Genomic DNA, 144179 nt, shown 5'->3' on the forward strand with positions numbered 1-144179 from the left:
ACATGCCTGTTATGTTTTGATGATGACAATTAATGTAGACAGAGATTTTTTTCTTTTTAAGTCAATGAGTGCCGAGTTAACAAGTTAAGATAGACACAATTTGTGATAACATTATTAGTTAACCGAATGCCTATGTTCAGAACTATTGTAAATTAGGACATTATCTGAAATTAATGAGATTAACCCTATAAAGAATAACCCAACAGAGCTAGCTACGAATTTTGCTTCAATAATTTTTCCCAATGTAAAGAGTTTAGCGATCAGGCTCAACGAAGAGCAAGAGAACAGACAATATGTCAATATGCATAACTCAAACAATTTAACTTCAGATATATGGTCCGAAATGACCAACAGGCATATGAAAGAATTTATGTCTCTATCTTCAGAAGAGAATTGAGGGAAGTGCTATTAAACCGTTGAGCGAATCCTCGAATCACAAGAACAATGACATCTCGAAGGTGTCGGGAGTGCACCATCAAGTTCGCTTCATTCTCACTATCCACGACAATCCTAAGTCGGTGTTGATCATTCCTAAAGAGCTCCACCTGTTACATATTTGCGCGAACCAGTAAGCAAGACTACACTTTTGATACAGCCAAGCAGTGCAAAGAGCCCCAAAAGGGGGGGAAAAAAAGTATCAAAGTGAATCTATCAGTGTAAATTTCAATGCTTATCTCGATAAATTTGTGCTCTGTTAGCTTAATTTACCACCGACTGATAAATAATCCATCGTTGACATTTCTTGCTATAATCTGGCAATAAAACAAGGGATGTGGCTAGATGGAGTAAATATCAGGTTACATTTGTTAGGTTAAGAAATTGTTAGAAGCATTAGAAGTGTTAAAATTGTAAATGGTGTAATTTAGAAATTTCTAATTTCAGTAGATTTAATCCCATCATTCAGGAGTTTGGGATGACTTGCAACACTGTGGATCACTCTCTTTTATCATCACCCATCATCCGATCATTGCATTTATTTGGTTGTTTGTGGACGACATAGTCATTACGACAATAATCAGGACAATATCTCTGAACCTGAACACAAATTAGTAACTTCTTTTTGAACAGGATTTGGACAAGCTCAAGTACTTCTTAGGTATTAAGGTAGCTCAATCATCCAACTGGATTCTGGTGTTGCTGTCATAGCAAAAGTATGCTCTTGATATTTTAAAAGAAAAATGAATGTTAGATTGTAGACCGGTTGATACTCCTATAGATGCAAATGCCAAACTTCTACCAAGAAAGGGAGGAACCACTTGCAAACTCGGGGATACCACACTCTCACTCATCCTGATACCTCATTTCTTGTAAGCATATAAGTCAATTCTTGGAATCTCCATATGACAGTCATTGGGAAGTTGCAGTTTGCATTCTTAGATACATCAAGGGATCTCCAGGTCAAGGACTGTTATATAGTGATAATGGAAACTCTCAAATAATTGGCTATGGTTATGGTGATAAGGATGATGCTCAGGACAATAACCAAACTGTTGGGCCTATGCGGATTGGGTTGGATGTCCAATTGATTGACACTACCTTAGGATATTGTGTTTATTGGTAGAAACTTGATTTCCTGAAAAAGAAAGAAGCAAAAGGTAGTTGCAAGTATAGTGCTGATGCAGAATATCTTGCCATGGTTTTCGTAAACATGTGAGGTTATCTAGTTAAAGCAGCTTCTTCAAGAATTGAAGTGCGAGAAAGTTACTAGAATGGATTTAATCTATGACAATGGGAAGACCAAACACAATGAAACAAATTATGATTTTGTGCCAGAGAAGATTCAATCTGGTTGTCTTGCTACCAAATATATCAACTCAAATGATCAAACTAGTAGACATACTCACCAAGGCTCTCTGAGGTCCTCAAATAAAGTACATTTGTAACAAGCTTAGTACATACAATCTATATGCTCTAGCTTGAGGGGGAGTGTTGAGAATCAAAAGAAATATTATATTTATTGTATATGATTGGGGAGGAAATTGTAATTATCACACATTATTTTTAATTATTGCATATACATTATAAATAAGACGGACTATAGATCAGTACTATGCTGACTACTTTTCCCAAATCTCTAATATTTTTCCACTACGGACAGAGATTGTGAAGAGAGGACATCTACCTATGACTCATGTTCTGATTTGACAGAAAAATTCAGGTCCAGATAATGCTACATGGGAGGACCTTCCTTGGATCAAGCAACAATTCTCTACTTTTTCTAATCTTAATTTGTGTGTTTTTAGTTAGTTACAGGCTTACAGCATAGGGAAGGGTATATACTCCCATCAATTTTTGTATTTCCTTTTTTGGCAAACCAATACTACTTCTCTTTACGTTTTCCGCACAACACTCATTCTATAGCTACCTGCTAGAGAAATTTCCAATGTAGATAATAGAGAAACAGATTTCTGAGCCACCCAAACTTACATGAAAAGGAGGAGCATAACTCCCACGAATTTCTGTGGTAGGAAAAGAAGTCTTGGAGGCTGGCTTTACTACCTTGACCCTTTTCCTGTTAATCTCTAAGATTCGCCTCTCAAGACTTCCCACAGTAGGAATCTGTAGGAATAGCAACACCACAATTAGGATTTCCAGCTTCTCAATCATTTCAAAGTAAATATAGTCTTAATTGTGAAGGCAAGTGACAGAGAGACAATATCTAGACCTTTTTTGGAGTTCGGTCTTTGTCACACAATACCTGTCAAGAAAAGCTAACAGGTCATAAAGAAAGAAATGCATGAAATCAAGCAAACCAAGGACAATAAAGCTATCAAGTTTCAAAGTTCAAATCTTTTAGTTAGATTATAAGTTGAAACTAGACTTCACACCTGAGAATTCATGGAAAATCTGCTCAATATTAAAAAAAAAAAAAAACTACAAAACTTCAGCCAAGTTTAGATTCATGGCTCATACTTGCGTTACTCATCCATCCCCCACTTGTTTAAGTGTTTGAAGTTTGTGCCATTTATATACTACCATAAATAAACATATATTGACTAGTAAAATCTGCTTTCACAATTTAGAAATATATTATGACTTCAACATTAGGTTCTCTAATAATAACATGACAATATAACTGTTATACTTGCACCACTTACTCATTATCTTCTTTAACTGTTTAAGGTTTGTATTCTTTAACTGTTCAAGGTTTGTACCAGTTATGTATTTCCCATAATCAAGCACATACCATCAAATCCGGTTAGCTATCCTATCTGTGCTTGTATGAGATCAAGTGATCCAGTTTAGGCTATTAGGTAAATAAAAAGCAGGTCAGTTTTCAAGCGCAGAGATAGCAGGGTCAAAAGGCTCAAGGAGAGAACTGCTAGTGTCTATTGGATCTCTTAAATATGGTAGACAAGAATAATCACAACACGTTTTCATGTGGAGAAAATTTAGATACGATTTTGATTTCTTATTATGTAATGAAAACTTGATGAATTCCACCCGGCTCTGCACCACATGATTGAGTCTTTCAAAAGGATTTCATGTAGCCATTCTTTTATCAGAGATCCTGGTAGCAAAAATCTAAGAAATTTTACCTGATCTAATCTTTCCAAAATACAGTAACAATATCAAAACCAAAATGGAGATATATCTCACCTCAAACTTCACTGATCCGAGGTCAAGCTTCTGCTTTACTTCTCTAAGAATATCAGGCTCTGCAAAGGAAATTCATGTACTGCATGAAAACTCCCTCAGAATTCAAAGCAAGTGATTGCCTCCGCAAACCCAAAGCAGATAGAATGATGAGAAGAAAAGCATGTGAATAAAAGAACAACATTGCTCCATTATAAATTTTGACTACAACTGTAAAAGGATTATCACACAAGAGACTTGCATTTACTTGATCATACATTTTGAATGTAAAGATCTTTTTTCTTTGTTTCTTCTTTCTTTTCTTTTCTTTTTGGCAGGGGACTGGTTATCTGGTACTGCCATATAGATTGACAAACTTGCAAATAACATTTAAAACCATCATAGTGATTACATGCAGGAAATAAATGTGTTATGCTCATGTCGCCTTTATTAAACTGTCCTATATCCAAAATGGATTTTCAACTTACCAACTGTAATTGATTCTGTTGATGCAGAAATTGGCTGCCCCTCTACTCCATCTTCTCTTAGAGGAGTATAGATGGCCACCAACCTATAGCCAACATCATCAACATTTGCTTCATACATTCTTCCAGTTTCTCCTGGAATATAAAAATTTGGGAGAAAAAGTTGTTGGACTACAGAAGATATACCGAACAAGTGACACAAGCAAAAGGGCAAGAAATGGATTTACAGAGTAGCAGAAAAACAAAGAACAAGTTACGCAACTAGTGGGATTTATTTCTGTTGTAAAAGAGACTATTTCAATCAAGTATTGACTTCCTACTTTCAAAAAGAAAAAATGGCCTTTGCCAATCATCTTCTGGGCCCTTCTTGTTTCAACATAAATATAGCATCATACATGAAAATAAAAAAGGAAATAAGTTTTGTTACCCATCAGTATTTTCTGTAACAACTGAATGTCATGACAATAGGATATATCAACCTTGTTTAGTCAAAAGTAGGATATATCTATATAATAAAGATAGCACGTTGCAAGGAAATAAGAAAGGAAACAAATAAGTTGATTATTATGGGAGCTCACAATGAGCCTATAATCGTGGGATGCCAAGTTGAGTATAGCTTGGAGATAACATTGTCAATTTTCTTCCTGTTAGCATATATGGCCTTTTGTCATCTTCGCTTCACTAAGTTGCAAGGGTCTTGATTTTGGGCATCCACTCCTTGGCCTTTTTTGCAGGTAGAGATCTTGGCTTTGCTTCTTCCTTCACTTGCAGCCAGAGTTTTAATTTTGGACACACTTTAACTTGCTGTGGGAGGCACCGGTAAAAAAAATGAAATGGATAATCTTAAACTTTGTAAATAAGCGCAAAGAAAGATCAAAGAGAACGCTCAAGAAAGTTGCTGAATGAGACCTCATAGTTAACAATATTCCAAAAAGCTTGGTTAATGAGGGAGTACAATGACATCATGCAATACATGTAGCCGAACCCACCCACTAAGATAAGGTGGTGGTTGTTTTTGTATTGTCCCTAATGTGTAGCTTTTATTAGTATTTATTATACTTTATTAGTAATTATTCCCCTCTTGTACATATAATCAATATGTACCCTAGCATTATTATCAACAACAACAATAACAAGCTTTTATCCCACTAGGTGAGGTCGGCTACATAGATTGTAAGATGTCATTGTGCTTTATCATTTACTAAACTTTTAGGAATATTATTAATTAAGAGATCGCGTTCAACAACTTCCAAGAATGTTCTCTTAAGCCTTCCTCTACCCCTCTTAACAGGGCTCAAAGTTGTATGTTCTACTCTTTTGACTGGTGCCTCCTGCAGTCTTTTTTTGTACATGCTCAAACCATCTCAAACGATTTTCTACCATTTTTTTCTCAATAGGTGCTACCCTCACTTTTTTATGTATGTGCTCATTTTGAATTTTATCTTTACATAAATGTCCGCACATCTATCGTAACATTTTCATCTCTGCTACTCCAACTTTATACTCTTGCTATCCCGTTAGAGCCCAACATTCACTACTATATAACATAGTTAGTCTGATAGCAATACGATAAAACTTTCCTTTAAGTTTATCAGGCATCTTATGGTCGCAAATAACTCCTTTTGCTTTTCTCTAATTAAACCACCCAGTTTAAATCCTGTGTGAAATATCCCCACTAATTTCACCATCATTTTAAATAATGGCTCCCAAATATCTAAACTTTTTAACTTAAGGTATAATTTGATCTCCCAAATTCACTTCCAAATTACTGTTGACTAATCTCTTACCAAATTTACAATATAAATATTCCGTCTTACTCCTACTCAGACGAAAACCTTTCGACTCCCATGTCCTCCTCCATAACTCAAGTTTACAATTAATCTCCTCTTGTCTCTGCTATAAGAACTATATCATCCGCGAAGACATTCATTTGAGGATTTTCCCTTGAATATGTTCCGTCAAAACATTTAGGATCAAATTAAACAGATAAGGATTTAAAGATAATCCCTGATATAGTCCAACCTTTATAGGAAAGCTCTTTGTTTGACCACTAGAAATTCTTATGCTAGTTTTTATCTTCTCATACATATCTTGCATAACTTTAATATAAGCAACCTGTACTTCTTTCTTTTCCAAGGCTTTCCAAAGCACTTTTATTAGTATACAATCATAAACTTTTTCTAAATCAAGAAAAACCATGTGTAAATCTTTATCTTCACAACGATACTTTTCTATTAATCCCTTAAGTAGATAAATCGCCTTTGTAATCGATTTACCTGGCATAAAACCAAACTGATTCTCAAAAATATGTCTCCAATCTCAACCTATGCTCAATTACTTTCTCCCATAATTTCATTGTGTGGCTCATGAGTTTAATCTCTCTATAGTTAGTACAATTCTGAATATTCCCTTTATTTTTATAAATAGGAATTAATGTACTTCTCCAGTCGTCAGGCATTTTCTTGGACTGTAAAATTACATTAAATAACTTAATTAACCATCTCAGCTATTCTTCACCTAAATATTTTTACACTTCAATAGATATGCAATTAGGTCCGTTAGCCCTACCATTTGCCATTTTCTTAAGAGCTTCCTCTACCTCCTTGTCACGTATTATTTGATAGAATGACAAATTTTGTTCTCCTTCATGAGTTACTAAATCCTCCAAGTTACTAGACAAACCCTCTCCATCATTGAAAAGTTTGGAAAAGCAAGTCTTCCATCTGTTTTTAATTTCATCATCTGTAACTAAAATTCTTTCCTCATCATCCTTTATACACCTTACCTGTTCTAAATCTCGTGATTTTCTTTCCTTACTCTTAGCAATCTTATAAATGTTTCATTCTCCTTCCTTTGTCTCAAGGCTCTTATAAAATTTTTCAAAAACTTTAGAACGAGCTTCACTCACAGCTCTCTTAGTTTCCTTCTTAGCCATATGATACCTTTCCCAATTTTTCTCATTATTACACAAATGTATGGCTTTAAAACAATTCTTCTTATGTTTGATTTTGTCTTGTACACTATTATTCTACCACCAAGACTTTTTATCTCTTGGACCAAAACCTTTTGATTCTCCCAAAACTACTTTTGCAACCTCCCTTATCTTTTTAGCTATATCCTCCCACAAGATGTTAGCACTTCTTTGAGATTCTCAAATTCCTTTATCCAAAAGATTCCACTTGAAAATATCTTGTTTCTCACCTTTTAATTACCACCACCTAATCCTTGGTGTTACTACTTGTCGACGTTTTTGAGTTTTTGAGTTTCACTTATCGCTGTATTCAAGCCATGCAGCATGTTATTTGCAGACAACGACCTAGCATTAGCATTATAACGTCTATTGTCCATGTTCATGATATATTTAACAAAGTTTTATGTTGGCTGTTGATGGCCTAACACAACCCTCCTCCTTTGCCTGGGCTTGGGACTGGCTATAAACATGGGCGGAGTTCCTAGCATTATTATTAATGAAAAATATTCTTCTCTCAAATTCCACATCTTTTTGATAACCACTATCCATCCCACCCCTTAGGAGTTTGTTTTTTTCCCTTATTTTATGTTAACCACCAATACATGTTTTTTTGTTACATTTCCCCCTTCTTTTAAACATTGAACCATAAACATGTTCTTCATTTTTTCAAACTTCATCTATGGTCTTCTATTTAACAAATAGACACTATAGATCATTAAAGGTAGCTAAATCAACTAGTTATGGGCAAGCAACAATGGAGGATGGCATGTCATGTGCTTTCATGCCTTGGCAAGTGACATGATGCAAAGAACAATAAAGGACATCAGCAAGTGCAATGGTGAATGATGGTTGGACTTCATGATGTGGTTGACTAGGAACTTCTAAACACAGTGAAGGGGTCACGTAACTCACTTCATATTGTCCATGGAAGTAAAATACAAAGTCTTACTTTTGAGTGTTCGAGAAGATATTGTTTTTGTTGGTATGTTCAACAACTTCATGAGAGTTATTCCTTCTCAATGTAGACCGTCATAACTTGGCCAAGTTAGGCTGAACAAAGAAGACAAGCTATAAAGGAAATAGTTGAGTTTAGAAATCAGTCAAACAATCTGATAGAGCCCCCTGTCATTTTACTAAGAAATATCAAAGGAAGTCAAAGGGGAAGAATGACTCTAGTAGAAAGATGTTGACTGGTCTAGAGGCTTATCCTTCGGTCTCTAGCCGTAAGGAACCATAACTTGTGATCTTTTGCAATGATTAAGATCTTTTGGGGAGTATGGGCCATGGGGAAAGCCATGCTGTGTTGTATTAAGGGGAATATGTCTTTTGTGAGAGAATTGTGAGGAAAGACTGGCCTCTCGAATGCCAGAAAGAGTGCACCCTCTTTGTGAGGTTTGAACTTGTAATGTTGTTACTTTTGTGATCATTCAAGGGAGATAGGGTTTTGGCCAAAATCAAAGGAAGTCTTATAACTCTGATTTGGTTTCTCTCATTTTATTAATATCAAAAACCTCAGCAATTTCTCCTCATTTATTGTTATTACTGTCTTTTGTTGCTGTTTCGGTGGTGACACTGGTTTGGGTCTTATTAATTGGTACCAGAGCAGTACGAATTCTGAGTAGTTAAAGAGAAGTTATGGTGGAGGAAGTGCAGTATTCTGAGCGAGAAGTACAAAAGTTGAAGGAGACAATTGAGGGATTGAATAGGGATGTAAGTGACATTAAGGGAACCTTGAAGACTATTAGTGAAACTCTGGCACAACTAGAAACGAAGGTGGTAGGGCCACGTGAGGAAGAACAGGAAGGCACTCATTATGCAGAAACTTTTGAGAATAATATAGGGGTGAGACAGAAGGAGGCAAGTTTCAAAAATTGGAACTACCTGTATTCTTAGGCGAGGATCCTCTCGGGTGGCTTTTCAAAGTAGAATGGTATTTTCATGTTAACTCCATAGCTGAACATGAGAAGCTCAAAGCAACAGTAGTATGTCTGGAGGGTAAAGCAGTGAACTAGTACCAATGGCTTGATACACAAGTACCATTGAGTCACTGGTCAGAATTTAAAAGGGAGTTGCTGTGGCAGTTCCACTCTTCACAACCCGATGGTGAGTATGAATGATTATTTATAGCCAAGCAAGAGAAGTCTATGCTAGAATTTGTACAGGAATTCAAACTATTGTTGGCGCCATTAAAGGAAGCTTCCGAGGAGTGCTTGATCAGTGCATTCAGAATTAAGCTAGGGGAGCAGCCATCAAATATTAGGCCTTACCGATACCCTCATTTGCACAAGAATGAAATAGAAAACTTGGTGAAAGATATGTTGAAGTGAGGAATTATTCAACCAAGTACTAGTCCTTACTCAAGCCCAGTATTGTTAGTTAAGAAGAAAGACGGAAGCTGGAGGTTCTGTGTTGATTTTAGAGCCTTAAATAAAATTACTGTTCCAGATAAGTTTCCAATTCCAACCATTGATGAGTTGTTAGATGAATTGAAGGGAGCTACAATTTTTTCCAAGCTGGATTTGAAGTCTGGATACCACCAAATTCGAATCAAGACTAGGAATGAGCATAAAACAGCATTCCGAACACACAAGGGGCACTGTGAATTTAAGGTGATGCCTTTCGGATTAACTAATGCTCCTTCCACTTTTTAGTCATTGATGAATGAGGTATTTAGAGAATACTTACGCAAGTTCATGCTGGTGTTTTTTGATGACATTCTCATATATAGCAATGGCCTAACATCACATTTGAAGTATTTGCAGATTGTATTTTCTATTTTGGAAGAAAACCAGCTTGTTATTAATTTAAAGAAATGCAGTTTTGTGCAACCAAAGATTGAATATTTAGGTCATCTAATATCAAATGAAGGGGTGCAAGCCAATCCAAGTAAGATAGAAAGCATGGTGAAGTGGCCTAAGCCTAAGAAGGTAAAATCCTTAAGGGGATTCCTAGGGCTGACTGGATACTATTGTCAATTTGTCAAGAATTATAGGAAGATTGCTAGTCCTCTCATTGATTTACTCAAGAAGGATTCTTTTAAGTGGTCCCTAAAAGTAGAAAAAGCTTTTGATCAACTCAAAACAACCATGATTGGATACTATTGTTTTTGTTGGTATGTTCAACAACTTCATGAGAGTTATTCTTTCTCAATGTAGACGGTCATAACTTGGCCAACTTAGGCTGAACAAAGAAGACAAGCTATAAAGGAAATAGTTGAGTTTAGAAATCAGTCAAACAATCTGATAGAGCCCCCTGTTATTTTACTTAGACATATCAAAGGAAGTCAAAGGGGAAGAATGACTCTAATAGAAACATGTTGACTGGTCCAGAGGCTTATCCTTCGGTCTCTAGCCGTAAGGAACAGTAACCTATGATCTTTTGCCATGATTAAGATCTTTTGGAAAGTATGGGCTATAGGGAAAGCCATGTTGTGTGTTATATTAATCTTTTTGCTTGTATTGAGGGGATATGTCTTTTGTGAGAGCATTGTGAGGAGAGACTGGCCTCTCGAATGCTAGAAGGAGTGAACCCTCTTTGTGAGGTTTGAACTTGTAATGTTGTTACTTTTGTGATCATTCAGGGGAGATAGGGTTTTAGCTAGAATCAGAGGAAGTCTTGTAACTCTGATTCAGTTTCTCATTTTATTAATATCAAAAAGCTCAGCAATTTCCCCTCATTTATTGTTATTACTATCTTTTGTTGCTGTTTCTGTGGTGATACTGGTTTGGGTCCTATTACAATCTTATAAATCAAGGAGGAAAACAAGGGGCAAAAAAATAAAATAAAATAAAATAAAAAGATATACCCAGGTGATAAACAAGGGACAATCACAAAACGAATAACCATAATTTAAAAAAAAAAAAAGAATGAGCTCATAATCAAAAGATTCCAGTAGTCCTTATCATTCTGTATCTTAAACTGAATTACAATACTTTTTAATAACTCAATCAAAAGATTCCAGTAGTCCTTATCATTCTGTATCTTAAACTGAATTACAATACTTTTTAATAACTCAACAATAAATACATAAGAGATTTTAGGATCAGCTTACCTGGTATAGAGATCAGGTCAGGACTTCCAACCATTGATCTAAGCCACTGGATCCTACTTTTGCCTTCCTTACCTCCACTATAAATGCCACGGACAGCATATAAATTGGTATGAAATCCCCTCCCCTCAATCTCCAGCTTGTCAATTTTAGGAATGCCTAAGCATTAAAAATAGCACTCATATAAAAGCAGAAAATAAAACAGATAGCAGGACAAAGACAAGTGAGGCAGAACCAACATAAATAGCTTTGCTTTGGTACCTTTGTGTTTTTCATTACAGAGCAACACAACTACCAATAAGTAAAAAGCAAATGACGGGGGTATTTGTTTAAAACATTGATTGTGGTTGATCAGGAACATCAATCATGATATTATTTGGACATGAGGATTGTTATTTCCCTGTTCCTGGGATTCAGCTCTCTGATTGTAATCCAAAACAACATAACATTGATCCTCCTTGAAACCACTTCTTTCTCATTATAGCCATCTCATGCTGAAGCAAGAAGACCTAACCTAACCAACTTAAACATTTTTACTTGAGAACACAAAATTGGCTACAATTACAAAGGGAGAATACTTATGAAATAAAAAACAATTACCTGGCAATACAGGTGATGTCTCTACGTACACTGCCTCAGTTGATCTTCCAAACACATCAGTCACAATGCATTCACATTTCAATCGACAACCAATGTCCTCTAGACGCACCTTGTAGGAGCAAGAACACTGTGCGGGTAATGGGTCATATGACAATCTGTCTCCCATTTCTGATGAAAGAAACCTACAAAAAAATATTCATTGATACATGGGAGATGAACAACTTTGATTTGGATCTCAGGATCTTCTCCAAGGGAAAAAAGCAGCAAGTATGAAAATATATTTACCCAGTGGAAAGTTTTACAAGTAATACAACAAGAAGCCTTATTCCATTAGATGGAGATGACTATATGGAGTGCACAATGCCATTATATTTTATCATAATAATGATGAAGAAAATTTACCCACAAGATGAGAATTGTATGAAAAATCAAAACTATTAGTCCAATATATAAGTTTACAACAACAACAACAACAACAACAACAACAACAAGAAGAAGCCTTGTCTCACTAGGTGGGGTTGGCTACATGAATTCCAATATACAAGTTTACTAAACTACTTAAATTAAAATAAACTTCCTAGTGTGGTCTCTTGACTGTTGAGAGAATTGCCGAAATACATGGAAACTGGGATGTTACTAAGATTAAAAGCATGCAGAATAAATGCAATACATAACACTATACCATTGATAGTTTATGTCTTTTATGTACTTGCTCCAAACTTGTTGCTGGACTTCCCCTTTTGGAATCACTTCAACAGCTGTTAGTATATCACCTTCAACTGCTTTTCCAGTAAGAGCAAGAACCTCTACAGTTGGAAGCTCTATATGACAATGCAAAATCCACATTTAAAACTCATTTTCAAGGTTCATCAACTGAATTGACATATAATTGTTCCAAGAAAAACAAATCTTATTTCAAATATGGATGCAACTCAAGAAAAGTACAGCCACCCACAAACATTGTTACCTGGGAGAATAATATCAGTAGGATCAGACAATCGAAGTTCTCCCACAACAGAATCTGATCGAACTGGCATGTATCTGGGGGGGAAAAAAAGACATCTTAAGCTGACATGGTTTGAAAGATAAAATACTTTATCTGGTGGTTATTGAAGCTTAATCCCAAGAGTTACTTGTTTTTAAATTGTATTTTCCATTATTTTTATTTGATTCTAGCCAATGTGTAGTCAACAATAGATTTTATCGTTAAGTATTTTGTCATGTATTGTAGAATATGTTCGTTTTTGGTCCTGCATTAAGGCCAAGGATCTCGTTCCTTTCCATGAGATCCCTTTTTGCTGCAGATATATCCTCTGCCTTGTACAATTCAAATTATAGGAGAATGAAATTACCAGTTGCTCACACTAATTTGCCGTGTTTTAAGCTGCATACTATATTTTATAAGGTTAAAAGTTATTCATATTTTTAAGGGAAATTGGGGTTGATGTGTGATAACCTAGGGTTCTTCTGTAAAAGAGCTGCGTGACTAAGCTCTGATAATTTCAGCACCCTTCAAGTCTACTCCATCTCCATCTTCTATTTCTTCATCACCACAAGTCACATCATATATGTAGGGCAGATAAATTATTTGGTAACACTTATGGTAAGTGTGTAAGAGAAAACTTAGCTCTAATACCAACTGTTGGATTGAGCACTTATCATTAGGCAAAAAATCTATAATTTGTCTATTACGGTGCAACTCTTTCTACTTAACTGCAATGAGTCCAAGAGGCACATATTGATGATGGATTGGCCTCACGCCTGAGGCACTACCATGGGACAATCACCATTATACCCTAAACAACTGTAGGTTGATCTCTTTGAAATGGCTTTCCTGCACAAGTACATAAACAACCTAGCTTGTCCAAATATTTGACATATCTCATTCATCTTAAAAAGCTAGCAATTTCTTTCCCCTTTTAATAACCAATTTTAAAAAATACAAAGTTTCAAGCCATAGAGACATCCAAAGAAAGTTTAACAAACTCTTGAGCTTATTATATATTGTAGAGAATATGAGAATTCAACGTAAATGTTTTTTTTTTTGGGTACCTTAGAGTGGTTGGGGGGATTTGTCATTATTTTAGATAATTATTGTTGATTATTGTTGCTGATTCCTCGCTTGGGTCTCACAGTATGAAGCTGACCCTTTGTATCTGGATTATTGAAAATCAAGAATTCCCACATGGTTTTAGAGGCATGTGAAGAACAAACCTAAAAAGAAAATCAGATTTGTGGCTTCGATACCATATGGAATTGAGAGAGATTTGAAAAGTAGAAAGTGAATATACTAAGCTATAGTCTGTCTCGCTTATAATCATATATACAAGACAAAGGAATAATGAGTAATAATTACAAAAGAAACATATTGATCAGCCTAATCATAACCTAGTCAGCTCTAATATCATACAATAAATACAATATCTATTTTGATTCTCAACAAACATGAACGGAAGAAACATGTGGAGGTGGATAGATATTTTATTAGAGAAAAAGTGGAGGAAGGAATCATATATTGAACATATATTTCTATAAAACCCCAAGCTGCAAATGTGTTGACCAAGGGATTACATGGACTTGCATTTGAGGATTATATACAAAGTTGGACATAATTAGCATCTATAATCCAACTTGAGGAAGAGTATGGATGACCGATTTACATATAATGTAAATAGGAAAGTTTTTATTTCATATTATTTCTTAATATAGGAGAGAATATCATGTAGCCATGTAGTTGACTTTACTCAGTGGGATAAGGCTTGTTGTTGTCGTTGTACAGGAGAGAATATCATGGGCAAATTGATTGGGTATCAAAGCTTATTATTTTTTCCTGATTCTTTTCCTATTTTTGAGGGATTAATCTCCTCGTGCTGCTGTACCATTCATTGTGAATAAGATGCTTGCAACGGCTTCAGTTCTACACTGTTTGATCAGGAAGGTGAGTTCAAGTCCACTTGATGCCCAAATAGTGGTGGGTTTGAAATTGGATGGCACTATTTTCCAACTTACTGATAAAAAAATTCATTGAAAGAATCCCTGAGGATACCAGGTCACAAATAAGAGCACCAAGACTACTACCAGGGGTGATGATTGATTGGGTCAGGTTTTAGAAATGCTCTTTGCACAGTAATCTTCTGGTTAGTCACAGAAAAACACTTCTACTTCTTTGACTAAAAGAGGTAATTGATGGAGAGCACAATTTTACAACGGTGAATTAGGGTATATCTAGCATTTAATGATTTCTATTTAATGAGCCTTGTATTGGCCATATCAGAATAAAATCAACAGTTATTATTGTTCATTTATCTCCATGAATTTAGGAAGATTCTAGGGAGTAGCAGACTTGTGGCTAAACCTAGCTTCTACCTATATGCACCCTAGAAATAAACAAGTAATGTCAACTGTCTCTACCTCCAAAATCTTCAGTAACTTATCACATTCTCTTAAAGACTAACTGTACCAAAACCTCTCAGATCATTAGGCCTCCGACCATATGATTGGCTTGTATCATTTGTTTACATACCCTTTGTTCTAAAGCTACTCCCTCTGTCACAAATTATAAGACAATTTAAGACAAGATTATGCATACCAATAAAGCTCAATAACAATATTTTACAAACTTACTTTTTCACAACAAAACTATAAATTTTAAAAAATGCCCCTACACACTTAATCATTACACTACAATATTATTTCAATTCTCTCTCCACTTGAAGAGTAACATTGGAAAAGCATCATTAATGAGATCTTTTTTTTTTTAAATTGTCTTATATTTTGAGACAACAAAATAACTCTAAAGTTTTCTCATAATTTGGGATGGAGGTAGTATCATTTTAAAATATCTTCTTCATGTTCCTAAATTTACCTACAACCTTATTTCAATGAGTCAATTGACTAAAGATTTTAATTGCTTTGCTAAATTTCATCCTTCATACTGCACTTTCAATGAGCCTTGTATTGCTTTGCTAAAGATTTTAATTGTTTTATGCCAGGTAGATCAACAACAGAGGCGATTTATCTACTAAGGGGATTAATGGAAAAATATCGTTGTAAAGATAAAGATCTACACATGGTTTTCATTGATTTGAAAAAAGCTTATGACCGTATACCAAGAGAAGTGCTTTGGAAAGCGTTAGAAAAAAAGGGAGTACAGATTGCTTATATTAAAGCCATACAAGATATGTATGAGGGGGTAAAAACTAGTATAAGAACGCCTAGTGGTCAAACAAAGGATTTTCCTATAAAGATTGGACTACATCAGGGATCATCTCTGAGTCCTTATCTATTCAATTTGATCTTAAATGTTTTGACGGAACATATTCAAGGGGAAATTCCGAAATATATGCTCTTCGCGGATGATATAGTTCTTATAGCAGATACAAGAGAAGAGGTTAATTGCAAACTTGAGTTATGGAGGAGCACATTAGAGTCGAAAGGTTTTCGTCTGAGTAGAAGTAAGACGGAATATTTATATTGTAAATTTGGTAAAGGACTATTCGACAATAATTTGGAAGTGAAATTGGGAGATCAAATTATACCTCAAGTGGAAAAGTTTAGATATTTGGGAGCCATTATTCAAAATGATGACGAAATCAGTGGAGATATTTCACATAGAATTCAAGCTGGGTGGTTTAATTGGATAAAAGCTAAAGGAGTTATTTGCGATCGTAAGGTGCCTAATAAACTTAAAAGAAAGTTTTATCGCACTGCTATCAGATCGGCAATGTTATATAGTAGTGAATGCTGGGCTCTAACGGGACAACAAGAGCATAAAGTTGGAGTAGCAGAGATGAGAATGTTATAATGGATGTGCGGACATACACGTAAAGATAAAATTCGAAATGAGCACGTACGCGAAAAAGTGAGGGTGGCACCTATTGAGGAAAAAATGGTAGAAAATCGGTTGAGATGGTTTGGGCATGTACAAAGAAGACCAAGAGAGGCACCAGTGAGAAGAGTGGAACATATAACTTTGAGTCCGATTAAGAGAGGTAGAGGAAGGCCTAAGAGAACACTTTTGGAAGTTATTGAACGCGATCTGTTAATTAATAATATTCCTAAAAGCTTGATAAATGATAGAGCACAATGGCGTCTTGCAATCCATGTAGCCGACCCCACCTAGTGGGATAAAGGCTTGTTGTTGTTGTTGTTTATACTGCACTTTCTAGGACTTTTCATTGAAATGAGAATTCTCAATTTTAAAAAGGTCCTTATTACTTTGAGGATGCTAAAATAAGCAGTCCACATTTTAGTATCCCTTGTCACTTGCAATTCTAACTTTCCATGAATGATAACCTAATGTTATGACACTTACGATTAAGTCATGAAGAAATCGGCTGAGCAATTGAATTCTTAGCTTCAATTTTTATTCATAGTATATGTTGATGTATGTAGTAAGAGAATTAGGGCTTGTAGCAACCCAATCAAAGCAAATAACACCAAATTAAAACTAATTAAATCTAAGATCTGATATGATCAATGCACATGTGGGGACTAAAATGAAACTAAAGAGCTAACTAAAATAGCTTTATCATTCTTGATGAAGCTAGACAAATGAACAACTCGTGTAGGAAAATTAACAATTGATGTGTGGAAAATGAACAAATGACATAAATGGAATTTAGAACTCTCGTTAACAACATAACACCACTATAAATATAAACAAGTGAAGTTAGGTGCATGAACAACTCGTATAGAGAAAATAAACAACTGATGTATGGGAAATAAACAACTAATATAGGTGGAATGAGAGTTGCAAATTCATAATGATGTTATGTAGCTTCATGGATCACAAGCGTATATGTTATTTCAATAATAATATGATTATATACAGGTTACAAGGTCAGCTAAATACCGGAAAAATAAAAAATGAATCAGGTCCCCTTATTTTCTCCCATAATCTTGCCTTACTATTCCTATAAATCAGGAGCAAGATAATTCTGAAATAAGTCCTAATTAATTCTATTTCACACTCCCCCTCAAGTTAGATTATATATACTAATCATGTCTAACTTGCTCATACAATTTTCAAAGGCGGGCTTATGTAATCCTTTGGTTAACACATCTGCGGCTTGAAGATTTGTTGGTAAGAAGGTTAAACAAATTATCCCATCTTCCACCTTCTCCTTGATAAAGTGCCTGTCAATTTCTACATGTTTTGATATCTCATGTTGTACTGGATTCAAGGCCATACTTATAGCAGCTTTATCATCACAGTACAATCTTAAAGGTAGATCTAATTTGACATGAAGCTCTTCTAGTACCCGTTTTAGTCATATTTCTTCCATTATGCCTTGAGCCAGTGCCCTTAACTCAGATTCAGAACTACTCTTGGAGACAACTCTTTGCTTTTGACTTTTCCAAGTAACTAGATTTCCCCACACAAATGAGCAGTATCCAGAAGTAGATCTTCTATCTGGATGGTGTCCACCCCAATCTGCATCAGTGTATACTTCTATAGTTCTTTGATCACGTTTTTTAAACAACAAGCCCTTACCAGGGGTACCTTTTAGGTACCTTAGAATCCTGTATGCTGCTTCCATGTGTTTTTCCTTTGATTCACACATATATTGACTGGCTACACTTACTGTGAAAGCTACATCAGGTAGTGTATGAGAGAGGTAGATAAGTTTCCCTACAAGTCTCTAATATCTCTCTTTATCTGCTGGGTTCTCTTTCTCCTCATCTCCTTTAGCTAGTTCAATTTCTTCATTGGAATCTTCTTCCGTCGTCTTGGTCTTCTGTCTCTTCTTTGGAACAACGATAAGTGTCTCAATAGGTTTACACCCCAACATACCTATCTCCTTTAAGAGATCAAGTATGTATTTTCTTTGAGATACATAAATGCCTTCCTTTGATCTTGCAACTTCCATTCCTAAGAAGTACTTTAGCTTCCCAAGATCCTTGACTTTAAACTCTTGACTCAAAATCGATTTTATCCTCATTATTTCCGCACTATGATCACCAGAAATGATTATATCATCAACATACACAATGAGAATATTCGCAATGGAAGATTAGGTTCGAGGTGATTAAGGGAGTGAGTTTCACGAAGACGATTCAGTAGGGTGACATAAGATAACATTTTGCTTGGCATGCAGTTTATAAGATAAGCTGCAATAAGGATAGCATCTCCCCAAAAAAATTTTGGCATGTGAGTTGTGAACACAGGGGCATGAGCAACTTCCAGTAAGTGTTTGTTTTTATGCTCAGTTATGCCATTTTGTTGAGGGCTATTTAGACAGGTGGTTTTATGAACTATGCCTTTCATTTTCAAGAAATCACTCATAGCCCGGTTTAGGTATTTAGTGCCATTATTAGTTTGGAGAATTTGTATTTAAGTATAGAATTGGTTAAGAATCATGGTACAGAATTCAAATATTTGGGTTACATGAGATTTCTCTTTTATCAAGTATACCCAACATACACGAGTATGATTGTCCATGAAGGTAACAAACCATTTGGCTAGAGTATGGTTCGGCACATGCAAGGGACCCTACACATCATTATGAATAATAGAAAATGGTTTGGAAGGTTTGTATTCAGAGCGCGGAAAAGAAGAATGATGGTGTTTAGCCAATTCATGTGTCAAAATGAACACTAGAAATTTTATTTGATGAGAAATGAGGAAACAAACGACTCAAATATTGGACACTAGGGTAACCCATTCTTCTATGCTATAACAAAAAATCATTATTTTTAGAGGTCGACACGAGATTACACTGAATACGAGACCAAAGATTGCTCACGGTTGATTCATCAAGATAGTAAAGCCCATCACACTCCTCAGCACTGCCAATCACCTTCCCCGATGAGAGATCCTGAAAAATATAGCGAGTAGAGAAGAAATGAGCACTACAGTGAACTTACTTGGTCAACTTACTTATAGTCAAAAGATTACAAGCTACATATGGTACATGAAGTATAGAATCCAAGTGTAAGAAGTCAGAAATAGTAATGCTTCCTTTTCCAGCAATAGAAGAAGATGCGCCATTCGCAGTATCAATTTTTCCGTGCCCACTACATGGAGAATATGATGTGAACAAAGTGGAGTCCGCAGTCATGTGATCAGAGGCTTCGGAATCAACAATCCACTGAAATTTAAGAAAGGAAGTATTCAAGGCACAATGGTTACCTTGCTTGGCAACAAAAGCACTATGTGTCATTTGAGGTGATAACTCATATCGTTGTAGTGTATGCAGCATCTCCAGGAGCTTTGCTAACTGGTCTTTATCAATTGTGGGCATAGATCGAGACTTGTCTGGAGCATTTTCAGGAGCAGCTTGGTATCCACGTGCCTTCCCTTTGCATGGTTTCCAGTCAAGTGGCTTCCTATGAAGATCCCAACACTTATCTTTGGTGTGACCAGTCTTTTTACAATGATCACAAGAAACCTTCCCTTTTGTCTCCTTTGATCCTTGATCAAGGTTCCTGCTTACCAGAGCCAAAGGTTCAGATGAAAGAGGAACTGAAACAGAGTCAATAAGCATCACCTTTCGACACACGAGTTGAAGGTAGTAGAGAGCGAGCTAAGATTCTGCTATGAACATCATCTAAAGATTGATGAAGACCAGCCAAGAATTGAAACACCCATTCATCCTCAATCCATTTTTTGTACCTTACAGCATCTCGAGCACATGACCACTCTTCTTCAGTGTCAAGGTCGATCTCCGGCCATATTGCAACTAGCTCTAACCAGAACTCTGTAAGGTCACGATCACCTTGCTTCACTTGCTTGCTTTTTGTTTTTAAATTGTATATACGAGCACAGTCATCACCATAAGAATATGGTTTGCGAACTGCATCCCAGATATCCTTCACTGTCAGCAAGAACATGAATGATCGTCGTACTTATGGAGCCATAGCCGTGATCAGCCATGAAGAAACCATCGAGTTCTCGGTCTCCCACTTCATTGCAGCCTTTGTGTCGGATCCATCTGGAGCTTTGGAATCACTAGTGATAAAGCCCAATTTGCCACGACCTCTAATGGCAACCTTTATAGCTTGAGCCCATTCTCGGTAGTTGCGTCCGTTGACTCTATCAGACACGATAAGGAAAAATGACCATTTGGTAGAACTCAACCCGTGGGGAGTTCCACCATAGGTGTTAAGCTGGGAAGTCTCGATGCCCGAACTCATGGGACAAGTTCTTGGACTACTCGATAATGACTCCCCTCTTCGTCAATTGTCGACTTCAGCATTCTCAAGGTCAGAATCAACCAACTTTGATACCATGTAGCTTCGTGGATCAGAAGCGTATATGTTACTTCAATAACAATATGATTATATGATTAGATACAGGTTACAAGGTCAGCTAAATATGGAAAAAATAAAAAATGAATCAAGACCCCTTATTTTCTCCCATAATCTCGCCTTATTATCCCTATAAATCAGGAGCAAGATAATTCTAAAATAATTCCTAATTAATTCTATTTCACATGTTATACTGTTAATGAGAGTTGCACATTCCGTCTATATTAGTTGTTCATATTCCGCACATCAATTGTTAATTTCCTCATATGAGTTATTTGTGTACCTAATTTTACTAAGGATGCTAATGTCATCTTAGATAGCTTTTTAATTTCATTTTAGTTTTCAATGTGTACAATGAAATTTCAGAATTTTAGGGGCTTTGACTGAAATTAAATTGGGTCAAGGGGTCCTCATTGAAATTTTCCCTTATTGCCATCTACCTTATGTAGAGCATGCCTAGTTGAGTACTCTCTTTTATCACAGTTCTTCAAAACACTTTATGAAACCTCTCCCACTACTTGACTTGAAGCTGGTTTACCTCTTAAAGTATTCAAGTGAATTGTGTCTGTTCATAATATTCATGTCATCAAGTGTGTATTTCTGGGATATTCTCTAAGCCAAAAGAGATATTGATGAAACCATAGAAACTTGTTAGGCCTTTAGCGCTCTCCCTCCTAGCATACTTTTGGCTCCATTTCCTACCAAGGTATGCATGTTGAGAAAACCATTATATGGCCTCAAGTAGTTTCCAAGAGAGTGGTTTGGACGTTTTGCAAAATTACTAAAGAACTAAGGGGAAAACCATAGTCACATAAACCACACATTCTTCCCAAATCATAAAGTGGGAAGAATTATAGGCATTGCATATGTGGATGGCACAATTCTTATAGGCAATGATATGTGATGATGTGACATGAATGGAAAGATTCGAATAAGCACTTCCACAAAATTTTAAAGTAAAAGATTAGCGGAAATATACATTAAACCTTTTGGAAGAAATTGGAATGTTAGGGTGCAAACCAAGTGACACTCTCACAAAGACTGAAAAACAATTTGATGATGTAGCTTAACTAATTGATTGAGAAATATATCAAAATCTAGTTAGTAGTTAATATGCTTGACCCAAAAAAGGGTTGACATTGCTTTTGCATGAGTGTTGTCAGTCAACAAATGCACTAGTCTAAAGTGGCAAAACTTGAAGCTCTTACAAAATCCCATGTTTTTAAAAAGGGATCACTAGGCAAAAGCCTACCATTCAAAAAGAGAGAACAAGCCAATGTTGAGGTGTTTACTAATTTTGGTTGACTAGGATGCTTGAAAAATGTGCAGGAAACCTAGTTACATAGAGAACCAAGAAATTAAATGTGGTAACAAGAGGTAGTGCAGAACCAAAATTCAGATCTTAGCTTAAGGAATTTGTGAAGTTTTGTGGCTTCAAAAGTTGTTAGAAGAACTAACTGTCAATATAAAGCTTCCAATCAAGGTTTATTAAGAAAACCAAGCTGCCATTAACATTTTACTCAATCTTCTACATGATAGGACCAAGCATGTTGAAGTTATTAGCCACTTTATCAAATAGAATGAAGAAGAAGGGGTCATCTGTATGAGATCCTACAAAGGAACAAATTGCAAGTGTTTTCATCAAGGGACCACTACATACATTTGAAGAACTCGTTGGTAAATTGGACACGATCAACATCTGTGATTTGATAAAGGGAAGTGTAGAATTTAATTGTAAACATTTGTTGTACTGTTTCAGTGACTAAGGGGATTAATAATTATTGTATTGTTGCCGACTTCTTGGTTGGATCTCATAGTATATGGTTGACACTTTGTATCAGTTTTGGACTATGGGAATAAAGAAAGAAATTCTCAGATATATCATGCACTTTTTATTACACAAAACATTAAAGTAAGAGAGTAAAGTTAAAATAATTACCCAAATAACAAGCGGCAATTGTAATCAGAATCAGAAACTTTATAAGTTTTAGAAACTGCTGCACCAATCAGTTCAATGGTTCCCTCTTTATTTTCTCTGTACCAGCTAAAGAGGCTCTCTCCTTCATGTCCGCCAAAATATTCACCTTCTCCAGAATAAATTCCATGCGAAAACTTCTTCACACGGACATTAGAAACTATTGGAGGAGCTGAAAATTTCACCTTAGAGTAAGATAACAATACATATACTTACATAAACATGCTCAGACATCAAATGTCAAGAAGGAAATTGGAGGTGGGAAATATGCTACAAAAATTAAAAACCGGTCAAGCTTATCAACTGCTGGAGTCATAACCATCCAACATAATAAGAATTATCAAAAAGGGCTAAACTCATATATAGTTTATTATATCCTTAATATTAAGCTCCTCAATCAAAGCATAAGTGAAGAGTTTGACAGCTTTATTTTTTATTTTTTCCCAGCCAAAAGCTGTAGGATTTGCGGTATAAAATTTTCAGCAGAAAATGATACGCCTCTAACAACATTTTTAAAGAACCATTGACTTGGTGTTTTGATTGGAGAACCTAATAACAAGGATACAAGTAACTACATAAATTTATTCCCCACAAAAAGAAAAAGGTCTACATAATAAATATATTAGAAATGAACTTTGAGAAAGAACTGCAGAGATTTATACCAGGGGAAACTGGGGAACTCGAAATTGAAGTCAATGGCTCCCCCTGTTTTCCATCAGCACGAATAGGCACCCAACATAATGCTAAATAAGCTCCAACATCTTCAAGTGAAGGTTTATATGTTCTGACAAAATAAAGAAAATAATCACAAAAAGTTTAAACTTAAGAAGTTATCTTTTTCAAAATCACAGCACAAGGTTTAACTCACGGCTCTGTCCCACACATGACTACATCTTCAGAAGAGTGAGATATATTTAGCAGCACAGAACCTTCAAGCTTATTCTTTGTCCGATACCAAATATATTCTCCAATTCCTTCCTCTCCACCAAAATATGTTTTATGTGGAGCAATCTCTCTGTCCTCACAGCAGTCAGGAATCCAAAGGTCCTTTCCCTTGGGATCGGCTGTGCATAGAACACAAACAAAAAAATACATTGGGACATGTATATTTGTATCAATGTTAAAATTAAAACAATATCTCACAATTTAACCATGATAAAAAGAAAAAAGTTCATTAACCCCAAAATAGGCAGAAACATAAATCTGTTTGGAAAATTTTCAAACTGCCATGGCCTAGGGGCAGTAACAGACACTTCCCTAACGTATGTGTGGAAAATCTGGATTTATCACATCAGATATAGGAAAATCAGGGCTTGATTGCATCAGTTTCTATTTGTATTTATTACATTTATTTTACTGCATTTATTGTACAAATCACCCTCTTTGTATAAATCTCCCCCCAATCTGTACGAATGAATTAGATGAATGAGAAATACAATTCTTTCTCAAACTTTTCAACGGTATGCCATTGTAAAGTTTATATAATGAATACGATAACATAGGTAATCGTTATAAGAAGCCTGTTTCAAGACCGTTTTGACATTCCATAGCAAAACTGTCTTGACAAGTACGTTGATGAAAGTACACAGCAATCTCTACTCGAATATACTTAGGATTAAGACAGATACTCATGTTCTATCTTGAAAGGGAATTATACATGAATTAGGGAATCAGATCATTAATTAGAATAAAAGTCAATTCCATGACTCAGTCTTGATCGTTCATGTGAAAGTAAACAGTAAGTCCAAAGTCCAACTATTTGATAATTAATTTAGTCCCAAGTTAGCATATGCATATAATTATGAAAGAATTTGTATATAATTAGCTTGAGTAGATAACGGAGTGTTGGAATGTCTGATATTTATGATGATAGACATTTACTCCCTAGCTTGAGCAGATGGAAGATATATTAATGTAGTAGTTTTGTAGGTGGAATGGATTTTGTCTTGTAATAATCATTCGAGGATGGTAGTTGGCCTTACTGATTAAAATACCCACCATAACTAGGCTTTACAATTTAGATCAACGCATTCTGTACCTCAAATGTTGAAATTTCTTACGCAACAGAATATCTGTGAAGCTTGAAACAAGCACGTGGGATGTGTTAATAATATAAGGGACCATATGGCACCAACATAGCTAGGATATGATAACTATTTAGATATAATGGCCTTGTGCACTGCATTAGATATAGAATACAGAACAGAATCATACACCAGAATTTCCATATTGCGTGCTTTTTGAGCACATTGATCTCTGCTTCTCCAAGAAACACTTCAAGATCCATTAAAATTCTCTAATCATTTAACTTGATCTTACCAGGAGATATCACATCAGATACAATGCTCTTTATGCTCCCTTTGCTTCCATCTTTGCATATTGGAGTATAGACCAGTTCAATGCAACCACCAACATCCGCAAGAGTCAAATCCAGAAATTCTGCAAATTACGACATTCAAATATTTAAATTTACAATAATGAGTAGATAAGAAAACCATTATCTAGTAACTATAAAAAGCTCACCAAGATTGCTGATCTTCTCTTTTACACCAATGTTTGTTACTCTGAACCACTCGTACATGCAATCTCCTTGCTCACTAAAAAAAAATCCCACGAGGGTAAACAACGAAAGGGATAAAATAAGTCATGATATTACTTATTTAACATATAAAGATGAATGGCATAAGTCTGACCCTCCACTATAAACAGCATTAAAGCTCAAACGTTGCCCCTCTATCATCAATCCAAGAAATTCCAGAGAATGACACATCGGGGGACCTAAATTGCAACGTCATTTCAAAAAACAAGTGTTGAATCACAAGAAAATATTACAAAGATCATAACTGATGATAAACAGAACATGTAAACCAAATAAAAACTAGAATAACTTATTACCAGGTAATATTGGTCCCACTTGTTCAGAAAGGACTATAGGACCACGAGCCCAATCACTACGGATAGGTTCACATGAAACAGAAATGAAGAAGCCAATGTCATCAAATGAGAGCATATATGATGCAGTGGTGGCATCCCTAATTTCACTTTGTGTGCCATCTGAGCTGGTCTGCACAATTAATATGTCAGCCAATTAAATTATTCACTTCCCAGTAATCTTTGTTAACAAAAATGTAAACAATGCCAATTTTCCTGTTAACAGTTTAGTTAAATGTGGATAAAAGAGGTTTTATTTCCTCTGTTTCTCTCTTATTCAATCATCATTAAAGTGAATACATTTATTAGCTTACTTCAGCTGAGAGGATCTACTGTATTCTGAATGGGATATCTCAAATATGATAAAATAAAATGAAATTTACAACAAGCTTTATCTCACTTGGTGAGGTTGATTATATGAATTATACAATGTCATTATACTTTATTAACAACCAAATCTTTAAATAAATGTTAACCAAAAGGTCTTGTTCAATAACTGATAAAATCTAATTTGACAAAATCTGATCCTAAACTAAATATAATATGAAATAATAGGAAATATAGCAGAAAAATAGTAAAAAACTTAAACAGAAAAATATAATTAAAAAATAGGTTCATATTTGAGATCTCCAATAACTAGCGGGAATTTTACTGGGTCCATAGTTTGTGAGAATAAGAGAGATTTGGGAAAAGTAGTCAATAAATATACTGAGTTACCATCTGCCTTATTTATAATCATATATACAAGAGAAAGAAATAAAAAGTAATAAGGACAAAAGATATATACTGATATGCCAAATAAGAATCTAGTTAGCCCTAATATCATACAATAAATACAATATATATTTTGATTCTCAACACTCCCCCTCAAGCCAGCGTGCATAGGTCATACACACCAAGCTTGTCACAAATATACTTAACTCGAGAACCTCAGAGAGCTTTAGTTAATTTGTTTGCTAATTGATCATTGGAGCTAACATATTTCATAGAGAGACAACCTGATTGAATCTTCTCTCACACACAAAATGACAACCTATTTTAATATGTTTGGTCCTCTCATAAAACACCAGATTTTAAGCTATATGCATGGTAGCCTGATTGTCACAAATCAAATCCATTTTAGTGACATTCCCATATTTCAATTCTTGAAGAAGCTTCATTAACCAGATAAGTTCACGTGTCAATAAAGCCATGGCATGATATTCTGCTTTAGCACTAGATCTTGCAACAACATTTTGTTTCTTGCTCTTCTAGGGAATTAAGTTTCCACCAATAAACACACAATTTCCTGAAGTAGAGTGTTGATCAATTAGGCATCCAACCTAATCTAATACCATAAGAATAAGAGAGAGATTTAGGAAAGATATTCAGTCAAAATACTGAGCAACAGTTTGTCTTATTTATAATCGTGTATACAAGACAAAGAAATAAAGAGTAATAATGACAAAAGATATATATTGATATGCCTAATAAGAATGTAGTTAGCCCTAATATCATACATTAAATACAATATATATTCTGATTCTCAACAATTTGGTAGTTTTTTTAGTCTGAGGTTTGGAGAGGGAACGAAATCAAATTCCATGGATTTGAAGTTACTTGAGTATTAAATGTATGTAGCAGAAGTTTTCCTTATTTGTGGTAGATTTTTTAACACTCTATATCTAATGATTAAGAGTTACTGGTTGAACCAGAGAAAACTTTGGATCGTAGATAAGTGGTTGAAAATGGTCCCTATACCCTTTAACTTTTACAAAAGTGCAAACATCGTCCAAACTAGTTGGGAAAACTATGACTTGGTTTCTGTAGAAACAATGGTAAAGTGACCTCTGTAGCTCTAATTCCATAATCATAATAGGACACATTAGGGCTTAATATAAGCAATCACATAACCCTAACCCTAGGATCCTAAAATATCTTTTCCTAAATCCTAATTTCTTAGACTTGATGATATCCTTATTGAAATGTGGAAATGTTTGGGCAAAGAAGGATTGTGGTGGTTAATTAAGTTATTTAATGAGATCTTACAATCCAAAAGAATACCTGACGATTGGAGGAACACCTTAGTTCCTGTTTACAAAAATAAAGGAGATATTCAAAATTATGCTAACTACAATGGAATTAAACTTATGAGTTATACTATGAAATTATGGGAAAGAGTGATTAAGCATAGGTTGAGATTGAAAACTGGTGTTTATAAGAATCGGTTTAGCTTCATGCTAGGTAGAGCAACTATAGAAGCGATTTATCTGTTAAGGGGATTAATGAAAAAGTATTGATGCAAAGGCAAAGACTTACATATGATTTTCATTGATTTAGAAAAAGCTTATGATTGTGTATCGAAAGAAATCCTTTGGAGGGTATTGGAAAAGAAGGATGTATGGGTTTCCTATATTCGAACTATACAAGATATGTATGAGAGGGCAACAACTAGTATAAAAACATATTGCGGCAAAATAAAAGGCTTTTCTATAAAGATTGAACTGCATCTGGGATCACCTTTGAGCCCTTATTTGTTTGATCTAGTCTTACATGTTTTGATTTAGCATAATCAAGAAGAAATCCCTAAATGCATGTTTTTCGAGAATGATATAGCTCTTATTGTGGAGACAAGAAAAGAGATTAATTATAAACTTGAGTTATGAAAGAGGACATTGGAGTTAAGGAGTAAAAAGGAATATCTACACTGTAATTTTGATAAAAAGTCAGTGAGTAGTAATTTGAAAGTGAAATTGGGTGATTAGATCATATCTCAAGTGGAAAAGTTTAGATATTTGAGAGCAATTATTCAACATAATGGGGAAATTGATGGGGATATTGCACATAGGATACAAGTTGAGTGGTTTAATTGGAGAAAGGCTAAAGGTGTTATCTGCGATTGTAAGGTACCTAATAAACTTAAAGAGAAGTTTTATTGAACTACTATAAGACCAACAATATTATACGATAGTGAATGTTAGGCCTTAACAAGACAACAAGAGCATAAAATTAGAGTAACAGATATGAGAATGTTGAGATGAATATGCATATGTACACGTAAAGACAAAATCCAAAATGAGTGCATACGGGAAAATGTGAGCCTCACACCTATTGAAGAAAAAATGATAGAAAATTGTTTGAGACGGTTTGGATATGTACAAAAAAGATTACAGGAAGCACTTGTGAGGAGAGCGGAACAAATGACTTTGAGCCCTGTTAAGAAGGGTGAAGGAAGCCAAAAAGAACACTTTTGGAAGTTGTTGAGCAAAACCTTTTAATTAACAATATTTCTAAAAATTTAATAAGGCTTCTTCGTGTTGTTGTATGGTGCTTTCAGGAATGAAAATTAGTTAAATATTTTGATCTGTTGCTAGTCTTATAGATGATCTTAGTTCAAGTAGCAGTAGTTTAGGAGTTAATTATGTAGAGATATTGTAACTGTTGTAAATATATTCTACTCATTAGGCTTTATCAATCATTTGTAGTACTTAATAGTTATTATTTTTTTTGCACTGCCTTGATGTATAAATACCTAGTTGCATTACAATATTGAGATTAAGTAAGAATATATATATATATATATATATATGTTTTCTCTCAAATTATCCACATGGTATCAAAGCCAGGTTGATAAAAAAAGGAGCGCGCGTGAAAAATTTGCCTAGGGTTTAAAGAGTAAGGGTCAGATCTGCTTTTCCTTTTTTATTGATGTAGTTGGATGTCACCACCTAGGAAGGGTTAACACACTTTGATTTGCCAAACCCATGAAGACATGATGTGTATGTGCTCCGAGCACCTCGTTCACATTTGGCTCCAATAGCGCTCTATCTGAGCGTGGGGTCACATGAAAGGTGTTTTATGACAACTATCAACTTCTCCGGCATCAAATCCACATGGTGAAGAATCTGTGTATCTATTAGTTCAGAGATGATTTGTATTTAACTTAAACTATATAGGTGTGCATGTATGACACATAATGAAGAATTATCTTTATTTATGTAATGACCCTAAATTTTAAATTAAATAAAAACTTTTTCTCTCAATTGATATTTTATTCAAATTAGTTTTATAACAAGCAGAGAAATAATTTAGTAGAACTTGAGCTAGTAACTTTCTTGAAGGTTTAGAGTTTGAATTTTACTAAGTAAAAATTTAACTTTATTATGTTTTAAATTATAGAAAAAATTTGCGCTCTTTCTTGTAATTTTACTTGGGCCTTTTCTTGTAATTGTTCCTATGCCCATTTTGTAACTTTTCCAATTAAGCTTTATAGTCAAATTTATACTTTTTCTTTTGGCCAAAAATCCACGCACTAAAGGAGGAAAAAAATTTCTGGATTCTTCTTTCTCATTCTGGTTCACCGACTCTCTCTCTCTCTCTCTCTTTCCACATTCCTCTTCGATTTTTCTGGCAAGCCCCCCGCTACTATGCCTTCGGTGACCATCTTCTTATCACTCTTCCCCCTCTTGCCAGTTTCCTCTTCATCATCACTGGTTCTGTAATTTTCACTAGTCTAGAGTGCGTGGCTTTCATCTTCTGTTCCTTCTCCGTCGTCTTCTTCTATTGTGACTGACACCTGTGACTGTGAAAATGCTAGAGCCTTCCTCCTCTAACAGTGCTGCTGTTGACTTGCATCAAATTTCCACTCCCCTGTTCCGTAAGCACTTTCTTCTTCCTTCCCTCCTCTGCCATTGTTGATAATTAAGGTAAGAAGCTGTAAACTCTTCTTCTTAATGACCATATGTGTGAGGGTGTGATTTAAATGTAATTTTTATTCTTTGTTTTTTTTTTTTTTTTGGTTTTGGGTGCTGTTGCTGCCAGTGGACTTGTAGGGAGGAAAAGATGAATTAAGCTCAAAAAACTTTCTACTAAAAGCATGATGATGATAGCGTGGACTTGAATATTGTTATTGAGTTTAATTAATTTTTTATGGCAAATTTGGTTGTAAAAAGTATTATGCATTAATACTGTAGAATAGTTGGAAAAGTTTTGATATGGGATTTGAAGGAAGAACTTATAGTGTTAAAATTTAAAAAAAAATGTGCGTATAAGGTGTTCAATAAAATATCACCAATTGTTGGAGAAAATTATTTAACAAGTGAAAGTAAAAATTGTTGGCAGAACTTATTGGAAAAAGAGAATTTATTAGCTGAGAGAGATTAGGATGCTAAATATTTGTTGGGAAAGAATAAATAAGTGATTTTAGAATTGTGATTTATTTGTTAGGAAATTAATGGCGCCATTGGAATTAAAATAAGAAGTTAAAGCGAACGAGCTCTAGAATTCTTGAAAAACTTTCAGGTGAGTAGATAGTGTCCCAAGTAATTTCTTGCAAAATGTTTATAAAATTTTTTTATTTAAATTTTTATATTATTCCTTTATAAATTGTGTAAATGAACTGGTTAATCCTATTTTTATTATATACACTATTTTTCTTGCTTACCTCACTTTTATATTAATTGGTTTATTGCAGAATTTGTTTTATTTTCATCAAGAATTATGCTATTGTTAAAGAATATTTGAATCCAATACATTATTGACCGATTATTTATTCTAAACATTTTTGTTGTTTAGATTTTATAATTTATATGACAGTTGTTAATACGGTGATTCGTGCATGGAGAATAATGAAAAAAAATTTGATAGTTGAATATTATATTTTGAAAGGAATAGTTTTCAATAAATGTTTCAACCCCATGCACGCTTAATTTAATTAAAGGGACTGAGTTCAGAACTCTGAATGCTAACGGCAGTTCCGTTAGCCCTTGGTGCGCCATGGTACACCTAGCTAGTAGGGTGCATTAGAGGTGCTAGTCCCGTGTGCCGACTAACACATGCGGAAGGAAAGATGTAGTTTCGTTGATATAATCCACGCCTATTATTCATGAGCTTTATGCTTGCGCTTGTTTTCGTGACTTCTTGCCACGCCGAATATGTTACTTACCCTCGTGGACTGTGTGTCCATGCCTGTTAGTCGTTCTGATTAAGTCCTGCTAAAGAAGAGATTTTCAAACTATTTTCTTTAAATGTGATCTCAGGAAGCAAACTGCTGTTTTTTACTATATGTGGATTTTATATTGAGTAGTGTATATATATATATATCCCGAGATGTTTAGCATGCATAGAAATTTAATAAGTTGGAATTTAAATGTTAATAATTTAATTTGTATTTATGTATTCCTGGTTTATATTATTTTCAATTGATTATTTTAGTTAATTTATAATTGGCTTATTGATTGCTTTCCATTATTTCCTTCCACTATCAAATGGGACGCTACTCACTAGAAAAATTTTCTTTGGTCTCAAATATTGAAATTGACCCAGCATCTCATACTAATCACTGAGGGACACAATTGTTTTTTTGAGCCGTGGAAGTATGTGTTAGTTACTTTTAATGTAAATATATTTTATATTATGAAATTATAACTTAGTGCTCCACATATATCATAGTTAGATCCTAGTTTTACTTTATTGGATGGATTGGCTGGTTTTGCTATTGTAGGAATTTAAGGAGATTCAAGTTACAACGGAGAGTCTGACAAAATTTTTATAAAATATTTAAGACTTTAAGAATTTTACAAATATGTATAAAAACTATATATCAATAATTTGTCTTAATTTCTAACTAATTAAGGCTTATGGAATGTGAGGTTATCTCATATTCCGTGCCGATCATATCCTCAATATCGAGGTGTGACAGATAGTATCAGAGCTTTGGTTTCTATGGTTACGTGGAGCAAGGATTCTTCTTTGAAGTCTCAATTATCATTATGAACTCGAGCATAATAATAATTGAGATTTCATTGAAGGCCTTTTAGGATGTCAAAAAAAAAAACAACAAATCATTCATTTCCTTAATTATCATGCTTCCTATATAATAACTGCATCTTGAATTAAATATTTGTTATGTTTGTTTGTATATAGCAAATGCCACTTTGACATCGTCCCTTTGGTAAAAATTCTAGTTGTAATAGAACATCTAATAGTGTTTCTACTCCGCACAATGAATTGCCCCTTAATGGTCGAGAGCAGGGTCATAAGTATAATTAGGAGATTTTATCCGAGATCGAGTCTTTAAATCTCAAATCTCTTAAGGGTGCTTCATTATTTAAGCATGGTACATGAGAGGGAACTTATAGTGAAGTTAGAGAAAAGGCAACTTTTGTGAAATTGATTGATTTTATCAAACTAAATCCTTCTACTTTCTCTAAAACTGATAAAAAAAAGATAGAAAACTCAGTAATGTTTCTTGAGGGCATTGAGAAGAGATGCCCAAATCTTATGTTTCTTGCTCTGCTAGTGCTCCAATTCTTAAACATAGTTTGGGGAATCTCAGGTCACAGTCTCAAACAACTTTGAACTAGCCAAGTTATGCTAGGACTCGATACGATGCTCAAGCTTCAAATGACATGGTTACAAGATCATTATGGTATGTTCTAAAAGTGCATATGCATTGTTTGATCTAGATTCAATACATTCCTATATTTCTATGTTTTTTTGTAAGAAATTGGGTAAAGAACCCATCAAACTTGATAATTATTTTATAATTGCTATTCCAATAGGAGAACCTCTCTTTGTTATGCAGGAATACAAATTATGTAAAGTATCTCTTGAAGGTAGAGAAACCCTAGTTGATTAGATAATATTAGATATGATTAATTTTGATGTAATTATGGGCATTGATTGGTTAGCTACTTGTCATGCCACTGTTGATTACCACTTGAAAGTGGTGAGATTTGAAATTTTTTGAGAAACTCCTTTTGTTTTGCAAATAAGTTAAATAAAAAGAATATTGGTTTAATTTCAGCCCTGATGGCTTAATGATTTTTGATGAAGGGTTGCCAAGGGTACTTAGCCTTGATAAAAGATACTAAGAAACCAGTTTTAAGTTTGAAACAAATTCTAATAGTTAGGAAATTTTTTGATGTTTTTCTAGATGAGTTGCTGGGTTACCCCTAGATAGGGAAATTGAATTTGCTATTAATGTGATTTCAAGTACTCAGTTGATGTGATTTCAGTGTTCGGCCAATTTTAGTTCTCCGTTACAGAGTGGCACCATTTGAGATGAGAGAATTGAAGAGTCAATTGCAATTGTTATTGGATAAGGGATTTATTTGCCGTAGTGTTTTCCCTTAAGGGTTGCCAGTTCCTTTTGTTAAAAAGAAATATTGGTCGTTAAGCCATTGCATTGACTATCGATAGCTTAACAAGGTAACTATAAAGAATAAATTATCGTCGCCTCACATTGATATGGATATCTTTGATTAGTTGGCAGGAGCTCTGTGTTTTTCAAAAATCGTTGTTTTTCAAAAACAACGCGATCTCTTAATTAATAATATTCTTAAAAGCTTGATAAATGATAGAACGCAATGGCGTCTTGCAATTTATGTAGCCGACCCCACCTAGTGGGATAAAGGCTTGTTGTTGTTGTTTAGGTTATCATCAATTGAAAATTAAGAAAGAAGACATTTCAAAAACAACATTTAGAACTCAATTTGGTCACTATGAGTTATTAGTAATGTCCTTCGAGTTGACAAATGCTCCACCTACATTCGTAGACCCAATGAACTAGGTACTTGGACCATTCTCAGAATCACTTTCTCTCCTTGTTTTAGTCATGTCCGACCAAAAAAAAACGCATCTCACAGTACTAGGTCTTCCTTGTTTGGGGTTTCTGAGGAGCTGCCAAGTGTTCCAATTGCTTATCGATTAACTGGAGCCAACTTTCTAGCTTGGTCTCAATATCTTCATACTTTCTAGCAAGGAGGATGATCTGGATCTCACCGCCCACAATAAGACCTCCAATAGCCTCCAATCAACCCAAACCCAGAATGCCATTGTCATTGATGGCACTTGTAACTCACACACGCCGAAGCTCTATTCGGCATCAGAGAGTGCAGGATGGTGCGTGGCAGGGCGTGAGGAGTCCACGTTGATGGTGACCCCTTCCTCCATCTATGGCATGGCATTTCCAATACGATTCCAACATTCCCCAAGCATGGGGATTCTCGTTCCAATATTTCTCTGTCACGAGCTCCTTGTTCCATTTTGCAGCTCTACGTGCACATTGTCCTGATGGGGCTGTGGTTTCTGACTTTTCTCTATTATGAGAATATTTTTATGATTATGGGAGTACTAATGTGGGTCCTCCTAACATTGTCTCCATGTGTAACCAGAACTGAAGCTCAAGTCTTAGTAGCAAAAAAGGGAAGTTTTCTTCATGCACTAAAGATATCCCGAGATTCTACTAAGTGGAATGTTGACTCAGGAGCATCTAATCATATGATTAGTTGTCATCAGTTGTTTACCACTTACATTCTGTGTGTTGGACATGTTAAAATGAAGATTGCAGATGGTTCCCTAGCACCTGTGATAAGAAAAAGGAGTATTCAAATTTCAGATCCTACAAAGTTGGAATCTGTACTTCATGTGCCTAAACTTGATTGCAATTTGCTTTCGATCAATCAATTGACCAAGCAATCGAATTGTTATGCTAAATTCCTCCCATCCCATTGTGTATGTCAGGACCTATCATCTGGAGCAACAATCGAAAGTGCTAAGGAGTACGAGGGGCTCTACTATTTCAAAGTCTCTACTTGAGTGGGTAAATCACCAATTGTTGATAACTCTGTATTTACCTCTAAAGTTAATAATTTTATGTTGTGGCATAAGAGGATGGGCCATCCTAATTTTCATTACCTTAAACAATAGTTTCCAACCCTATGTCCAAACTTGAATGTTAATAACATTCATTATTAAGTGTGTGAACTTGCCAAACACCATAGAATATCCGTTCCTAGAGCCACATACACACCACCAAACCTTTCACAACCATTCATAGTGACTTATGGGAAGCTTCTCATACTCCTAACCGCACTTAACGTGGTTTATTTCCTTCATTGATGATCATACTCGTGTTTATTGGGTCTATCTTTTAATAAACAAGTCTGAGGTTGCATCCACATTCATCAATTTCTTCAACATGATCAAAACCCCATTCAACACCACCATTCAAGTCTTAAATATCAATATCATTGAATACTTTACCAATATTTGAGTACTTTCCTCCAAACACATGGCATTGTCCATATTTGTTCTTGTGCCTATACACACTCAACAGAATGGGGTTACTAAAAGAAAAAATTGCCATATACTTAATGTTGCTAGAGCACTTATGTTTACTTGCAATGTACCTAAATTTTATTAGGGGGATGCCATTTTGACTACAACCTACCAAATCAACCGTATGCCCAGTGGAACCTTATCCTTTGAAACTCCTCTCCACAAGTTGAAAAGTATTTTCTCAACATCCCATATTAAAACTAATCTTCCACTTCGTGTGTTTGGTTACACAACCTTGCAAAATATAACCACCAAAGCACTAAACTTAAACCTTGCACTATTAAATGCATTTTCCTTGGTTATTCTACTACAAAAAAAGGATACAAATGTTTTGACCCTATCTCAAAATATACATTTGTCACTCTCGATGTCACCTTTCATGAGGATATTCTTTTTTATCCCAATCCTTCGATTCAAGGGCAAAGCATGGATAAATCTCAAACTTGGGATCAAGAACCTAATCGAGAACTAGTGCTCCTTGAACCATGATTTACACCAATTGAGCCAGTACTACCATCACCTCTTAAGTCTTTACCTTCACCTATTCTACCTGCACCACCATCTCCTGTTATGCCACCATCTAAAGAGCATAAGCGAGGAGAAGATGCAGAAAAACCACAAAAGGGAGAATTGCTTGTTTACGCTCGAAAAAAGAAATCAAAAGATAATGAGCAACTTGTACCTGAAGCACCAAGAGAGTCAAAACCAAAGGCAGCTCCTGAAGCAAATACTTATAGAGGATTAGAATTTAAGGGAACTTCTGAAACCCTAAAGATAGATGATACAGAACAAGTGAATCTACTAATCCTGACCTTCCTATTGCTTTGAGGAAGCCAGCTCACTCATGTACTTTCTATCCAATAGAAAAGTTTGTTTCATACAATGCACTTTCACCTCAATATCGGGCTTTTGTTGCTAATCTTGATAAAGAGAAGTTACCTAAGACTATACAGGAAACTCTAAGCATCCTTGAATGGCGAAGTGCTATCATGGGAGAAATAAGAGCCCTAGAAAAGAATGGGACATGGAAACTTGTTTAGCTACCTTAAGAAAAGAGAACAATGAGCTGTAAGTGGGTGTTCACCCCAAAATACAAGACTGATGGAACTCTTAACAAGCTGAAAGCATGCTTGGTTGCAAGGCCTTTGTTTATATCCACCATAACAATAAACTCGAACCTCAAGCTATCAAGTGCATCTTCCTTGGCTATTCGCCTACTCAGAAAGGATACAAATGTTTTGATCCTGTTTCTAAATGCAACCATGTAAGCTTTGATGTTACCTTCCATAAAGAAACTCTTTTCATTTCAATTCTTTCAATTCAGGGGGACAGTGAATCTCAGACTTGAGAACCAGAACCTTACACAGAATATGTACTTCTTGAGCCCTCACCAAAATCATTACCCACACCATCTTTTTCGTCAAACACCCCACCTTCAACAACCTCTTCTCTTATGCTAAAGCTTCGAAAAAACAAGAAAACAAAGGGAGATGAAGAAAGACCACAAAAGGAAGAGTTATCAATGTACACTCAGAAGAAATTAAAAGATAATGAACAACTTGTATTTGAGGCACCAAGAGAGTCAAAACCGAAGGACTGATCCATCTAGTGAGCCAAATGATTCAACACAAGGAAGTCAATCTGCTGAACTTGATCTACCTATTGCTCTCCAGAAACTAGTGATTTTAAAACCAAACCGGACCAGATGGTCCGACCGTCGACTGGTCTGGATTCTAGTTCGATCAATATATGAAAACCATTTTAGAGGTTAAGACAGGGTTAGGCCGTTTCTGGCTAGTGTCAAACCGGGAACCAAATCCAGTTTTCAAGAACCGGACCGTTCAAAAAAAAAAATTTTTAATTTTTTTATTGAATTTTTGTTTAGGAAATGACCAATTTTTTTAATCATTTGATATTATATTGCATCATGTGGCTTGTTAAGTCATGATAAACTTAAAATATTTGATTTTTGTTTTAAGTTAAGTAGCAATTTCATATTTATTTCTTATATTTAGATTATTATATACATATATAATTTTAAAAATTTAATTATTACGCCACCGATTTGACTATTAGTCCAATCCAATTGAACCATGCGAACCGTGAACCGCTGACCTTTCCAGTTCAATGTTCGGTTCGATTCCGAAAACATTGCCAGAAACAACCTCGGCCTTGTACTTTACATCCGATTTAAAAGCATGTATCCTACAAGGCTCTCTCTCCTGGTTACCAAGCCTTCATCACTAATTCAGATAAAATTGTTATTCCTAACAACATCTAAGAGGCACTAGAAATACCAAAATGGAGATGGAGGAAATGAGAGTTTTAGAGAAAAATGGAACATGGGAGATGGTTGAAAGACCTAGATGTAAGAAACTAGTTAGTTGCAAGAAGGTCTTTACCCCAAAGCATAAGGCTGATAGTACACTTGACAAGTTAAAGACACGATTAGTAGCAAAGGGTTTCACCCAAACATATGGTATAGACTACAACGAGACGTTTACACCAGTGGCAAAACTAAACATTATCAAGATTCTATTGTCAATGGCAACCAACCTTGAATGGTCACTTCATCAACTAGATATCAAGAAAGCCTTTCTAAATAGAGAATTGAAGGAAGAAGTATACATGACTTTACCTCCGAGGTTTGATAGAGGAAGAAGTAACAAAGCATGTCAGCTGAAAAAATGCTTATATAGCTTGAAACAGTCACTTAGAGCATGGTTTGACAAGTTTTCAAAGGTTCTAAAGTTAGAAGGCTGCAAACAAGGATTATCAAATCATACGATATTTGTTAAGGCTGAGGGAGCTAAGAAGTGCATCCTCATTGTGCATGTAGACGATATAATTCTTACAAAAGAACATGTTGAGGAAATAGCAAGGATAAAGACTGCCCTTGATAAGGAATTTGAAGTCAAGGATCTTGAGAACTTGAAATATTTTATCGGGATGGAAGTTGCAAGGTCAAAACAAGGCATATATGTATCTCAAAGGAAGTATATACTTGATCTTCTCAAGAAAACGAGCATGTTGGGTTGTAAACCTAAGGGAACTCCTATTGTGGTCTCAAGAAAGAAGAAGCCTGAGAAAACAGTAAGGTGGAGTTAGAAGGAGAAGACAACTGATCAGAGGACAATTGAGATCTATACAAATGCAAATTGAGGGGGGGACTGTGGAGACAGGAGATCCGCCTCTGGCTATTGCTCATTTGTGTGGAGAAAAATAGAGAGTTGTATCGGGAAGCAATGCTAAAACAGAATTGAGAGCATTAGCTCAAGGGATTACAGAAGAACTGTGGATAAAGAAGGGCCATGGAAGAAATACAAGTTAGAATTGATCCACCAATGAAGTTGTATTGTGATAACAAGGATGCCATAAGCATGGCATTAAATCCTGTACAACACAAGAGATCTAAACATATTGAAGTGGACAAGCATTTTATCTGAGAGAGAGTAGAGGAAGGCATTGTATGTTTAACATACCTACCTACAAAGTTACAAGCTGCTGATGTGCTCACTAAAGGATTACCTAAGCCTGCCTTTGAAAGCTATATAAGTAAGTTGGACATAATTAGCATCTACAATCCAACTTCAAGGGGAGTGTGGGAATATTATGTCATTATTGTGAATAATTAACATTTATTAGCATTATTAGGCTTTCTTCATATTTATTAGGTTTTATCTCACTTGATGTGTATATATAGCACGAGTTTGTACATTAGAATATACATGAATGAGAAATTCAATTTTCCTCTCTCAAAATACCGCATAATGTTTTGACCAAATGGTTACTTAGACCTGCATTTGAGAATTACACAAATAAGTTGAACATGATTAGTATCTACAATCCAATTTGAGGGGGAGTGTGGAAATATTTGATATTTCTAGTAAATATTATCTCTTAGTGTACAGCTTTTATCAGTATTTATTAGACTTTATTAGATATTATTAGTAATTATTTCCCTTCTTGTATATATAGTCAACATGTACCTCAATATTATTTATCAACCGAGAAATATTTTCTCTCAATTTCCACACCATACTCTGTATTTGCACTAAGGTAACACATTTCGGAATGTATCCAGGTCTATGAATTTTATTGTAGATTTACAGGTTCAACGATGGGAAATGTAGTACTCAAACTCTAATCATCCCAAGTGATGAATGATGGGTAGTTTATAAGATGCGTAAGTTCAAACCATTGCTCTGCCATGTACCCAAAACAAGAAAAAGAACAAATTAAAAAAAATACACCCTATTTAACACTACTTAAATATACTTGGATCAATTGATCATAGTCAATCAAGATTCCAAAGATGAGCTTTAAATGAAACTAAATAATTCCATAAAAAGTGTAAGAAAAAGTACCCTAAACCAGTGATAAACTGAAACGCCTTCTTCGCCACCCCAATAATTCTTTTCAACACTGAGGCTTGTTCCTTCAATAGCATCTCCAACTATCTGTAAAGAAAGCAATATGGGGCTTCCTGGTCATCAAGAAGCAACTTCGGTAAGAGAATTAATCCATATAAGAAACATAAGAATCTCAACCATAACAATTATTTATCAATACAATATTACTACCCCCAGCATAAATAACTTTTTTGAAAGCTCAAGTCTAAAATATAAATCACCTTTTAATCATTAAATGTTCATTTGCCACAAATACACCTATTTAAAGCTTGAGAGTCAACAAATAGTGAGAAAAAGTATGCAATCAAAACTTGATTCATTAACATTGAGGACAATCTTGGAAAAAAATTTCAAATTTGGAACACATTCAATGAGAAAAACTAATCTTAACCACTTTTTTAATATGTGTGAGGTAAGTAATTGTCCTTTACATTTGAGGCCAAAGGTAGTAACATGCTATTCTAATATTCCCAACAAAAACAAAGAATGAACGCAAGTATTGATTTTGGAAATGCCACAAGAAAACCAATTAAAAAAATGTCCTCAAAGATAACCAATAAAAACAATTTTTTTTTCTCTGAAGCAATATAAATAAATTTGTAGACCTCTTTATAATATTCGAGAATTTAATTTTTACTTTAAAATTCAATATTTTAGAATTTAATTTTTATTTAAAAAATCACAACTTAAAATAATATATAATTTTTAAACTTGTAAATTTAACAAGAAATATCTTGTAAAAAATGTCACACTTGTTTATATATATATACATATAACGAAAAATTTTTAGAGTCTTGTTAAAATTTGCCATCATGGATTCCATAACTATATGAGAATGCCTTACCAGGGCGAACACGCTCCTTCCCTATGCAAGTTCTTGCAGCACCTACATTACCATCATCACGTATTGGTGTGCATTGGAATGAAATGAATTTTCCAATGGCATCTTTAGAAATTCGATATTGCAGAAGTCCTGTAACCTCTGGTATCAAAGAACCAAAATCCGTTTCAACCTATAGAATGCAAAAAGTTATTATTCAATGAAACAAAAGATTAACTTTAACAAGGTGTTATAGAATGTTGCTACATTATAGAAGATCCTTGTAAATATTCTAGTAACCCATATAATAGTCAAAGGCTTGACATTAGGCCATTACTTAACATCCAGAAGAGTTAAAAGACAAGGAGATCCACTATCACCTTACTAGTTTATTTTGTGTGCAGATGTGTTATCGTCAATTATATCTCTTTTCCAACAAAGGAAGGAATGGAAAGGGACAAGGCTTGGGAGAAAATGTGTGGAGGCTTCACATCTATTCTATACAGACAACATTATCATGTTCTTCTTAATAGACAAAGATCATTGCTCAACACCTCAAATGGTTTTGTCTTTTTATGAATCCCTTTAGTAAAAAAAAATGTTTTTCAAAGTCAGAGCTTATTTTTAGTTGTAATAACCTGCCGACATCAAAATAGTGAAATATATGCTTTGCCAAATGCTAGGGATGGAATAATCCTCCTTTCTTGGCAAGTGCTTAAGAGTGCATGTGGATATTGGAAGAAATAAAACTCAGACAATGCTAGGATATGATGGATAAGGAGGTTGATAAGCTCAAAGCTTGGAATGCAAAAATCATGTCACAAGAGCCAAATTGAATCTTTTAAAATCAACCATTCACCACCCCTTAATTTTCCAACTATATTGCAAAAACATCCCTTCAAAATCGTATGACCTCCTAGATGCACACTGAGGTGGTTCAATCTAGGGGTTTTCTAACAACAAAGCATGCATGCATGCATCTTGTAAATGAACTTCTATCCATCAACCCATCAAACTAAGGAGGGTTGGGGGTTTGTTCTCAAACTATGAATGATGCTCTTTTGGCCAAGCATTTATGGAAGATTATTGATTGTGGAATATTTAGAAGAAAATATATTTATCTAATTGATTTAGAATAGTGTAATACATATGAGAATTTATACATCAAGATGAAAGACAATGTAATAATGACAAATAAATACTAATAACAACTAATAACTCCTACTAACATACAATAATTACAATATCTCCAAACTTCCCCTTAAATTGGATCATACATGTTAACCATGTCCAACTTGTTTATGCCACTCTCAAATGTGGGCTCAAGAACCCCTTAGTCAAAAAATCTACAGCTTGAAGATTGATGGGAAAATAAACAAACAAAAGGTTCTTTCTTTCACTTTTTCTCTAATGAAATGCCTATATAACTTCACATGTTTGGATTTCTCATATTGAATAAGATTCAAGGCTTTGCTTATAGCTGCCTTATTGTCACAATAAAGTTTTAGTGGTAAGTCCACTTTCACATGTATCTCCTCCAAGACTCATTTCAACCACAATTCTTCCATTATTTCTTAAGCCAGCACTCTTAATTCAGAATCAACATTGCTCTTAGAAACAACTCTTTGCTTTTGACTCTTTCAAGTAACTAGATTTCCCTAAACAAATGAACAATAACCAGAGGTTGATCATCTATCAAGATGAGTTCCTCCCCAATCTGCATCTGTGTAAATTTCTATGGTTCTTTGTTTATATTTCTAGAGGAATAATCCTCTACCAGAAGTACCTTTTAGATATCTCAATCTTGTAGGCTTCTTCCATATGTTTCTTCTTCGACTCAAACATGTATTGGCAAGCAACACTTACTGCAAAAACAATATCTAGTCTTGTATGGGAGAGATGAATCAACTTCCCAACAAGTCTCTAGTATCTTTCTTTGTCAGCAGCCTCTTCTTACACATTATCTTCATCTTCTTCAACATCATCAAAATTGTCGTCATCTTTTGACTCTTTCTTATTCTTCTTAGGTTTCTTTTTCCTCCAAGAGTTTCAGCAAGCCTATAACCCAATAATCAATATACCTATTTCCTTTAGTAGATCAAGTATATACCTCCTCTGAGATGCATAAATATTTTTCTTTGACCTTGCAACTTCAATGCCAAGAAAGTATTTCAAGTTCTAAGGTCATTGACCTCGAATTCCTTTCCAAGAGCAGTCTTCACCCTTATTATTTCCTCAAAATGATCTCACATGAGAATTATGTCATCAACATACATAATAAGGATGCATCTCTTACCTCCCTCAGCTTTAACAAACATTGTATGGTCTAGCAATCCTCGCTTGTAGCCCTTTAGCTTTAGGACTTTCAAGAACTTGTCAAACCAAGCCCTAAGAAATTGCTTCAAGCCATATAGAGATTTTTTCAACCTGCACACTTGATCACTTATGCTTTTATCAAATCCTGGAGGTGAAGTCATTTAGACATCTTCTCTTAGTTTTCCATTTAGGAAGGCATTATTGATGTCAAGTTGATAAAAGCAGCCATTCTAGGTTAGTTGCAACATATAATAGAACCCTAATGGTGTTCAATTTTTTCATTCATGCAAAAGTTTCTTTATAGTCAAAACCATATGTCTAAGTGAATTTTCTTGCTACCAAGCGTGCTTTTAGCTTGTCAAAAGTACCATTAGCCTTATATCTTGAGGTAAAAACCCACTAGCAATTTCCAAGCTTCTCGCTACTAGGCCTTTAAACAATCTCCCATGTTTCATTTTTCTTTAAAGCTCTCATTTCCTCCATAACTTCATTTTTTCATTCTAGCATTTCCATTGCCTCTTGACTCTTGTTAGAAATGTCAACTTTATCCAAATTAGTAACAAAGGCTCGGTAACTTGGAGAGAGGGCCCTATAGGACATATGCTTCTAAACTGGATGGAAAGTACAACAACAATGTTGTTTTCTAAGAGCGATAGGTAAATCATGATCGAATTAACCACAAACCTATCCAGGGATTTGCAAAGGCAAAGGTGGCTTTGGAGCAAATTCCTTATGAACTACCGCTAGTTTTGACTCCTTTGGTGCTTAAAGTATATAGTGCTCTCCTTCATTGGATTTATGCTTCTGTGCATAAACTATGAGGTCTTTGTTTTTCTGCACCTCTACAATGCCTCTTGCTTTTGAGTTGTCTTATGTGGCCAACTCAAGAGATAGAAAATAAGGATTTGATAAGGGTGAGGCAAGGGTAGTAGTGAAAATTCTGATGGATTTGGTAATGGTAAAGGCTCTGATGATGTAAACCAAGAATGAAGGAGTACTCATTCTCCATTAGGCTCTTGTTCCCAAGCCTAAGATTCATCTAAGTTCTCCTCCTAAATTGAAGAATTGGGATAGAACAAAATGTCTTCATGAAAGCTGACATCAAGGCTCACAAATGTGTGCTTAGAAACGGGGTCATACCATTTGTATCCTTTTTTAGTAGAAGAATAGCTAAGAAATATGCATTTGGTAGCACGAGATCTAAGTTTACTGTTTTGGTGGATGTGGACAAAGGTTGTGCAACCAAACACATGAAGAGGAAGATCTATTTCAATATGAGATGTCAAAGAAACACTTTGCAATTTTTTAAGAGGAGTATCAAAGGATAAGATCTGACTAGGCATTCAATTGATGAGGTATGTTGCAATTAAAATGGTATCCCCTAGTAAAAATTGGGTGCATTGAAAGTAAACATGAGGGCTCTACTAACATCAAGAATATGTATATTTTTACTTTTGGCAATCCCATTTTGTTGGGGTATAAGAAAAGTAGTCAATGATTGGTTGAAATACTCAGTGCCATTGTTGCTGTGAAGAACTTGGATTGTTGTATTGAACAGGGTTGGTATCATGGTGAAGTTTATGAACACAGATGCGGCCTCAAACTTTTCTTTTAAAGGATAAACCTAACAAACATAAATATGGTCCTCAATAAAGGTAAATAACCATTTGCTTTGGTATGGTTTGGAGTACAAGATGGCCTCCATAAGTCATTATGCATAGTAGTAAAAGGCTTGGCAGGTGTGCACTTGATTCTAGGAAATGATGTACGGTGGTGCTCCGCTATTTCGCACACTTCAGATGTCACATCAGGGTTAGCTAATAGAAGTTAGGATGACCTATTCTCTAGTGCTAATAGAAGTTAGAATTATATACACTTGTGACTTGCTGGTTACTCACTTCAGCATTTACAAAGTAGAGACCCTCATACTCTATACCACGGCCAATTGTCATCCTCGATAGATCTCAAAAAACACAATGAGTTAGGAGAAAATTAGTACAACATTTGGATTGCTTTGTCAATTAATTAACAGACAAGTTACATGCTAATTTTGGCACATGTAAGACAAATTCAAGAGTAATAGGCTCTAAAATATGAATACTTCCTTTTCCAACAATAGGAGTAAGAGACCCATCTACAATCTTAACTTTCAATTCCTCAACACAGGGAATATAAGTTGAAAACAATTCATGGTAATCGGTAGTATGATCCGATGCTCCAAAGTCAACAATCCACAAAGTTTTGCTTTGGGATGTTTTAAAGGCTTGAAGAAAATTACCTTTTCATGCCAAAAAGACAAACATTGAGTTTGAAAGCTAACCTATAACTACTATGTCAGGTTCAACAATTCTAGATGTTGGTTTACGCTTCCTCATCACCAATTCTCAACACAAAACAAGAATTCTATTACACATCAAATCTACAAAGTTGAGACATGTTACCAAGTGGACCAACAGCATCAAACCTATAAATGCTCTCAGATCTCCCACGGTCTCTGTTCCCATTTATTGCTAGTGGTAGGTACAATCAACTACCAAAGTGCAAAGATGAAGCACCCACATGTCCAACACCCACAAATTACACCAAAAATAGCCCATTGTCATTAGAGAAGATAACTGTCACTGGAGAGAAGTAGTTAAGTGCCGTGGTGTCTTCATTGTTCCAAATTCTTTGAAGGGGCCATGTGACATGCGTGCGCCACCGTTGGCCTTGTCGTTCCTCAGTCACATCAATCAGGGGCAACTGATTCTCCCCTTGCTAGCAACGAGAGCTAGTATACTCCACTTTATTGCATGACAGAAGCACGATGAATTTCAGGATGAATGTCTTTGCAAAATAAAAACCCTAATTCAGCCTTTTTGCTATGATACCATGTGGAATATTTGGGAGAAAATATATTTTGCTAATTGATTCAAAATATTGAGACACATATGAGAATTTCTACATCAAGATGAACGACAATGTAATAATGACAAATAAATACTAATAAAGACCAGTAAAAAATAATAACTCCTAATAATTTACAATAATTAAAGTATCTCCACATTGATAATGTACAATGTGAATTCCTAACTTTAGATGTTGGTCCTCATGTTAAGAGTAAGGTGAACCAAGAAGTTTTTGTGAAGGAAAATGGATTATAATGGAATTGGAAAGGTATCTTGAAAACAAAATACTTGATTAAACTCTATGATGAAATATAAGAATTAATGTTTTGAAGAAACCTCCTATAGGAAAAAACCTAGGCTAGTAGCTTATTATCGTTCTATTTTGCTTTAGCTTGTAAGAAACCTATTTAAGCTCGTAGCTTATTATCATTTGTAAAGAGGGAACTCTGAACATTATCTTTATATAGACAAGTTATTAAGGTTTCCTTAATGGGTAAGAGAGCTTAGTTTAAATAGAATAGGTTTGCACTTGTAATGGTAGACTAGATGAATGAGAAGTATTTTGAGTAAATTCTGATTGCTCTCTCCCTTCAGTTCTACGTTCTCTCTCTTTTCCTCCTCCATCTCTATTTCTGCCTCTAAACTCTCCCCCTATTTTGTTCTCTTCTCCCAGCTCTCTCCCTCTGTTAGGATCTTTGCTAATGTGTGTGTGAGTTTGTGTTACATCTCTCTACCTCTCATGGAAGGTCAGATTTGGTAAGCTTATACCAATCAACCACCTATTATGATGGCCTACGCTGTCTATTCCACTAGATGGGATTCATATGGTGTTTAATCTAACCAAGCATATCAAGCATGAATGGAATCAAGTGGCAGATGGATCTATGGTATAAAGAAGGGATATCTATCAGCAAAAGGCCAAGGGGATTATCAAGATCCCCACAAATCTTGGAAGCATTTTGCAAAATGAGTCTTACTCAAAGTTTTCATCCAAACTTGGAAAGTTCTGAATAGTGATATTGGTTGGACAAATCCTCCCAACACACCACCTTATTAGCACCTCATGTCCCATATGCGGATAACATGCAGAAATCCTTGATCGCCTTTTCCTTCATTACCACTGGGCTAGAGACATATGGTTTGTCACACCCTTGACAATCAAGATGGATTATATCTAGTGTGGAAGTCCTGTAGTGAGGTTCAAAGGATGGCTTGCTCACCATGATTCATGAGATGAGGAGTAGGAGGACCACACCAAAGTAAACATGGTTGTCACCTATTCCATTTGGAAAAGCTACGAGTGGTGGTCATTCACAGAGGGAGAAACCTAGCCCAGATGTGGTATGCTTTTGGATTAATCATATTCTTCATTGGTCATCTTTAATTGCTCTAGGAAAGCAGAAGGTTTTGACTATAAGTACCTATGTTGACCCTGCTTGATTCACTGGATTGGCTTCTAAGAAAAAATGTAGTTTTGAAAAAAGGATGGCAACTAGTGTGGAACAGTGTAATAGTATCTGTACAACGGCACTAGAGAATTAAAATTCAAGTGGTTTTATTTCACTGTGGTAGGTTGGTTTCTTTCCCTTGCATAAGTTCATTGGGATCAACATGCCATGGTGTGCATCAAATTTTTTGGACCATGATGGGGAACTTTTATTGATTATTTTGTCATCATCTGCCCAGTTTCATGCTTTTGTACATTAAGATAAATTGTTGCAACTCACTTGACTATGACATCAGATGCTTAAGCTTTTATTTTTCACCCTGCAAGGTAAGATTTATTCACTTCTTAATAGACTTTTGAGGCCTTACGCCCAAAGTCTATCCTTTAAGCTCCAATTTGTACTTTCCTTTATTTTGTACTATTTTTCCAATTATTAAAAAGAGGACAGAATACAAATTATTTTAAAAATTGTTCAACAAAGAATATTTTATTTCTGAATTGAAAAATGAAACAGTCATTAATATTACAAATTATCCACAAAAGCCACAAGTGAAACAACTAGTGAATAAATTATAAAAGGCCATTGAACACATTATAAAAGAAAGCAAACATTGGTCTCTTCATTGAGGAGGATAGATTGAAAGAAGTTGCTACAAAAACTAAACAGATCTTGGAGATTAGCTACCATAAAATTTGTTGAACTGCAACATATATAGAAATGCACATACACCCACATGTAAATGCATACCTCATGAAGATACCAATTGTATATGCTTTTTCCTTCGTGACCTCCAACATATCCATAAGAAGCTGTCAACATTCCACCTTCAACATAATCTCCGGTGATAGATAAGAAATTCAAGCTTGGTGGAAGAGCTGCCAAAAAAAAAGAACAAAAAGAAAGTCATGATGTCAAATATCAACCTTTGTTGTGTTTCAAGAAAAAGATATATGTTATTAAAGCCAATCTAGTTAATGAATATATTTTCTTTTCTTTTTTCAGTGAAGAATATCATGTACTTGTTGGCATCACATAGTACGCTAGAAATGCTAAGGAAAGGGAGAGGTGCAAGGATAAATAAACATACTCTCAACAACTCTCTCAGATATTACATATGCAGGTTCGCCACATATACCATCAGGCGTCATTGGAATAAATTTAGTAACAATGTAATAGCCAACAGCTCCAAGAGGTATGCGAAATGCCTGATCAGACCAAAACCCAACAAAAACCATTTCTATGAGAGAAAACATTCCAGTTAAAGAATCAAAGTAACTCAAGATGATACCAAAAAAAAAAAACCTACTTTAGCAATTTTGGAAGTGCTTAATGTTTCAAGACTGCTTTCACCATCAAAAGTTGATGAACATGTTTTAAACCACTGAACTCTGCTAGATCCTTCATTTCCTCCAGTAACAATACCTGTCACAATGACCTTGCTATTCTCTCGCAGGTCACCAATTATTTTGACATTTGTCACCTTAGGGGGAGCTGGAAATTGGCAAAGAGAAAGAAGTATCATAAGATAAAATTTCAATGACAGGCAACCTTTTAAGTGCAAAATTAACAATAATTTTTACATTTAAAATAATCTTTATAACCAATTCCCACAAGCTAGAAAAAGAATTGAAAATCAGAGAACATATAGACACATGGTCATTTATGTATAGTATGAAAATATAAGCGCAGGAATAGATACTGTTGAATTTTGACCAACATAGTTTAAATGATTTTTATTCCCCATGAATGTAGGGCAAGGCCTCTTATTAATTGCCCTTAAGACAGCGTGAGTTTATAATAATACCCCTAAAATTAATAGAAATGTATAAAAAAGTCCCTAGGAATTAGCTATTTACAATAAGACAAACAAAAACATATTATAATTTCACAAAACCTCTCTCAAGCTAAAGAGTACATATTGATCATATCCAATTTGGACAAGTGACCATCAAACTAGGTTCATGGAACAGCTTTGGTTCATAGAATATCAGCTATTTATTGATGTGCAGGTGAATAAATCACCTCAATAAGTCCCTCTCCTCTCTTTTCTTCGACAAAATACCAGTCAATTTCAACACGTTTAGTTTATCATGATGGATGAGGTTCTTCACAGTTTTTATTGCAACATGATAATTCAAGGAAAGTAAAGTATGGAATCGTGGTTCTTCAAGGAGTCCTTTTAACCATATAACTTCGCAGATTCCATTAACCATGGCCTCAAGTTCAGCCTAAGTGCTACTTCAAGCCACAAATGACTACCCGTTGTTTCTCCAAGTCATAAGATTACCTCATACAAGGGTACAATAGCTGAACTGAGGACTTTCAGGGCTGGGACATGCGGCTTCACCAGAGAGGTAGGCTTACTTGCCTTTGCCGATAACAAAGAGCTTGACATTGTTGCTTCATTGTAAGTGTTCTAATTGTTGAAATGGTGTGGCGCAATGAAAACTGGACTAGGGTCACTCAATGAAGACGGCACTTATGGGACCTAAACTTTAGGGTTGGGCAGGGATGGAATTCCCTCCTCATCAAGCTCTGATCTATTCTTTCTCTTGGTCAGTAATTCAAGGCTATGACATCATCATGAACAATTAGAGTGAATAAACCCAACGAAAATTGTGTATTGCTCCCTAGTGAGCGCTGGATTTTATTATTGAATGCTAACAATATATTACAACAGTGATATGTGAATAACATTGCAGGGATTTTTAATAGATACAATACAATCAGATTACAACTAATGAAACATTTACAAGGGAAAAAAAGGTAAAGCCAGAATAAGTTGGGCCTAGGCAACCCTATAGCTCAAGAGTCAAGTGATTGCTAACTAGCACTACAAAGATATACTCCTATGGTCCTATTTATAATTCACTTTCAACTTGTTTCACTGAAATTAAGGAAAACCTTAAAACTCATTAACGCAGTTTAAAAATTTAATAAATTCTCAACTTTGACCCCATTAAATATATACACTTTAACAACATACTTTCTCTCTCCAACATTTAATGAAGGGTTAAAGGAAAAATTTATGATAAAAAATTAAAAATGTGACTTATAAATAAGACCAATAAATAAGAGCATAAAGTTGGAGTAGCAGAAATGAGAATGTTACGATGGATGTGCAGACATACACGTAAAGATAAAATTCGAAATGAGCACGTACCCGAAAAAGCGAGGGTGACACCTATTGAGGAAAAAATGGTAGAAAATCGGTTGAGATGGTTTGGGCATGTACAAAGAAGACCAAGGGAGGCACCAGTGAGAAGAGTGGAACACATAACTTTGAGTCCGATTAAGAGAGGTAGAGGAAGGCCTAAGAGAATACTCTTGGAAGTTATTGAACGCGAACTCTTAATTAATAATATTCCTAAAAGCTTGATAAATGATAGAGCACAATGGCGTCTTGCAATCCATGTAGCCGACCCCACCTAGTGGGATAAAAGCTTGTTGTTGTTGTTGTATAAATAAGACCAAAAAAATCTTCTCTCTGTCCTTTCACCTAGTTTTGTTTGGGGCATCAATGGGAGTATCAACAAGCTTACACCCAAGCATACTAATTTCCATAAGCAAGTCAAGAGTGTACTTTCTTAAAGATATAGAAATAGTTTGCTGGACCAAACCACTTCCTTTCCTACAAAGTATTTTAAGGATGCCAAGTCCTTAATCTCAAACTCCTTGTTTAGTATCTTGTTGAGATGAGTGACTTCCTTTTCATTGTTCCACGTAAACTATTAGAACACCAATCTTATCATCAAATAGACAAATACCCTATATGCTATATCTCGTACTGTATAATTATTCAAATAATATGAAAGACTAATCCTTTGAAAAATTCATCTCTTGTAGAATTGAATTGTCTAGAAGCTGTTATTTTCACATTTATTAATTATTAATGATGAGAAATAGGTAACACTTGAAATGATATGGCACCTGATACTAATAGAGTAAACCAGAATGGAAGTAAAGTAGAAACTAAAAGACAACCAAGAAAGGACACGTTGGATTCATCAAGATACCTTGTTTCACCACAGCAGACATTACTGAGGAAGATTTTCCTTCCTGCCCTGAATATTAAACCAACAATTATGTTTCAAATGAGTTTGGAATGAAAAGGAAGAGACTTTCTTAAATTATGTTACAAAGATAAGTGCAGTCCACAAACACGAGACTACTTTTCCAAACCTTCAAAATTAATAGGTATGTAGACAAAAGACAGATAATGGCCAACATCCTCTTTGGTCAAGGTATACTCAGATGTTCCAGCTGATACTAACAGAAAGTCTCTGCATAGCATGCCACAAGAAAACAAGAGGAAGGAGCTGAGAAAACATGGGAAACTTAACAGTCAGATGAATCTGCTTCATTTACAAGAAAAGAAAAGGACACATGCAAGTTTAAAAGTAAGGCCGCTTGCATTGGCAACCTACCGCACATATACAAGTTAATATGTAAGCAAGTTCACATAGATACAGTACTCTTATACACACAAAAGAGAACTGTGCATCCAGGAAATGCATATTGTATTCAACCTTTTTTCTTTTACTTTGTTTAGATAGAAAGACGAAGAAGAGGATAAATGAAAATAGGAAAGATTTGATAAGAATAGAATGGAAATTATCCCAGGAGTTACCTCCTCCTAGGACAAATGCAGCCAACAGAATGTCCCTTCATGCATAAGGGCATGGCCATCTTGGAACCACTGTTCCACCCTATGTTTAAAACTAATTGTAGAGGAGGAGGAGGAGGAGGAGACGGTCTGCAAGATTCTAAGGTACCTGAAGGGATAGCTGGGAAAGGTATACTTTATAGAAAGACTGATAAAACTTTTGTAGAAATGAACGCAGATGATGATTGGGCCAGTGCTCATGGTGATAGAAAATCTACATCAAGCTATTTCACCTATGTATTTCACAAAACCCAATTCAACAATACCAAACCAAACATATGGAAGTTCATAGGCACTTTATAAAGGAGAAAACTGAAGGAGGATTTGTCTCTCTCATCTATGTGCCAACAGGAAGGCAAGCTGCAGACATCTCCACAAAAGCAATGTACAAGGAGAAGTTTGAAGAATTTGTGGGCAAGCTGGAAATGATCGAAATCTACAATCCAACTTGAGGGGAAGTGTAGGAAATATATTTATTAGTCTTATTATTAATTTGTAAATAGTCAAATATCTTTAGGATCCCCACTTCCGTGTAAATCCCTTTGTTCTCTCCCAATTCTAATCTCAGTATTTACTAGTCTATACGAGGCTCAGTGTATATATTGCACTGCTGCTATCTGAATTTTGTATATATTATACTGCTAATATCCAAATAAAATTAGAATATTCTCAGTCATCGACCTCTACTCTCAAATATTTCAAAAGGCTTAGTTGTTAATAAAGTACAATGATGTTGTGCAATCCATATAGTCAACCCACTTAATGTTATAAGGCTTCTTCTTATATCTTCCTTGTGATTATTTTAGATTCTATTTATTTTCAATAAAATAGGATATCTAGGTCACCTAGATTATCTTTTAAGATTTAGGATTTGAACTTGAACTATTATTTTCATGTTTTTTAGGGCTCTATAACTAAAGCTAGGGTTCTTAGTTGTGTTCAGACTTTGATTACTGACTAAAGAATTCCTATGTTCCTGGCGTCCTCTCTTTCTTTTCTCTCTCTTCCTATTTTTTTCTCTCCTTCTCCTTTCTCTTTTCCAATCTTCCCCTTTTTCCCTTTCCATTTCCCATCAATTATGAAATAATATTTTGTATTATAAGAAAGCTTTAGTAGAGTTCAGGAAGCATAAGAAAGCATACGAGAGCCAAAGAGGCTAAAAATAAAACAAAGCTAGTCAATCATTTTGCATGTTGGAGATAGAAAATCCTTCAAAATATCCCAGGGCTGAATACCAAACGGGACAAGTAGACAAAACCAATATGTCAATGGATTGCAAAAAATGCATGTTGCCACAAAAGAGGCCCCTTTATTCTTAACAAAACCTTAAAAATGTAATATGGAAGTTGAGCAATAATTCACTTTCCAATTTACAGAACACACAACAGAGCCAGAATCAGAGAAATATTCTTTAAACATATTGCTCTCATTCCTCTCACTTCAGCATTAAGAGTTGTATACTAACCCAGCATCCTTGTTCCCCCGTAACCATTCAAACCTGCTGGGACCCTCCCTTCCACCAAAATACAGGCCAACACCTTTGATGGTACTTCCTTCAACAAAATCTCCAATTATCTGAACATTCCTGACAGATGGAGGTGCTGCCATGTTAAAAAAAAAATGCAAATCAAAGAGCAATTAGACAATGTCAAGGGAACTAGATCAGCGATATTCATAATCTCACATGTCAAAAACCATCTCACATGTCAAAAACCATAAGTGACACCATAGAGGTTACCAAGATATGTACTATAATAAATGAATTATGGGCCTACTTTATGAATCATAAGTCGTATCAAATTGACAGATTTGGAGACACAGAAAAAAAGTTTGAAATATAACACTATTGAATCAATTGAAAGAATTGTAATTAAATACTTTTCCTAAGCATCATAAACATCTCAACAGCAAAAGAAATTGGACAAATTCAAGTCTTACCAGCTTTTACAAAATCTGTATACTTATAATGAGGGTCTCCTTTAACACCGTCTTCAGTTACTGGTGTGTACATGAAAACTAAACTTGAACCAACATCATCTATGGTGGGCAGATATTCCTCACCCTCCGCTCCAGCAATTACCACAGGACTGCTATTCCATTTTCTCCTCAACCAACTAAAGAAAAGAAGATAAAACAAATGGCAAAGTTGAATAATATCATTTCTAGTATAGCACATGCATATGAATACACGTGATCTCACCTAGCAACACCTTTTCCTGGAGTCCCTCCGCACCAAGCAACCTCAGCACAACCCCTTAAAATACTTCCTTCCACAAGCTCCCCTTGCACTTCAAGGCCTACAACCTTTGGAATTCCACTTCCTAGTGCAAGGTGTATGAACAAAAATATCATTAATGCATGTAACATTTAATCGCTTAAACATAATGAAGTGCAAGGGGTTGCGCTGAGAAAGGCCAACCACTTCATCACTAGTCTTTCTAGAAAACAAAAACTCCAAAAGAAAGCAGAACTTTTAACCCATCATTTTCACCATTTATGAAGGATAATTAAATAGTATTTCTTCAGGAAAAAACTATATATTCATCTCAACAAAATATACCCGTTGGTGTAAATAAATCTAGTTCATATGGTAATTTTACTTTCAGCAATTATTAAAATAGTGAGTCCGTTGCAGCAAGGATAAATAAGTGTGCTGATTACTTGTAGGCTAGACTTGGAGTATCTTCTATACTAGTTAGAGAAAGTATTAGTTGCTGAAGTTCAGTTACTGGATTGCAAATACAGTAGACTGACCGTGTCAGCTGTGATGCTTCATCTAGCTTTTTACGGTCACAAGTGTTTGTATGCTTTTCATTAATTTTAATTGGGTTTTGTTTGTGATAATTTGAAAAATAAAAGAGAGAATTTGAGAGAATGTAGCAAGTGTATACTGATCTACCAGGCAGTCTTATTTATAGTCATGTGTACAAGTCAAGGAATTAATGACAAATAAATGCAAATCTTGTATGCCTACTCAAGGACAAGTCAGCCCTAATTATATACAATTCTACAACAATAAGTAATAAATCAAAACTTATTCTCAACAATCTGTAACACGCAGAAGTTTGAATAACCTTTAGCTTAAAATAATGAGCGTATGCCTGATGAATATGGAATGGATTAAAGTTTGTTAATCACTAAGGAGCTAAACTTCTATTGTACGTGCTATCAGTAGCGTTTAGCTTAATTTATAATTATGAATAGACACGCAAAGTACCAACCTAAGTATATATCAATAATCCCATTTATATTTATTTTTTTTTTGCCTCCAGAACAATGTACAAGAAAATTCATTTACTAACACATAGAAACATCTTGATGTCCGCTTAGAGCACAACAAAGTTAACACATTCCCCATGCATTTCAATTTTTCAATTTAACAAGGATACTAGCCAAAAAATTGAGAATTTCTAATTGAACAATAAATTAAGGCATCAATGGATGTTTACAAGTTTCAAATAACAATTAAATCTATAGAGAATTGAAGAGTAAGAAAAGGAATTTATTGTTCATTTCTTTTCACTTTGATGCCAAAAGCTCCACATTTCTCTGCAGACAATTCATGGACCACTTTAATAATGTTGGACTAAGATAGCTATAATTTAAATATGCATCAATAAGGAATGTGAAAAGCCTACCTGGTAAAACTGGTGAACTGATGGCCAATATGGGAGGATACTCTGTTTCTCCTAAAATGGGAGTACATTCCACTTTCAAAAATTTTTTTATGTCTTCATGTTTTGGCCAGTAAATCTGATCATAACATAAGGCCATGGACAAACAAAGGTTGTAATAGAAACTTCAATAACAACAAATTTCAAGAACTAATAATCATGTAACAACTCATCACCTTGTTAGTAGCACCTGGAATTGGAGCAAAATTTGAAAGTGCCCTCTCACCAAGAAACCACTGATATTTCAAGGTTAATGGTTGGTTAACACTCAGTGAATTATCTTCAAAGAAAGTAAAGTGACAGCAACAAGAATCTTCTTCCAAAGGTTGGTCTACAGAGGCTTCCTTGAGAAGAAAATTGGGAGGCAGGTGGTCCTTCCATTGCTCGACTAGAAAACGGAAAGTCAACTCTATTGATTGGACCATAAGACTGAATGTTAGAGCCTTCATGAACAAATAAAGAAGCCATTTGGATAAATTTAAAATACAAGTTGATGAAACTTAAAGAAGAAAAAATCACGTTAAAGGCCATAACTTTCAAGAAAGTAATAATATCAATGGAAGGCCATGCACAAAATCCACTCCAAAGCGAAAAGAAAATAGCCTAATCAATAAAAAATTTAAAATCACTTAAGCACGTACATACAAGAATGGTTTAATCACTTTGTTGGTGTCAATAGCTTCACCCCTGCATCAAATTAGTACTGATATATGTAGCATATTCTCCTTATTCAGGTCAAAGGTTTTGGATGGATAAAGGGGGCAAAATTTGTTTTCACTATAACATGCTATATTTGATTGGAGCAGAATCCTCAACAGCACCTCTCAGTTAGAGCCCCTCACTTTTTGTAACAATTTGTTTTTTAATTCATGATTACTTGTCCTCTCACCTACTTTTATTCTTCCTCCTTTTCCCTCCAATAAGAATGTTTTCAATCAAAAAAGAAATGACTCTTCATCAAAATATCAAACAGCCCTTTTATACAACATATATGAAGAGAAGCAGTCACTTGCTCATCAAAACCCAAAAACCAAAATAATTGCAATAAATCAGTGGTGTTAAAATAACACAATTGACAAGATAGACATAGATGTAGCGTGAGTCTAGGCATAGGACTTTTTACCTGTTGCATGCTCAGGGCGGCTAAACTCCCAACCATCTCTTATACACAAAGCTGTATGTGCAGGATAACGTTTTGCTATTGCCAACTCCTCACGAGAAAGATCTGCAAAACTTTCCAGTTTCAAACGCTGGTTTGACAAAGAAAACTTGATAGAATAAACAATCACATATAAAGACAGAAAATAAATGAAGTGATAATGTTATGATATTAGGAGATTTAATATTTTTTATGTAGATATTTATCTGTATCACAGGGACAGTGTGTAATTAATACTCATTATGATCCATTAATACCAAGGCTCCTCACTACTGTATATATTCTTATTCGCTGAATGAATAAAATATAACTTTCAGAGCCATATTCTCTACATGGTACTAGAGCAAATGGATTGTGATCTAATTATTTTTTGTGTTTTCTCCAACACAAAGAGAGCGTACAAGAGGGCTTGATTCTTTTAGATATTTCCGGACAAGTTACTTACATCACTGCCTGGACAAGTGGCCTTAGCACCCTCCAATCGGCTAGATCCCGATGTCTAACAAACATCCAAGTAGCATGCGAGGCTCACACGCCAACAACAAATCTTTCCATTAATCCACACGCAGAGCGTTAAGCACCTTTTCCAGCAACATGTTCCCAAGCCTTGGTTCATCCTCTTGGTCCATGTGCATCAAGTTTTACTTATGTTCTAGCTGTTCTTTTTGGTTCCTAGTTTGACCTTTGGTTGCTCTTTGATTATTTCTTCCGATTCGTGTCTCTAATCTCATATTCATCTTTGTTTTCTTACTATTTAGTTTCTAAGGGTTGAAACTGATATGCAAACAATAAAGATTAAATAGTTTTTGTCAGTTAGGGAGTTAGTTGTTAGGATTTGCTGTTAAGCATCCATATAAGATCCCATATAAGTCAAATAATGGATATATTAAAAAACCCAGAAATATTGTTCAGTTTCTCCACCTCTCTATTTGATCTTTAGTCTCTTATCTCTCTCTATTTTCTGTTTCTCTTTCTCTCTCATCTCTCCTCTTTCAATTTCTTCTTTATTCTACTCTGTTTCTCTCTCTTCATCTCCTTCTATCATAACAGTGGTATCCAGAGCCATTCCTTCCTCCCTCACATGCCCGTCACTCGCTCTCAAGAAAGAATGGCTGACCAGACAGACACAAGACTTACTATTGTTGAAAATCAGATCGAATGGCGAAACTTGTCCGTACAATGGAAGAGTCTCACAATCATCATGAGACATATTCTAATGAAGCAGACAAACACCATAGACGAATTAGAGAAGGGCACCATCGACAATGACAAGAAAGGGAGTACCAACCTCCTACTAGACTTGCTAAGATGGAATTCCCAAAATTTTAGAGAGGGGATGTTCTTGGATGGCTTTTGAAGTGTGACCAATATTTTCAAATTGATAACACCTCAGATGCGTGGAAGGCAATGATGGCCAGTATTCACCTTGATGAGAAAGCCTTCTAATGGCATCAAACCCTAATGCATGCTAGAAGAAGACATGTGATAGGATGGGAAGAATATTCATAAGCAATAAAGAAGAGATTTAGACCTACCTATGAAGCACCTATGGCAGAGCTCATGAAATTGTGACAAACATGGAATCTCGAAGATTATAATGACACTTTTGATGCAATTGTGTGTGAGACCGACCCAACGGAGGATTATATGGTGCAAATTTATCTTGAAGGTTCACAAGAACAAGTTGCTAGACTTGTTTGTTTACTTAAACCAACTACCCTCCAAGATGCTCGACTCCTTGCAAGATTGCAGGAGATCCATTTGGCAAAGGCTTCTGATAAGTACAAGGGTGTTGATGAGACTAGGAGAGATGGATCATCTTAGGCATGTCTATTGGGTCCTCCTCCATGCATCTCACAATCCTCTGAAAGGTGGAAGGATACAAAAGTAGCAATTGGAGAAAATGGGTCCAATTTCATTAAGGGCAAAAATATCATTTCACAAGAGGCCCACTCTATTTCTTCAAAACAAGGGTTTGTCTCCTCTATTCCTTCTATCTCCTCTGTTACTTCGTCTTCAGCGGTGCTTTCTTCTATCTCATATGAAAATCACAAAAATGCTGAACGTAGAAGACGTTGATGATCTTCAGTCAAAGAACCTCTATTTTTATTGTCATAAGTCGTTCTTCAAAGGCCATAGATGTTCACCAACTTAGCAGATGCAAATACAATTAATTGAACATTAACTTGAGACGGCAAAAGACATCAGAGTTACTGGGCAAGGGATGGTAGAATAGCCATTTCTCTGTGTGGGAATGCATTTTCATTGCTAGTTCTAGAGTTCTAGTTCTATTTGTTTTTCTGTTGTTTTTGTCTTGGGGTTCACATTGCCAACCCTTAGGATCAAGGGTTTTGAAAGGGGGAGCATTGATGTGGAAAGAATAAAGAATAAATAATTTTAGTTAGCTAGGGAGTTAGTTGTTAGGATTTGCTGTTAAGCGTCTATATAAGATCCCGTATAAGTCTGATAAAGGATATATTAAAAAGCCCAGAAATATTGTTCAGTTTCTCTACCTCTCTATTTGATCTTTCATCTCTTATCTCTCTCTATTTTCTGTTTCTCTTTCTCTCTCATCTCTCCTCTTCCAATTTCTTCTCTATTCTACTCTATTTCTCTCTCTTCATCTCCTTCTATCATAACAGAAACTAAGTCTTTCGTTGCTCATGAAGTTGTGGGGATATATTTATTCCAAATATTTTCTCTCCTTGTATATCTTTTTTAAGTCTTTATTAGCAATTTTTAGATTTTATCATCTTGTTTTTCTCCCTTGGTGTACATATTCAATTGTATCTTATGGTTTACATTTTCTCCCAAATTTCAACATGGCATCAAAGCCTGCCCTTTTTTCCTAGTTCTCTTCCTGATCCGTGAATATTAGGCATCTACGGGTGTATGAAGAGTAGAAAGTGAGAGTGCTGGATCTCATTGCCCATCTAGGAAGAATTACAAGCCACCAATCAGCCTAACCCAAAAGTTTGAAGGCGAATGGCCACATGTATCATTTCACACGCCACCACATAATCCTATGACAAAACATGCACGACTACACATGCAGTCATGTGAGCTCTCCATTCTAGCATCAACCATCTTCTTCAACAACAATAGGTCATTTCCACCTACCCCTATGACTTCTAAGTTGTGGACACTCTATATTTGTGCCCAGATTGTTCAAGTTGTGTGCTACCAGAGTTGCATGGTGACAAAGATGTTAGGAGATCTGAAAACTTTTGACATAGTGAAACTTCTAGTCTAAATGTTGGTGAGTCTTGGTTTGATAGACTTCGTGTGCAACAATATTCCATTGTGTTGAAAACTTGTGATGGGGAATGATAACTCAATCCATACCTGCATGTGATAATTTGACGTGGTAAGTGTAGGTCAACTCTACAACTCAGTATCTGCATTCTTGGCACAAAGAGGTAACTTCCTTTAGGCCTTAAAACTTAAACATTGTGGATTATTGACTCGGGAGCATCACATCATATAACTAACCGCCACCAACTATTTTCAACTTATGTTCTAAGTTCTTGGAACTTAAAAATTAAGATTTAGATAGGTCTCTTGCCCCTGTTGCTAGAAAAGGAAGTATCCTTATTTTAGAATCCAAAACCCTGAAATTTGTGCTCCACATGCCAAAATTAACATGTAACCTATTATTTGTTAGCCAATTGACAAAATAATCTAAATGTTATGCTAATTTTCTTCCAATCCATTGAATTTTTCAAGATCTATCATCAGGGATGACAATTGATCATGCCAAAGAGTACAAGGGGCTCTATCTCCTTAAAGATTCAACAATGAGACATCAACGTGCAAACAATGTATGCAATTCTATATTAACCTCTAAAAATGTGGATATCGTGTTATGGCATGAGAAAATGGGTTATCCCAATTTTCATTACCTATCTTGCTTGTTCCTATCTCTTTGTTCAATCAATAACCATAATGGGAAATGTGAAGTGTGTGAACTAGCCAAGCACCATCGAACATCATTTCCTAGAGCAACGAATAAACCCACCAAGTCTTTTGCTACTATCCATAGTGATGTGTGGGGACCACAGAACTTGCCAAGTCAAAGAAAGGAATATGCTAGGTCAAAGATAAGAATATGCATCTCACAAAGGAAATATATCAGAATGCTTCGTTGCAAGTCAATTGATACTCCCTTTGTAGTGAAAAAAAGAAGAAATAAAGTAAGGAAGAAGAAGGCAAAGAAGACAAAAGGGAGGAAGAAGGCCAATTAGTTAACAAAGAGAGACATTAAAGTTTGGTAGGAAAATTGATATACTTGTCACATCTAAGAACAAATATTACTTTTGTCATGAGCTTCGTAAGTCAACACAGCACTCATCGAAGGAAATCCACGTACAAGCATGTGCAGAAGTGGGGTACTTAAAAGGTACCTGATAAGAGGACAAGTCACCATAATAAACCTTTTATCACTTACCAAAGAAGAAAGAGGAGAAAGATAACAGAAGTGGATGCTGTAATTCAGATTCTTAGGAATATTACTGATTGAAATTAATCATATTTTAATTAATTGCTGTTAGTTGCTAAATAATAGGACCTCGAGTCTGTTCGTGAGGTTCCAACGTGCTAGTCTGTTAGTTCCAGATTTTTACACAATTATTTTGATTGATTCAGTTGTAAATTCACCTTATAAATATCCTAGCATCCATGCCAGCTGGATATCATTTAGAAATAAATTATCATTTATCAATTGGAAATTCTCCTACCTTGGCTTGTGACCTTTATGAGAGGGAGATTCTTGCTCTAGTAAACTTTCTAGATTTATTCGCTTACTTCCTACTGTTTTGAGTGTTTAATAGTACCTCAAGAAAGGGGTTATTCTTTAAAAGAGGTGAACAACCCAATGTAGAAATATTTGCATATGCTAATCTGGCAGGTGCATCAATTTAACAAACATCACCATCTTCCTCATGTCTAGAGTCAATAAAGAAGCTCTTTAAGCTAGTTCATTCTGATGTTTGGGGTCCATGTTATGTTAAGTCTAAGTTTGGTTTCAAGTATTTTGCCATCTTTATTGATAATTACTCTCATATCACTTGGTTATATTTAATGAAAAATCATTTTGAGTTATTCACTGCCTTTTGTGCTAAGATCAAAACTCAATTTAGCATCTCTATACAAACTTTGCGCAATGATAATGTTAAAGAATAAGTTTCAGCTTCCTTTCCAGCATATATGCTTCAAAATGGTATTCTTCGTTGATCATCTTATGCAGATACCCTAGCTCAAAATGGTGATGTTGAGTGTAAAAATAGGCACCTACTTGACCCTGAGCCTAACTCAATTTCAACTCCCGAGCCTAATGATGTTCCAAACTCTAACCAAGACCTTGACTTGCCTATAGCTCTTCAGACAGGCAAACATAATTGCACAAACCATGCTTTGTCTTTTGTCTCTTATGACCATTTGACTCCTCCTTCCAATTCCTTTATCGCTTCATTAAATACTATCTCTATCCCCCAAACTATTCACAAAGCCTCATCTCACCCGGGTTGGCATGCTGTGATGAAAGAGATGAAGGCCCTTGAGAGTAAGGGTACTTGGTCCTTAGTGGATTTACCAATGGGAAACAAAGCAATTGAATGCAAATAGGTTACTCCCAAGACGAAGCCTAGTGATACACTTGATCATCTCAACACTTGCCTTATTGATAAAGGCTATGCTCAAACCGATAGTGTTAACTACTCTAAGACTTTCTTAACATGTGGTTAATCTCTCCTCAATCAGCCTCTTCATTTAAGTGGCAACTAATTATGGTTGAGACCTACATCAACTGTATTTCAAAAATGCTTTCTTACTTGGTGATCTTCTTGAAGAAGAAGATCACCTGATTTTGTTGCTCAAGGGAGCATGGGAAAGTGCCACTTGAGAAAGTCCCTTTATGGCTTGAAGCAAAGTCCTCATGCTTGGATTGGCAAGTTTAGTGATGTGGTTCAAAAGTTTGGCCTAAGTAAAAGCAAGAGTGACCATTCTATGTTCAATCAAAAAACAAACATTGGCTTAATTCTCCTTTTCAAACAAAGATTTGGGACTATTGAAGTATCTTTTAGGAATTGAAGTTTTGAGGAGCAAGAAGGGCATTCTTCTAACTCAGATAAAATAAGTTCTTGATCTATTAAAAGAAATAGGAAAACTAGAAGACACACCATGCAGCAATCCAATGATCTCAAACCAAACCTTAATGCTGATAAAGAATGCATAATTTGACCAACTTGAGAGGTATAGAAGATTGATTGGGAGATTAAATTATTATGGCAGATTCAGAGCTCCTAGACAGTCCACCAATGAATATTGTGTATTTGTGGGAAGAAATTTGGTGCCATGGAGAAGCAAGATATGGGAAGTTGTTTAAGGTGTACAATCAAAATACAGGGTCATGACACAATATGCATGCAAAGTGTTTTATAGATATATCAATTATTGAAGGAACTTGGCCTAAAAACCTCACTACCAACAAAGTTACTATGTTCATGATAATCTTGTGCTTCATGAACGTACAAAGCACATCGAAATTGATTGTTAATTTTTTCGTGATAAGATTCACGAGGATTTCATCTCCATGGACATGTATGCACTAGAAAACAATTGGATGATTTCTTTTTTTTTTTTCTTTTTTTTAACAAAAGCTCTTAATGGAGCTCAAGTTGAATATATGAGTAACAAGTCAGGCTGGATTAACATTTATGCTCCAACTTGAAGGGGAGCGTTATATTAGGAGATTTATTATTTATTACATAGAATTTATTGGTATCATAGGGATAGAGTGTAATAAATACTCATTATGAGCCATTAATACCAAGACTCCTCCCTCCTTCTCTATATTTCCTCATTCTTAGAATGAATAAAATAAAACTTTCAGAGCTATATTATCTGCACATACTCAATAAGAATTAAGCTGTATTATTCTTCTGGTTAAACCTGGCAACAATATTAAGAATACAAAGGCTAAATATAATTTTACCACTTGTACCTCTATCATTAAATTTTTTCAAAGTAGACCCCACAAGCAAAATTGATGCTGCTTCCAGATGAGGCATCTTAAGTATAGGGTTCTCCTCCAAACGCAAATGCTACAGTACAACAAAATCATTGACAGCAACAGCAGGTTAGCTAACACAGGCAAAAATTGAGTTGCCAGTAATTTGAGGGCCCAAAAGTCACTTGGAAATGTTTGAAATATTTTTTCACTGTGTTGGCAAGATATTATCTGCTGCATTTATCATATGGATATTCTGTTTTCAGCAGCTTTTAATTCTTAAGATCATTATCAACCAGTTTTTACGGATTGAATATTTTCTCATTATAGCATTTCATTTTCCCCTAGAAATTGGATCTGAATGGAAGGTCTGTTGCTACCAGTCCTATTTAATATAGAAGGGAAGATACATATAATGGCAAGGGGTAAATAACAAGGTAAGATACATATAAAAGGAAAAAAATAAAGACAAGAGAAAAACATACAAAAACAAGGAAGAGCTTTCATTCCCTTCACTGCCAGAAAAAACAAAATAAAAACAAAAATAAAAGAACCAAAAGACCATTAGCTAAAATCCAGAGAGAGGCCAAGAAAATATTACTCTCCCAAATAGAACAGCAAGACGAAACTTCCAATTAAACAAGTGTATTATGTTCTAATGAAAAAAAATGGTTAGTTCTGCTCCCTGCTGAGAAGTATTAAAGATTTAAGATCAAGGGAATACTCCAAAGCATCAATGATAATTTAAAAAATAGAAATATAACACAAACGTTAGATCAAGAGAACTTTCCAGCTCGTTCATAAATCCACAAGGGACAACCTATAAGAACAATTTTCAAAAATGCAAAGGGGTATCCAGAAAATTATGCCCATTACAGGCACCCCATACTGCATTGGTCCCCATCAACTTTCCAATATCTTCCAGAAGAAACTTCTACGTAAATACTCTTGCATTCTGTTTTATCCACGGACACCACAAGATAACAAATAGATCACTGCCAAATAACGTTGTGCTTCTTATTACTCCCAAAAGAGAACAAAGTTATCAAAACCCACCTCCAATAAGAGAATAAATATTTCTAGTGCATCAAAACAAATGAATCAGAAGTGTCTTTTGTGAAGTTATAGTATTCATATGAATAAAATTGAATGGAAAGGGATTATACACAACATCGTTGACCACTTGAATAGTTATAGTAGTCATATTTTGTTCGGTACCTTCCTTCTTAACAGGGTATTAGAGCACAAATGTTACTCACCCTAAACTCTAACCTAGTTTCCCCTAAAAGAAGGGCCTAGCCACTAGAGGTTTTATGCCTTCACTTAACAGCATCAAGTAACCTCATAAATATTCTGTAAATATTCCCCAATTAAGATTAAATCATTCAGCTGTAAATCAGTGCTAGATGTAAGTCGGATCAAAAGGATCAGTTTTAGGATTGATCTTTATTAGTTCTGAATTTCAGAAGCAAGAGAATTCTTTCAACAAAAGCGCAAGAATGGAAAAAGAAGTTTGCAAATGGTGACTATGCAAGCTAAATCGCAAACTGAAGATCCACACTGTGAGAATAGTCAAATTAATATTTATTGAATTTTATTAGAGAGATTTACTCCTTAAATATAAGGATATAATTGGATGGGATCATGGGAGTTAATATTTTATTCTTAATTTGATTTTATTCCCTGTATAGTTTTTGTTTATAAACTATATATACATAATGTGCATCTGTGAATAAAATACAGTTTTTCTAATTCAAAAACACCCATGGCATCAAAGCTGGCTCAATTAGTCCAGATCCCCAGTCATTGATCCCACGAATCACAACTCATCCGTGAGCATTCTCCTCTATAAAGCCGGTAATTTAGATGGCAGAGCTTATTCGAATCGAGCTTAAAGCATCCTACCCTTTTTAAAAAACTCATATAGTCAAGCCCGACCCTAACACCTTCGAGCTTATTCGGGCAGGCCTGAATATCCAAAACTTTTAAAAAATATTTTTCCTTATCTTTTGAATCAATTTTAATTTTTAAATAATTCTGTTAACCATAAAATAATATTTTAACTTCAAAATAATAAAGTAAAAAATAATAACTTATCAACTTTGTACTTAAATAACTTTGTTAGTATTGTGTTGTATTATGTGTAATTTATTCATAAATGTTTCCTTTGCTTATAAATTAATGTCTTAGCTGTTTAAATATTACTCTTATCATGATCATATATAAATATTTTATATATTTTAATTAAATTATATTATTTTAATTATGATCAAGTTGATTTCAATTCACGTTAGACCACTAACTTAAAATCATTGTCCCGATTAATTCAAAATTTTTAATAACTTTTGGGTAAATTGTACTTTTCAGTTTTAAGAATATAAGAAAAATATTACTCTTATCATGGTCATATATAAATATTTTATATATTTTAATTAAATTATATTATTTTAATTATGATCAAGTTGATTTCAATTCACGGTTAGACCACTAACTTAAAATCATTGTCCCGATTAATTCAAAATTTTTAATAACTTTTGGGTAAATTGTACTTTTCGTTTTTAAGAATATAAGAAAAATAGCCATCATTATATTATACAAAACAAAATCATTTACTTGAGTAAAATATTATTTTTTTGGAATTATTTTTCTTTAATTTTTTATATTGTTTAACCTCTACATACAAGAGGTATTTACTTTAGCTTATTTTTAATTTTACCTAAGTCTAGTATGGATGATAACCAAATAATTATCCAAAAATATTGCTCTATTTATTATGTTTATTTAGTAGTAGAGTCGAGAATTCGTACATGCCCGAATTTTATTTTTTAAATTATTTTAAATTTTACTTTTACTCTAAAATTAATTATCTTATTTTATTTTTTATAACGCAAATGATTTATAGGACTCAAAACTTTTTAAAAAAATTGGATCTTAAAATATAAAAATCAATATTAAAATATATTTTAAATATTATTTTGAGATATTTTATTGATTAAAAATAATAATAATATGAAAATATAAATTTTTTTAATTTTTTTAAAAAATAACTATAGCAAGCATTCAAATATATGGTATTTTAGTAGAAAATGACGTAATACTTAAAGAATTAATTAATATTTATTATATTTTATATTTTTAAAAAAATTTCAAGTATTCGGGCTTGGCCCGGATTTTTTTCAAGCCTAAGCACTAAAATTTTTTTTTTGGCTCAACCCTAAATTTTTCAAGCTGGTTTGAGCTGGCTTGTCAAACTCGACCTAAATTACCAGCTCTACTCCTCTAGCATGACTGGCATCGCACGACACACATAAGTCCAAAGTCGCACAAAGAACACGTTAGTCAACATTTTTTTTTGTGTGCTCGTCTTCCGTGAGCGTCTCCTTCTAGCGCAACATCCTTAAGTCACGAGTCGCACGAGAATGCATCTTCATCAACGTTTTCCTTTGCCATGGTATCATCCCCCTCAGTGTTTGCACTGTGCAACTCCCTCTCTTCAACTTCCGTCACCAAAATCACATCACACCCAAAGTCAAACTCATGCATTCCACACCTTTCAACTATGGGTATTGGTTCTAGGAAAAAGACTGACTCAAACATTGACCCATATGGCGGAACTCCCTAAGGGTTGAGTTCTGCTGAAAGGACTTCTACTCTTCTCATCTCAAAAAAATTTAATGGCTACAACTATCGTGAATGGGCCATGGCAATCAAACTTGCTATCGGGGGACGAGGCAAGCTGGGTTTAATCACTGGCCACTCTAAGGCTCCAGATGCATTGGACTTAAAGGCTATAGTGAAGTGGGAGACTAAAAATTCTATGGCAGCTTCATGGTTGATCAACAATATGACACCACAATTCAACGCTCCTTCATGCCTCTTCTAATGGCAAGAGATATTTAGGAAGCAGTTAAGCAGTCATATTCAGATGGTCAAGATGGTGACTGACTTTATGATTCAAAGACACAAAGTTGGCATATCAAACAAGGTGAACGAGAGGTAACAAAATTCTAGTTAGACCTAGTTGCTATATGGCAAGCAATTAATCTCAACACAAAAGAGAAATGGCCATGTTCCAACAATGCTGTAAAGTGCAAGTATCGGATTGAAGATTGGTCTTTCAATTCTTGGTTGGCATTCATCATTCACCAGATGACGGTCGAAGTCACATATTGGCTCGCTCCCCATTACCATTAACCCATGATGATTTTGCCGAAGTTTGCCAAAAGGCTTCTCGTCATAAGGTAATGTCACCTATCCCTTCTTCTATTCATCCTTCATCTGAATCTTCTACTTTAGTAAGCAAGCATTTTGATCAGGGGCAAAAGGATGCAAAAGGCAAAAATGTGTGACACCATTGTAAGAAGACTAGCCACTCGAAAGATAAGTATTGTGATCTCCCTAACTAAAAACCTCGTAAAGGTAAACCCTCATGGTTACCAGGCTACATCTGAGTCTGCACAAGACAAACCTACTTCCTTACTAGCTGTTGATAAGGACAAATTAAATAAACTTATAGAAATGCTTCAGTCCTTACAATCCATCCGTCATCTTCTCCATCACATAATGCTTCAATGGCTAAGAAAGGTAATTCTCATCATGCATTCAACGTTTGCTCCGCTAACTCTAAATGGATTGTTGATTCTGGGACCTTTAATCACATGACTGCAAATTCTACATTATTCACATCATATGTCCCATGTAGTGGACGTCAGAAAATTGATACAACTAATGGCACCTTTTCTACTATAGCTAGAAAGGGTAGTATTACTGTTTCTGAATTTTTTTAGTTAGATTCTATTCTTCATGTCCCCTATCTTGCTTGTAATTTGTTGTCTATAAGCAAGTTGACTAAACAAGCTCATTGCAATGCTCACTTCTTTTCCACTCATTGTATTTTCCAAGATCTCTCATCAAGAAAGATAATGGGCAATGCTAAGGAGTGTAATAGACTCTACTACCAAGATAAATCAACCGTGAGTAATCTCTAGTCTCATATCCATTGCAACCTTGCATCTACCTCTCAAAAAGTTGATCTTTTGTTATGGCATAAAAGAATAGGTCATCCTAATGTCCATTACTTGAGTCGTTTGTTTCCTCATTTTTCATCTGATAAAATTTCTAGTTTTCATTGTGATATTTGTGAATTGGCCAAACATCCTCGATCTTCATTTCCGAGCTCTAAATACAAGCCCTCTCAATCTTTTTCTATCATTCATAGTGATATGTGGGGTCCTTCTCGTGTCCCTAATCGAACCCATGCCAAGTGATTTGTCACTTTTATTGACAACCATGCTAGTGTGTGCTGGGTATATCTAATGAAAGATAAGTCTGATGTGACATCTATTTTCATTGAATTCTTTACCCATGATATTGAATCAATTTCACACATCCATTAAAGTTCTCCAAACTGATAACGGTGCTAAATATGTTAATAAATCTTTGAGTGACTTCCTTAAGTAGGGAATAGTTCATAAAACTTCCTATGCTAACAGCCTTCAACAAAATGGGGTGGCTAAACAGAAAAATAAACATTTACTTGAAGTTGCTCGTTCTCTTCTGTTTACCACAAATGTGCCTAAATACTTCTGGGGGGATGCCATTCTTACTGCCACTTACCCCATCAATCATATGCCTACTAAAATATTGTCCAACTCTACTCCACTTGAGTGTCTTCACCAAACACATTCTCTGTCTCATCTTGAGACCAATCTTCCTTTGAAAACTTTTTGGTGCTCCACCTTTGTTCATCTCCATTCATCCCCCAAACTTGAGCCTCAAGCTGTCAAGTATGTGTTCTTGGATAACTCCTCCACCCAAAAAGGGTATAAGTGCTTTAATCCTTCACTTCCAAACATCTCTTTCTTAGCCATGACATCACTTTCTTTGAACATGAGTCCTTTTACCCATCTCCTTCAATGCAAGGGCAGCATTGAAGGGAATTTCAGTTTACTCTTAACCATGAGTATTCTCCTAATGACTCTCTTAACCACCATACTTCTCTTGATATTTCTCTTGAGCCTGTACCTGTACCTTTTATGCCAAAAGTAAAAGAAAATGAAGGCTGAGGAGGAGACAAGGATGCAGGTACTATAGGTAAAGAGATCAAAGTTTACACGCAGGAGATGAAATAGGGTATAAAAGCCCTCATACCTGAGGCAGTACCAGAATTAGAATCAGTAGGAGATTTTGGGAGAGAAAGTCTTGGAGAGGAAGGTGAAAGTATTGATGAAAACCTTGATATGGAGAAGACCTCAGAAGATGATCTAGAATCGCCAATTGCCCTCAGGAAGAAACCTTGGTCTCATACACAACATCCCATTCAAAAATACTTGTCATATGAAGCCCTATCCCTTGGTTATCGAGCAATTATTGCTAATATAGATGGTGTTAGCATTCCTAATAACATCTACGAGGCCCTAAAAACAAGGGGATGGAGAAAGGCCGTCCTAGAAGAAATGAAAGCATTAGAAAAAAATGGGACTTGGGAGACTGTGCAGAAGCCAAGGAACAAGAAGTTAGTAAGTTGCAAATGGGTTTTTACCCTTAAATATAAGGCTGATGGGAGCCTCAAAAAGCTGAAGGCCCGATTGGAGGCTAGAGGGTTCATACAGACTTACAGCATTGATTATTAGGAAACTTTCGCACCAATGGCAAAATTGAATACTATCCAGGTACTTCTATCTAGAGCAGCCAATCTTGAATGGCCATTGCACGAACTAAACATCAAAAATGCCTTTCAGAATGGAGAATTGAAAGAAGTTTATATGACTTTGCCCCCTAGCTTCGCTGAGGGAAAGGTTGACCAGGTATGCAAATTAAAGAAATCTTTATATGGTCTAAAGCAATCCCCACAAGCTTAGTTCAATAGATTCTCAAAGGTTTTAAAATTACAAGGGTACCAACAAGGACCATCAAATCATATCGTGTTTGTTGAGGTAAGAGGTGCATCATCATTGTATATGTTGATGATATAATTATTTCTGGTGATCATAGTGAAGAAATACAAGAGTGAAAACTGCTCTAAGAAGAGAATTCAAGGTCAAAGACCTTGGACATCTGAACTATTTCTCGAGCATGGAGGTTACCAGATCAAAGCAAGGTATTTATGTATCTCAAAGAAAGTATGTACTTAATCTCTTAAAAGAGACAAGTATGCTAAGATGTAAATTTGTTGAAACCCCTATTGTCGTTCTGAAGAAGAAGCAAAAATCCAAGAAGGAAGAAGATAACACTATTGAGGAAGAGGAGGATAAGAAAAAAGAAAAGCTAGATGATAAAGAGAGATATCAAAGGCTTGCTGGGAAACTTATCTACCTCTCACACACAAGACCTGACATAGCATTTACTATGAGTGTAACTAGTCAATATATGTGTGAACCAAAGGAAAAACACATGAAAGCAGCATATAGGATCCTAAGGCATCTAAAGGGTACCCCTAGAAGAGGTTTGTTGTTCCAAAATCATGACTGAAGAACTATAAAAGTACACACATATGTAGATTGGGGTGGACATCACCCAAACAGAAGATCGACTACTTGTTATTGCTCGTTCGTATGGGAAAATCTTGTTACTTGGAAGAGTCAAAAGCAAAGAGTTGTCTCCAAAAGCAATGCTGAATCGGAGTCAAGGGCACTTGCTCAAGGCATAATGGAAGAACTTTGGTTGAAGAGGGTATTGGAGGAAATCCATGGCCAACTCGATCTACCACTAAAACTATATTGTGACAATAAGGCTACCATCAACATGGCCTTAAATCCCATCTAACATGAGAGGTCTAAAAATGTGGAGATAGACATACACTTCATGAGAGAGAAGGTGGAAGATGGAATCATATGCCTAACCTTCCTACCAACAAATCTTCAGGCAATAAACATATTGACTAAGGGGTTGCATAAACCTGCTTTCGAAAGTTGCTTAAGCAAGTTGGACATGATTAGTATTTATGATCCAACTTAAAGGGGAGTGTGAGAATAGTCAAATTAATATTTAATGTATTTTATTAGAGAGATTTATTCCTTAAATATAGGGATATAATTAGATGGGATCATGAGAGTTAATATTTTATTCTTGATTTTATTTTATTCCCTGTATAGTTTTTATTTGTAAAATATATATACATACTGTGCATCTGTGAATAAAATACAGTTTTGTTGATTCAGAAACATACAAACACCTAGGTACTATACATTCTTAGGAGGAAACTTGGTAACTATTACAGAGGAGAAAAAAACAATTATGGCAAGATCTAGTGTAGAAGCAAAGTTTCAGCACTTGGCATTTGTAAGTTGCTATGGCCTAAGATTATTCCTAAAAATTGAAAACTACTTGAGGAGATCTAATGAAACTACATTCTGACGATAAGTCATCAATAAATAGAGCTCATAACCAGATTCAACATGACATAACTAAACATGTGGAGATTGAAAGGCATTTCATAAAGAAAAAGCTAGAAAGTAGGCTGACTTGGACCCCTTATGTTCCTGCAGGAGTCCAATAAGCAGATTTATTGGCTAACAGATTGTCAAGAAGGTTCTAGAAGATAATAATTAAGCTTGGGATGACAAATACCAACAGCCGAACTCGAGGAAAAGTGCTGAAATCATGGAGCATTTTAAAATGCTAAAATCATGGAATTTAGGCATTAATTATGAGTAATTTTTGTATTTATTAGTCCTAATTAGTTTTTGTTGTAATTTTTCTCCTTTGTACAATACATATGGTTCTGATCAAATGAATAAAATGCAATCAAAATTTGACCCAGTATATTAATTCAAAAGTATAAAGATGTAAGACCACTTGACTGACCTCATTCTTTATGTCTAATGCAAATAATGATGCCATACTAACCTCAAGAACCGGTAAATATGGGAACCCTTTAAGAGTAGAAATTCTATTCTTGCTGGCAGCTAAAACCTGCAAGAAATTATATTCAATAAAAAATTAACTACTAAATATGAAAACAATCTGAATATAATGGCAAAACTCAACAATAAAACAACCTGGAGTCGAGGTTGACTTGCCATTGCAAGAGACTTCAACTTATTTTGAGCTACTGAAAGGAACTGTGAAAAGAAAATGAATCATAAGCAGGAAAGTATTATGATTTAAAATGCTGCATTTTAAAGTCATAGCAGGATAAAGATTAAGCTGGTCAAAATAAAAAAAACAGGATATTCAGTAAACTGAAGCTTGCCTCCAAATTTGGAAGCTGTGGGAGGCTTGCCATTGATGTTATTTGATTTCCAGCAAGATAAAGTTGCTGTGAAAAATAAATATTTCAAAATGCCATTAGCTAAGCATCATAATCTTTCACTCTATTTGGGAAGCTCTAAGGCAACTATTTAGATGTAAAATATAATAAACCTGCAACATTTTGCAATTCTCAAGAGGCTCAAATCCAGGGCCTTTAAAGTCATTAAAACTCAAATCAAGAACCTGGCATGGAAAGCACCAAATAATCAAACATAACATCCATATAATTATAGTTTCTACAAAGACTCGTTGACCATAAATAAATAAATAAAAAGACTAAAATTTTAAACAGTTAAACCTTTACTCTTGTCAATATTTCAACTCCTTCCAGTGAAGATAAGAGATTGTCTCGAAGATAAACAAACTGCCAAAAAGACCATTGGTTAAAGACTATAAGAACCATCAAAGCAAAAATTGACTAAGGGACATCAAGAGACAACATCAAGTTATCTTCTTTTCTTAAAAGAACTAAGGGCTCATTTGGCAGGAAAAATGGAATGGAAAACGAAATGGAAAGAAAAACACTGGTTTTTTAAAATACAAAATGTCATATATTTCCCCAGATGAAAAATAGTAATAAAAACAAATAGTTGTTGTTGAGAAATGATTACAAGGATAAAATCGATATTACAACAACCAGGCTTTTGTGCAATGGAAAAGATTTATTTTCCTTAGTTTCTACCAGAGAGATCCTAAACCTGACTTCTTGTCCTTAAAGTAAATCCTCTTAAAAAATTGGATAATCAGTTGATGAACATCAGGTCATATAATATATGATGAATCATTATTTGATGTTATTAACCCTGTTACTTCCTTTCTAACCATCAAAATTTCAATTAAGTAGTGTGAATTCCATCTAGAGGTAGCACACATAATTTTGAGGTACCTCAAAATGGCAGCAGGTAAGGGAATCTATTTCAATGAATCCTAATTGAACACTAGAAGTGTATCACCATGCAAATTGGGTAGGTTCATTTACCGGTCAAAGGTCAACAACTGGTTATTGCACCTATATTTGGGAACATTTAATAACTTGGAGAAGTAAAAACAACCAGTCAGTTGTGGCTCACAACTGAGCCTTTGCCCTTGGAATCTATGAAGGTATTTAGCATAAATGTCTCCTAGAAAAAACTACAGACTAGATATGAAGGCAAGGTCAAAATTCCCTATGACAACATGGCAGCAATGAGTATAGCCAGAAAAAACCTGTCCAGCACAACAGGACCAAGCAAATAGCGTTTGACCACCATTTTATTAAAGGAAATATTGAGTCTAGAACTGTTGATTGCGTGTATAGATCCACAAGATTCAAGAAGCATGTACGATAACTAAAGTTTTACCTAAATTAAGAATTTAAGACCTTGGACTCAAGTTGGAATTAATTAACATTTACACCCCAGCCTGAGGAGGAGTGTTGGTATGTGGACGTAATATTGGGCTTAATGTGAATTGGCCAACTTAATGAATGATCAAATCTGGAAAGCTCTCCAGGTTTAATCCTATTCATTACAGAACAGATTTATCTCTATGAAAGCTCAGATTTCTCCCTATTAAAGCCCAGATCTACAGCAACAATGAAATCCATGAAGGGGCATTATTTTCTTTCCTGTTGTAGATATTCAAACGTTAGGACTTAGTTTCTCTGATTTTCTTTACTTGTGGAGAGTTATCTGAATATAAAACACCAGCTCCACCCTAGTTATTTAATTCTGCCTTCTTCTTGCAAGTGTTCCATGATCAATAAAATTAATCAATGAAAATTTTCAGGCATAAAAAGCTAGCACTATCAATTAGATACAACAACAACAATAAACCTTATCCCACTAGGTGGGGTCAACTATATGAATTGCACAATGCAATTATACACTATCAATTAGATAAACATTGAAAATTATACCAAGTGCTAAAAGCAATCTTCTTTGAATAGATATTTCCCACAATAAATAGTGTCGCTAGGAAAATCAGTTTACCTCCAAGTTTGATGATAATTTTAGCCCACTGGCATTGAGATTGCGAACTTTGTGCCCTCTAAGATCCAATCTCTGAATTTGCAACATTGATCAAGAATAAATAATAATTGTGACCAAAAAACCCATAGTATGAGCTCAATGATATATGGATAAAGAGACAAAACAAAGGAAGTTATTCTTCACGAATACAAGGGAGAGATTGCATTAACACAAGCCCTAAGGAAAAAGGAAATGGAGTAAATGCAACCTATGATGCCTATTGCTTTCTAGCAAGCAAAACATCGCCTCTATTATAGAATTGATATACTATGGATATAACAAGCTCACCAAATTTGAAAGGGTATGCTTTAGGCACAACCCCTCTCAGTCATGCAGTAACAGGGTACTCCAATGCTACCATGAAAAATGGGATGAATGACAAGCTATTCGCTATGTAGATAACATAATTCAAATGACTAAACTGACTTAACCATAGTACATCCATTCATCAATGGTTACATACACAACATTTTTGCAATGGTCAATAAAGCATACGACTAACTTGGTGTCAACTTTCAACAAATTACTTTATAATTTTAAAATGGAACCCTTTTGTCTGTAAGTACAAATTTATAATAACAATCCTTATCTCATTAAATGAAATCAGCTACAAGAATCGTATGACATCATTAGGCTCTATCAACAATTAATTGTTCAAAAATATCATTTGTTAAGAAATAATTTAACCATACTTTAAATTCACTGTGATGTAAAACAGGAAAGGGGAAAAGGGGAAAGAGAGAAGAGAAGGAGGAGGGAGAGAAAAAGAAGAAGGGGAAAGGCTGAATCTCTCGAAAACTCTTACTCAATAATACTCAAAGCTGAATACAAATGAAAAACCTAGCTCTATTTATAAAACTCTAAAAATAATAAAATAATAACAATTCAAATTTAAATCCCAAATCCTAAACCTAAATATAATCTTAAAGATACAAATATCTAAGATAATAATAAAATAAATAATAAATTCTAATTCTAATGGATAAATATCCTAATTTAAACATTCCTAATGGATAACTCTAATATCTTAGATAAATTCTAATTATCCTAATTAACCATTAACCCATATTCCATTATTTCTCCCCTACTTGAAGAACCTATCTCCTGACAAGTTAACATTGAAGCACAAATTAACACCGATATGGAAATCCTTTCCAGCAGGTGAGGCAGTGATGGATTAAGACATGTGGAAGATGAACATGAATATAAGAAAATTCTGGGAACCCTTTCCAATAGACAAAATAATGTTGAAGCTTCTAGTTAAATCCTAAGGCATTCTTTGATGAGGTGAATCTGTAGCAAGGCGAGATTGTTTATGGCTGATCACAACTTGGGAAGGTGCCATTTGTACAGAAAGTAGAGGAACTTCTAATGGAGCCTGTGGAGGTAAAGGTACTAGGGCGGACAAACCATTTTCATGATTAGGCTCCATATGAGTTATAGTAAACCTCTTTGATTCTAGTGTTGGAGTTTCAACATCTATCTGCTCATGAGGTAGATTTTGGTTGCTCAGCAACTCCATAATCTATTGAAAACTCTTCTTTATTTTCTCAGTTAAACGTATACCTTCTTGAATCTGATGTTTCAATTCAACATTGGATTTAGCATTATGACATTTGACTTCAGCTATTTGCCTTTATAGTTTAACATCAAAACTTTTTTCTTCAACAATTTGTTGTGCATATTCAACCCTATGACATGCTTCATAACCGCACCATTAGTCATATGCATACCAGTATTGGCATCATTCTTCAATTATTTTCCTCTAGTAGCCTTCATGATACTGTGGACACCCAATACATTGAGGTGGGGTGCCATAATAATTTTGGAACTCCTTGCATGGGCATTCACGGTAATATCCCATATAAAATCATGAATATATAGATCTCAAATATACCCTTCAAATATTTTATATGATGATATGTGGCTTTAAAGAAGGTGTATGTTATTTTATAAATCTCAACTAGAAAAGCAACACAAGGAAGGGAGGTGAAATTAGGCTCTAATACCAAATTGATGTAAAACAGGAAGGGGAAAAGGGGAAAGAGAGAAGAAAAGGAGGAGGGAGAGAGAAACAACAACAACAACAACAACAAGCCTTTATCCCACTAGGTGGGGTCGGCTACATAGATTGCAAGACGCCATTGTGCTCTATCATTTATCAAGCTTTTAGGAATATTATTAATTAAGAGATCGCGTTCAACAACTTCCAAGAGTGTTCTCTTAGGCCTTCCTCTACCTCTCTTAATCGGACTCAAAGTTATATGTTCCACTCTTCTCACTGGTGCCTCCCTTGGTCTTCTTTGTACATGCCCAAACCATCTCAACCGATTTTCTACCATTTTTTCCTCAATAGGTGCCACCCTCACTTTTTCGCGTACGTGCTCATCTCGAATTTTATCTTTACGTGTATGTCCGCACATCCATCATAACATTCTCATCTCTGCTACTCCAACTTTATGCTCTTGCTATCCCGTTAGAGCCCAGCATTCACTACTATATAACATTGCCGGTCTGATAGCAGTGCGATAAAACTTTCCTTTAAGTTTATTAGGCACCTTACGGTCACAAATAACTCCTTTAGCTTTTCTCCAATTAAACCACCCAGCTTGAATTCTATGTGAAATATTTCCACTGATTTCGCCATCATTTTGAATAATGGCTCCCAAATATCTAAACTTTTCCACTTGAGGTATAATTTGATCTCCCAATTTCACTTACAAATTATTGTCGAATATTCCTTTACCAAATTTACAATATAAATATTCCTTCTTACTTCTACTCAGACGAAAACCTTTCGACTCCAATGTCCTCCTCCATAACTCAAGTTTGCAATTAACCTCTTCTCTTGTCTCTGCTATAAGAACTATATCATCTGCGAAGAGCATACATTTCGGGATTTCCTCTTGAATATGTTCCGTCAAAACATTTAACATCAAGTTGAACCAATAAGGACTCAGAGATGATCCCTGATGTAGTCAAATCTTTATAGGAAAATCCTTTGTTTGACCACTAGGTGTTCTTATACTAGTTTTTACCCCCTCATACATATTTTGTATGGCTTTAATATAAGCAATCCGTACTCCCTTTTTTTCCAACGCTTTCCAAAGCACTTCTCTTGGTATACGGTCATAAGCTTTTTCCAAATCAATAAAAACCATGTGTAGATCTTTATCTTTACAACAATACTTTTCCATTAATCCCCTTAGTAGATAAATCACCTCTGTAGTTGATCTACCTGGCATAAAACCAAATTGATTCTCAGAAATACTTGTCTCCAATCTCAACCTGTGCTCAATTACTTTCTCCCACAATTTCATTGTGTGGCTCATGAGTTTAATCCCTCTATAGTTAGTACAATTTTGAATATCTCCTTTATTTTTATAAATAGGAATTAATGTACTTCTCCTCCACTCATCAGGCATTTTCTTGGATCGTAAAATCATATTAAATAACTTAGTTAACCATCTCACCCCTTCTTCACCTAAACATTTCCACACTTCGATAGATATACAATCAGGTCCGTTGGCTCTACCATTTGCTATTTTCTTAAGAGCTTCATTTACCTCCTTATCACGTATTATTCGACAAATTTTGTTCTCCTTCACCAGTTACTAAATCCTCCAAGTTACTAGATGAATCCTCTCCATCATTGAAAAATTTAGAAAAGTAAGTCTCCCATCTATTTTTAATTTCATCATCTGTAACTAAAATTCTTCCCTCTTCATCCTTAATACACCTTACCTGTTCTAGATCTCTTGATTTTCTTTCCCTACTCTTGGCAATCTTATAAATATTTTGCTCTCCTTCCTTCGTCTCAAGGTTCTTATAAAATTCTTTAAAAGCTTTAGAACGAGCTTCACCCACAGCTCTCTTAGTTTCCTTCTTAGCCATACGGTATCTCTCCCAATTTTCCTCATTGTTACACAAATGTATGGCTTTAAAACAGTTCTTCTTATACTTGATTTTGTCCTGTACACTATTATTCCACCACCAAGACTCCTTATCTCTCAGACCAGAACCTTTCGATTCTCCCAAAATTACTTTTGCAACCTCCCGTATCTTTTTAACCATATCCTCCCATATGATGTTAGCACTTCCCTGAGATTCCCAAATTCCTTTATCCAAAAGATTTCGCTTGAAAATATCTTGCTTCTCACCTTTTAATTGCCACCACCTAATCCTTGGTGTTACTACTTGTTGACGTTTTTGGATTTTACTCATAATATACACATCAAGGACTAGGACCCTATGTTGTGTCGTAACAGCATCTCCGGGGATCACCTTACAATTTTTACAAAGTCTTCTATCTGTGTTCCTAACCAAAAGAAAATCAATCTGTGAACTTGAGGCTCCACTTTTGTAAGTGATGAGATGCTCATCTCTCTTCTTGAAACAAGTGTTGGCAATCTTAAAATCATACGCCAATGAGAAATCAAGAAGAGTTTGTCCTTCATTGTTTAGCTCTCCAAAACCAAAACCACCATGCACCCTCGCATACTGACCAGCTTCCCTCCCAACATGCCCATTAAAGTCTCCTCCAATAAAAATCTTTTCACTCTGTGGTATATGTCGAATCAACCCCTCTAAATCCTCCCAAAATAATTCCTTAAGACTGGCTTCTGTCCCAACTTGCGGCGCATAAGCGCTAACAATATTAACAGTCTCACGTCCAATTATCATTTTTAAGGAAATAATTCTGTCTCCAATTCTGCTAACTTCTACAACGTTCTTCTTCCACTCCTTATCTATAATGATGCCTACTCCATTGCGTGCACTTATTTTTCTTGTATACCAAAGTTTGAAACCTTGAATATCCTTAGCTTCTTCTCCATGCCATTTTGTTTCTTGCAGGCAAAGGATATTGATTTTCCTTTGAATCATAACCCCTACAACCTCTAAAGATTTACAATTTAATGTCCCAACATACCAAGTACCAAATCTAATTTTGCTCTTATGAACTAACTTCTTTAGCCGCGTGCGTCCAGAATGACGCGGTAGCCCTTGCTCATTTAACACTACATCCGGGCGCCGATGCAGCGGCTCTAATTCACTTATCACTGTACTCGAGCCATGCAGCGCGTTACTTACGGGCAACGACCTAGCATTAACATTATAACGTCTATTGTCTATGTTCATGATAGATTCAACAAAGTTTTACATTGGCTGTTGATGGCCTAACACAACCCTCCTCCTTTACCCGGGCTTGGGACCGGCTATAAACATAGGAGGGAGAGAGAAACAAGAAGGGGAAAAATCGAAACTCTCGAAAACTCTTATTCAATAATACTTAAAGCTGAATACAAATAAAAAATCTAGCTCTATTTATAAAGCTTTAAAAATAATAAAATAATAATAATTTAAATTCAAATCTCAAATCCTAAATCTAAATATAATCTTAAAGATATTAATATCTAAGAACAATAAAATAAATAATAAACTATGATTCTAATGGATAAACATCCTTATTTACATACCCCTAACAGATAATCCTGATATTGTAGATGAATTCTAATTATCCTAATTAACCATTATCCCATATTCCATCACAATGTTTCAAGGACAAAATCTTCTATATCTTTATAAAATAATTCCCCTTTTATTGGAAATTGATTTTTGTATGCATGAGATTCAAATCCTAAATAGATCAAAAGTCTTCAACTCACCTTCCACATGTATAGCTATGGATAATAAAGCTAACAAGATAGTTGCCTAACAATTGTATCTATAACATTACTGAATCACAATAAGATGCAAAGATACAAAGAAAGCACAAAGATGTCATTCCTTTGGTCCTAGGGTGCAAAAGAAAATGGGGCACGGCTTAGTTAATATTGAAAAAATTATCAATTATTCAATGATAATTCTAATTACAGTAGAGGAGTTTTGCAATTCAATGTTTTGTACGATGTCTTGAATTTGTCAACCTCTTGGAGAATCATCATTTGTCCTTCGATCCAGAGTTTTGTTGTCACATTACACAAAAGTACAAAACTCACATCTATTTTCAAGACAGACACAAATCTCCCCTAAGCAAAAAGTTACACAACACTTTTGTCTAATTATGGATTATAAATTTGTTGACAAAAATGCCCTCCATTCAGAACCTTAGTTGAAAAAATTAGGCATTTACATTATTGAAGGGTGTTTTACCTAAAAACAAAGATAATATAAAATTAAACTACTATATAGAGTAACTCCAGTTTCACTGATATCTATAAAGTAAATCTTGAAAATGAAGAGAAGGTCCAAGTAATTTTAGCAAAATTCAAGGATGTCCATGTAATTTAATCTAATATTAACATCAATGATGTAATTCAGTGAAATAATAATGAATGCACAGCGTCTTTACTTGCTTCAGTTGTAAGAAGGCATAAGAGGCAGTGGGATGAACTAGTATGGAAAGCCTAAAGAAAACAAGATTGCATATCTAGTTCTTTGCAAATTAAATTTTTCATTTGTCGCTAAAATGATGCTTACCACATCGTCACTAGCTTTTATCTCAACCTGTGGAAGAACAATAAAATGAGAGTCTCGGGTTTCAGGAGTTGGTCCTTTCTTCCGACCAGACAAAGTTGAAATTTTATCCTTAGAGGATGACAAGGACCCTGATCTTAATGTACTGGAGATAGATGGTGACCGTGCTGATGAGGAAGAAATTTTAGAAATTGTTCTCCTAGTTGATGAGCTGCAGCTGCCATCCAATGAAGAAGAAGCAACCTTTCTTGAAGAAGAAGATACAGGTGATGCTATCTTAACCGACGATTTTATTGCAGCCTCTAGCTCTGACACATCAGATGAAATGGATTTCCTCAAACTCTGGCCCATTGGCGAGGCTGGAACTGATTTTCTAGTCCCCGAGATGCTAGCTCGGGCTGAAGCTTTAGCAGGAGATGAAGACACAGAACCCCACCTAAGCTCTGGAAGGGATCTCCTTGCAGATTCTGCAACTGAAGAAAGCCTGCCTTTTTTCCTGACAGTAGAATCAATACAGTTTTTTGTTCTTCCATCAGACTTCAATGGCTTCTCAAGTAATCCTCCACTACTATTTCCTCGTGCTACAGATACTGAAGTTGTAGAACCACTAGAAGAACTAGTTAAACCCGATTTTTTTGCACCCAATGTAGAATCTGAAACATTTCTAGGTCCTACTCGTTTTCTGACAGGAGCACTTGCAGGGGAGCCCTTTGACCCAACTGCCACCCTAGACTTTCCAACTCCAGAAAATCTTTTCATGGTTTCTGACGAAGAATCAACATGGGCCAATTCTGAGGGAATTTGGGGATTTTCTGAAATAAATTCACCAGATTGTTCTGAGGACACCTCCATTTTCATCTCCCAGATAGTTATTCAAAAGTAGGTCTTCTGATCCAACAATATAATAAAAGTCAGTTAGATAATATCTACATTGTCCTAAACAAAGCACCTCCCATCCGAAGCTTAACAGCAAGAAAGGGTAATAGGACACAAATTCTAATTCTAAGCATAAAAAAGGCAATATCGTAGCCAACATTAAAGCTTCAACAAATTTGGAAATTGGAAAAGAAAGAAACTTGGGCAACAAAAGACTAAATGGTAGAAGTAAAAATGCATAAGAGTGAGTGCAGACGAAATGCAGCTTCTGAAACTAAATTCCATGCTACCGAGTTTCGATCTAGGGGCAAGAAAGGGCCGAATAGCATGCAGACGAACTGAAACAAGACGCGTAAAGGAGCGCACGCACCAAACTCATTCAAAGGTTCATAATGGACCAAAACAGGATAATAGCCTCACCAGCAGAATGCATAGATCTAGCAAAAGAAGACGCTGGAGCTAAAACCGAAACTGAATTTGGACATTCTAGGGTTTGATAAGCTGCAATTGCAAGGGTCGGACATTTTGCAGAGTGGCACGAAAAAGCAAAAGAGAGGGAAAAAGAGACATTAACCGGGGCCGGTGTGCTGAAGTTGAAAAAGCTAGAAAAACGACAGGAGGAAGTGGGACTTTCCAAACAAAAAACACCCCAATCTCATAGGCATATTATTAAATTGACAAGATAAAAATAAAATTATAAATAGAATTCTAATTTAAACATAATTGATATATAGGAGTTATAATTCTTATAAATCTTAATTTATCAAAAATGCTAGAATTCAATTTTATCATATTGACCATGGAATTGCTTCAATTTGTGGACACCACTGCCCTCATCTTTTTGTCCATTTATAATAAGGTAGGTCTTTTTAATTTTGAGAAAAAAGGACAATTTGGTCTTTTTTTATTTTAAGTATATATATAAATTAATATTATATTAGAATTCCATCTTCATACCAAACACAATTTTAAAAATTAATTCTATTTCGATTTCAATTTCAATTTCGATTTCGATTCTAATTCCATTAAAAACTCTTCCATCATATCAAACAAGGCCTTAATACTATTTTAATAACAAATAATTTTATATTAATTTTTATTTATAAATATTTTTTAGAGTCTTTAGATATAATTCTCCCTTCAGTCAAAATATATATATATATATATATATAATTCTCCCAAATTTTTTCATCATATTTATTTGGAAAAATAATAATAAAATCACTTCAAATTATATAAATGACAATCTCTTCCTCCAAAATATTATAATTCTACTGAAATTCCTTAAGATCTTTTTTGTCAATAAATTTTAAATTAAAAAAATTATTTTACCTTTATTAGTAATTTTTTGAAAAAAAGTTGTGATTCTTTTGGCAAAAGTTGTGAATAGGATTTATTATTTCAAATCTAAATTTTTCCAAATTGTTCTAATTGCGTTTATTAGGGCTGTTATGGGTTTTTATGTTTCCGTTATCTTGTGTAATTAGTTTTAAACTATAGTTTGAGCTCAAACATCTTTTAAAAATAATATTTAAATTTCTTTCAAACATTGTTATGATCACTACACATAAGGAATTTAGTTAATCCTAATTATCATAACATTGTTCTGTGGCTTATATTCTATGTGTTTGGTAATGTCAGGAATGATATTACAAAGGTTCTCTTACTCACTCACAGCACATGGATTCCCCCTTCTTGAGTTACAGGGTGTTATAATTGCTCGACCTATACTATTCCTTGTAGGAATAAGTGATATTGAGTATCATGCCCGATCCATACCATATTTGTCGACTAACAACACTAAACACATGTATTTAATAGTCATGCCAGACACTATTCACAAACTCAACGAAGGCTATATCACACAGACTCTTAGGTGAACTCCTACCTATCCATAATCATACAAGTTCAATATACAAATGCATTGGCATACAGATATCCATATTCCAATAATTCAATAATTCCACAATTCATAAACTTCTATGTATTGCTCAACATATAATTCATCATATCTAATTTAGACTCAGAATTTCATGGTCACATAATTAATAAATTGTCAATTCAAGGTCATCAAATCTATAATCATATAGTCATGTACCACATATTTCCGCCAAGCATAACTTCAACACAAGAGACAAGTATCATAACTCAATTATAAATCAACAAGGCATACATAATTATACTCATGCTTATATCCCTTATTCCATGCCATGAACAACAATAAAGAATTATACTAGAAACCACAATTATCTACTAAAATTAAATTATCGATTCCTCTAACTCTTAGGTTTACCACCCCAAGAGTGTAATTTAGATTTTCGATGGAGCTTTCTAACAACCCAGCAAGCTCTAAGAAATCAAGCTATAGATTGAGGTTAACATACATTATTAATGATTACTTGTTATTAATTAATCCTTAATTCTGATTAAGATCTAATACCCTCATTAAGCATGAGTAACTAAAGTTAACCACAAAACTCATTTCCATTAGCTTGTTTAACTTCTATTAAGCTCAATAACCCTACTAGTTAATCTCATTAGCTTAAATTTAATTACTCAGTATTAGGGTTAATCTTAAACTCCTCGTTAATAGCATTTAATGTTGCCAATTACTCAAAACCCATAATTAAAAGAGTTCAACAATGCCCATAGACCCCATTAAGTCTTTAGAATGACATAACTTGGTTCCATCCTTAGACAACACCTTAATTTATCGAGAACTTCCAAGAAAATGTAAGAAGAAAGGAAAAGGAAGAAGGAAGCTTAACCAAGGTATTACATGTAATATCTTTACCCATTAAACATCATTAACTTTTAGATATAAGGTTTGTGATCAAATTGGAAGAATTTTGAATATCATTTTCACTGCTTGTCTATAAACAAGCGTTAAATAAGCAAATGTGCTTACTTGTGCCATAAATCTTTATGTTGAGGGAAAGAACCAGATGATTAGGCAATCCCTTTAAAAAGGTTTAGATATTAAAAATGTTTTTTTTACACGTTCTGTTAAGTAATTACAAGGCTACCTCATTTATGCCAAACAAGATTTCCTTCCCTTCATACACTTATTGCATCATAGAGAAATGAAAATTTAACTTACAAGGGACCCAAATCCCTACATGATTAAAGTCATAAAAATATTAGTCTTATAACTTGTTTTTGTTTTTTTTAAGGAGAAAAAAAAGATAGTTAGTTTTCAGACATTTATGCACAAGAGTCAACTAATTCTTATTAAACAAAGCTTAACTAGTCATTTGGGTAAATGAGAAATTTCCAATCTCCTCCCATTTTTAATTTCTCTTTAGGGAGTTAGGATTAACAATTAGCCTATGACCAATAAGAACCGATACATGGCTAATGCTTTACCTTTAAAACGAAATGTGTTATTTTACCTCTTAACAAAAAAAGTTGTTTAACTAGATTAGTTGATAAAAAATGCATCAACTCTATAATGTTATTTCTTTTGAGGAGTGTAGATGAAGTGAACTTAAAGTCATTGGGGTCAATGACCCAAAGAGCAACATGCCGTGGTGCAGCGTGCACAAGCCGCGATGCATTGCTCTAAATCACAGTACATGTTTTATTTTTTCAACCATTTTTGACTTCTTTTACTCCTCTGAGGTATCTCATGCTTCCAAAACTTATTTTTACCCTGATATGAAAGATTTTAATCAATTGTAACTTGTTTCTCTTTAGAAAACTTAGGATCCCTTGCTTTTGAATTAAACCTTGATAATCACTCTTTGAGCTAATCCTTTGATTACCATGTGTTTCATTAATTAATTATGTTTAGCAAAGTAAGAATGTTTCAACTTGGTATCAGTTTCTTTGGTTCTGAGAACTGGTCTATGGTTTGTGCGAATGAGCACTGGAGATTTATTATGCATTGCATATAGAGAATTGACAATATCCTATTACACTTGTGATTTCCCTCACCGAGCTAGTGCTAACTCCTTTTTTCCTTTTTGGGATCGGTTCAATCCTTAGGAGGGGAGAATATGGTGCAAACAAGAGCCACAAACGTAAGAAATGCACCAAGAAATGTGCAAAGACTAGAACAAGAACCGATGAACTAAGAGTAATAACCAGGACCTCAACAGGGTAACAAGGACAATGCCCTAGATGAATGAGGCATATGATGGTAGAGATTCAAAGAAGAATGGATGGTTATGATGAGATCCTTAGAAGAAGACCTGGGGAGAGTAGCAGGACAGTTGAGAGAGTTGGGGTTGACCAAGAGGAACCTCGAGATGATGCGTACGCTAATGTGCATAGACATAGAGACGAGGAGCATTATGAGGAAAGTATTCTTAAGAGGCCGGTGCGACTAGTGTGGCCTAAGATAAGTGAGTCAGAATGCTCTATTGATATGGCTTTGAAGCGATTCACGAGGTTTAATCCTCCTTCCTTCGAGGGTTCTGCGGAGGATTGAGTAGCTGAGAAGTGGATTGACAGGCTTGAGACCATTTTCTCAGTCATGACCTATACGATTAAGTAGAGAGTCCTCTTAGCCACATTTATGCTTGAAGACACAGCAAAGCAATAGTAGGAAAGTGTGAGGCCGGTGGATGGCTCGCAGTTGACTTGGATAGAGTTCAAGAGGTGGTTCTTCGCCCACTACTTCCCAGCCTTATTTCGAGCAGAGAAAGAGGTAGAATTTCACAGACTCCAATAAGGAAATATGAATGAGGAGGAGTTATAGTGATGTTCAATAAGTTATCGAAGTACTCCACCTATTTGAGTCATCATGATGATGAGTATTAGAAGGCCGAGTAGTTTCTTAATAAGATGAGGCCTGAGTTTAGCCAGTAGTTAGCTGCCTTTGATATTACTTCCTTCGAGGTTATGTGCAACAAGTTTAGAGCTATAGCTAGAAGGAGTAGAGTGATGGAGGAGAAGAAGAGAGATGGTCAAGGGAGATTCTCTTCCTACATGGGCCCTATAGGCGGAATGAGTAAGAAGTCGGGTTTTAACTCGAGTATGTTTGGGAGGTATAATGCTGGAAGAAGCAAGAAGAAGAGCTTCCAGAAGGGTTTCCAAACTAGGGGATCCAACCAGAGGAGCAATGCCTTAAGGAGTACAGGCTAGGTCAAAAATTAGACTTCCTAGCAGGGATCTACGACTCCATCTGCTATAATGCCAGCTAGAGCTCCATAGTGTAATAGATACGGGAAATATCACTAAGGGCAATGTTAGGTTTGCTTCAAATGTAACAAGGTGGGACACATAGCCAAGTTTTGCTCGGAGAACATACTTGCTCTTAATCAGAGATCCGCTATCCCAGGACAAGTCTTCGCCATAACTATTAACCTCTAGAAGTTCATGTTATTTCATCACATTTCCTTAGATTCTAATCCGTTTTAGTTCAATTGTATATGTTTTTATTGCCCAAATTAGGAAAATGTGCATTTTGTTTTGGGCTTGTGTTCTTGGCTTTAATTTGATATTTTTAGCCTAATTTCATGTTATTTTGATTAGAAGCGTTTCTGGAGCTTTGTGGATATTTTTGGAAGGCATTTGGATGAAGAAATCAAGAGCTAATTGAATGATTTTCGTTAGCTGTAAAAACAGTGTAAAACTGTCAAAGTCGTCCCAAAGTCGTGACTTTCGTTCGCGACTTTCACCGCTGTCAGAAAAATGCTGCGTTTCATTTATCAAAAATTAGTTGGCTAGGATACATATAAGCTGAGAGCTTGACCCAGAACGCATTCTTCAGACTTTTATATACTTTTGGAGCTTGGTTGTGCTAGGGTTTGGGCATTGGAAGAGTTGGGATCAAGAGATTGAAGCTTTGAAGACATTTGGAGCTCATTTTCTTTGGTTTTTCTATTCTTCTTCCCTTTCCTCTCTTATAATCTGAAATGGGTCTACTTATTTTGTATATTTGTAGCTTGTGAATGATTATGAGTAGCTAAACCCTTTGTTCTAGGATTATTTGGAACCCTTGTATGGATTAACACCATATTTCTCCTCTCTTTTTGTGATTAATGATATATATGTGTTTATTTTACTCTTTCCTTAATGCTTCTACTTGATTGGCCACCATTTAGATGTTGGGTTCACTTAATTGATACTTGAGAGGGCTAGGTTGAGTGTAAAACTTGGGTAAAATTGTGTAAGAACTTGATATTTGCATGTTAAATGGATGGTTTTGCTAGTAAGGTAGAGATATACTTGCTAGCCTTGCATAGCCACATTAGGGTTGGTGTTTAAAATTGAGTTTTATTAATTGTAACAAGAGATTGGGCAATTAATTTAACTAAACACTTGTTCATGACTTGAGAGAGCTTATCCAAGTATTTTTAGAACCCTAGGTTAGCACTTATTTTCATTAAAAGCATTTATGAGAGGAGGTAATTTTGGTGTTATGAAATGCAAGGGGGACAATTAATCCTAGGTCTCAATTTGTGTTGGAAGTTTGTGAATCACTCACTTTTCTTTATTTTCTAGTATTAGCTTCATAAGCAAAATCATTTTCACCTAACTATGTGTAGCTCAACTTGATCAAATTTGCTTAGTTTTTTGCTTGATCATTATTTTTGAACAAATTCTCGAGGGAACGATACTCTACTCATTTTATATTACTTGCTACGACCCGTGCACTTGCGATGAGCAACAATAACTAGAAAAGAGGCCGAGGCTTCACCAAAGCTAATTAAAGGTACAATCTCGCTTTGTGGTTACTAAGTAAATGCTTTGTTTGATTTTGGTGCCATACACTCTTTTATATCTAATGATTATGATAAGAGACTAAAATTGCATGTGCTTGAAATGTCGTTTGCCATGAATGTGTCTTCACCGACTGGTGCATTTGTGAGGACCAGTCAGGCTTGTTTGAAACTAGAATTGAAGTTTGGTGATAGAGTTTCTGTGATTGACTTAATCTGCTTACCTTTAAGTAGCATTGATGTTATAGTAGGGATAGATTGGTTGTCTGCCAATAGTGCGACACTTGACTGTAATAGAAAGACAGTCTCCTTATCAGTTTACACATTGACAGTTGTTAACCCTGAACCTGTGAAGTCATTGTCAGTAGTGGATTGTGAGACTCCTAAGTTCTTGACAACCTTATAAGTGGAGAAGTCAGTGAAAGAAGGGTATCAGGCTTTCATGATCTATTGTTCTACACATGAAGTGTATAATAGAGGAATTGATAGAATTAGTGTGGTGAATGAGTTCCCAGATGTATTTGATGAGCAAATGTCAGGATTGTCACCTAAAAGGGAGATTGAATTCTCGATTGATTTAGTACCTGATACTGAGCCAATCTCTAAGGCTTCGTATCGTATGGCTCCTATAGAACTAGAAGAATTGAAAAGGCAGTTAGAAGAGTTGCTAGAGAAGGGACTCATCTAACCAAGTGTATCACCGTGGGGATCACCTGTATTGTTTGTAAAGAAGAAAGATGGGAGTATGAGGTTGTGCATCGACTACAGGCAACTCAATAAAGTGACAATTAAGAACAAATTTCTATTGCCACGGATTGATGACTTACTTAACCAACTTGCCAGAGCTATAGTTTTCTCTAAGATTGATCTAAGGTCTGGATATCACTAATTGAGGGTTAAGGCAAATGATATGCCTATGACTGCATTCAAGACACAATACGGGCACTATGAGTTCTTAGTAATGCCTTTCAGTCTGACAAATGCTCCTGTAATCCTTATGGACTATATGAACAGGATCTTCTGATCCTACTTAGATAAATTTGCAGTGGTTTTCATTGATGACATGTTGATATGCTCTAGAGATGAGGAAGAACACATAAGACATCTGAGGATAGTGCTGCAAGTGTTGAAAGAGCATAAGTTGTATGCTAAATTGAGCAAGTGTGAGTTTTGGCTATGAGAAGTGATATTTTTGGGATATGTCATTTCAACTGACGGCATAGCAGTGGATCCATACAAGGTTGATGCAGTACTACAGTGGGGGAGGCCAACGTCGGTGATCGAGATAAGAAGTTTCTTAAGTTTAGCCGGCTATTGTCGGAGATTTATCTAAGGGTTCTCTCAGATTGCTTCTGCTTTAATGAAGCTGACGAAGAAAGATCAACCGTTTGTCAGGATAGAGAAGTGTGAAGAGGTATTTCAGACTCTAAAGGAGAAGTTGACTACAGCACTAGTGTTGACTATTCTAGATCCCAAATAGCCAGATATGGTTTACACCGATGCATCGCTTAAGGGACTAATCTATGTGCTAATGAAAGATGACAGAGTTGTAGTTTACGCGTCGAGACAGCTGAGACCCTATAAGGAGAGTTATCCAATTCATGATCTTGAATTAGCAACGGTTGTATTTGCCTTGAAAATATGGAGGCACTATTTCTATGGTTCACAATTTGAGGTATTCAGTGACTATAAGAGCCTCAAGTATTTAATTGATCAGAAGGAGCTGAATATGCAACAGCGAAGGTGGATGGAATTTTTAAAAGATTATAATTTTGAGTTGAAGTACCATCCGGGGAAGGGCAATGTAATGGCCGATGCTTTGAGTCGCAAGACCTTACATGTTGCATAGCTGATGATTTATGAGTATAAGCTATTAGAGGATTTCTCTAGTAAACACCAGAATAGTCTAGATTTCGCTGTGTACAAGTTGAATACAATAGTAATCACTAATGAATTCTGGAAGGACTTAAGGAAAGCCCAGCCTAGAGACAAGTATCTGTTGGGAATTAGAGATGATATTGAGGCAAACAAGACCAAGGACTTTTAGTTCAATGATGATGGGTTGGTAGTGTATTGAAATCAAGTATGTGTACCTGATGATAAAAGGGTTCGAGAGACCATTCTAGCTGAAGCTCATCGAAGTAAGTTCACCATTCATCTAGGAACCACTAAGATGTATCAAGACATGAAGAGTCGGTGGTGGTGGCCGGGTATGAAGAGGGATGTGCAAAGTACGTATCCCGATGTCTGACTTGTCAGAAAGTGAAGATTGAACACCGAAGACCCCCAGGATTGCTACAACAATTAAAGATTTCCATGTGGAAATGGGATTGTGTTTCTATAGATTTCATTATAAGGTTGCCACGTTCCCAAGTGAATCATGATGCTATTTAGGTAATTGTGGATAGATTAACCAAGTCTGCTTACTTCTTAGCTATTAGAGCCGATTATGCCCTAGAGAAGCTTACAGAGGTTTATATTTAAGAGATTGTGAGGTTACATGGGGTGCTAAAAGAAATTGTGTCAGATCATAATCCAAGGTTCACATCGAACTTTTGGAACAAAGAACTGCACGAGGCCATGGGTACAAAATTGAAGTTCAGTACAGCTTATCACCCTTAGACAGATAGTCAAACTGAGAGGACCATCCAGACTCTAGAAGATATGCTGTGTGCTTGTGCCATCGAGTGAAGTGGCAATTAGGATAAACACCTACCTTTGGCAGAATTCTCTTATAACAACAGTTTTCATGTGAGCATTCAAATGGCTCCATATGAAGCTTTATACGGCAGAAAGTGTAGATCGCTACTTTGTTAGACAGAATTGAGTGAGAGAAGCATAATAGGTCCTGATTTGGTGGATCAAACCACTAAGAAAATTGAGACTATCTGTCAGAAGTTGTTGACTGCTTAGAGTTGATAGAAAAGCTATGCAGATAAGAGGAGGAGATCGTTAGAGTTCGTGGTGGGAGATCACGTGTTTCTAAAGGTCACACCTATGATTGAAATTGGGAGGTTGATTCGTGTAAAGAAGTTGACTCCTAGATTTATTGGACCATTTGAAATTCTCAAGAGAATTGGGCCTTTGGCATATCGAATTGCCTTACCCCTTCATTTGTCAGGTGTGCACGATGTATTCCACGTGTCTCAATTGAAGAAATATCATCCTGACCCTTCACATGTGATTGAGCCTGAGGATACAGAGTTACGCGAGAATTTGACATATCAAGCAGAGCCAGAGAAAATTGTGGATGTTAAGGAGAAACAGTTGAGAAATAAGACAATTTGGCTTGTGAAAGTCATATGAAAAGGGATAACTTTTGGTGATACTACATGAAAAATCAAAGAGAAGATGAAAAACCAGTATCCTCACTTGTTTTTATAAGGAAAGGTTTTACTAGCTTTGTTAGATTAAGTGAATTTTGGGGACAAAATTTCTAAAAGGAGGGGAGAGTTGTAACATCCTGAGTTTTAATTCCCTGATTAATTAAACCTAATTATGGTAATTAAGTAAGTTGAAGTGGTGTGATGGCCAGAGAAGTCTAATAATTATATTTGAAGGTATTTAGCCCTAGTTGTGGGTCCCGTATCGAGGTGGCTACCCGGACATCGAAAGGAGAAGAAAAGGAAGAGTTGAAGTTATTGTGCCACACGCCGCAGCGCATAGATTGTCCGCCGCAGCGTACAGCCATTTTTGAGTAAAGGAGGACCTCTCTGTGCCATGCTCCATGGCACGTTGTGCGTCCGCCATGACGCATAGCCATTTTCTACAGTTTATTAGACGCGAAATGAGACAGAAATAGAGAGAAAGAAGAGGCGCACTAATGCTCTACTAAGGTCTACTTGGGGATAACTTTAGGAGTATTTTGAAGATTACAAACATCCAAGGTAAGTATCACACTCATTAATCTCCTCATTTCTTCCACATTTGAGAATTTATGGTTAGGGTTTGATAGTGGAAGAGGGATTTCGGTCCATATAGGTCATGGGTCCAAATTTGTTAACTCAAATGGAGTTAATGGGGGTAGACTAGAGTATCTAAACCTAGGTATAATGAGTTTTGGTGTCTTGGGTTATTGGGCACCATTAATACCTAAAAATCCCATTTATTATGGGCGGTTGGAAGTTTGTGATGCCATTAATGGGGATTTAATGGCTCATTAATGCTATTAGGGGCTAAAGATAACTATTAAACCTAATGGTTAGGCTCCACCTCTTATAAAGTGAAGGTGGGGCAATTTAGAAGTAGAGATTGAGGGTTTAATTGTTGAGTTTGTTACGTTGATGGAATTCAACTTAGTTGATTGTAGTTTTGGCTCTTGGTCACCTATTGGAGTGGAAATTCAAGCTTAGAAACTAGTTAATTGAGGGGTAAATCTTTGATCTCTTAAAGGTTTGAGGTAATCGGGGGAAAACTCTACTTTGAGTAGTTGTATTTTAATTGATTGTTAATTGGTGGTTAAATACGAATTATGAATGTTACATGTATGGAATTGATTGCTAAAGTAAAAACTATTTATTAGTTTTATTGATTGTATGAAAATGCTGTTTTTGGCTTGAAAATGCAAAATACAAAGTTAAGAGGATTTTACTATGAAAATGCTTATACTTTTGAAAAATGAATAATATGATGTGTAGAGGTATTTGTGTATTAGTGATGAAATGTATTTGAGAAAATGATGAGAATACACACTTGGGTAGCACAAGGTCATGAGCCCAATGTGGTTGTTGTAATAGTGAGTAAATGAAAGTGAAAAAGTAAACACAAGTGAGTATTGCTTATGGCATGATCAATGGCAGAAGTTTGCCTAGGGATTTGGGAGTAGAGAAAATCCATATGGTAATTAAGCTGCCCTTCGGTGCACGGGGATATAGCCTTGTCCCACTATTTGTCAAGGGGCTGTCTCATAGTTTGTCGAAGGACTAAAACTTAGTTATCTCCACCGATTCAATGAGGAGAATAGCCTAGGGTATTAGACACTCCAGGGATTTGAGAATGGGGGAAGCTGTGGTCCGAGAGTGAGTCTTGTAATCTTTGGTTAGGTCACACCTCATAATTGGTGAGCTTAGATAGTCTAGTCACACGGATGGAGTCCTAATTAGTGTTGTAGCTTACAGTTTTAGTTTGAGGAAATAAGGAGGATATAAGGTTGGTTGATCATTGCCTAAGTAAATATATGACGTGTCACACGTATCAAGTGGTGGCAAGTCGCATGAGCCTTACAGTGTTATAGCTTACTGTATGCCTTTAGTTTAAATTTAATTGTGTAATAGCATATAAATTGTTAATTCTAGGATGCATATCACCACACTTGTACTATTTTAGTTGTTGGAAGTGTTAGAATTATATTTTGAGCCCTTAGCCTTTGTGTATGTTTATATATATATATATATATGTTTATAGAGCCAAAATACTAATGCAAATGTAGAAATGAAGATTTGAGCATGTTTTGAATGATTTGAGTAAAATTCAATGACAAATTACCTCCCTCTTTTGTTTTTGGTAAATTAGGGTTGATGAGTAAATTTTTATTATAATGATGTTTCGGTGCCTGTAATGTGTTATATTAGTAGTTTTAGGTCCATTGGACATGGTCTAGATGTTAAGAAAAGCTTTTGGCACTTGTTGAGGGTTTTAGACACCCATTTTGTGTTAAAGTGTTGAAAAGTGGTTAAAATGTGTTTGGGTGTCCAACTTTCTACTGTGACTTGTTTTGGAAGTAAAACTTATGCCATTAACTAGTTCATGTAAAGAACTTTTCATAGATACTTAGATCACCTCATTCGGACGTCAGATGGAAAATCTGGGTGAGTCAAAAGTTCCTTCAATTTTGTTATCAAATGATAGCAGAATCAACAAAAATTTTACACAACACGCTACCGCACGTGGCACAAAGAGCAACACGCTGTAGCGCAGCGTGTATGAGCCACGGCACATTGCTCTAAATCACAGTACATGTTTTGTTTTTTCAACCGTTTTTAACTTCTTTCACTCCTTTGAGGTATCTCATGCTTTCAAAACTTATTTTTACTCTGATATAAAAGATTTTGATTGATTTTAATTTGTTTCTCTTTAGAAAACTTGGAATCCCTTGTTTTTGGATGAAACCTTAATAATCACTCTTTGAGCTAATCCTTTGATTACCATGTGTTTTATTAATTAATTATGTTTAGCAGAGTGAGAATGTTTCACGTTCCAGCGTGTCGCACAAAAGTATCAACAGATTCTGCTATCATTTAACAATAGAATCGGGGAATTTCTAATGCATCCCTGAATGATGTGATTTAGGTGTCTATAGAAAGCTCTTTCCATACACTAGCTAATGGCATGGGTTTCACTTTCAAAACAGATCAAACTAGGAAGTTGGACACCCAAATACAATTTGACTACTTTTTATAACTTCTACACAAAAAGAGTGTCCAAAACCCATAACAAGTGCTAAAAGTTTTTCTTAACACTTGGACCATGTCTACTGGACCTAGGACTATCAATACAACCATCACACACACTTAAACACTGGTATAGTATAAAATCACTCCTCATCCTCATTTTACCAAAAACAGAAGGGGAGGAAAATTCCATTGCATTGCATCAAAAACCATTGTAACATGTTTAAAACATTATTTCTACACTTGTACTAGTATTTTGACCCTATCCACATATATATTTCTTAATACATAAATATTCAGGGCTCAAAATACAATTCAGACATTTGTAATAACAAAATAGTATAAGTGCAACCTACAATTGGCAACCATATGCAACCTACAATTGGCAACCATATGCTATTACACAAAATAAATATAAACTAAAGGCATATAGTAGGAATGAACCAATTCCCAACTTTTTGAGCCTTCTCCCTTTTTGCACCAGAGTTAGAGCTTATAAAGTGTTAAATGAAAGGGGTGGGTCTAGCCACTTAGTAACTAAGGTAAAACTTACCCTATGCAATTATACATTAATTGTAAAACAAACACATGCTTATTAAACCAAGTACTTAAAACATGCTTTATCACATATCATAACTTATTAATCTAATTAACACATTTTCATCTCACATATACTAGGTACATAATCACAAGACACTTAGACATGTAATCATGACCCATTACAACATGCGACTTGCCACAATTCAAAACATGTGACATGTCATACATTTACAAAGGCAATGATCAACTAACTTATATTCTCTTTATTTCCTCAAACTAAAACCGTGGGCTATAACACTGAATAAGGCTCCATCTGTGTGATTGGACTACCCAAATTCACCAATTATGAGGTGTGACCTGGCTAAAGATCATATGACTCACTTCCAGACCACAGTTTCCCCCACTCTTGAATTACAGGGGTGTCTCATACCCTAAGCTATTCTCTTTGTTGAACTGGTGGAGAAAGCGAGGTTCTAATCTCTTAACAAACTATAGGACAGTCCCTCGACAAACTGTGGGATAAGGCTATACCCTCGTGCACTAGAGGGCAGCCTAAATACCATATGGGTTTTTCTCTACTCCTAATCCCAAGGTGAACTCTCGCCCACTGATCATGCCATATACGATGCTCACTCATTTTCACATTTTTCATTTATTCAATATCAAAGTCAACACACTAGACTAACAACCGAGTGTTACCCAAGTGAGCATCAATTCTTATTTTCACTTATATCACATAAAAACCGTATGATTTTCAATCTCATATATTCATCTCATCAATCTTATTCTCATTTACTCATCCCAAACCACCTTATAAAAATGCCAATCATTTCACAATTATTTTTCACATGTTTCATACGCATAAAAGCAATTATATAATTACCAATTTCATTATATGTTACACCCTTTACAAATCACAATTTGCATGTTTAACACATAATTCACCTCATATTACAATTAATAAATAACTACTCAAAATAAGATTCTCATAGTTATTTCAAACTTTTGAGAGGTCAAAAGTTTACCCCTCAATATTATAGCTTTCAAATTTGAATTCCCAAGCCAAATAGGTTTTCAAGAGTTCAATATACAATTTACTAAGTTAACTTTTATTAATATTGCCAATCTCACATATTTCAACTCTAATCTTTTCTTTCTAGATTACCCAATGCTCACATTGCTTACATTTAGGCTTACCTATTTCATTGAATACCCACATTACCATTAATACCTCAACAACTATAATAATGACAGATTTATTGTCCATTTTTTGGATATTAATGAAACTCACCATCTAACAACCACCAAAATCAATAATATTAAGTTTAAATACCCTAAACAACTTTCATTAACTCCAGTTGAGTCAATGGGTTTGGACTTATAACCTATATGGATTGAAATCATCATCATCTTTCAAACCCTAACTCAAATCCTTGAGAAAAGGGAAGAGAAAAGGAGAAAAAGGTTTTAGGAATCTTACCTTGGATGATTTGAAGTTTAAAACCTTCTCAAATCCTCCCTTAGATCGTGCCCTAGCAGAGCAAATGAGAATTTCCTCCATTTTCCTTTTCTTCTCTTCTATTTTTCACATCATTTTGCGACTTATTTATGTAGAATTCACACCATAAGTCACGACGCGTGTCTCCACACGCCTTGGCATGTGGTATAGAGAAGACAGATCTTGCCTTATAGCCTTGTGCACCATAGCACATTATGCTCGTGCCGTGGCATGTGGCATAAAGGCTTTTCAACTTATTTTTCTCCACTTTTTTGTCCTTAAGTGACCTAATTTCACTTTGGACCTAAATTATACTTGAAATTTCAACTAAAAACACTTATTATTCTCCTCTTACCATAAACCACATCAACTTACTTAATTATTCTAATTAAGCTTAGTAAATCACGGAATTAAATTGGGATGTTACAAAAAGAGTCACTCTACAAACATTCCACAAGGTTATTATCATCATCATCTCATTCTTGAGAATTTATCCAGATTAGACTCCACATTCTTCACTCTATCAATTTTATAATTTACTACCCATTCATACTTAATGGGTTTATTAAGTTTTATTGACTCACATTATCATTATTGAGTTATTAAATCACCATTAATAAGCCATAAACACCTCCAACAACCTCATTTATGATGAATTTTGGATATTAATTACTCCATCCAACTAACCATACACAAAATTATTAATGTAAGGTTTAAATATTTTAAACCACTCTTGTTATATCCATTTTAGTTAATGGGTTTAGACCCATAGCTCTTATGAATCAAAATTACTCTCTCAACTTAAACCCTAACTTTACTCCTCATAAATATGGAAGATAAAGGAAGAAAAGGGCATAAATTACTTACCTTAAGTGTTTGAAAGCCTTTAAATGTCTTCAAGGGTCCCAATGGACGTGCCTTAGCAGAGCCAAGTCGTACTCTTTATCCTTAACTTTTCTTTCTTCCTTTTGCAAGCAGACACAAATCAAATTTATTTAATTTTTGGCCATGCACTGCAGTACACGCAGCCTTCAGCGCATGGCACAGAGAGGTCTAAATGATTGTTAACTTTGCTCTATGCACCGTGGTAGATCATTTACACATTGCAGCATATGCCATAGAGTGATTTCATCACTTTTTCCTCTTCTTTCCTTGCCCGAATGGCTCGACTTTACGTTAGACCCACATCTAGGGCTGAAATCACAATTAGTTATACCAATTAGACCTTTCTAACCACACACCTCCTCAACTCACTAATCACATTCATTAGGCTATTTAATCATGCTCAATTTTCCCAGATGTTACATTACAAGTTCTACATAGCCTCTAAATGCTCTAATATACGAACCCTAGTAGAGCTCAAGTCACCTCCTTTTAAACTCTTTCAAATTTTCTTTCTTTTTTCCTTCTTGATACAACATCCTATAAATTTAAAAATTTGCTGCATTCACTGTAAAAAATGGCACAGTTTGGACGCTCTGACTTAAGCCATCAAATTTGGGCCTAAGACAGCCCAATAGCCTTTTAAGTCTAATTTTAAACTCCATATAGGATGCAATAGACCTAAAAGGCCATCCTTACTCCCTAACTAACCTCTAGTCATCTTAACTAACTAATTAAACTCCTCAATTAATTACTTTAACCCTTGGATTAAATTTTTGAAATGTTACAACGAACATTTAAATGAACTAGTGTAATGAATATTTCACAGACACAACTATAAATGCAACTTATTTATGAAGACGTAGGATTGAAAAGAAGAGAAGTTATTGCGCAAATTGTATTTAATACTTTCAATTATCCTTTGTTTTTATCATTGATGTTATTATACTTTAATATATTTATTAACTCAATGAGTGAGTTTGTATCAAGATCATTTTGTGATCAAATTCTCTCTATCATTTGTTCAAGTAGACTTAAGATCAAAGGGATCTTGAGTGGTTGTTAAAATTACCTCTGAGGGGGAGTGAAACAAACTTGTGAGTTTAAAAAATTATAAGCGGCTTCACAAATGCCTAGATTGAACTTGTGGAAATTTTGCAAAGGCAAGTGATACAAACATTAAGTCTAAGATTGTATTGTGGCTTTACAAGTACCAAAATCAAACATGTGGTTATAATGAAAAATTTTAGAAGGTTCTAGAGGACTGGACATAGGCCAAAAGAATTGGGTTGAATCGGGTTGTATATTGCTCTATATCTCTCTCATCTTTATCAACTCTTTATTCTTTTATCATTCATATTCCAAGTTTCTAGGGTCAAGAGCCTCTTAGTAACCATCATATCTTACAAAAATAAATTCAGAAATTATAAAATATTCAATTCTAGTAATGCATGACTAATTTTATGATAAATAGTTTTAGTGTATAATTTGCTCTATTTAAAAAATTATTAAAATTTAAATAAAAAATTAAAAACAATGACAGAAATATTAATTATGAAATAAAGTAAAATTATTAATTTTTAATATTAATATTCTTTTGATATAAAATATAAAATTAATGAAAATCTAAATATTAACAAATTAAAAATAACGCTATTTGATTTTTATACTTTATACAATATACATAAAGAATCTCACATGATTTGTGTTATATATATATATATATATATTACTTTATAAAAATAAATTAAAGGATAAAATTGATTCAAATAATTTAATACTTATTCTTTCCCTCAAATAATCTCTTGCATGTTGAGAAATAGTTTTTATTTTTTTAATCAATATCCTCTTTTTTTTTTTTTGAAAAAATTAATCTTTAAGTCCTCTAACTTTTAAGTCACTTGTAACTCAGTCCTTCAATTATAACTCACTGTGACTCAGTCCCTCAAATATAACTCGCCTATGACTTAGTCCCTCAACTTTTGAATCACTTACAAATTAGTCCCTTAACTTTTGTTATTTTTTTTTCATGTTAGCTTATATCTCACATTAATGAGCAAGAGGAGGGTATTTTAAAATAATATATGAGCATTTTTTATCACTCTTATTTGATAAGAAATTTTTTGTAAAAAAATAAAAAATAAGGATCGAGTTATAGGTAAATCAAAAGTTGAGAGACTGAGTTGCAGCGAGTCATAGTTGAGAGACTGAGTTACAAGTGAGTTAAAAGTTGAATGATTAAAAAATTAATTTTTTCTTTTTTCTTTACTTGCCTTTGAAATCGAGAAATTTTTGAGCAGACCGAATACACCACATCATTTATAGTCTATTCAAATCATTTAAATAAAATCTTATGCAATATTATTTTAATTAATTTTATTCTTATTACATAATTCATATTTAATTTCTTGTATTTTCTCTCTTTATTATTATTAATATCAGAATCAATTTATATTTAATATTATTTGAATGTCATCTTTTAATTGAATAAATTACAAATGACGTGATACACCCAGCCTACTTAAGAATTTCTACTTAAAATCTTCTTTTATTATTTTTTTTTAAAGTAAACTAGATTGAAAAATCTGACATTGGCTCCCAGCTTCTCCAACTCAAAAAGATTGCAAAAATAATTATGCTTGTATTGTCGGAGCCAAGAAGGAATGAGAAGACAACGAAAAATCTACCACTCATTTGACCTTCCCACCATAAGCCAGAATTTTCAGTTTTCATCTAAACGAGCTTTTGAAGTAAAAATTCTTTTATATTTTTTTATCCAAACATATCTCAACTTACTTTTGTTACCAACATTGAGGTTTGAGGGCCAAAACCGCAATTAAGATTACATCCAATCATTCCCATAAGAATATGATGGTTCGACACTTCAAACAATTGGAGACTCAGTGGTAGAGCCAAGAGCATTAATCAAAGAATGCAAGGTAATTTAATTCTTAATATTTCTTATATTTTTAATAATTAAAAAGTTATTTTTTAAGCCTAAAAAGTTAATAATATAAGTATGGTAAGCATATCAAGCATGTTGATATCACCTTTATTGTAAAAATATTTTTTCGCATCTTAATAACATGATGCAATTTCGATTTCTTGCTTTTAATGAAAAATCTTTTAAGTTAATCTTAGTTTGTTGTTGTTATTGAATTGACACACAATTTTGAAGCAAGATTGTTGGATGTTTGAAAAACTTTCCATTTTTATATTCAAAATCCATAGAACTTACAATTATTTAATTAAAATTATCTTAGGATATCAACTATATAATTACTTGAAACTTACAAGTGAAAATGATCAAAAGCAAATAAATAAGCATATATCTCAATTTTTAAGAACATCAAGAAATTACTAGCTTACAATAGAGAAATCACCAATAAAAATGTTCCTCCCCCCCCCCCCAAAATAAGTAGGACATATTGTTTAATGGTACAATGTGATTATCAATCTAAATGGTTAATAAGAAGAAAAAACTACTGCTTATATAAAAAAAAGAAGAATAAAAAACTACCACTCAAAAGGATGATTTTATTAAGATTGGGTTTTATTATAAACTAAACTGATTTTTAAACAAAAATTTTTTATTAATGTTTGGTAGTAAATTTAAAATTTTGGGCTTAAACTTATAGGGCTTGAATTAAAATATTACATGCCTTAACCGTAGGAGCTGCAAACAATTTCATTTAGTCCAAAAAGTTTTGGGAACAAATATTTTTTATCTAGCCGTAGCATAGTAACATTCCAAAAGTTAAAAAGGTACAAAATTGCATAATTTATGCACTATAGCTGTAATTTTCTCCCAAACCTCTGCAGGCCTCAAAAGAGGCAAAAATTGCACTGTAGGCCCAATTAATTTTGTTATTGCATTACAAGTTTAAGGGCTCTTGTTACAATTTTTTTTAAAAATGAAAGTACAATTTTGCTATTATATAATTTGAAAACTTAAATCATGCATAACACAATGTCCAACGATGTATAGCATAATGTTCATCAATGCACAACATAATATCCATGCATGTCAAATTGATTAGTAAGTTTAATAAAATATACAAGTGAAGTACAAAATATATAAAATAATGTCTTAAGAATTCATGAATACTATATTGTACATCTATGAGCATCGTGTTATACATACAAATAAATATAATTAATATTGTGTTATACATTTATGTATATCATGTTATGCATTTATAGATATTGTATCATACATAATTTGAATTTTCAAAAAACATAAAGACAATTATACTTTCACTCCAAAAAAAAAAAAACCTTTAAACTTGCAGGGCAATATCAAAATGTATTGAGCTCAAAGTGATATTTTGTATTGTTTTAAGGCTTGCAGTGCGATTGTCCCCACAATTTATCCTTCCTTGTTTACCTCATCATTCATCAATACTGGTATCGAGTCCCCGCCCATCTATTTCCAACCCAATTTCTTTTTTGTCCCCTAGAAAATTGAGAAAATTCTATCATTCACAAGTCTATTTATGTTTAACAAGCGAGTATTAAATTTACTCTAATTTGGATATTTTATTTTTTAAAAATTTTTAATATTTAATATCAGTGATTTTGAAATAATTTTATAAAAAAAGGCCAAAAAATTAAAAATACGCAAAGTCAACGAAATATTTACAAGTAACTTACAAGTAGTTCAACTTTTCAAGGATTTGATAGGAAGATGATGACATAGGCTTTCAATACATTTATATTTCGTGGCATATAAATGATTTGAACAAAAATTAAGATAGATACAATTTTTTTTTTAAAAAAAAGGTTAGCATATAAGATCTTGTGCCTCAAATAGATGGATTAATCTAAGTAAATATTATCCACAAATTATCCTCAAGTCACAGTAAACGGGTTTTCAACCAAAAAAAGGTTAAGAAAGAAAAAAGAAAATTGAAAACGGATGACTTACCTCCATCGTCGACGAAAATAATAATGGTCCTTAATTGAAACTGCCAAAGAGCAAGGGAAAAGCAGAACAAAAGTGGAAAGTCGGGAAGATTATGAATTTATGATAAATCTGTGGGTGAGGGAGAGCCGCTAGATGTCTGCAATTCTGAATGCTTCATCAGTAGTCCAAAAGCAAGATACATAGCAAACCATCTTTTCACAAATAAAATGGGCCTTAGACAAGGGTTCAAATAACTGAAAATTTCTACACCGTTCCCGAAGAGGAGGAAGGAGAGAGAAGGGTTACTTGGAAAGAAAGCTTGAAAGCAACTATCTTTACAGTACCTTTTCACTGATCCTCAAATACCATCTTTCATGCTGATCTTGATGTTTTGCACCGTAACTGACAACTCCGACTTGTGATCCTCAACAGCTTTCAAAACCGAAAGCAAGTTGGACCGGTAAATTTCACACTTGCGGTTTGCAGATTGAATCTCACTAATAAGTTCTCTGATATTCTTGTCCATATCATCCTGCTAATATAAACCATTAAGTTTAAACAAACGACAACGTATTTGACCATACATGATTGATTATAAATGTACAAGACTAGAACGTGGAAACTAATGGAACTTTCATATACAAGGAAAGCATTAAGCTTCCTCTAGTAAACACACGCAAGAAAAAAGGGGCCTGGAAGTACTACTACCATGTAACATTTTTAAAGATGGAAGTCGACGATATCATGCTTCCTTTCCATCAGTGGTAGAAGCTATAGCGTGGAAAATTTAAAAAATTTTGCGCAAAAAGCTCAAGTACTCATAGCAATCATATTGACAAATAAGCAATTCCCGTCTAAAATCAGGATCCAATTCAACCACTATCAAGATTATATGGTTTTAGCCAACAAAGAAAAGAAAATAAAACTAAATTACGAGGTAATCTGTAAATGACAGTAAGATTAATTGCTTGGTACTATAAGAAAACAAAAAATGAACTCCTAAAGTAGATACAACTTCACATAAGACCATGGGAATTCAATTGGGTCCGCAATGCAGTAAGTATCATATCATAGTGAATAGGTAATTACAGGCTTGTTTGGTTTAGCTTTTGCGCAATCAAAACCTTGGTTAGCAACCCAAAAGCTGGTTGGAAGCTTCCCCCCCCCCCCCCTTGTTTGGAAAAAAAGTTGGCTCAAGTTACTTTTACTTCCAAAATTTTGGTTATCTTTGAAGCTAATTTTTTTTTTTTTTTGGGGGGGCTTGCCTCTAAAACCTTGGTTATCAATTTAGTTAAAAAATTATGAGTTCTATCACTCAAAAAAGTTTCAGTCTGTCAAGCTGACTTTTTAAAAAAGAGTATCCAAATACAAATCATGTCATAGTAACTCACTTTTACCCAAACTTCAATTTGCAAATTGAAGTTTGTGGAACACTACATTAATGTGATATAACTTAGGCTGCCTAGATCCAAGCTTCTGCACCACAAGGGATGGTCATGTCTCACTCAGATACATGGATGATATTCTGTGAGAGTAAACCATGGCTCAATAAATTTAGTCTAAAGCATGTTCATGACAACTATATTATAGCTAGTTTTTCCCTTTTTACCACGCCTAATTCCTTTCTTTTCGCCAACCCCTTTACCATGCCTTATCTCATATGATGTGAAGATTTGGTAAATAGTAATGCAATGTTTGGTAGGTAGAAAAGTGTTTTCTAGAAAAGAAATGAGAAATGCACTATTCTATTTTCTTTCTAGATACATTTCATATTTCCTTTCTAGAAAATACTTTTCCGTATACCAAACATGTAGTGACTATTAGATATTTTAATCCTTTTTTTTTTCCTTGTCTCTTAAGTTCAAATTCTATTCAACCATTCAATGCCTAACGTTCTCTCAAACATTTTTCCGCATTCCTATGCTCCCCACAGAGCAAACATAAACTAATAAGGCAATATCACAGAATAAATCCTCCAGTCAACATCAACTCTCCTTTGCCAAAAAAAAAAAAAGTACATGAATATGAACTAGAGCCAAAACAAAATGCAACTCAACCCTGATCTAGATCATTCTCACAAACAAATCAATTAAGAAGGATAAGAATGCATGCCAAGAACAATTGCATGTACTTGTAAGACAGCTACAAGATCAATTGCCAAAGGAAACCAAAAAAAAAAAAAAGACCAGAAAAGAAAAACTTGTGACATATTCATGAGAGGTTTGTATAAATGAAAATTCCAAGTGCTTGGTCAGATGTGGGACCAAAGAAGGTAGACTCTAAAAACAAACTTCATACAAAGGCCCACTATTGACTCGATGCAAGCATAGAATTAATTTTCTCCTTTGAAAGCCTTCAATTTATGCATGCTTCGTAACCCTGTAAAACAAATAATTTGATGTAGCTATTTGTACCCATAAAGCAACATGTGATTTATTAATTTTGGAGATAGGAATACATCCTATCAACATGCTAAAGCCTTGGGAAAAAGAAATAATACAATAACTATGTTCAAATATGAGGAGACAAAATCCTCAAGATGATTGAGTCAAAATTAACACAAATGCAGCTATGAAGAACTCAAGTAAAAATGCAGGTGAAGGTGGAGTCATTCAAGAGTCAGGAGGTAGGTGATGGGGAATGGTTTGCAAAAACACAGGATGTTGATTTGTGGTGCAAGATGAGCAGATGGTTCCGGATGGGCTAAGTCTTGCATCGCTGAAAGGATTTTGCAAGGTTCAGATAAAATGATGACAGTAGCTTAGCAACAACACTCCTTGCTGGTAATCGAAACATACCATTGGAAATTCGTGACCAGTGAAGCACATACCAGAGCTTATGAAGAAAAGCTGGGAGGTGGAATTATGCCATGTGTATTTAAAGGCAATAATAGCAACAGTTTTCTAGCAAGCCATGCTTTAAGCTTGCCAATGGGACTCCATATTTTGAAACACCCCTTAGGGATTAGGAACTATTTTGAACGAGTATGCTGCAGGGGTGTCCTTTACAAGGATGTGTCTATAGTTAATGGCACCTAGTTGATGAGATGTTTCTTCCTTTTGTTTAAAAAATGATGCGGCCAAGTTTTTCACCATTGTTTCAAGTTTCCTAGGATGTGTTTATAGTTAGAAGTGCCTAGCTGAAGAGATGTTTGTTCCTTTAGTCACCGAAGAAAAAAAAAGATTTGGCTCAGTTGTTCCCCTTTTAGACAAGAAATTACACAATTAAACCTTGATATGTTTCCCAAGGAAATTTTACAAGCCAGCTTAGGCTACAACCTACAAGTAGCAACTCCCGTAAGAGAGCTTGCATGTTACAAGTCAAAAGACTGACAACAAAGTCAGGCATGAACCACAAGGTTATGACAACTATATATTAGCACTGCTTGAATAGTTATAAAGAAAACAGACAGCAGCACCCAACAAAACTCACAATGAATAAAGGGTAAAAGCTTAAAGGTTGATAATCCTACATTGACAGAGTAAATGAGTCAATAAAATAGTTACATACAGTCAAGACTGACACTGTTAAACAGGCAGAAAACAATGTAAAATAAGCCTCTAACCTCTGACATGTGCTGGCTCAAGCTTTCTTCATGAATCCCCCTTGAATAATTTGTATGACTTCCATCATTCAGCAAACAACTCCGAACTTTTCCATTGCTCATGGGGCTTCTTCCCTCACTTTTTATTGCTTCAGCAACTCTTTTTGCAGCTTCTTGCAAAGCAACCATTGCCATATCATAATTTTCAAGAGTCTTTGCTCCTTCATCTACAAATTTCAAGGCCTCATGTCGGAGGGTATTATATCTAACAGTATGAGATTCCAAATAGTAAGTATATACATCAGTAGAATGGTCTTCTAATATTACATTGCTCTTGGCATTTCTGGTCCAACGTTTCAATATGTAATGGGATGGGAGAGTAAGCACATTGGTTACTTTAAATACAGCCAAAACGTGTCTGCATAGAAGACCTGAGAACTCAAACATTTGGCAGCTACAAGTTGCTTTCATCTCCAAAACATTGAATTTAACATAGTATGCTTTATGGTCCTCTCCAAATTTTGCAACATTATATGCAATGACCTCTCCATCATCCTCGGCCTTGGAAGCCATGAATGTCAGTGTCCCAACCAACTCTTCTTGGAACCTCATGAAAATTTTTCTTGTGTACAGCTCAGATGCTTGTTTTTCCATTGGAGATGGGGTCCTTAATATGGGCAAAGTATTCATTGTGTCATAATCAGCTCTTACTTCTTTCTCATTGCGACTTTCAAGTGCCTTTTCATATAGCTTAAAAAATTGATTCAGATTGGTGGAAGCATTGACATAGCCATCAAAATATGAGTTCATGCTATCACTTCGTTGAGTTATGGACATTTCTGCAAAGAATGTGTCTCGCAAATAGACAGGTACCCACTGCCGGCGGGAAGAATAAATTGACTGAAGCCATTCATGGTTCCTTAGATCATACCTATCAACAAGTGTCAACCAGCAAGATTCAAATTCCTCGATTGACTCAGTCAGGTTAACACATTTGTGAAATTCAGCTTCAAAATTGGGATGTTTGAGAAAAATGTGAGATAACTTCTCCTGGCATTTTTTAAAGATGTGCCACTTGCAGAAACGGTGACGGGTCTCAGGGAATACTTGGATTATGGCTGACCTTAGTACAGAATCATGATCAGTTGTTATTGACACTGGAGGACGTCCAGACATTGCCATAAGCCATGTCTTAAAAAGCCATACAAATGATGCTTCAGATTCATTTATCATGAAAGCACAACCAAAAAGAACAGGTTGTCCATGATGGTTGACACCAGTGAAGGGAGCAAAGGGTAGCCGGTATCTATTAGATCTGTAAGTAGTGTCAAAAGTGACGGTATCACCAAAAAATGTATAGTTCATCCTTGCCTTAGCATCAGCCCAGAAAACGTTGCTCGTGCACTGATCCTCCTCACCTTGCACAGTAAAGAAGAAATTAGGGTTTTCAGCACGCATTTGCCTCAAATAATCCAAAACAAGTTGAATATCTCCTTCCAAAGTTCTCTGGCGATTATTCCTCATGTAATTCCGACAGTCAACCTCCGTAAAACCAACGTTGCTAATCCCTCCATACTCTTTAATGAGAGCTGACATGATTCTACGAGGACCCATTCCAGCAGCCTGTAAGGTGTCAATGAGAGTCTTAGCAGCTCCTGATATTTGTCTGTGAGAACGAAGACAATGCACCTGATCGGGTGGAACGAGTTCGTGGTTATGTTCTCTAACAAACCCCGAAACGATCCACTTGCCAGAGTCGTGCATTTTCACTGACAAGGACGCTTTGCATCCCACTCTGGTGATGGTTCGAGGGCGCTTAATCTCTCTATCCTTGGTGCGTTTCTCATTCAAATTGCGGAAGCCCTCCTTTGCGCAGACAAACTGTCTCTGTATAATTGCTCCATCACGCCTGGAACGGCGGGATGAACTGACACGGGTACTGAATCCGACACGACGCGCATAGGAGTTATAGAAGGCCTTCGCGGCCTCCTCAGACTCGAATTCCATGCCCTCGTAAGGTTCAAGATCCGAGAGGTCACCCTCAGGAAGATATATCTCACCACTACCAATCGCACCTCCACCACCACTGCTAGGAGCGGGGCTATAGGCCAAATCGTCCTCATCAACGGGTTGCTCCATGTCGCCCCCATCATCATCCCCTAGGCCATCTCCTCCTCCCAACCCAATGTCAAATTCAAGAATTTCGTTATCCATGATCGAAATTAAAAATTGGAAGGAAGAGGCTTCCAGATGCCGAATGTAAGAATAGAATAGGGATTATATGGGATCCTTATCGAATCCCATCATCGTATTAGATCATTATAGTGCAAACTGCAAAGGAATACTCAGCAGTGGAACTATACAAGAGATGAATTTAAAGTAGACTTCGGGAAAGAACCGACCGTCACAGGAGGACAGACGTGTTTTCCCGTGGGGAGCAGCGTCTCTTGTTCGGCGGGAAGCAATCCTTCATTCCAAGAGGGACAGTAAGTAATTAATAACGATTTCGGGTCAAAATGACCGGCAACTTGAAAATATATGCCGACGGAATATTATAGATCACAGAGTATTTCTTAAAAGTGCTGACTAACTATTTGATTGTTAAATATGCTAATTCATGTCAGGGATGAAGCAGAATAGAAAGCACGACGCGACAAAGAATCTGGCCGAAATGAAGGACACCGGGATAATCTTCCTCAATCGTAAATCGCTCGGTTACTACTACAGTAAAGTAACCCAGAACTGAACTAGTGATTTACAATGAGGGAGGACTGGAATAATTTAAAAAAATATTTTTTAAAAAAAATTTCAATTAAAAGCCCTTAACTATATTTAATAAAAAGAGAATCCAAAAACTTTAAAAATTCATTACTCTTCCAGTCCTCTTTATAAATTATTTTTACTTACCTCATTAATATCAATATAAAATAAATTATAAGGAATAACAGTGCATAGAATTTTAATTATCCCCCTTTATAATAAGTCTAAAAAATAATATCATATTACTTTCTCTCTCATGAAGGATAATTTTAAAAATACCCTTCAAATATTATTTAAAAAGTCCCACAATGATTTATACATAGGACCAAATGAACATTCTATAATATGATTTATAAATAGGATTGAAGGAAATACAATTCAAAAGCATTAAATTGAAATTAAAATAGAGAGTAAAATTAAAATTGATGTGACCTTTAAATGTTTTTAAATTTTTATGAGTTCTTCTCTGTGCTTTTAATTTCAATTAAATTTTCAGAATTTTTGAGTTTATTTTTTATAAACTATAATCAATAAGTTTTAACTGAAATTTTTCCTTTTTTTTTTTTTGAGGGTGAATGACACAAAGATTGCAAAGATAAATGACAAAAATCATTCTCACTCGTGGCTTTCTGGCTCGTTCTACGTTTCACAAGGTTGAGTCCGAGACAAATGATAAAACAGTATAATTATTTTGAAATTCTAAGAAATTTTATGGTATTATTTTTTATTAAATAAGAGCATATTGTGTATCATCATCTCGTTCAGATTGTTTTTCAAAAACAGATTTAATGTCTTAGAAATACATAAGCAAAGTTATTATTTCATTTTCTAATGAAAAAGTTATTGAGTTTTCAAAATTAAACTTGATTGATAAAATAATTTCTATAACTTAGTTGTCATTTGCTAATTATAATCGCAAGACTATTGAAGCTTTCATTTTCTAAATTGAAATAATCATTGAGCTTATATGATTAAACTTAACTAATAAAATAATTTCAATAACTTAGTCATTATTTGCTAATATATTTTAGTCACTGGCAAAATTAAAGTTGTTATTTTCTAAATTAGAATAGTCGTTGAGCTTTTAGTATTAAACTTGAATTTTCAAATGAAGGATAATATAGTAATTTAGAAAGAAAACTTAATGTGGTCGACCCACAAGTTATGGGTCAGGCAAGGACAAGTCAAATGAGCTTGCCTTTAAATAGGTAAGAAATATTTTAATCAATTAACCTGCCAAGCCTTTAAATAGGTTAAAAAATTTCTAACCCAATATAATTGCCCCTTGTTGTGAGACCTTTTTTTTTTCTTAATCAATATATTATTTCGATAGTCCTTGAATATGATTCTACCTTCTAGGATTTAGATTTTTTATTTTTATTTTTATGATATTATGTTAACAAATTTTTTGTTCATGTATTTTTATAATTAGCCATCAATCTTTTTTGGTAGACAAGAGTGCAAAGTCCAATTACATAAAAGACTAAACTAGATTAATACTTTTTTAAGCTTAGAAGTGACTTAAAAGATTATGAGAATTTGAAATCCTTAAACATATAAACCCCGATCAATAATGCTTGTCACTTCATGATTAGGTAAAATTAAATGTTGATTGTGCTTTTAATGAGAATCGAAACTTGTTGTGGAGGTTCAATTCATGACCATAATGGCGAGTTCAAAGTAGGTTTTATGTACAAGATATATGATGGAGATCTACTATATGCTAAGCTTTGGGCTTGTGTGTGAGGTCTCAAAATGTTAAATAGGGAGGCACAGTGAAAGATTAAAATTTTTAAAGTCCCTATTTTAATATGAATCAAACGAACTCGTTTAAGTCAAAATGAATAGAAAAGTTACCTTTTAATTCTTTGAAGTTGGTGCATGTTTTTTTCAAGAGTTTGGATCTCGGGAGTTAACAATGAAGATCTGTTCCCTTTACTGGTATCCACACGAGCATCTCTCTAACTCGAATAGCGTGCTAGCGCTCCCAACGTCTGTTCCCTTTTGAATGTTAGTTTTCTTTTCTATAGGATGTTTCGTGGCTCTCAAAGTATTTTTGCCGTTAGAACTTTTCTAACTTTCTCTTCCTTCATAAAGACGTCCCTATTTATATATAGTATATGGATTAGGGTTTTTGTCTTCTACTTAAAGACCCATGAAAATTTAATTAAATTTATGTTATAACTTTAATCCATGATATAATACTTAATTCGAATTTATAAGATAAATTTGAATTATAAAACTGACATAATATTCTTTCATATCATGTTAGTTATTAAATTTAATCTATCATATAAAATTAAATTTAAAACTAACATAACATAACATAATATAATATAATATATATCACATTTAGATATTATATTATACATATATGAAATATATATATATATGCATATATATTTCAAAATATATATATATATATATATTATATTTAATTTTATATATTATATACATATACATACATACATACATACATATATATATATATATATATTTCAAAATATATATATATATATTATATTTAATTTTATATATTATACATACATATACATACATACATACATACATACATACATACATACATATATATATATATATATATCAGATACACACACACATAAAAATATATATATATATATTGAATGTATATATATATATAAATATTTATCAAATAAATATTTAAATATATATATATATATATAAATAATTCATTCACCCTATATTACATTCATTGAATCTAAACATATTCTAGATTCAATGAATTTAGACATTATAGCTCGAGTTAGACTGTTCTTATGTGCAATCTTGTAGACTCATATGAAATTAGTAGTAGGTTAATTACGCTATTAGCTCACTAGTCACAAGTGGCCTCTAGTAAGACATTACAATTACCCAATTCACATGAAAATTGATGATCTGATGTAACTTATCATGCAACCGTATCACATCCCTTTTGTCACGCAATATTTTGGTTAAATGTGAGACATAGAATTGTTATTCTTCTTTACTTGACCGTTACTATCTTGATCTTTGAGTGGACTGATTGTAGCAATGGAAAAACCCTTTCCATTATAGTATGGCCATACATTTTCTCAATCTTACTCATTGAGGGTCCCAGTAATATCTCTCGCTTAATGTGAGGGACAAATTTTATCTTGACTACTCATATTTCTCTGCATGAATATCACTAAACTTAATCATAGCTTTTATAACTACTCGGTCAAAGGTGACTTTTGATTAGGTCAAATTTCAGTGGTCATTATATAGGAATTCATGATGATTTCAGGTCAAAGGGTTTAGTGATATGGTTATATACGAGATAAGCTTATGACTTGTATTATGCAGCTTTCTCATAGTGGGTCGGTCCAGCACCTTGTACTCTTTCAAGTGCTTATGACTTTGATTTGTATCTTTATAATTAATCAAAGTCATACTAGTCTTGTTTCATTTATGACCCCTCATAGATGACCAATCAGGGACATTTAGGATAATCACTATAGTTTGTTTAAGGATACAGTTATCATATTGAACATGCAATTGATATGATAACAAAAAAAATTATTAAATAATAATGTGCATAGTACAATGATTGGCTCTAGGGCACAATTTCTAATACAAAATGGTATGGGATCTTAGTTATCACATACTCATCCTTGGTTTGACTCTTATGAGGCTACTAAAGCTAGCACTGGCAAAACCTCAATCACTCACATGGAGTACAAGATTATTGAAATTAAATCCTTGTTGGCTCATGATTGGATAGTGTTTGTTAAGATGATTTTGCGACATGCCAATGAAGTTGTTGATACACTTGCTAAGCAGGCATTTTTATTTAGTGTTATTGTGTTCTACTCATTGTTTCCTCTACTAAACACTTTTTAGTTTTGCAGCAAGACCATAATACTGCTGTATAGTTTTTGTTTTCCTTGATATAAAAAAAGATCCTAGTCAACAACCCACATTGTATTTATCCATGAAACCTAAGAAAATATAAGATAGAATATAAAAGATGTCTAGAAAGCTTTTACCCAAGTGATTAGAGCCACTCATAAATCTATTGTGTGCCGGAAGTTGTGTGGGTGTGCTAAAAGAAAAACTTCCCCATTACTCACTTGGGAGAGCTCCAAATGTAGGAGTAAAAGTAAGTTAATAAATAGATTTGAAAGGAAAGCGGACTTGTGTGCACACCATTGCCAACATGAGGTAATCATAATTGAAAATAGTTGAATCATAATTGAATCTCCTCCCTCTGCACAAGTTGATGAAGCACTAGGCACTTTTTACCAAAATTATTTTTGTGAAAATAAATATTAATTTATCTAAGATGCTTATCTAAAAACTTTGATTTTTGATTGTTTGAAATTTAAATTTTGAATGATAACAGTAGCAAACTTTCTCAATCACCTGCACCGGCCACTTCCCATTTGGTGTTCATCCTCTCCACTGTTTCAAGCCTTTTTGTTTGTGGTTCAAATCTGAAATCCATCATCATCAAGAGCAAAAATGCCAAAGCCCACTGAAGGTTATGCAATACAAGGGTGTATTATTGTCGTTGATGAGGAACAGCTTTGTGAGGCACTGGTGGAGGGAAATAAAAAAAAACTATGTTCATCACTGTCACTGAAGAGTTTTAGTTAAGGGAAGATCTGGCAAAGAAAAAAAGTTAAAAGGGAAGGAGGGATAAAATGCAAAGGCGACAGAGAGATGGAAGGATAAAGAAGTGAATTCCATGGAATCTGATCAATTCCATGGTTATAGGGATGGAATCCAATTTAGGCTTTTTTGCTAAAATCAGAATTCTTGAGAATTACAATTCCAGTCCGCCAAACATGCTCCAACCCATAATCCATTTTCAATTCTGATTCCACGTTCAAGATTCCTGTCTACCAAACTGCTCCTCATTAGCTCACCACTTGTTCAATACATTACATCAATTCCACATAAGGACATCGTCCCTTGAGTAAAAGGAACTGGTAAAATAAAATGGACTTTCAAATCAGAAGTTAACTCATTTTATTTGCATAGGACCAAAAACCTTTTTTCTTGCCCAGTAATTCCCCGTAAAATTACTATTCAAGACATCGATACCATGTGTTCATCCTCTACTTTCCAAAATTAAGTAAACAGCGGCGCCGATGGTAAATAACACGCTACATATAAAGCTGCATTGTTGCAAGACTGACTAACGTTGATGCCTCGAGAATCAGACAATGACTTCTCAGCATGCCAGCAACGGGTAAGATAACATAGCCTCTAAATTCAACCAGACATTTCGTGGGTGACCTTGAATAGGTAGTGTTATATAGGAGCAACATTTAATCCCAGCCTCATTTTGACATCAGCTTGTGCACAATATGGAGCTCCATCAAGTTTGGTGAGGCATCAGACTCAATTGCATCACTCACCTATTGTCTTTTGTGAGATCTTGACGGACCAATGTCATAATAAAATTTGAGGTATTAAATTGGTAGTTTGGGAAATTCACTTGAAAGGAGCCCGCAACAACTCGAATATAAATGTGCAGAATTGGCAAATGGATGTCAGACGCCATGACTATCTTTGCATCTTCCCAGCAGAATGCAAATAAATTGCAACAGAGACAACACTGAAGACACAATAACAAATATCTTTAGAGATAGAAACAGAAAGAAAAGCACATTTTATACTATTCCACTAAAAACTTACCCTAAGCACATTAAGACTTCTCTAAACTAAAAACGTTAGTACACCAGAGCCATCAGGATCCTATCAATCTCAACATTTTAAATGGACTCGTTCATATCGTGTCGTATATTGGCATTACCCACTATTCACTATTTCATACATAAGCTGCAATTGATGACAAAATCTAAAACATAGACTCATCATACACTGGCACAAAGCAAGCACATTCACAGGATAATTAACAGCATCTTACATTGTGCCAAGGAAGAAGGCAAGGGAGAGATGGAAGCCAAAGAGAAAAACAGAAACCACCGCAGTAAGAAGCATTGCCACTGAAGTAGAATACACCTGCATATAAATTGGGAAGCTGAGGACAAATTGGATTTCCAAAGGCATAACTGCTGTTACCGGTGAGGGCTATGATGATGTTTGAATCATGATATATGATATGCTCATCTAAGAGAAACAATCAACCACGCATCTAGATCCTATTTGATGCAAAATACTCATTATGATAGAGCTTAAACAATAAATATAAAATAACAAGGTCCCTTTGCAAAACTGTTCATAGCATTAAACCCAGCACACAATCGAGTTAAAAAAAAAAAAAACTTAATGCCTGTTTGGATTAGAGTTGAACAAATGAGATTAAAGATAATCATGATTTTTAAGTGAAATTAATCAAAAGTGATGTTAATAAATCATGATTTTTGTTTGGATACATTTTCATATAAGTGACCATGGTAAAGTTCATTCTATTTGGATTGTATTTATCAAAATCACGTTTGGACATACAATTACCTAAAAGGATATAAATTTTATAAAGTTGTTTAATTTTCTATAATTCAAACGAGACCTTAACTAACAATATTCCATGTAGCTAACTCCACCTAATGAGATGACGCTTGTTGTTGTTGTTTTGTTTTCTATAATTAGCATTATCAAATATAATTTAACAAAAATCCAATCGTGATTTTTCACATGCAGAAGCACCTCTTGGTAGCTTCTACTCAATGTGCGGTAGAGAATCCAAATCACGATTGATTAGGGTTTTCAAAAAATTATCCAAACTGTGCAAATGACCTTCATAATTACTTTTATGGGTTTAAATGAGATTATATAGGCTTTCACTACTAAACCAAACAGGCACTTAGACAATGTCTAAATGGAAGTAATGATCAAGATGAAATGAAAAATTATACAAGAAGCCTTATCTCATTGAGATCGGTTATATGGATTGTACAATGCTATTGTGCTCTATTATCAATAACACTATGGATATATTGTTTACCAATAGGTCCAATTTGATTACTTCTTTAACGGTGTGTTTGGATAATGGAATTTGAATTTAGATTTGGATTTGAACCAAATCCCACATTTGGATACACAAATTTATGAATTTGGATTTGAATCCATTATCATTACAATTTCTCTTGTCCAAAGAAGATCATGGGAGGCATCGATAAGGAGAGTGAAATAGATAATCTTAAACCTTACAAAGAGGGGGAGAGGAACACAAAAGAGAACACTTATAGAAGTTGTTGAATGAGACCTCTTGGTTAACAATGTTCCTAAAAGCTTGGTTGATGATAGAACACAAATGCATCGTGCAATTCATATAACGGACCCCACTTAGTGAGATTAGGCTTGTTTGTACCCTAGTTATTAGAAATTCTAGTCACTTTAAACATCTCATTCTTTTTTTGTTTTCATTATTGATACCTTTATGACTCTCATATCTTTTCTCATCTCTCATCAATTAAAAAATAGAGATAAATTTGAAATATGGATTCTAAATGTGATATTTGAAATGCAAGATTTTAAATTTTAAATTTAAATCCAAATCCATTAATCAAAACACTACCTAAGGGTTTTTCTTGTGCCCTATTTGGTAGGAGTGAAATGAGCCCAAGGAAGCGGAAGTGAGACTAGAGGCCCAAACTTCATGTGTTTGGTACGTTTGAATTGGCTTCCTTGTGGAAGTCACTTCCATCAAAATTGATGGAAACAACTTCAATACCAAATCCCATGGAATTGAGTTCCACTTTGGTCAAAGGCTCAAGTTTGACCATTTTGCCCCATCACCATCTCTCCTTATTATTGACACCAAGGACAATGTAGAGGACTATGTCAATGATGGCAATGAATTTGGCGAGGACAATGTCAAATGACAATAACTCTTGCTCTAAATTTGGATTCTTTGATTCTCCATTGGTTATTCAACAAGGGCTGATTCTGGTTCGATTTCTACTTTCACTTCAGATTTCTTATTTTCCCCCCTATTAATTATTCAAGAAGAAAATGCAACTTTTTTCCAATTCATCCCTTCCCATTTCATCCATTGCCTTTTCACTCCATTGTTTCCACAATATCTTAACAGCAGATCCCTATGTGGTTTATTGTTGCTTTCCATGATTGTTGGAAGTGCCAAACATCAACATGACACTCTTTTATGACCATTGCAAGTGTTTTGGTGGGATTGCAGAGGAAGGCTTTCTGGTGCTATCTATTCAATTCTTTGGCGCAATTTATATCTATATGAAATGCTCACATTTTCATGTACACTTATCAGACCTCAGATCTGTCTTGTGAATTGTGACATGAACATTTTTAAGAGCCATTCTTTATGGCCTATCACTTTGCATCAGTATGGCCACAAGGGATAGCAATTTTTTCAAAAATATACAAGGTAAAATATATTTATATAGAATGACATACAAATTAAATATGTGCGTGTATAAATAATATTTTTACCATTACACAAAACCTATAAACAATTATAAGTAAACACGAAAGGAAAAATGAGGATAAAAACTTATCCATGCTCTAAAATGCAACAAGTCAATTAGACAAAAAATATTGGGTGGCATATGTAGCTGCTAAAGAACCATGTTCATCATTGGTGAATAATAAGTGAAGAACCACCAACTATCACTCAAAACCATTGTTCTTAAAGTCTGAACCAATTCAAAGCGAGTGGTGAGTTGATCCTAAAACTTAGTGGGCCATAGAGCTACCCTTCTAATTATGATAATAAAGTATATACAACAGAGCTTCACCTATTTCAAGCTTTTTATTATTTATTTGGATAAAGGGTGCTTACCCTATATGTATATTGCCATATCAAAGGTACCACTGTGCCACGCATGTACCTGTATGGTTATGTCACATATAGCAGATGCAGCATGTGACTTCAGAAGAGCTCATGACTTTTTCAAAGGAATCTCCTCAAGATATATAAAGTGACTGCAATTGGGCAGCTTTGTTGCACCAAAGAGTTTGTTTGTTTGTTATGTGTTTTTCTTAGTGTCTTTCCTAAGGATGATGCCCTATACAGTTACACTCCTCTTTTATTGTACCTATTATTTCTGCTTTCCAATAATTTTTTCTGTTTACTCACCAAACAAATCATATATAGTAGAGACCTCAAAATATAGACAGTCATCAAACCATGTCTTACCTTCACAATGTTGTCAGCGTACTTCATTACCATTGATACAGCAATACCACTGTAAACAGAAACAACCAGGTAAACCCATGCTATCAATGCACCGTAGCAAAATGAAAATTGTATATGAATGTCATAAAATGACAAGAACTTTCGTTTGAGTTCACTTGATAAGAGAATGATTTGTGCAAAATTTTTGCTTAATAGAGGATAGTGGTGATGTGTGTAGCATGTACAATTCAAAAAAGGAGTCATGCTCATGCCAGTTACGTATCAAACTTTGCATTAAACATGACAGGATACTCCCAACTGCACCACGAAACTTCTAATTTTGCTGCAGGCAGTCTCCATCTTTGGGTCAATGTTTATGCTTCTCAAGTGAGAATTGATCTATTAAACAATTTCATCCCTTTTGTCTCGGTGTAATAGAGATTAGTGACAGACTGTTAGAGAAGAAAGAGGATTGGTGATTAGAAGAACAAGAACCTAATAATGACAGTAGCTGTAATCACTAAAGACATTGTTAAGTTTAGCTCACACACTGGAACTTGGTCCTATGTGAATCTACTAATTACTGTTTCATCTCATTGATGTTTCAGACAAGAAAAACTAAAGTCAATGTTGTTTTGCATTTCTAATTTCCAACAAACACAACTCCACTTCCATTATTGCTATCCATCATGTATGTACAGGATCCCGACAGCTAGGCAAACGAAACTATGAACATCAAAGCAAGTATGAACACTAAGGCAAGAATCATAGTTTTCATTGACAATTTATTTGAAGCTAATCAAGAAAAATATACCTGAGTGCATGGTTGAGAATCATGAGAATGGTGATTAAAGAATATCCATGAAAAAAACCCCTGAGTATAAACAACTTTAAGATGTCAGGCAAATATTATTGATGTGAAAAGATAAGCCTTAAAACCACATCAGCAATATGGCAGGTTTATTCTCAATACTTGCTGTTGGTTATATGAATATTTACCATCCAAACATATGTATATACATAATAAATATTGCTCCATTGTCAAAAGAGAAATACCACTATTTGATGATGAACTACAATAACTAGGGGAAAGAACAGCGATACAAGATTAAAATCTCCTGCAAAACCAGAATAAAAAAGAACGCAGATTACTTGTTCATCACTGCATCAAAATCTTGAATCAATATGGCAACAGCATTGAAGATCATGCCAAAAATATACAGCCAGAAGTTCTGAACATTAATGTTTCTGGAAGGCCGCTTCTTAATAATAGCCTGCGAAAGTCATAAACAAACCTGCTAAATACTAATTCTCATTTAGAATCCTCAATTCCATTATTCCATTGCAGCCCTAGTAATTTTAAAACCCTTGTTCTAGGCAGATAAAAACATGTATTGGCAAATGAATCAAATTCAACTTAAACAATAATTACATTATATAAACTGATAAATTATTTGAACTCTGCATAAACAAGTTTCAATTCTAAACAACAGAGCCAAATCAACCTATTAACCAACATTCACCTCTGTATATACTCCTGCAAAACCGCTCAGGAGTGCCATGATCTGCAGGTGAAGAACTCATCGTGAGAAATATTCTAAAGCCATGATTTTATAATTAAGGCTTTTAAAAATATATAACAAGACAAATGTCAACAACTCACAGTTGCCATAACCCAACCTTGAAAGGGAGTTTGAAGAACATGATCAGAACTGAAAAAAATAATGTGATTTCTTAAGATAAAACATGACAAAAAGACACATCATATACATATTTCTAGAGAAAACTAAAAAACAAATATACTGGAAGAAGATTGCTCCAATCAAGCACATTGTTGAATATTCGAATCTTTTATGTGGTTAGGCTTATTGTTAGGTGCTTAAAAGGTAACAAAGGAAATAAGAGGAATGAATTTATTAAAATAATATAAAACAAAAATCGCATTCTATACTTCTCTTGATAGCCATACTTAGGGGAATCTCCAAAGTGTTGAAAACACTATTTTATTGATGATGAGCTCGCTTCTAAGTTGCTAGTCATATTTATAAAGCTTACAATGAAAAATACTAAATGAAATCTAGATAACTAGACAATTAAATAAAAAAAAATCTTAAAATCTATATTTGAACAAAATACTAACTAAAATCTAAATAAAGTCTAAAGAACTAAATGTCTAAATAAAACGTCCTGAAATAATTCCAAATTCAAATCAAATAATAACAATAATAAAACCACACTAAATAAAACTTAATTTATGTTTTGATGCTCCCTTCTTGAATAAGTCTATAATGGAATATTATCATTACCCCCTTGAAAACTCAACTTGTCCCCAAGTTGAAAAGATAGAAACTAAGCTCGCAAGAGGTTGTAGTACTCCCAGCATGCTTCTTCCATAGGTTATCCTTGCCATTGCACCAACAGCTCAAGCGAGTTATGGTGAGTCTAGCAATGATCTAAGATTTGGTCAGGCGCCACATGTAACTCAAAATCAGCAGATCGTAGTAAGGAAATTGGGCTAATGGGTAGATCAATACCATGAGCAAGTCGCAAGAGAGATACATGGAAAATAGGGTGAGTTTGAGCATCCGAAGGAAGTTCCAATTTATAAGCTACCTTCCCAGTATTCCTAAGTATCTTGTAGGGGCCAAAGAAGCGAGGTGACACTTTTTCAAACTTCTTCTTGGTTGGATATCATTGGCGAAAAGGCTGTATTCATAACCAAACAACATCACCCTCAACATAATCAACTTCTTTGATGCTGTCAATGTAAGCCCTCATCATGTCCTTCGCCTTGTGCAAATCATCCTTCAGGAGTTGGAGCATTGCATCCCAAGTCTCTAGCTAGTCATCTAAATCAGCTATACGAGTTTCTCCCATCACATAAGTTAGCAGGGGAGGCAGGTCTCTACTGTACACCAACTTGAATGGAGAAGAATTTGTTGATGTATGATGACTAGTGTTGTTAGAGTATTCAGCCCAACAGAGAAACTTGTGCTACAACTGGAATGTTCATGTGCAAAATATCATAGATAGGCTTCAAGACCGCAGTTAACAACATCTATTTGACCATCTGTTTAGGGATGGTAAGCAATACTTGTCTTTAACTTGGTTTGACTTAGCCGGAATAATTCTTGCTAGACGGAGCTCATGAAGATAAGATGCCTACCAGATACAATTGAGCAAGGCACTCCATGTAGTTGTATAACTTCCTCACAAGAGACTGCTACAACCTTCTAGCAATATAAGGATGTGTGAGAGTAATGGAGTGGGCATACTTATTCAGATGATCCTTTACCACTAATATGACCTCAAAACCACCCTACTTTGGAAGGTTGGTGATGAAATCAAGAGAGATGTCCCCCCAAATCAGAGAGGGTATAGGTAAGGGTTGGAGAAGACCTACTGGTGCCAAGGTTTGATACTTATTCTGTTGACATGTGGCACAAAGTCGCACATATGCCTTCACGTCTGCTTTTATTGTAGGCCAATAAAAGTTCTTTGAAAGCTGCGTAAATGTTTTAAGAAAATCGTCATGCCCACCAATAGCAGATGAGTGAGCTTCCACCAGTAACTTTGGTCTCAATTGTGATGTGTAAGGAATGACCACACATTTATCATAGAAGAGCTTTTAGTCAACCAAGTGGAATTTGGCTGAGATGACAGGTCCCTTTACAAATCCAACATTATCTCAATGGTGAAGGGATTTAGTGTCAACTTAGAGGAGAGGTCATTTGGAAAAAATCTACATGTTGGGGTTATCTTGACAAGGCATCTGCCCCCTTATTATCCGCAACCTTATGGATGATAGTAAAATTAAATGGTAAGAGCTTTGTGATCAACCGTTGTTGAGGATTAGTGGTAATGTGTTGTTGTAGAAGATATTGAAGGCTAGCATGATCTGTCCTCATGAAGAAATGCCTCCTTAGAAGGTGATGGCACCATCTTTGTATTGCAAGAACTAGCACTAGGAGTTCACAATCATAAGCAAACTTGTAGCGGTTAGAAACAAAGAAACCTTTATTGAAGTAGTAATGGGATGATTGTTTTGCGCTAGGATAGCTCCAATCCCTTCCGTTGATGCATCACATTCAATTGTATATTCCTCAAAATTGGACAGTTGTAAGACAAGTACCATCATTAATACAAGCTTAAGCAATTAAAGGCATTCTGAGTTTGTTTAGACCATAAGAAGGCATCCTTCTTAGTCAACTCAATAAGTTGGCATGCAATGATACCAAAATTCTTTACAAAACGCCAGTAATACCCTGCAATGCCCAAGAACCACACAACTCCTTCACATTTTTAGGAATGGCCCATTCCTGTATTGCAAGGCCCTTAGAATCATGCATTGGTGGTCTTGGTGTAGTTGAAAAGAGGAACTATACACCAAGATATCATCAAAAAATACCAATACAAATTTCTTCAAATAAGGACAAAACAAATCGTTCGGAGTAGCATGAAAGTAGCCAAGGCATTAGTCAAGCTAAAAGGCATAACTGTGAAATCATAGTGCTCAAAATGAGTATGAAAGCAGTTTTATGAATATTCTCAGGTAACATTTGAATTTGGAGGTACCTAGAATTGAGATCAAGTTTGGAAAATAGACAGTCCTATGTAATTCATCCAATAACTCATTGTGTTGGGGATTGGATACTTATCTAGGATTGTAATGCTATTCAATTTCTAGTAATCCATGTAGAAACACCATGAACCATCTTTCTTTGTGACCAACAAGATTGTGCTAGCAAATAGACTGGAATTGAGTTGGATGAACCCATTTTAACCCTTTTTTAGCAGTTCTTCTACTTGCTTCTCAATTTTTGCCTTTTGATAATGTGGGTATCTCTATGATTGTAATTTGGGAGGATTGGGCCCTGGTAACAAGGGAATGGCAAGTGAGTGGCTTTTGATGCAGGCAAATTGGTTGGTTCTTCAAAAACAAAGGGAAACTCTTCAATTAGTGGCTCCGGGTTGAAATAATAGAATCAGTCAGAATCAGCAAAAGCATCTACTTGTTGCATTGAATTAAACCAAGTACCTCTAGTGTTATTAGGGACTCCTTAAAGCTTATACCTCTTGCCATTCAACCAAAAAATTATAAAGTTGATTCCAATTGGGTTACACCGTATTGAGAAATACTAGCCACTTAATACCGAGAAATAGATTAGCCCCCTTAGAGTAAAGGGGTAAATGTCTTCCTTAATGGTCAGTCCCATCAGTACAACTTCTCTATATTTTTGCAGATTCAATTACAGTGCACAATACAATTGTCGAATTTGAACTCCAGAGGTAGAGATGGATGGGGTAGGGAGATGAAGTTCTTGGACTAAAGCCTCAAAATAAAATTATGTGTAGAACCACTATCAACTAATAATAATACCTCTTGAGAACATAGCATGCCACAAAGCTTCATTGTTGAACCTATATTGCTACCCAGAATAGCATTAAGTGAGATTTCGACACCTTCAGGTGCTCTCATCCCGCTTTCATCATCTTCCATGGGAGGGATGATTTCTTCACCTTCTTTTGTCACTTCTAGCAATGAGAAAGATGATTTACAGCGATGCCTAGGTCTGAAGATTTCACCACAACAAAAGCATAAACCCTTGTCTCTCCTTTGCTATTTAGCATCCATGGGAGTTGGTCCAAATGAATCTTGCTGCTCTGAACGTAGAAGAGGACAATGCAAATGATGCTCTGTACATGTTAGAAGATGCGTTTGAAGGAGGTTTTGATGAGCATTTCTAGTCACGTGCAATAAAGGGAGATGGGTTAGTTTATTGGGCCTGGGTTTGGAATGGATTGGGCTCGGGCTCATTTAGATGCACCTTGTTTTCAATTGCTAGGGCTAGACTCACAGCTCCGTAGATTGATTAGGGCTTGTGCATGTGAATGTCGGAGCATAACTCTTCCCTCAACCCATTTAGAAAAACACCAAACAAGCAGTGCTCCAGCCAATTCTCCACTTGTGTTGAGCATTTTTGCACAGTATTCCTACAATAAACCCTCCTATTTGATGCTACATAGGAACTTATCCAGATTTTGATATTCTGGGGGTCCAAAATTCTCCTAAAACACTATAACAAGTTCATCCCAATAGTGAAGCATTTCCTCATGGTTGATCCAAGTGAAGAAATTGAGCGGGTCGCCTTCCAACAACATTGATGAAATTTTTTAAAATTTCCCCTCCCTTCCTCCCAACCAAACAGGCCCTAAAGGGTTGAAAAGACTATTTTATTGATAATATGCTAGCTTTTGAGGCTTTAGTCATATTTATAAAGCCAAATACAATGGAAAAATACTACATGAAATCTAGAAATCTAGATAATTAAATAAAAAATGAATAAAACATCCTAAAATCTATAACTGAACAAAATACTAACTAAAAGCTGAATAAAATCTAAATAAAGTCTAAAGAACTAGATATCTAAATAAAACATCCTAAGATGATTCCAAATTCAAATCAAATAATAACAACAATAAAATCAAACTTGATTTATTTTCTAGCACTTCCTTCTTGAATAAGTCTTTAATGGAACCTTATTTGGAATCTTATCACTTACTCTATTATCAGCTTGCCCTTCATAATTCACTAAATTTTGCACATTGGTTAGTCATGAACATGTGATTTACATGCATATCAGATTATCGGAGGGGAACATCTTTACAAAAAGCACAACTGCACAAGGATGAATTAAGGTTAATAAAATAAATGTGTCATGGCTGAATGCCACAGTTAAATAGCTCTTACTTTGTATTCAACTGAGCAGTGGTGCACCCAGCACACAGCAGAATAAAAGCAGCCCACTGAATCTCACTTAACCTGAAATATAAAATTAGATCAGAACACACAACAGCCTCAGTACCCATGACCTTTTATATAAGTATGATTTATATTATATATTATATTATTCTGCCAGTTAGCCTTGTAGGGATTTAGTCTCAGGAAGAAAGAATGATTGTAATAGTTATGTTCTCATATCACCTAAAATGCAGGAGAAAGAAAGACTGCAATAGTTGCACTCCATTGATCCTTCACCAACAGTTTCCACAAAGAAAGGGCAACCAAAAACTCATTAACGAAAGACTTACCTTTTCTTAAGAATAATCCTATAGAGGATGCCAGTACTGATAATATTTAAATTCTTCAATATTTGATAACCAGGAGCATCTACATATGCAAAGATGTAATACTGCCATAAAATTGATAAACAAATCAGATTTGAGAATGCAACAAAAATTCTATAGAAAATACACAGCATTGAAGAATACACTGTCGCCACAAATATAACAAACCTGAAGCAAATTTTTAACTAGGTAAAGGGCTGCTGGAATGGGATACACTATAACTTCATCCAAGGTTGTAGTCAACCTAGGTTGAAGGCACCATGAGAAAAACACAGATTCAATAAAAGGTGAAGTGACAAAAGCCAAAACACAAGAGGAGAAATTAACTCATTACAAAAGGAAAGATTTAGGCCCTAAACCTGGGTGGTTAGATAGCCAACACTTCATGGATAAGACTGCTTTATAAATTCTCATTTCTCACCCCTTCCAAACTTTATTTATTTTTTTAAAAAAAGAGATCCACTATCATATCAGACCACCCAGAGGAACTTGTATATTAAAAAAATAAAGCAGTGGCAAATACTGATACACACAAATTCAGATTGCATGATATCATCTAAAAGAACGAGTTTCTAACAGTTAACAGAGAAGTAATAGCAAATACAGTATAAAATCCACGGATATGATTTCTTAGCCCCAAAAGTTACCTCAAAAGATCATATTCATTAATTCCCTTGTGCTGCTTCTTCATTGTAAGTAGCAGTAACAGTGAGTCAAAAATCAAGTTCACAAGGTGGACAACTAAAATATTATACTCCCAACTATGTCAATAAATTTTGTTTGCAAATTTGCAAGGCTTTGCACAGAGAGAGAGAGAGAGAGAGAGAGAGAGAGAGATTTAAAATGCTGCCACTCTATCCCCAGCCAAGCACCTCATGAATGAATTGTAAGCTAGAACATACAAGGAAATCTGAACAATAAAAACAGAGGTCACCTGTTATCCTCTGTAACACCTTCTGTTGTCCATATTTTTCCCAAGGCTATGAGGGATATAGCACATTTCAAAGTCTCCACCTATGAGGAAAGAATAATTATGCTGGTCTTTGATATAAATGAAATAAAGCAGATTTATTCTAAGATATTAGCAAAGTTTATGAAATGGAAATATCATTCAAATATTGTCCGATTTCCTCACCAAAAAGTTCGCAGTAGTCACACTATACTCATATTTGCCAGCTCTTTTGGACCAAACAATAAGGATGGCTTGTGAACTTGTAAGAACAGTCAATGCAAGAGTAACGACTGACCTATTTTGACAGGGGCAACGGGGTAAGAAATCAACTAGCAATTTTATTTGTCCTCTAAAGATGGCCATATGAACAGGAGTTATAAGAGAAAACCCAAGGTCGTACTTGCGCTTCCACTTTGATCTGTCAAGTCTGGATTCTCCAATAGTGGCAAAATTATCTAGCATTGTAGACAGAAGACAAAAGCTCACCGAAAAGGCTAACAGAAGATAGATCTTAACACAACCGGAAGCAGCATTATCACCGTCTAGTCTAGGTTAACGAGCGAACGAGGAGATGAATGTAAATCAAACACCTGACAGCAAAATAGGTTTTCCGCGTAAATTCTCAACATCTTCAACTCCCGCATCTCTATCTTCATCCTACGACAAGTTTTACGGAAGTACAAATAAATTCAGAATTCAGAACCCAGAAATGCATAGAGAAACAACACGGAATTGATTCATCCGAAAGAAATACTAAAGTTATTTCCACATTAACGAATAAAGCTGAGCACTAAGTGCAAGAACTTAAAGCTCAAATTGTAGTAGGAAAAGGAAGCATGTGGATAAGCTTCAAAAATTACTGAAAATGCAAGGCAGGACAGGTAATACCTCTCCTTTGATTTTTCTGTACTCCATCTCTTTTCTAGTTTACCTTCGATAATATGGAGATCTTCGGTTATACCTAAGAAAAAGAGTCTATCGTTTGACGATTTCTTGAGTTGCCAGATCGAAGGGGAGTCGTCTGTTCTCCCTGGATCCGTTCGCCCCGTCACGAATAACCCCGTCTGTCCTCGCTCTTTTTCATTTTCGTTGGTCCGTCTATGCTTTGGTCCCCACCCTAACGACGTTAATTATTCTGACATGTACATTAACTCAGTTAATTGTGCTGATATATATTTTCTGTAGGGGGGGGGGGGGGAAAAGCTGATTTGTATTTGTTTGATAATCAGATCCCGTCTACATGTGTGTTGCACAAACAAAAAATAAATAAGAAACAAGTAGGACCAAGAATCATCTAGAGCCCCACAAGTACAATCGAGAAGATTGAGTCGAGCGTCTTCTCATTTACGGTAGAGGAGAACTTGAATTCAAAACTTGCGACAAGTCTTGAAAAAACACGATTTGAATAGAAGAGAAGAAGATTTAAATAAAACAGGCATCGAAAATATATAGATATATTAGTTAATCTAAAATTTTGAATTTTCTCAATATATTTTTTCTTTGGAAAGTTGAGGGGAAATTGCTGGCAACATAGGTGGTTTTCAAAACAAGTCAAAAATTAGAATTGTTTACCAAAATATCATTGGGAGAAATGAAAGAGAAATAAATGGGGAAATGGAAGAGAATAGAGGGAAAATAAAGACTAAGGAAACAACCTAAGAAAGCTTAATAGGGAACATACTTAACTATAATAAAGTCATAAAATTAAATTGCTAAAATATCATATAAATGTTTTACAAATTTCCACCATTAGTTATCAAATCTTTCAAAATAGAACCACACCTATTGCAGCGGAAAAAATTATCATGACCACCAATTCTGTTTCCAATAAAATTAACATAAGTGAGATAGTAATGGAAAATAGAAATCTAACTCAAACATACCAAAGTAGACACCTGTGTTAGATGTGCTAAGTTACTATACAGGTATAAAAGAATTGTAAAACTTGATAAGTGCTTAATCCAACTCAAAGTTATATTAAAAATAATTCTAGAAAGGTTATAAGGTTAACACAATCATAAAACGTGAAAGGAATTGATATAGAATGAATTTCGAAGAGAATGAACTCAAACACAAGGAACGGAGCATAACAATTAATGTTTACACTAGAATAAGTGAGTTTATACCAGAATAATTGAGATTATATGGATAAGAGATCGTTTGTACCGGTATAACAAAGTTTTCTACTGGTAAAGACAAGGTTGAACTCAAAAAATGAAGGTTTGTACCAATATAAAGAAGTTTGTACCAAAATAAGGAAGACTTATATAGCTATAAACGTTTATATTGGTATAAACATTTAGAAAGTATGGGTCAACTTCTAGCGGTCACAACTCCTTCTTTTAACTCTAAATTAGGCAAATGACCTATGATTGGAAAGTCTTGAATGTCTAGTTTCCAATGAAAAAAAACTCACTCAAAAATTCAAAGTATATAATAGGATATGATCAAAATGCTAAGCAAAAGTTAGTAGCATTTTTATAAGGTACTAGAAACTTCAACAGCCAGCTTTAAAAATATATCTATTTCATATTCATTTTGAATGAGATTAATTTCTTTGGAAAGATGTACAAGTTTATTTTTAAATGAAAGAAGTTTCACATTCAGTGGATTTATATATTAAGAGATATATATAAAATACTGAATAAAGGTTAAAACTGTATATATCTAAAACTCTTAATTCAAAACGTAAACTTCAACTATTAAACACAAAATTCCACTAATCAAATTGTATATCTCTAACAATGAGTTGAAACTCCAAGAACTTAATCATTATAACAACAACATACTGAAAGTAAAATTACAATTTTGCCATTAAGCAATTTTGCCATCTAAGTCAAATTCTATGTACAAAACATGTACTAAAATACCATCTAAGTCAAATCTCATGTATAAAACATGTACCCCAAAATACCATCCAAGTCAAATCCCATGTACAAAACATGTACCCAAAAAATTCCATATTTGTATAACTACAACAAGTTCACATCTCAATCAAGGTTGACTACTATCAAGAAGAGTTGCATTAATGGACTCTTATGTGCAAAATGCTTGCCTCTTTGTACTTTTGATAGGTATCTTAACAGGCCTCTTTCTTTTTACAGGTTGCTTGTTGGGATCCTTGGAAATCTTTCAATTATGTCTATACTTCCCACAATTTAAACACTTAAGGCTTGTATTTTCTCTCCTCATCTTTGTTAATGTTGCATCCTTATCTACCCCTCCTTTTCATTTCTTTTTTGGCTGGCCAGGACGCTTGCAGTATACTAGGGGATTAAGAAGGTCTCCATTAGCTTTTTGCCACATATTGTCTCCATTGATAGGCTCTATGATAGGAGAGTAACAAACAACAAAAGCTTGCAAACTTAAGTAATAATCCACATAAGAATGCAGATCCTCCCTTTTGTTACATATACAAGTAGCTCCATGTCTACATCACAAGTATTAATGAAAGTTAAAATGGATTTCATGCTGAAAAAAATGATACCACTAAGCCATATTTTTGTACTTATGAAGTACTGGAAGCAGTGACTTTTTGCAAAATTACTATGTCAATCCCTGAATCAACAAAGCCTTCACTCCAAATTAGTATAGCTCATACATTTTTTCTACTATATATGTGATTCAAAAACAAAATTCTCAAATAGAATAGATCTATGGCTATGTATTGGTTGTACTTTCAAGTATAACTCATTTATGATAAACTTATGCATAATTTCAATGTGTTTACATAGCATATCCCTCATAGTAGTAAGCCATTATTTTTGTATTTAATCTGTTTGAAAATCGTGGAACTAAGTATGCTATACAAGCAACAGGTAAAGGAACAGAAGTCTATACAAATATACTATAATTTATAGAATGCACTAAAGAACATATATAATGACAAATCCAATAGTGAACTAGAAAAGCTAACAACATGTCTGCAAAGTTTGTTGAAATTACTTGTAAAGAATGCCATTCAATTGCCACTAATTGCAACTATGCCTTTTATTAGTTAGATCGACCGTAAACTTTTGTGAGAGCTATGAAACCTCATATCGATTATTTCCTTCATATCTAACCATCTACATCCTTGATTCTTGTACTTCTTTATCTAACCTTTGGGTCTTGGACACATAGTGCACTTGTCTCGATACTTGTCAACCTTTACACGATTTTCAACAAATCGTGTCATGAGGTATGTTCGAATCCAATCAAGCATATTACAATTGGAAGTTCTCTTACCTCCAACAATTTCTCATTAAAGGACTTTGAAATATTATTGATGATTGCATCACATTTACAATATTCTCCAAAATGACACTTGGTCCAATAATAGGAGGAAATCTTATCAAATGATTATGGGCTTCCTTTGAAACTAATCTCAACTAATCCATACATTGTTTCCATTCTCCCTCATATGTGGCTTTTGTAGCACGAAGGATTAAGTCACAAACTATGGTGCCTCCTCCATATTTTTGCCTTAATGCTCACATACAAATGCTGTACACAAAAGCTGTCACACCCCAAACTCTTGAAGTGTGATCAACTGGAATATGAGAAAACTCATATTCCATAAGCCTAATTCCTTAATACATCTATCAAATTAATTGTAATTTGTTGTATAATTCTCATTTATATTAAATAATTATTAGTAAATGTAAGATATTTGAACTAATTGTAGAAATTTCGGCAGAGTCTCCACTGTAATTTGGACTTTTCGAAATTTCTACAACCTGCCAAAAACATATCCAAGCAACACTCGGAGTTCTACTCCGATACAATATATACAAACCCAAAATAATTTAACTGAGGATCCTGCCTATATAATTCGTGGAGCGATTCTAGAACAAAAAGACAGAATATTTAGATATTTACACTCGTCCACTATGTAATTGAAGCAACAAAATATCCCTCGTCTCAATATGTCCCACAAGATCTACTAAAGAGAAGGTCCACTCCCACTATCTGAATACCAAAATTTTTCCAGTAAATAACGTTCCTAGATAATAAACAAGTAAATAAATAATAATAATTAAGTAATAAAAGAGAAAGGAGGAAAGATAATCGTGATCAATAAATTAAAATTTTATCTTTTATGTGAAACAAATCATAACGATACAGTTCTTAAAAGTAAACAAGTTAGAAAATTGGTTTTCTGTTAGGACTCAGACAGAACAAATAACAGGTGTGGACACACAGTCCACGAGGGTAAGTAACATCCGGCGTGGTTAGAAACCACGAAAAAAACAGGCGCTAGCATAAAGCTCACGAATAACAGGCGTGGATTATATCCACGAAATTATATCCTCCATTCCACGTGTGTTGGCCGACACACGGGGCTAGCATCTCCCATATACCCTGCTAGCTGGGTGTGCCACGGCGCGCCAAGGGCTAACGAAACTGTCGTTAGCAACCAGCGTTCTATATTCAGTCATATAAAACATTTCTGGCATACATGGAAGGAAAATATATTTATAGCTCAATTTGTTCACAATTTATTAATGCCTACTAGATCTTCCCATTGGTAGATTGTTCAATCCATGCACGAATAATGTGTTTTGGAAAACAAATAACCAAATGAAAATATAAGCTAATAGATTTAAATCCTATGAAACCAGGTACATTCTTCAATGCAAACATTTCAAGGCTCCATAATATATATGTATAAACATAAAATTTCCTCGAGAAAAGTTCTATTTATTTATTCAGACAAAAATCATCCTCATTTAGACGTATAGGGAACGTTATTTACTTACCTAATATACCACCTAATTCCAAAAATCTCCTTCTTTTTACGGCTGCAATCAAGTTTTCCCTTCTTCTAGTGACCCTATTAAACATGATAGAATTTTAATAAATTTGCTACCAGATGAACAAACTCTCTTACTCTAATAGAAAAATCACAATTAACTTAAATAAATCAAAGTTTGCCCTTCATCACTATTTAAATCTCTTTACTTTCTTAGATCATTTTCCCTAATAGTTATCAACACAATTATAATACTTCACAATTCCAATTCCCATTAGATGTCAATTCTAATTTAGGAAATAAATTTCCAAAAATTCAGATATTCGCATATTACTTCCAAAATCAGACCTTCTTTGCAACCTTTTCTAATAAACCTTTCAACAACCATCTTATAAGTACCGATATTCAAGATTTATATTCAAAGTATTCTCTTTCAATTTCATTTAAACAAATACTTCTATATATTAACCAATCTAACAAGCCTAATTTAACTCAAAATTTATAACCTATTAATATACCTTTATCAAACTTTAAGTTAAATTCTCAACCATTTTTTTTTTCACAGCACAGCAATGGCAGCGGCAGATTTTGAGAGAAAACAAATTGCAAACTTCACTCCTTCACTTCTTCCATTTACACGCACCACAATTGTCTAAGGAAAGAAGAAAAGATCAAAGCTTATCACTTAGATGAATTAACAACATCCAAACAGGGAGGAGGAAGCAAACATCAGGTCTGTACAGGGGTAACAAAAACCAGAATTAAACATAGAAAAGAGATGAGCAGCTCGGCGGTGACCAAAGAAGCAAAAAGGAAGAAAGAATTTTAGCTTGCTTAAGTAATTATACACACGAATCAATAAGAAAAAGAAGAAGAAGAAGAAGAAGAACTAGGCATACTTGGGACGATGATAAAGGCGGAGGAATAGTGAGACAGGAAGAGAAATCTCACAGCTACAGCGGATGAAATAGCAGCAGGCACCGGTGACAGAGACTTACACAGACGACGGTGACCGACGATCAAGAGGGGAGGAAGCAGAAATGCGACGGGAGACAAGCAAGGACCCAGATATCTAGCTCTCTCTCTCTGCTTCTCAAATGTTCGAAAAAAAGAATTAAAAGGAGAAGGAAAAAAAATCTGATGCAAAGAAGGACATATTGGTAATTTCATGGAGTAATAAAATTAAATAAATCTCCTTTAGGCTAGAATCAGGTTCAAACTTGGGATCTAAAGGCATATTATTTGCATAGTTTCTACTACACCAACATTCCTTCTTGTCCTAATTGTCTCGAAATTAATTAACTAACATATGTTTAATTAATTTATTATCATTTTAAACACCTGGGTTATTACAAAAGCAATGCTTAGCACCTTCAAGTAGCTCATCAAAAGTAGGAACTAGGCCCTATACATAATTGATCAATTAGTAAAAGAAATAAATAAAGACATGCAGAATATAACACCTTGTATTGGTTAGATATGAACACCAATCTTTTTTCTTGAATACTTCCAATGTCATCAAAGAGATTTTTCAAAAAATGAAGTCTAGGAGCCTTTATTCTCTCCCTTAACCACTGCTTAAGCTAAGGGAAAGTATTGGTCAGTAAGATCAAGTGCAACGGCCACATGTAAAATTCTTCCACATGGAACCTTCAAAAAATAGCCATCCAATCCAATAATAGGCCTATAACTAGCCATGAAACCATGCTTCACAGCACCTATACACTCATATATTCTCTTAAGTATAGGTGGTTTATCTATGTGCGGTATTTTAGTCACTAGATAAAAAGTTGTCTCTAAGTTACACTTCTTAACTTTGTTATAGTAATCTCTTAGCTTATGATATTACTCATTATAATCACCATCAATTATTGATTTTGTCCTTTTCCTTGCTTGAATGCCTTCGACATAAACACATCAACCATATAATGGTCCCTCATTACAGCAATGATGTTAGACAGTTTAATGTTTTTGTTTGTCCTAATCATGGCAACTATCTTTTTCTAAAATCCACTCATAAGAAGCCATCTTTCTACTAATAGACAACCTAAATGTGTGTTTAGACTGAAATGTCTTTACATGATATGTCAATTCACCCCTAACTTTACTCATAAAAATTAACCATTTTCATTCCTCTTGTGCACACTTAACTCGGCATCTTGCACTGTCATTCTTTATAAATTCCAACTCATATCCATTAAGTAAAGCATATTCTCTTAATGGTTCCTTAAATTAAGTAAGTGAAGTAAATTCCATGCCTAATTTGAATTTAAACTCTTTGCACATCTCTAAAGGATTGTATTTTTCATACTTAGAGGCAACTTTATGCATACTCTGATCTTCATCATCACTAGATAGTTGCTCTTCATGAAGTTCAATAGATTCATAATCAGATAACAACCTTAATGTCTCCTCATCTGTAACCTCTACGCTTCTATTCTCAACTGATTGAGCAGTGGATCTGCCCTTAACTGTGAGCTACTTATAACTTCATCTAATATATCCCTAACACCAAAATTAATACATTGATTAAAGAAATCATCATCAGTATTTTCAAAAATCACTTATATATTGGAGAAATTCATATCTATACTACTTTCCCCTTCACTACTATCACTATAATCAGTCTCTAAGTCTATATTATACCTTGCAGCAAATTATAAAACTTCAATAATCATTGTAAATAAAAAAAATTCATTCAAGCATAGAGCAATTAAAAAATAGAGCAAGCTAAAAATTAGAAGAAAAGAAATGTAAAAATCATAGACCACAGATGACATTAATGAAACACTAAGGATGCTTTTCATGAGCATATCAGATATAAGAATAGGGTCAAGTAAATGAAAGGACATGATCAAGGAATAGAACTCTCAAAATGATATTTTTTTTCCTAAGGTTTGTTCCACTCTTTTTTTGGCATTGTAAGGTGAGTGTTCATGGATAAAAATTTTTTGTACTATTGATGAGATTATGAATTCATCTAGGCTATGGTTTATAGCAAGTGATTAGTGTTATGATTATGATTAGTGTACATGAATGGAATAATGTTAGAGAGATAGTGTCCTAATATGTTTGGGGTTTTATTTTTTTTTCCTTTTTAATATGAAAAAAGAACAACTGCGGGGAAATTATTGCAATAGGTGTTCCATGGAGTTGTGACCGATGTCAATGTTTCGTTATCTGGTGAGTATTCAAATGTTTATATAACCATAAAAAATAGTGAAATATTGTGTGATTGTAATGGCAATACAGGTTGCTGTTTTGTGTGTTAATATAGGGTGTTTAAAAGTTGTATGGAACTTGATTGATTTTGTACAACAATTTACGCAACAATTAGTAAATTTTGATTGTGCCAGAGGAAACCAAAAAGAGGATTTGAGGGAGAAGGTAGAAAAAATACCTGAGAAAGAACAATACTTAAGGAACCAAATTAAAGAAGAGGTTGATAAAGGGAACAAAGAGAGGAGAAAATGGTATCAAGAAATTGAATTAGAAGATGTGGAAGGGAGACGAAAGATGTTAATGCAATATTGGCAAAACAAAAACAGAAAAAAAATCAAGAAATGCACGTAAAAAAAGCACACATGAAAAGTTAGAAGAAGTGAGAATAAAGAAAGCTATGTGCAAAAGTGTTCAAAAGAAGGATAAAAACAAGTCAACAAAATACGAGTCTTGGAGGGAGGGGTAAACAATCTGTAGAAGTGTCATATGTGGAAACCACATGGTGATTTATTTAGGAACTGCATCAAATCAAGTCATTTACGTAATAAGGTAGATCATAGTTATATTAATGGAAAAACTAAAATTAAAAGTGCGTGGGACTTGCAAATCATATGTCTAAAAAATTAATTAATTAATAGCTAAAAAATTGATCTTGTAAATTTAAATTAATAAATATTAATAAATTTATTATTAATTGGAAATAAATATTAGATTAGAATTTTGATCAACGTTTGTATCTTTAAAGTGGGGAGATGCTAGTTTGTATGTAGATAAAGGTTTTGTTGAAAATATTATTTATACTTAGGAAGATTTAAAGTTTATTTAATATATTATTTCTTATTGTCAGAAATGAGAAGCAAGATGCTCTAAATTGAAATGATGTCTTTTTTATTGTAAACAAATAGATAATTGGAACCATTTTTGTATCAAATTTAATGAAGTTTAAGTAATATATATGAATTTATTGATCATTAATACATTAATATAAACTAAATATTAGTTTGCATTCTTTAAGAATAGTTGACAATTAACGATTAAGGAAGTTCTAACATGGGTACATGTAAATTTGTATATTAATGAAGTTTCTATAAAGAAAATTACTAAGTTTGAGAAGGATTTCAATTTGTTGATTTTTTTCGCCCAAACGATTCAAATTTCATTTGATAAATTAGTACTTTTTTGCTAGAGATTGTAAACCTGATGTTTTCACTTGATATGCTATCCTTTATATTGTAATTGAATAAATAATGATGATCAGCATGGATTTAAATTGAATTGAATTTAAATTCAAATTGTTTAGAGATTCAATATTTTAATTTAAATTTTAAAATTGAAATAGAGTATAATTTTTCAAGATGATGGCAACCTGTCATTAATGCATGTCACTTCTTGTGCTTTTAAGTTAATTGCATTGGAGGTGGAGTTTCAATATACATTAGGAACATATTGAAATTAAAAATAGTTGTAAGGGAAGTTATTGCAGAAAGGGTATTTACATTTTTTTTACATTTTTAGAATTTTGAAAGTTTAGAAGGTAACTTTATGATGAAAACAATATATGCAAAATGACAACGTTCAGGGACATTTTTGAGAGTTCCACAGGTAGTGCTAGCTTTATATATATATATTGTTGGAATAAGGAATTTTGTCAAGCTAAACGACATGACTTCTCGAGTTGATGTTTTAGTGAGAAAGAGATGGCGCTGTCTTACTAAAGAAAGCCAAATCCAGAAAATGCCTGATGATTTATTGATCAAGATAGCTACAATGGCTATCTCCCATTGCCTAGGTGACTTACCTTTATTTGCAAATGCATACAAGAAATTTGAGAGAATATGTGGAATGAAAGATATGTTTTACAAGGTTATGTTTGTCACTATTCCTCATTTTAAATATAGCTAAAGTTGATAGATAGATTTAATAGAACACAAATGTGTTGAGGTAGGAAATTTAGGCACTATATTGATAAGGTGTGAAGGACTTTTTCCTTCCAGGCAATCGATGATTGTAAGCGTTGCAATTTCTCCACAGGTTAGCCTTGACTGGATTGCTCAAAGCTATATATGCATGTGGCTTATTTGCATTGGATGTTTCCATTATTCATAATGATGATCCTATCAAAAGAGATGGATTGGAATAGTAAAGGAAGCTAAGACATGAGAGGCTGATTGTTAAATGTAGATAAGACCTGAGTCTATTTTGTTCCAGGTTATGTGGTATGTGGGTAATGTTTTTCAAGAACTAGACAGGAAGAAATTATGCTAAAAAGATCCTTGTAAAAATAGATGGAAACTGAGAGATAATGTTGAGGCGATGATTAAGGACAAGGATGATGAATTAGATCTAAGGATATGTAAAGATTGCCATTAGGATACTGAATTGGTTTGGATACACATGAAACTATAGCTCCACCCTTGGTGGTATTGAAATAGAAAGTTATTGGTGTTGTAATAGATCACTAATGAAATTTTTATTTGTAACTATGTTATGTGTTAAGTTTTAGTACCATTTGTGCTCATCCATTACTATTATGTTACCATGACTTAGTTAACCTTTTGTTGCTCTATGTGGGATCCTGTGTGGGGAAGGGCTTGAGTTGTTTAGTGATAATAGCACTTAGGTAAGGTCTTGACTCTGTAAGTCTTTTTTTTATCTATCTATGATGCAGGTTTTATGTTTTCTCGATAACTTTGACATGGTTCTTTACTTTATTTTCATATAGTATAAGTATTTCAAAGTAGTTTTGTATGTTGGCCTTGAGGAGATCTGCTCATACTAGTTTTGGGTCCTATTGGTAGTAGACCGGAACTAGGAAGAGAGTGTTAATGAAACCACGTAGCATCGATTAAGGGTTATCACTCCAACGTGAATGATCCCACTACTCTAATTTTCATTTTCACTTTCCTTGTGTTAATCCTTAGTGGACTTCCTTCTGAATTTGTTAACTTATTGCATGTTAGGGCCTTCCTGTGTCTTAGTATTCTGCTACTTAAGGTATCTCTATGCAGCTTGCTTTCACTAAAGACATTAGTTTTGAGTTTTGGTTAAGGCACCTGGGAACTTTTTATGTATCACCATTGTAACATCTCGAGTTTTAATTCCCTGATTAATTAAACTTAATTAGGTTAATTAAGTAAATTGAAATAATGTGTAGCTAGAGAGGTCTAATAATCTTGTTTGATGCCTTTTCAGCCTTAATTATGGGTTCGATATCGAGGCGGACCACCCGGGCATCGAAAGGAGAAGAAAAGGAAGAGTTGAAGTTGCTGTGCCACACGCCGTGGCACATAGATTGTCTGCCGCGGTGCACAGCCATTTTTGAGCGAGGGAAGACCTCTTTGTGCCATGAGTTGCGGCGCGTTGTGTGTCTACCGCGACGCATGACCATTTTCTGCACTTTATCAGACACGAAATGAGATAAAAAAAAGAAAGAAAAGAAAGGAGAGAAAGGAGAGGTGTGCTAATGCTCAGCTAGGGTTTGCTTGGGGATCACTTTGAGAGTACTTTAAAGGCTACAAACATCCAAGGTGAGTATCATACCCATTAATCTCCCCTTATCTTCCATATTTATGAGTTTATGGTTAGGGTTTGATAGTAAAAGTGAGATTTCAGTTCATATAGGTTATGAGTCTGAATTTGTTGACTCAAATGGAGTTGATGAGGGTAGATTAGAGTATTTAAACCTACGTATGATGAGTTTTAGTGGCATGGGTTGTTGGGCACCATAAATGTCAGAAAATCCCATTTATTATGGGTGGTTGGAAGTTTATGATGCCATTAATAGGAATTTAATAGCTCATTAATGCTATTAGGAGCTAAAAGTAATTATTAAACCTAATGGTTAGCCTCCACCTCTTGTAAGGTAAAGGTTAGGTAATTTAGAAGTAGAGATTGAGGGTTTAATTGTTTGAGTTTGTTGTGTTGATGGAATTTAACTTGGTTAATTATAGTTTTGGCTCTTGGTCACCTATTGGAGTGGAAATCCAAACTTTGAAGCTAATTGATTGAGGAGTAAACCTTTGACCTCTCAAAGGTTTGAGGTAACTAGGGGAAAACTCTACTTTGGATAGTTGTATGTTAATTAATGGTTAGTTTGTTGTTGAATATGAGATTTTGAATGTTACATGCATGGAATTAATTGTTAAAATGAAAATTATATGTGAGTTTCATTGAATGCATGAAAAAGCATTTCTTGGCTTTAAAAGGCTTATACTTTTAAAAGATGAATGTGATAATGTGTAGAGGTATTTTTGTGTTAGTGATGAAATATATTTGAGAAAATGATGAGAATACACACCTGGATAGTGCAAGGTCATGAGCCCAACATGATTGTTGTAATAGTGAGTATATGAAAGTGAAAAGTGAGAACAAGTGAGTAATGATTATGGCATGATTAGTAGCGGGAGTTCGCCTAGGGATTTGGGAGTAGAGAAAATCCACACGAGGGCTATAGCCTTATCCCACTGTTTGTCGAGGGACTGTCCTATAGTTTTTCGAGGGATTAGAACCTAGCTATCTCTACCAGTTTAATGATGAGAATAGCCTAGGGTATGAAACACCCTAGGGATTCGAGAATGGGGGAAGTTATGGTCTGAGAGTGAGTCTTGTAATCTTTGGCTGGGTCACACCTCACAATTGGTAAGCTTGGGTAGTCCAGTCACACAGATGGAGTGCTAATCCATGTCATAGCTCACAGTTTCAGTCTGAGAAAATAAGGAAGATATAAGGCTGGTTGATCATTGCCTAAGTAAATATATGACATGTCACACGTGCTAAGTAGTGACAGGTTGCAATAGTATGGGTCTTGTCACATATCTGAGAATATGACGACAATGCACCTAGTTGTGTGAGTAAAGAAGCTATAGAGTGATAAATAATAAAATGTGATATATGGGGAAATGTTTTATAAACTTGATCTCGTTGTGCATGTAATTGTTTTATAATTGATATATAACTGCATAGGGTAGGTTTAACCTTGGTTACTGAGTGGCCAGGCTCACCCTTCTTATTTAATACTTTTCAGGCTCTAGCTCTAGTATTGAGAGGGAGAAGACTAAAGAGGTGAGGAATTAATACATTCCTTCTTGTATGCCTCTAATTTTGATGTATTTGTGTAATAGCATATAAATTGCCAATTTTAGGCTGCATATTACCTCACTTACACTATTTTGGTTATTGAAAATTTTAGAATTGTATTTTGAGCCCTCAGCCTTTGGGTATTTTTGTCATATATATGTATATAGGGTCAAAATGTTAGTGCAAGTGTAGAAATAAAGATTTGAGCATGTTTTGAATAATTTAAGTTAAATGCAATGTTAATTTACCTTCCCTTTTGTTTTTGTTAAATTGGGGTTGAGGAGTGAATTTTTGTTATGATGATATTTTGATGTTTGTGATGTATTGTAATGGTAGTCCTAGGTCTATTGTACATGGTCTAAGTGTTAGGAAAGGCTTTTGGCACTTATTGAGGGTTTTGGACACCCACTTTGTGTAAAAGTGTTAAAAAGTGGTTGAAATGTGTTTGGATGTCAAACTTCCTAGTGTGACTTATTTTGGAAGTAAAACTCGTGCCATTAGTTAGTATAGGAAAAGAGTTTTTTGTAGACACCTAGATCACGTCATTCGAACGTTGGACGGAGAATCGGGGCGAGTTGAAAGTTCCTCAATTTTGCTGTCAAATTGACAGCAAAACTAATGGATTTTCGTGCAACACGTCGCGGCGTGTGGCACAGAGAGTAACATGCCATGGCATAGAGTGCGCTCGCCACGGTGCATTACTTTGTATTTCAGGATATAATTTATTTTCAATCATTTTTGACTTTTTCACTTCTCTAAGGTATCCTATACTTCCAAAACTTATTTTTACTTAGATATGAAAGATTTTACTTGATCTTAACTTGTTTCTATTTAGAAAACTTAGGATCCTTTCTCTTTTAGATTAAACTTTGGTAATCACTTTTCAGAGTTAATCCCTCAATTACCATGAGCTTGATTTATTAAATGTATTTAATGGAGTGAGACGTTACAACCACTCTCCATTTTAGAGGCTACACGTTACCAGGTGGTGTGTAACGAACCTGCTCGAGCTCTTAACGACTTTTTTTAAGGAAGCTTTATTGTGCTCTTTGATGGCATTGATGGTGTTAAAGGTAGGCCATTAGGGCCTACATCTCAGCTTGTTGGTGTCCTTATGAAAGGTTCACCTGCTCCTAGTGATGTTGAGTACTTGACAAAGTAGTCAAATTTGCCAGATGGCTCACCCAGACGATCCCTGACCATCTTAGATCCATCTGGTTCTATCATCAGCAATCTCCCTAAGCCAGTGTCTTATCCTGAAGGCCGTTTGCTATCTTGCTTCACTGTGTGCTGGCTGTCAATTTTTGAGTTGCCCGTGGTTTCTCTCAGGCTGTCCCAAACCACCTTAGAACTGTCTGAGCTTCTTATGTTTTGCCTTTTTGGGCTAATGTCCCACCCAGAAGATTTGTTCCTGTTGGACTAGCTCTTCAGTTCCTTTAGGTAGTCTCACACTATTCTTGACTTTCTTGAGCTACATCGTCCCTGTTCTAGACATTCCAGGGCCTCCCATTTCTTTGACTACCATCATTTCTCCTGGTTTGTCGTATGTTGGAGTTTATCTCCACCATGTTTACTGTGGCAAATGGTAGAAACAAATCCTCATCCATGACCATGGATTCCTCCTTAGAGAACTTGAGAACTCCCTTATTGATCTGGTCTTGGATGATATTCTTAAAGCCCTAATAGGGTTTAGTATTATGACTCCATGAGTAATGGTACTTATAGTACTCCTACCCTCTTTGCTCTTTTTTTAAAGGGATCTTGTGATAAGTAGGTAGCGAGATGAAGTTCTCCTTGAGTAGAAAATCAAATATCTCCTTTGTTTTAGTGGTATCAAAGCTGTACTATATTACGTTTGGTCTTTTGGGAGTCTCCTTGGCCTTCCTTATTAGGGTCGAGCAAATGTAGTTGCATGCATTTCTTAATTCAGCTATTGCCACGTCAAGGTCACCAAAGTAGGTTCCTGCCGTAGTTCACTGGCGATGGTCTTCTTCTTTCACTAGCTCTTCGTATCCCCAAACTTTGGCTGTGAGCTTATAAAAATCTCAAAATTTCATCCCTTGAAACTTCTTTCAGAGTTCTATATCTAGTACTTCTCAAGCCAGCTTGACGAATTCAGATTTTAGAAGTGGCATATGACACCTACTCCTTAGTCGTTTGAACCTCATCAAGTATTGGCCTACCATCTCTCTAGCCTGTTGGGTGAGTCTGCAGAGTTCTGCTATGCTGACCTCTGGGTTTGCCTTATAAAACTGTACATAGAACATTTGCTCTATCTCTATCTAGCTGATGATTGAGTTGCGGGGCAGTAAAGTGTACTATGTGAACCTAAGCCTGTAAGAGTGTTCGGGACCAACTCAGCTTTAAGTTAGCAAAGTTCTCACAATTGGCAATCTCCCCACATTAGATTGTGAACCTCCCAATATGCTCCAAGGTGGATTGCATTCCGTTTCTTGAGAATAGAGTTAAGTATGGGATCTTATATCCTTGAGGGTATGAGTTGTCCCTATCTATGTACTCTGGATATGGCTTTAAGAAAGTAGGGCGGCCAATTAGCTTCAGCCTTAGTCCGTATATATCTTGGACGGCATCCTTTAAGGCCTCCATTTTCACCAGTTGGTTAAAAGGCTTTTTTTGACACTCCGGGACTATTGTTATGCCCCTCAGGCCGTTTGTGTTAGGCTCCTGTAAAAATCTAGGGGTTATGCTAATCCCTTACAAGTGGGCGGCTGTGATGGTTAGCGCCTGCATTAATTCCTGCTTGTTATCCTCTATGCGGCCCTAGATTTGAGTCTGCTTTTAAAGGAGTGCTTTTCAATAATACCGTTAAGT

The 144179-nt window shown here is 34.8% G+C and overlaps 3 protein-coding genes across 13 annotated transcripts; all 3 read right to left on the bottom strand.

The window, feature by feature from the left end:
* Positions 1-209: 209 nt before the first annotated feature.
* On the bottom strand, positions 210-83526 carry LOC129285801 (187-kDa microtubule-associated protein AIR9). Of its 6 annotated transcripts, none has more exons than XM_054921696.1 (38): positions 83363-83522; positions 82070-82954; positions 75551-75622; positions 73879-73944; positions 73692-73763; positions 73522-73587; positions 73328-73390; positions 73176-73241; positions 64323-64422; positions 57287-57388; positions 56340-56572; positions 56128-56242; positions 54690-54810; positions 54428-54603; positions 53955-54090; positions 52006-52106; positions 51840-51887; positions 49130-49314; positions 48911-49028; positions 48571-48698; positions 41196-41364; positions 40307-40425; positions 25803-25971; positions 25601-25685; positions 25431-25504; positions 25227-25346; positions 23776-23971; positions 23570-23691; positions 22872-23079; positions 12648-12721; positions 12363-12501; positions 11681-11862; positions 11084-11239; positions 4065-4196; positions 3601-3659; positions 2666-2698; positions 2428-2559; positions 210-545 (listed from the first exon to the last, which is right to left on the bottom strand). In XM_054921696.1, the coding sequence occupies exons 2-38, from the start codon at positions 82922-82924 to the stop codon at positions 369-371; spliced, it is 5169 nt and encodes a 1722-aa protein (XP_054777671.1). In that variant the 5' UTR covers positions 82925-82954; positions 83363-83522; the 3' UTR covers positions 210-368. The 6 variants fall into 6 exon arrangements, 4 of the variants coding, with proteins under 4 accessions (XP_054777671.1, XP_054777672.1, XP_054777673.1 ...); XM_054921697.1 differs by having other exon boundaries at positions 82070-82951; positions 83363-83518; XM_054921698.1 differs by lacking the exons at positions 12363-12501; positions 12648-12721.
* Positions 83527-103917: 20391 nt separating this feature from the next.
* On the bottom strand, positions 103918-110031 carry LOC129285881 (protein FAR1-RELATED SEQUENCE 5). 2 transcript variants are annotated; one of them, XM_054921831.1, is made up of 2 exons: positions 107391-110031; positions 103918-104360 (listed from the first exon to the last, which is right to left on the bottom strand). In XM_054921831.1, the coding sequence occupies exons 1-2, from the start codon at positions 109581-109583 to the stop codon at positions 104184-104186; spliced, it is 2370 nt and encodes a 789-aa protein (XP_054777806.1). In that variant the 5' UTR covers positions 109584-110031; the 3' UTR covers positions 103918-104183. The 2 variants fall into 2 exon arrangements, with proteins under 2 accessions (XP_054777806.1, XP_054777807.1); XM_054921832.1 differs by having other exon boundaries at positions 103918-104357; positions 107391-110022.
* Positions 110032-114994: 4963 nt separating this feature from the next.
* Positions 114995-128483, bottom strand: LOC129285254 (CMP-sialic acid transporter 2-like). 5 transcript variants are annotated; one of them, XM_054920840.1, is made up of 15 exons: positions 128204-128465; positions 127906-127972; positions 127716-127770; positions 127499-127610; positions 127298-127377; positions 126532-126607; positions 126328-126428; positions 125987-126058; positions 120899-120947; positions 120759-120800; positions 120388-120509; positions 120050-120109; positions 119257-119305; positions 116050-116144; positions 114995-115737 (listed from the first exon to the last, which is right to left on the bottom strand). In XM_054920840.1, exons 1-15 carry the CDS (start codon positions 128228-128230, stop codon positions 115686-115688), a joined length of 1059 nt encoding a protein of 352 aa, XP_054776815.1. In that variant the 5' UTR covers positions 128231-128465; the 3' UTR covers positions 114995-115685. The 5 variants fall into 5 exon arrangements, 3 of the variants coding, with proteins under 3 accessions (XP_054776815.1, XP_054776817.1, XP_054776816.1); XM_054920842.1 differs by having other exon boundaries at positions 127716-127972; positions 128277-128466; XM_054920841.1 differs by having other exon boundaries at positions 127716-127972; positions 128247-128466.
* Between the last annotated feature and the right edge of the window lie 15696 nt (positions 128484-144179).

This window comes from Prosopis cineraria, unplaced genomic scaffold, assembly GCF_029017545.1.
Source record: "Prosopis cineraria cultivar Desert tree isolate PC_DT_omini unplaced genomic scaffold, ASM2901754v1 PC11, whole genome shotgun sequence".
NCBI classification, from domain to species: domain Eukaryota; kingdom Viridiplantae; phylum Streptophyta; class Magnoliopsida; order Fabales; family Fabaceae; genus Prosopis; species Prosopis cineraria.

Coding starts and splice junctions, on each gene's coding strand:
- LOC129285881 (XM_054921831.1), bottom strand. CDS start 109,583: ATGGATAACGAAATTCTTGAATTTGACATTGGGTTGGGAGGAGGAGAT. Junction 104,361..107,390: donor TGAGCCAGCACATGTCAGAG/GTTAGAGGCTTA, acceptor GGTTTATATTAG/CAGGATGATATGGACAAGAA.
- LOC129285801 (XM_054921696.1), bottom strand. CDS start 82,924: ATGAAAATGGAGGTGTCCTCAGAACAATCTGGTGAATTTATTTCAGAA. Junction 73,764..73,878: donor AAATATTGACAAGAGTAAAG/GTTTAACTGTTT, acceptor TTTCCATGCCAG/GTTCTTGATTTGAGTTTTAA. Junction 11,863..12,362: donor AAAGACATAAACTATCAATG/GTATAGTGTTAT, acceptor ATTTTTTTGTAG/GTTTCTTTCATCAGAAATGG.
- LOC129285254 (XM_054920840.1), bottom strand. CDS start 128,230: ATGGAGTACAGAAAAATCAAAGGAGAG. Junction 126,429..126,531: donor TAGTTAAAAATTTGCTTCAG/GTTTGTTATATT, acceptor ATTTTATGGCAG/TATTACATCTTTGCATATGT. Junction 126,059..126,327: donor AGGATTATTCTTAAGAAAAG/GTAAGTCTTTCG, acceptor TTTATATTTCAG/GTTAAGTGAGATTCAGTGGG.